General features: G+C 42.0%; 1 protein-coding gene across 1 annotated transcript; it reads right to left on the bottom strand.

Annotated features, from left to right (window-relative positions):
• Positions 1 to 30,783: 30,783 nt before the first annotated feature.
• htr2aa (5-hydroxytryptamine (serotonin) receptor 2A, genome duplicate a) lies at positions 30,784 to 94,069 on the bottom strand. Its single transcript, XM_061722863.1, has 3 exons — positions 93,649 to 94,069; positions 48,532 to 48,732; positions 30,784 to 31,765 (listed from the first exon to the last, which is right to left on the bottom strand). The coding sequence occupies exons 1-3, from the start codon at positions 94,067 to 94,069 to the stop codon at positions 30,903 to 30,905; spliced, it is 1,485 nt and encodes a 494-aa protein (XP_061578847.1). The 3' UTR covers positions 30,784 to 30,902.
• Positions 94,070 to 144,179: the final 50,110 nt, after the last annotated feature.

Below are 144,179 nucleotides of genomic sequence, written 5' to 3'. Positions count from 1 at the left end.
AGCTCCGTATGCGGCGCCGGGGCTCCGGAGCTAAGCTAAATACTTAGCCCATGCAAAGATCATACTCATAGACAAATATAAATGACATTAAAAAAAACGGAACTTACCGCTGACTCGTGTGCAGTTGCCGGGTCCGTGCTGTGGGAACTGATCCTTTTATCAGGGTAAATGTTGATGCAAAACCTCATTTTAACTGTCCCTCGCTGTTCAAACCGGTGGAAACAGCCACCGCTTGTAAACAATGGCGGAAGCTCAAGCGGCCGGCTGAGCTGGTTGTGGGCGTGGTTTCAGCAGCGGAGGAGACCGAGGGCGTGGTTTGCATTTTGCTTACGTAAAGAAAATGCACAAATCCAAACGGCTCACAGAAACCACATGACACTGGGGGATTCATTCGGGCGGGGGAGAGCAGACCTTGCAGATTTTCATGGGATATCATCTTTTCTGAGTTGGCAGGGTTGGCACTTAAAGAAAAGTCTCTTGGCACCATGGCCGAAACCGAACAGGAAGTCGAACATTTTTAATTGTGTAATTTTGGCGAAATTTATGCCATTCCTTCGGCCGTTAATACGGCCCGAACCGTAACGTGCACCCAGGTGTGTTATACATCAAAATGTGTGTCTCCATCCTGCAACTACTGTAAGCACATTACTTTTCTCTTTCAAAAGCGTTACCGTGGCGACGCTAGACTCCAAAAAGCGCGCCCCCCCTTCATCTGATTGGTCCATATTTGATAGTTCCCCAAAAGTCACCAAATTTTGCACGCAAGCCAGGCCTGGAGATAAATTTGATATTTGATATTAATGGGCGTGGCAAAATGGCTCAACAGCGCCCCCTAGAAAACTTGTCTCTGCCATAACTTTTGAACGGTTGTGATAAAGACGTGTGGGTGGTGTCATCGGACTCGGTATTGAGTTCTTGATCTTCATTGGCCTGAATTGGCCCCGCCCCTTCTTCTGATTGGTTGTCCCTATTTTCTGCTATAACTTTTGAATGGTTTCACATAGAGAGTCGTGGGTGGTGTCATCTGACTTGGTTTTGCGTACTTGACCTTCATTGGCATGAATTAGCCCCGCCCCTTCTTCTGATCGGTCGATATGTGATACTTCTGATTTTCTGCAATAACTTTTGAATCGTTTGACATAAAGACTCGTGGGTGGAGTCATCGGACTTAGTTTTGAGTCCTTGACCTTAATTGGTGCAAATTGCATGCGCGAAGGCCCGTTCATCGCTGCTTGCAGCTTTAATTTATTATTTCAGGTTGAAGTTTTTCATGTACTGTAACTTATTTTATTATATTTGACTCATACAGTCAAACTACTGTATCTAATCTTACAGTACATTTGTTATTATTAATAAAGGTTGTCAAGTTAAGTGGCATGTTGTTCTACGGTCATTTTTGTACATTTGATACATTTGGGATGGGGAGAGGTGTGAAGGTGTGGTGAAGGGGGCCTCCAAATAAAATTTAGTTTAGGGCTCCAATTTGGTCAGGGGTGGCCCTGTCTGTCAATCTCTGTTAGGGAGTCACAGAGTTAAGTTGTTTTTTTTTTGTAAGTTACCCATTATTAGGGCCCGAGCACTTACAGTGCGAAGGCCCTATTGTATCTGTAAGAATTTTTATTCTTTGTTCTTTCTTCCGACGAAAGGAGGGCATTTTTCCCCCCTAAACGTGCCCCAAAAGTCACCAAATTTTGCACGACGCCAGGCCTGGCGAAAAATTTGATATTTAATGGTTTGCATTAATGGGTGTGGCAAAATGGCTCAACAGCACCCCCTAAAAAACTTGCCTCAAGCCCCAAATGACGATGATTAATTAGAATCAGGTGTGTTAAAGCAGGGAAACATATAAAACCTGCAGGACACCGGCCCTCGAGGACCAGGGTTGGTGACCCCTGGTGTAGATGCAGCGGAGTGTAAAGTGGCAGTGAAAACGTGGACTGGACTTTCAGTAATGTGGGTGTTCTCTATGAAAAACTGGAACGGATTGGGTAACGAAGCACTGATGCTACCTAAACACTGTAAAGTGAATGGGACCAAGAGATTTATGATCATATTTAAGTGAATAGTGACAGGTTTATATTATTATTTATTTAAAATAATATTTGTGCGTCTTTATATTGAATTCGTCTGCATTTTTTGTAAAAAAAAAAAAAAAAAACCCCACCAAATTATTTAGGGGGGCTTAAGAATATTTCAGGGGGGCTTCAGCCCCCCTAAAATAGGCCTAACGACGCCACTGGTTTAGACTTTGCCGCTCTGTGGTTGAGTGGTCCTTCAGGCTCGTCTCCCCGTCCAATCCGGTGCTGCCAGAAAGGGGAAGAAAAGTTCATCCGGTGAAACTCGAGGAGTAGAAACTACAAGCCCCAGCCTTCAGGAACCCGGCCATTCTTCCCTGTGGGGCTGCGGGGTCACCGGGAGAGAGCGGGGGCCGGGGGCCGGCGGCCAATCCGGCGAATTGGTGTCATCTACCGGACGAATAGGCACACTGCAAAAACAAACGGACAAAGGGAAAACAAATTACACATGGAAAACCTTAATAAATTTGCATTTCTTTAAGAAACGTGCACCCGACGAACAACTAGACAACATGCCTGCCAAGTATCTGTCCTCTCTGAATACTTAAAGGCCCCAAAATAAACGAGCTCGACCTTCCACTGAGTCATTCTGGTCATTTGGTTTTGTCGCCTTCCTAAATATCCTTTGTGTTTAGGCTACTTACTCCAGTTCGTCGTGTTATTTAGAATTAAAGGTATTCCTGGAGGTTTTTTTTTTCAATGTTCCTGTTTTTTCTTATCTGTTCCAGTCATAATCAAACATATAGCCTACTGCAGTGTTTCCCAACCCTGGTCCTCGGGGCACACTGTCCTGCATGTTTTAGATGTTTCCCTTCATCATCACACCTGATTCTAATTAATGGTCCTAATTAGCTTGTCATCAAGGTCTGCACAACTCTGTTGTTGACACAGCCACTTGTATCACGGTGTGCTGAAGCAGGATAACATCTAAAACGTGCAGGACAGTGTGCCCCCAGGACCAGGGTTGCCATTATACCGTTTAGACTGGAAACGAGCAGACGACAGTGATGTCACAGTCAGGTATTGATCAGTGATCAGTACAGTGGTCAGACAATAATGGCAGGATGAGCCCGTTACAATCATGTGATGACAGTGAAATTAAACAAATCTCACGTCACATACATAGACGGATTACCGCATGGGCAAAGTGGGCGAGTGCCCAGGGCCCTGGAGCCAATGGGGGCCCTCGGCTTTCAAGCATTTTTTTTTTTTTTTTTATGTGTAAATTAAAATAATTTTACAAACTCATAGGGCCCAATGATAGGGCCCCGTTTTGTGTGATACGTTCATATATAATCGTAAATTGTAGGCTATAATTACGATAAAATGTGCATTGTGCGGTCGGTGTAGACTAATTCTTACTTTACAACTGTCCTGAACGCATCAGAGCTGTGAGCCAACGCTGATTTGCTGTAAAGCCTGATTTATGGTTCCGCGTTAAATCGACGCAGAGCCTCCGCGCATTGCCGCGTACCCTACGCCGTAGGCGCTGCGTTGGTGTAAAGCGGAACCATAAATCAGCCTTAACAGTTACAGCCAATTTGCCGACTCGGCAAATTTGCGGCCATGAAAGAGATGAGCGCTAAACTTTAAAAGAGGACTAAGCATGTACAAAGTTCTATGGAAGAGTCAACTACCATTAGTGAGTCAGTGTAACCTTCATAAATAATTTCTTTATCAGAAAGTTGTGGTATTCTTGACCACCTGCTTATTTGAATGAGCTTTGTGTTGTTGTCAACGAGACCGCCGAGTCTATTCTCTGTTATAGAGCTCAGAAATTATGTTATAGACCGCTGTGTCTATCTATCTAAATATGTGTAATGGTTTTTTTTTTGTATTTAAACTGTATCAAAGATGGAACTGAGTCAGTCCGAGTCAGCGGCGTGTGATTGACAGCTGTCAGGCCGGTGTGTGTGTGTGTGTGTGTGTGTGTGTGTGTGTGTGTGTGTGTGTGTGTGTGTGTGTGTGTGTGTGTGTGTGTGTGTGCTTCTGAACAAGTTTGTGAGTTTACTCTGCTTTCTGCAGCATAGGCCTATAGGCTTGGCTCAATAAAAGTGAGAATAAATGTAGTTTGAGGGGTAGGATGAGGTGTTGTTGAACGTTAAAATGACTATCACAAGGGCCCATGGAGAATGCTCCGCCCCCTCTGTACTGTACTGTACACGCTCCGCCACTCCGCCATCCATAATCACACGGTGTGATTGTGGATTCTCTGTGACCAAAATGAGTGATTGGGGAGGGCATGCACCGTGCACGTAGGATATTATTGTAGGTAGGGGCCCATAGCGAGTTTGTGTCCAGAGCCCGTGGTCATGATAATCCGTCCTTGGTCACATACAGTCATCAACTTGAATGTCACGGTGGTTCATAAAACTGTGTTCATAAAACTGAACGGATCTACACCCGAGGAAGAAAAGATCATAAAGGTAAAAGAACTCAGCGACCTAGACAAGTACAAATAAGGAAACACTGATGACTTTATTAAAAAAAAAAATAATGGATATCCTATTCTTTTTTTTCCTTCTCTGTGCAATACCTGAACTGAGCTTTTTATTTTTTTGCATGGACTCGCATGGATTCTGCACGCATGTTTTTTTCTTCTTTAAGATGCGTATATCCTATTTTTCCCTCCTGCAAGAGACAATTATCTGCCTTCCGATGGACTGTCTTTGTGTTGTAGACTAAATGTGCTGTATGGAAGCATAACCCCACTGCGTGAACTGCAATTACTTTTTGTTTAGTTTTTTCTACTCATCCTCTGGATGCCCTGAGGGATAACGGCGCTGCGATCTCTTTTCTTTGTTACTTTTCCCCTGTGGGCTACCCTGTGTTTATTTATTTTTTCCTTCGCTGGACTTTTATTTGTTTTTCTGCTTTTCTGCTTTTGTTTTTGTTGATGCGGTTAACTTGTGTTCATGTGGCTTTTTGCGCTCACCCGTGGGTGTATGGGCGCCTGTGTGTGCCAGTCTGTGTGTATGTGGGTGTGTGTGTGCGTGCGACTGCCTATATGTTAGTGCTGTGTGGTTGTGTATGTGGCTGTGTGTACTTTGTGTGCTCAGCTGAGCACGTTGGCGTGAACGGCTATATACGCCAGCTTCCATATGTGATATCGTGTCCCCCTGTCTGCACGCTGCGCGACACTACTGCTCGGGAAGTGTAATATTGTTTATATAGTAAAAATGCATGTTTTGATTTGTTAAACAGAATGACAGAAATGCAAGAAATCATTTTCCCTCACAGGGAAGTTGAGGAGGAAGATATTGAGGGAACAATGAGCCAAAATGCTAGGGTTGAACAGTTAGAAAATGTATACAGCAAGTATGAATGCCTACATTTCAAATGCTTTGATCCACATGAACACAAAACATATGAAATTGATTATGATTTAGATACTGAAAATAATTGTTATAATAACTTAAATAATAACTGCCAGTACTACACTGATCAACCGTTCAAAGGATGACAAACAGATGATAATTTCACAGTAATACATTTCAATAGCAGAAGTCTCTACAAAAATTTCCAAAAAATAAGGGAGTATCTTAAAAGCTTCGGAAAAAAAATCAGCGTGGTCACCGTGTCAGAAACGTGGGTTGATGATGAAAAGAGCAGTGCTGTAGAAATGGAAGGATATGAACTATATACATCACACAGGACAAATAAAATAGGGGGAGGAGTTGCCATATATGCTGATAAAGCACTCAAATCAAATTTAGTCATGGAAACAAACATTGAAAATATCCTTGAGTCCATTACAATCGAAATACATGTTGAAAATGAAAAGAAATATAATCATCACCTGTATATACAGAACGCCTGGGACGTGTCTCAACACCTTTAACTCCAATATAGAGAACATGTTGTTTGGCAACACAAAAAGCAATAAAACTTACCTATGGTCAATGGTGATTTTAACATTGACATCCTTAACCCACATGGGAATAATAAAACCAACCACTTTATCGACACTATGTTTACTAATAATCTATTCCCTGTCATTACAAAACCCTGCAGAATAACCATAGATACAGCAACACTAATTGATAACATATAATGCTATAGAGAAACAAATAACATCTGGATTACTCATAAACGACATAACTGATCATCTCCCTGTCTTTGCTATATTGCCATACTACCTCAAAAATAAAAGTAAACAAACAAATCACTCCTATGAAATAACACGACAAAAAACACCTGAGGCCATAAATGCTCTTAAAGCTGAGCTCCAGACACAGACTTGGAGTGAAGTCTACAATGCATCTGATCGAATCCAAGCACATTTCCTTTGTACATCCCAATCAACGTGGAATTGAGCGCACATGTAGGAGTACCAGACTCCTCCCTGTCCACGCCCCCATTTAAATATGCAAATGTATTTAAATAGGCCCTCGAGGGCCGGTTTCCCTGTTTAATTGCACCATGATACAAGGAGCTGTGTCATCAACAGAACTATCCAGACTTTGATGACAAGCTGGTGACGATGATTAATTAGAATCAGGTGTGTTAAAGCAGTGAAACATCTAAAACAGGGGTCACCAATCCTGGTCCTCGAGGGCCGGTGTCCTGCATGTTTTAGATGTTTCTCTGCTTTAACACACCTGATTCTAATTAATCATCGTCATCAGCTTGTCATCCAGGGCTGCACAATTCTGTTAATGACACAGTCACTTGTATCATGGTGCAATGAAGCAGGGAAACATCTAAAACCTGCAGGGACACCGGCCCTCGAGGACCAGGGGCCTGTACTACGAAGCAGGATTTGGGGTTAGCGAGGTAACTTCAGGTTTAACCCTGGGTTTTCAGGACTACGACGGTGGTTCACTTCTTACCGGGGTACATCGCCATGGTAACTTATGCTGAACAGCTAACCTGCTCCGGAGCAGGTTATGTTCGAGATACAGATCGCCGGGTATAAAAGCACCCCCCACTGACCAATCAGCTCTCTTGGAAAATGGCATGCCCTTTCGAAGAGAATCCAGTGGAGCTCGGTGCGCGGATCGTGAGAGGATCCCTCCGAAGAGAACGCGTATTCAGGGACCGCCAAAACCCCTTTGCTTTCCCTGATGAGTACCTGTATGAACGATCCAAAAAAAAAGGAAAAAAAGAAAAAAGAGGTGGAGGAGAAAATAAAAAATAAATCAATCAATGAATAAATAAAACAAATCATCACCCAAAATCCGATGTACAGTCAATCCAAAACTAATACCAATTAAATAAATAAATCAAGAAGAAATCAAAAAGAAGATGCATTTGTAAGGGGATAGCAAAAAAGGGATTTTCAATTTCGTCCCTCGAACATTCTGAGAAGTCACTTTAAAATACTAAATACCCCCCTCCTGAAAAAATTAAAAAAATTAAATAAAATAAATAAAAAAACCCAATTCTTTGGTACAGCATCAGCACAAGTTATCGGTCAACAACAATAGTTATAGAACCAATATATACAGGACTGTCTCAGAAAATTAGAATATTGTGATTTTCTGTAATGCAAACACAAAAACAAAAAAATGTCATCCATTCTGGATTCATTACAAATCAACTGAAATATTGCAAGCCTTTTATTATTTTAATATTGCTGATCATGGTTTACAGTTTAAGATTAAGATTCCCAGAATATTCAAATATATGTTTATATCCCTATGAACTTGTGCATTTATACAGTCAGCGATCTTTTGCCAGCTGTCTTTCCTGCATTTTGCAGCTGCAACTGTGTTGCTTTTTGCCTGTATTATATGCCTATACTCATCATATTTCCGTAAAATTATTGTTTGCTCTTCGCTACTGAAATAAGCGGCTCTGACAGCGGATTTCTCCATGCTTGCGATTGGTCATGCGCTGAAAACACCGCCCCTTTTATGTGCACGCGCTCATATCCAGATTGGAGAAACCTGGGTTGATATACCGAGTTGATAACCACCGTCGTGTGACCGCTTAGCGTGATTGCAATTGTCCCGGTTAGTGAATCTGGATAAGGAAAAGATATCCTGGGTATGTTGAACTTGCTTCGTAGTACAGGCCCCAGGATTGGTGACCCTTGATCTAAAACATGCAGGACACCGGGCCTTCTGGGATTCAGTTTGACACCTGTTAAATTTTTTATTTTTTTTTAATATTCTTTATTTCATTCAAAAAAATAAAATAATTCAATACAAATACAAATGTTCTTAACTCGTGAATGAAAAGCAGGCAGAAAGAAGAAGAATCTTATCTGATCTGCCCCTTTTTCCAACAAATAACTTCACAAATAACATAAATTAATTATATAATCTGTACATTAATGGAATGAAAATGCTTCCTGTTAACGTACACATATTCATCCAGTGATGGTGCTTTTATAGCAATGTGTGTGCAGTCGATAGCTCCGATTACATTAGGAAAACCGGCTAAATATTCTTTCTCTTCTTACTGCGCCATTTGCGATATCTTCTAACACTGCCAAAGCTGCCATTTTTGTTAACGGTATTTCTGCACCACTTTGCGCATTCTTTTATATCCACTCGTGTAATTGCAGACAGTTGAATGTGTTAATTGTTCATCAGTGTGTCTCTGATGTGCACATCACTCTGAGGGCTAATTGTTTTCACATTATTAACAGTTTCCCAGCATCACCACTAAGTGTCGCCAACAGACCAATAGCTGTGGAAACGTGCGTACGCCAGCCATGAAGTTGGCGTCGGGCACCGTACATTTCCAAGGTCATTTCACTCTTGATACATCTGAACGTTTGCGTGGAAAAGGGCGTACGCCAGGTTTTTGTGCGTACGCACCCTTTGTACATGAGGCCCCTGGTCACCAGCTGGTCCACCTCCCACCTGTAGGCGGACTCATCACCATCAGAGATGAGTCCAATGAGGGTGGTGTCGTCCGCAAACTTCAGGAGCTTGACGGACTGATGACTGGAGGTGCAGCTGTTGGTGTACAGGGAGAAGAGTAGAGGAGAGAGAACGCAGCCTTGAGGGGATCCGGTGCTGATGGTCCGAGGGTCAGAGACATGTTTCCCCAGCTTCACCCACTGCTTCCTGTCAGACAGGAAGTCAGTGATCCACCTGCAGGTGGAGTCAGGCACGTTCATATAATAAACACTGTCCATTAAAAAAGACTCTACACACAATCAAACAAAAACAGGAAAACCCATGGATAACTCAAGGTTTAAATAATGCATGCAAAATGAAAAATCTACTATACAAAAACTTCTTAAAGCATAGAACCAATGAAACAGAAACACGATATAAAAAATATAAGAACAAACTAACCAATATATTAAGAATAAGTAAGAAGGATTATTATCATAAACTATTGGAACAACAGAAAAACAACATTCAAGGAATCTGGAAATTACTGAACAGTCTAATTAGGAAAGGGACAGGAAAACCACAATACCCAAAGTTTTTTAAAAAGGAAAACACAAAAGAAATCGCAAATGACTTCAATAAATTATTTGTAAATGTAGGACCAAACTTAGCAAAGGAGATTGAGGACCTGAGAGAAAAGGACGGCCTAGACGAAGGTCTCATTGATCAGAATCCACACTCCATCTTCATTGCTAGCGTTAATGAACAAGAAATATTGAAAAATGTTAAATCGGAAAAATAAAAAATCAACTGACTATACAAATATGGACATGACTTTAGTCAAAAATATAATTGATACTATTGTAAAACCTTTTACCTATATCTGCAACCAATCATTCTTAACAGGCATCTTTCCAAATTAAATGAAAACGTCAAAATATATATATACAATATATATATATTATATATAATATATATATACACAATGTAACTTTCAGCTTTTGTTGAGTTTGGCGGCTCCTTTGGACAAAAGCGGTAATGCTTTACCAGAAAGAACACTACATTTCCCATAAGCACCAGCGCGTACTGCTGGAAAGATCCTGTCCCCGCGTCATTTGTTTTGAAAGAAGACGGGACGCACTTTCAAAACTACTTTTCTGTTTCACCAAGTGAACAGACGGAACGCAAAAAAAAAAAGTTAAACTGCTGGAAAGGGACTTACTGCCGCAGTTCTGCACAACCAACATCTTAGGGTGCTTTCACACCTGTGGCCCGTTTGTTTTGTTCCGATTCAGGGGCTGAATCGATACAGTTGTTCCGTTTCTCGTTCGTGGGGTTTGTGTTCACAAGGCAAACGTCTGTACCGTTTCAAAGCTGATAACAAATTCCATGCGCGAAGCAGCTGCTCTCTAATTGGTCAAATGAACGCGGAAGGAGTTTCCTCTTCCACACCCCGGGATAAACAACACGCCCCTTTCAGCGCAGCGCAGACCGCAGCCGTTGGCTTTGGCTGATTTATGGTTCCGCGTTACACCAACGCAGAGCCTACGGCATAGAGTATGGCGTAGGCTCTGCGTCGATTTAACGCAGAACCATAAATCAGCCTTTACCCATTCATTTATGTGCGCTCGGCGCAGAGCGGAGCCCGGCAGCGGACGAGAGGGCGCCTGCTGCAGCCGGGTTTGCGCTGCGCAAACCCTGCCCGGATTGAACATTGTTTAATTTCAAACAATGTTTAATTTGTGCCGTGCTGGGAAGACATCTTGCACGTCCAATAGGAGAGGAGTTGGTGGAGGACCGACTCCTCTCCTTGCACCGCGGTCGCACATACACAATGAATGGAGTTGTGTCGGTTGCTGTGTGGATTATGTTCTCACTCCAAATAAAAAAAATTAACCGTTTCAGATCTCGATTGGAATCGGGCCGAGACCACCTCTCCTAGGTGATCTCGGAACGCTTGTTTTGTACCGTTTCAGAGCGCGATTGCTGTGTTCACATGTACCAAACGTTCCGATCTTTAGGGGGAAACGCTCCCTGTACCGGAACAACTGCTTGAAACGGTACAGGTGTGAAAGCACCCTTAGGGTGCTTTCACACCTGTGGCCCGTTTGTTTTGTTCCGATTCAGGGGCTGAACCGATACAGTTGTTCCGTTTCTCGTTCGTGGAGTTTGTGTTCACAAGACAAACGTCTGTACCGGTTCAAAGCTGTTAACAAATGCCATGCGCGAACCAGCTGCTCTCTGATTGGTCAAATGAACGCGGAAGGAGTTTCCTCTTCCGCACCCCGGGATAAACAACACGCCCCTTTCAGCGCAGCACAGACCGCAGCCGTTGGCTTTGGCTGATTTATGGTTCCGCGTTACACCAACGCAGAGCCTACGGCGTAGAGTACGGCGTAGGCTCTGTGTCGATTTAACGCAGAACCATAAATCAGGCTTTACCCATTCATTTATGTGCGCTCGGCGCAGAGCGGAGCCCGGCAGCGGACGAGAGGCCGCCTGCTGCAGCCGGGTTTGCGGCGCTGCGCAAACCCGGCCCGAATTGAACATTGTTTAATTTCAAACAATGTTTAATTTGTGCCGTGTTGGGAAGACATCTTGCACGTCCAATAGGAGAGGAGTTGGTGGAGGCTGGACCGACTCCTCTCCTTGCGCTGCGGTTGCACATACACATGAATGGAGTTTTATCGGTTGCTGTGTGGATCATGTTCTCACTCCAAATAAAAAAAATGAACCGTTTCAGGTCTCGATTGGAATCGGGCCGAGACCACCTCTCCTAGGCGATCTCGGAACGCTTGTTTTGTACCGTTTCAGAGCGCGATTGCTATGTTCACATATACCAAACGTTCCGATCTTTAGGGGGAAACGTTCCCTGTACCGGAACAACTGCTTGAAACGGTACAGGTGTGAAAGCACCCTTAGACTACCTTGTTTGCGAGTGTTTGGCAGCTGCTTTGGTAAATGTTTGACTCGCCATGTGTGTCAATAAATTTGTATAATAGTACAACATACAGAACATGTTTTGTATTACTCTTACTTTTTTCTTTTTTGACTGCTATATTATGCGGAAGAGGCTCCGAGGCGTGAGTAATATTTTTGTTTTCCTCGTGAGATTATTTTTTTCCTCTGCAGCTACAAATAGAGTTAATATTTTTTCCTCAACAAACTAGTTTTATCTGAAGATTGGGGTTAATCGCACCGCAGAGAGCTGGACAGCAACTGCGTTTAGCTTGAGAACTGTATGAATGATCCGACCCCGGTCTGTGTGAGTGTTTGTTTGTGGGATACTGTGGAAGGTTATGTTTGGTCGTTACAGCCGCGATCCAAGCGAGCCGGGCCTCCGTGGTTCTGCCTCCGAGCAGGAAAGTGGTGAAAAGTTAAACCATTAGCGATCTTTTCCCCACGTCTGTTATGTGTGGAGCTGCTGCAGCTACAATACAGCAACAGGTTACCATGGTTACAGAATAACGGAAAGTAACGATTACAAGTACCGGTAGGCTAAGACAAAACGAAGAGGGAGCACGTCTGTACACGCTCTGTTTTTGTTCTACTGCACCTTTTTCCTGTCACGTTTTTTAGAGGGACTTCGTCATAAATTAGTAGTCCAACATACTTACTGACAAAATAAAAAAATACTTTATAACCTGTGAATAACACTGAGGACACTTAAAGGAACCATGCTTACTGATTGTTTGTTTAAATTGAGTCTAATTAATTTCTTTTCTGTTTATCTTAAAGGTTATCAGCCTACTACTACTACTACTCTTCTTTATCCCATCCCATTCTATTATTTGATTATCCCCACTTAACCCATCAAACTAAACCCATCTTCAAGAAAATAAAAACTTTTGGATTGAGAAGATTTGAGTTGTCCCTTTGCATCCTTCTACAATCGATCAAGCAGTATTTCAAGTTTGGGCATAGTTGTGGTCAGAAAGAACGCACAACTTGACAGCGATAAAATATATTTTCTTAAATTTTTTCAATTACTTTATTATCAAACACATCTTGAAGACAATACAAATGATTCACAATACAAATGAATCAAAGCAATGACTAAAAGTAAAAATCAACCATCATTATCACGGAACTGAATGTTTAACGCACAAAACATGTTAAAAACAGTATTCAGGATTCAAAGTGAAGGTTAAAGATTTATTATCCTAATAAATACAAACTCTGGAGTGTTTTGCCAGTTGTGTTTCAATGTTCTCTGACGTGAGCTGTTCATCCTCGTCCAGGAACTCGTCTATGAACTCCACCACCTCCTCTTCGTCGTTGCTCATCAGACGCAGCTTTGAGAAGTCCATCATCTGTACCTGCAGGGTGGTCTGATTGTGATACCGCCACATTTGCATTGAGGCACATCTTACTGTGCTGCTGTTGGTGGCAAGTCTGTGGTGGAGTGGAAGGTGGAGATGAAAGGACAAAAAAAATAAGGTTTTTATTTTGTATATAAATGGGTTTTTTATGATTTGTATATAGTTTGTCTTTTGGTATGAATAAATATGGCTTGTTACTCTTTCAACTTTGAAGCTTTGTCTCATTCCTTGTTAAATTACCGTATACATATGTAGTTTGATTATCCACTTGAAATTATGTTAATTATATGACTGGAACATATAAGAAAAAACAGGAACATTGAAAAAACACATCCAGGAATACCTTTAATTCTAAATAACAAGACGAAGCCTAAACACAAAGGATATTTAGGAAGGCGACAAAACCAAATGACCAGAATGACTCAGTGGAAGGTCGAGCTCATTTATTTTTGGGCCTTTAAGTATTCAGAGAGGACAGATACTTGGCAGGCATGTTGTCTAGTTGTTCGTCGGGTGCACGTATCTGAAAGAAATGCACATTAAGGTTTTTCCATGTGTAATTTGTTTTCCCTCTGTCCGTTTGTCTTTGCAGTGTGCCTATTTGTCCAGCAGATGGCGCCAGTTCGCCGGATTGACAGCCGGCCCCCGCTCTCCCCGGCGACCCCGCAGCCCCACAGGGAAGAATGGACGGGTTACTGAAGTCTGGGGCTTGTAGTTTCTTCTCCTCGATTTTCACCGGATGAACCTTCACAATTACAATTACAATTTACAGCTAAGATTAAGATTCCCAGAATATTCTAATTTTTTGAGATAGGATATTCGAGTTCTCTTAAACTGTAAGCCATGATCAGCAATATTAAAATAAAAGGCTTGCAATATTTCAATTGATTTGTAATGAATCCAGAATGTATGACATTTTTGTTTTTTTTAACTGCATTACAGAAAATCACAATATTCTAATTTTCTGAGACAGTCCTGTATACCTAGCAACTTCCAACACACCAAAATAGTTCAGTTGGGAGAGCGTTACACTGGTGTGGTGATCTAAAGGTCCCTGGCTGGTATGATTTAAAAGGTGTTCACAGTTTTACAGAGAGCATTCAGCATTGGTGGCAGCACCAATGTCACAGGTATACCTGGCAACTTCTAACACGCAGAAATCGCTCAGCTGGGAAGGCATTAGTCTGTAGATCCAAAGATCCCCGCCTAATATGCGTTAAAAGTTGTTAACAGGTTTACAGAGATCATTGATTTTAAGAATTGGAAAACTGTCAACAACTTTTGACACAATCCCGGGTTTCGGCAGCAGTCTCAGTTGGAAGATATCTGCAGTTTTAAAGAGTGCAATGGAATGAAGAACTTGAACCATTTTTGACACAGACCAACCAGCAGGTGGCAACACCAATGTTACAAGTATACCTAGTAATTTCAAACACACCAAAATAGCAGTTGGTTTGTGTAACAAAAAGGCACACTGCAAAGACAAACGGACAGAGGGAAAACAAATTACACACCCTGGCGGGTATGATTTAAAAGGTGTTCACAGTTTTACAGAGAGCATTGATAGAAGAATTGAAAGATTGTCATCAATTTTTGATACAGACCAACCAGTAGGTGGCAGCACCGATGTCACAGGTATACCTGACAGCTTTGACCATGCCGAAATACTTCAGTTGGGAGACCGTTAGACTGAAGATCTAATGGCCCTTTTGCACTAGTCTCACTTCACCTCGGTTCTACCCGTTTTGCCCTTTTGCACTAGGGCTGAGACGGGTAGAGCCGCTCCAAGCCGATACATTTTTCTGTAACCATTCTAGCGAGGTTCCATCAGGGCTGAGCCGGGACTATTTCTGAGGTCACCACCCTCCTCGCCACCGATTGGTCGGGGGGCGGGGCCGTCAAATGTTTGAATCAGGAAGCGGGAGTCAGCGCGAGGCGACTCGCTGCGATTTTATTATACAGCACAAACGTCTGTTTGGTGATCCAACTCCGAGGTGCAGATGTTCATAAACCTGGTGGCTGTCGAGAAAATTAAAAAAGGGATGTAGACGGGCTGTTTTACTCTCAGCCGCTCGCGGCTCCAGCTGAATTCTCATCTGCGCCGACACAAACAAAGGTGCAATCGAGTACGTCACAGCAGCTTCACCCCACCCCCCCCACTTCTCATCTGGCTGTGCAAAAACACACGGGTGGAGCCGCGTCGAGCCGCGCCGGGCTGAGGCGAGACTAGTGGAAAAGTGCCATAAAGGGCCTTGGTTCGATCCGGGAATTTGGAAACTGTTTCAGCTGGAAGATTTCTGCAGGTTTAAAGACAGCATTAGCATGAAGGACTAAAATATTTTTTACACAAACCATCAAGCAGGTGGCAACACCGTTGTGACAGGTATAGCTGACAGCTTTGACCATGCTGAAATACCTCAGTTGACAGAGCGCTAGACTGAATATATAAAGGTCCCTGGCTGAAATGAGTTTAAAGGTCTCCACAGTTTTACATAGAGCATTGATTGAAGAATTGTAAGATTGTCAACCATTTTTGAGACAGACCAACCAGCACGGGCAGCACGGATGTGACAGGTATACTTGGCAACTTCTAACACACCGAAAAAGCTCCACTCGGAGACTATTAGACTATAGATCTAAAGATCCCTGGCTAATATGTGTTAAAAGGTGTTAACAGGTTTACAGGGAGCATTGATTGAAGAAATGCAATGTTGTCAACAATTTTTGACACAGACCACCAGGTGGCAACATCAATTTCAGAATTTTACTCGGCATCTCTTGATGTGCCACAATAGCTCAGTTTGGAGACTTTTAAACTGAATATCCAAAGGACCCTGGTTCTATCCTGGCTTTCAGCACCCCTTTGACTTAAAAGGGATCCTTCAATTTCTCACATGCATCACAATTTCCCACTCCTGAAATTAATCTGGGCGGGATATTTTTTTTTTTTTTTTTTTTTTACATTATTTAATAATTTAACTGACACATCTTTGTTAAAAACATTCAATTATGGTTTTAACCCATTTCTTTTTATACACGTTTCATGGCTTCACTATTCACTAACTGTTATTTCTCTGTATAACATGTCCTCTTCCCTCCTTTCTCTCTCTTGTTTTTTAATTTCAGATCTCAGCATTCCTGCAGTTTCTGTCTAATATTTGTCTTTGTAGTTCATTTTGGCATTTTTCCAAACAAATCTCCCATTTAATCTCTTCCTACTCTTCCTGTAACACCCATCCTTCCAGTATGATTTGTAATTAATCCATTCCATTGCCTACACATATATCTGGGGAGGTTTGTAAAGAATCCTTTAATTACTCTGTGCTTACCTAACCGCTTCAAAAGTAAACTTTCCACATCTGATAATAGCCTCTTCATAATCACTCTTCAGAGAAAAATACCCAGAAGGACATTTTGGATATTTACCCATACCCAACCTACATGTATGTTTCTACTCGTGACTTCATGTTCTCAGTCTTTAAAGTTTACGAGGATGAGATGTATCATTTATTTATTTATTTCTCTCAGGGGATGATTCTGTCTCTCATATAGTTGTGGGTCAATGAAAGTGGAGGACCTTTGTATATTTTTTTGTGTATTTAAGGGTAATAATGTATGGTCTGCATGCATACAGCAGTCATGCTGACTGACATTTCATTTGTAAACATTATGATGACCTCCAAACAGTGGCGTCAATTCAGTCAAAGCTAAGGTGTGGCAAGGTTACGAGTCACAGAACTTCACTAGAGTATCATCAACATGCCCACCAAATACTCATCAGAAATCTGCTATGTAGCTTATCTGTGTGGTCAAGAAAATTTGAACTTTTTCAAATGCAGTCTCACTCACATCCTGCTAACGTAACTACGAACACTACACTTTAACAACGTGTTGATCAATTCAGTCAATGCGCCTTTACACAAACGCATCCGTTTTCGGCACCATGGACAGCAAACGGCAGAGTTAGAGAGCAGCAATAGCTGATAAATGCAATTTAACTCATTCTGTTCACTTAATTCACTATGTCAGTGCAACAATATCACATGGACATCCAGTTTAACTTAAAACAGTTAAAGTCCAAATGCAAAAAGGAGAGGGAGGGAGCAGAAGAGAGAAAGAGAGAGAATAAAAAAGTCAAATATTTCCCTTAAACAGATTTATAAGAGGGTAGGGTGATTTGATATCTTAGCTTAAGATGAACTTGCATAATTAATCCATCAGTGGATAACGTTGAGGCCTCAAACCGGCGAAATCATTCACAAGTCCATCTGGGTCCAGTGATTTGACAACAGCAGGCTCAATAGCCATTAACATGAGATGCGTCAGTCTGTCATCGCCCATAGTGGTCCCCTGGTGTTTTGACTCTTTTTAAAATTGAGAAAAATCTCTCGTTTGATGCAGTTGAAACTGGTATTGTTGCTGCAATCTGAAATAGTTTAATCACTTCAGAAAATGCAACAGACATGGTGCTGAGTTGTGTCAGAGCCGACATGATGGTCAAACGAGGACGCCTGAGTTCTTCTGTTTTACATCCACTAATATCCTTCTTCTCTGCGCCGGTTGACCCAGTGGCTGCTACCGCTGCAGCAGCACTGGCGCCCTCGCCGTGGCCTTGGCCTTCCTTATTGCTGTCCAAGTCTGATCCAGATCTTCAACCCAGTCTCATATAAAAACGTACCCTGGCTACGTTGGTCCAAAGTGTAAAAACGTAGAGGGGTTACAATATTAGCCCTTGAAATGTATAACTGTTACATTTTTCTAGCGCTTGAAATGTATAACTGTTACATTTTTCTGCCTATTCGTTTTGCGTACAAGTCACATGACTTTTAAGATTCTGGCCGTGATACCAACAAACATGGTGGACATTTTTCATTTTTGAGTGAAAAAAATCTATATTTTGAGTTAACAAACACGGTGGAAATTTTTCATTTTTGAGTGAAAAAAATCTATATTTTGAGTTAACAAACACGGTGGACATTTTTCATTTTTGAGTGAAAAAAATCTATATTTTGAGTTAGTTTCTGCATAGAAATGCGTTTTGATTACATTTCTAGCAATATATATGTAGATAATCTCTTGCTCACCTCCTGATACAGATTCTAGAATTTCAGCTTCCTAGCTCAAAGCGTTAGTGAACTATGCAAAAAAAGACACAAAATAGTCTTAGCAGGCCGAAAAGCAACAGACGCGGTGACCTTGGACACTTCCGAAGGTCACACAGATCTGAAAATCTGCATAGTGGATGAAAGTCACCTCCTGATACAGAGTCTAGAACTTCGGCTTCCTAGCTCAAAGAGTTAGTGAACTATGCTAAAAAAGACACGAAATAGTCTTAGCAGGCCGAAAAGTAACAGACGCGGTGACCTTTGACACTTCCGAAGGTCATAGAGATCTGAAAATCCGCACAGTGGATGAAAGTCACCTCCTGATACAGAGTCTAGAATTTCAGCTTCCTAGCTCAAAGCGTTAGTGAACTATGCAAAAAAAGACACGAAATAGTCTTAGCAGGCCGAAAAGCAACAGACGCGGTGACCTTTGACACTTCTGAAGGTCACACAGATCTGAAAATCCGCACAGTGGATGAAAGTCACCTCTTGATACAGAGTCTAGAATTTCAGCTTCCTAGCTCAAAGCATTAGTGAACTGTTCAAAAATAGACACGAAATAGGCCTCATAACAATACATAACAAACCTCCTGTGTCTACTGAGCATTAATAACATCTCTTAATCGAAGGAGAACTAATTAAAACGGATGTCCTTAACATGAACCTATTGTATTATTGAATTATCAAGGACACTTTCGTGTTTTTGTCTTTAGAAATGTTAAAATAGTTATATATAAATTAAAGCTGCAAGCAGTGATGAACGGGACCTCGCGCGTGCAATTTGACTTGACTGATGATGATGATGGTGATGATGATGATGGTGGTAGCGATGATGATGATGATGGTGATGATGATGAGGATGATGAAGGTGATGATGATGATGATGATGATGATGATGATGATGATGATGATGATGAAGGTGATGGTGGTGATGATGGTGATGATGATGATGGTGATGGTGATGGTGATGATGATGATGATGGTGGTGATGATGATGAAGGTGATGATGAAGGCGATGAAGGCGATGAAGGTGATGATAAAGATGATGATGATGATGATCACATATCGGCCAATCAGCTACTAGTATCACTTCCGCCGTAGGCTCTGCGTTGGTGTAACGCTGAACCATAAATCAGCCTGGAAGTTACACGTGTCATTTGTTGATGTTTTTTCCAGGATTCTGATTGGCTGGGAGACCCGGTGACCAGCAGGAGTCTGGGAGACCCGGTGACCAGCAGGAGTCTGGGAGACCCGGTGACCAGCAGGAGTCTGGGAGACCCGGTGACCAGCAGGAGTCTGGGAGACCCGGTGACCAGCAGGAGTCTGGGAGACCCGGTGACCAGGAGGAGGTCTGTAACCGGCAGGATGCGTCCTCGGATACCGGGAGGAAGCGTCCTCGGATACCGGGAGGGAGCGTCCTCGGATACCGGGAGGAAGCGTCCTCGGATACCGGGAGGAAGCGTCCTCGGATACCGGGAGGAAGCGTCCTCGGATACCGGGAGGAAGCGTCCTCGGATACCGGGAGGGAGCGTCCTCGGATACCGGGAGGAAGCGTCCTCGGATACCGGGAGGAAGCGTCCTCGGATACCGGGAGGAAGCGTCCTCGGATACCGGGAGGAAGCGTCCTCGGATACCGGGAGGAAGCGTCCTCGGCAACTGGGAGGAAGCGGCCGGCAACCGGAGGAAATGGACGTTTTCCTGTCTCGCAACGGGGTTGGCGAGACTCCAGAGGAGGAGGGAAGTGTGAGAAAGTGAGCAACCCCTCCCCTTCTCACCATCATCGGACATTTTTTTAATGTGTGTGGCAGAGTGGAGGATTGGGCGTGGGAGCAGTACACAGGTGTGCCTGGTTCTACTGATTGTGGTACACCTGTGTCCAATCAACCTCTCCACCCTGCCTGGGTTTATAAACTGCAGCTGTATACCAGAAAAGGGGCTGCTGAATGGAGGAAGCTTGTTGCGAGGCTATGCCCCATTGTGTCTTTTTCCAGAATACAGATTTTGCCTTCCGCCTGTATGTCTGTTTTTTACACAAAATAAAAAGCCTTATTTTTTGGCATTCTACGCTCTGCAAGGTTCTTTTTACACCTCATCACCCAGGTCCAGTTTTGCCTTGTCCCCTTGTACGTGGGGAGGCCGCTCTGGTTCCTCACACACCCCCAAAGTCTTCATCCTGTTAAGTTCCTCTTTAACTTTGGGTAATAGGGGAAGTAGCACTCTGTGAGCTGTTGTCAGTGCGTAGGCCTCCACTTTATCTTTGAGGTGAATTTTGACAGGATCCGTCTTCAGTGTGCCAGATTCACCAAAAGCTCCCCTTACCTCCTCCACTCTCTTCACTAAGCCCAGGGCTATGGCTGCTTTCCTTCCCAGCAAATTGTTGACAGTTGGGCCTCTGACTACTGTACATAGACCTTAGTTTCATGGCGCTTCTCTTTGTAGTTGAAAGTTGTTTTGAAAAACCCTATGCATTTTAAGGGTCCACCTGGGCTGCTGAGAGGAATGTCTGCTGAACTTAGAACTGGTGTTTGCAGAGGCGATTCTAGGGGGCCCCTCAAACCAGCATTCATCACCGTTATGTTATAATAAACTGACACCAACGAAAACTTTATGAAATTTTGTTTTTTATTCCAAATGTTTTTCTTTACCTTCGGCTGAGCCGAATCGGCTCCATTTAAAACTTCCAGAATGAACGTTAAATTCTGTGCACACGACACTGTGTAGTTTTTTGGTTTTTTTTGACACTGTGTACAGGTGGATGATCCGTGATCATGGGAATGACGACATGGGGGCCCTTGAGGGAGGTTTCTCACTGGCTACTGAGATGTCATTGATAATTGCCCTATGTTTGTTTAAGGAGGAGGATGTGGTCATTGCGGTTACCACATTTTGAGATCTGTGGAGTAAAAACAGCCTTCAAAATACTTTTTAGTCCTCAATACCCCTGACAGGAAACACCTTTGTTTATAGTAATAATTAAAAGTGGCATCGGCCCCTGTATCAATCTTAAATTTTGCTGGTATTTGACCTGTCCGTTTGTTTCTTCTCTTGCCTCATTTCCTCCTTTTGACCGGCACATACGTTCCCAGTGTCCCTTTTTGTTGCATCTCCTGCATACAGAGTATTGTGCAGGGCAAGCTGATATACCTTTATGTTGTGTTTTCCCACATCTTGTACATCTCCCCTCGCTCTTTTCTGCATGACGTCCCCAGCTTTGTTTAGATTTGGTCTCTCTCTTATCAGGTCTCCCTGGTCTGTGTGACATCACATCTGTGACCCTTTTCCAGTCTGCCATTTATGCTAGTGTATCTCCTGTATGCAGCGCGAGGGCTCCCCCTGTTGGATAATTTGTTGCTCCACGTCCTCTGCCTGTCTGACCATCTGTACTGCTGTATCCAGTGTTAGCTCTTTGGTGAGTTGCAGTCTCTTTGACAACTCTTTATCCCGTATTCCCACAACGAGTCTGTCTCTGAAAAATCCTTTTTTTTTTTTGCTCCAAACTCACAAGTTTCAGACAGCTCATATAGTGCACATGTGAAATTCTCTGCTTTCTCATCTGGTTTCTGTATTCGCAAATGGAACTGGGCTCTCTCATGTATGACATTCTTTTGAGGAACAAAGCACTCATCAAACTGTTTCAAAACCAAGTCAAAGTCCTTCTCACTGTCTTCTGTTGGGAATGTGAATGACTTCATCACGTTTTCAGCCTCATACCCCATTGCATACACTAGCGTGCTTACTTGGATTTCTGCTTCCTCCTCTTTCAGCTTTGTCGCTGTGCGGTAACGTAGGAACTGCTGCCGCCAGGTCAGCCATTCCCCCGGCTTGTCAAAGCTCAAGCTGTCCGGTGGCTTGAAGTTCGGCATTTTTTTTTTTTTTCTACGTCACCGTGGGTCACTTCTTTATCCAGACCACTTCTGACACCATGTCAAGTAATAACGAGACCTTTGTCTTCGAATAACTTGGCTTTAATGAATAACTCGGCAGAGCATTCCAAAAACCTGTGCCTTCAACTTCTGTGTGTCCCGCTGCGTCAGAACCAAGCGCTGCTCACGCAGATTACAAAGATTAACACATGAAGATGTCTCACTCTCACATACTTCCTTGACAAAATGGATAGACTAGAGTCTGAGAAAATCCAGTCAAAAGAAAATGGAATAAAATAAACTGTGCTGTTTTGTAATTCCCGGGTCCAAGACATTTTCATAAACCGTCACATAGCTTTAATGTTACACGCGACTAAATGCTAACGTAAACTCTGGCTTTGTTTAAAAGCATTTCAGTATATTCTTATGGATTTTAATTAGGCGATGTGTAACAGATGGACCTTGTCTTGATTTTTGAGATGTCCTCAGAAAGACCAGCGGCACCGTCAGAGTCTTCAGGTGGTTCACCTGGTCCATGTCTAACCTGGGCCCAGCCATGAACGTGTGAGGAGATATCACACTTGTGGAGAATTTCAGGAGGGTTTTTAACTCTTGAGTTTGAGCTCACCAACATTTTATTTAATAATAAAATGTTAATGCTATGTAGCAAGGTGGCTTGGTGGTTAGCACTGTTGCCTCCCAGCGAGAAGGTTGCCGGTTCGACTCCCTGGCCCGGTGGGGTCTTTCTTTGTGGAGCTTGCATGTTTTCCCTGTGCTTGCATGGGCTCTCTCTGGTTACTCTGGTTTCCTCCCACAGTCCACAAACATGTGTACTAGGTTAATTGATGATTCTAAATTGACTGTAGGTGTGAGTATACCTGGTTGTCTGTGTAATATATGTGGCCCTGCGGTAGACTGGCAACCTGTCTAGGGTGTAACCCCTGCCTTTCGCCTGTAATTAGCAGGGATAGGCTCCAACAGATGCCTGTGGCCCTGCAAAGGACAAAGCGGGTATAGAAAATGGATGGATGTTAATATTATAAACCTGTGCCTTTTATGTTTCCGCCCACAAATCTTCTACAAATGTTGCAGGCCTGCAGGCAGGCACTTTGTATGAAAAGAAAGAAAGAGAGAGAGAGAGAGAGAGAGAGAGAGAGAGAGAGAGAGAGAGAGAGAGAGAGAGAGAGAGAGAATATTTCTGTATATGAACAGGACAATGATGCATTTATTTTTAAAAGCACTACATAAAAGGTCTTTTATTTATCACAATGACCTTCGCACCAAAAATGCCCAACCTTTGTGGAGAATGTCAACAATAAAGGACATTGCCTTTTTCCAAAATACCCAGTTGATGTCTTAAACCTGTCAATCACTTTCAAGGAAACCTCCGCCTATCTGTGTGTCTGCTCCTGGCTTGTGCTATTTTAAAGAAAGAGAGAACGAGAGCAGAGAGAAATTCTTCAATTCTTCAAGAGCAAATTTGATGGCTGCTCTGGGCAGAACAGATTAGTCCAGTACCACATCTATTTTTTACATCAAATGATTCTAAATTTAGTTCAGTCTTAAAGGGACATGTTAGTTATGAATAAGCCGGAAGGTTTTTGTCAAGAGAGGCATGTACTGTATTTTTTCCGGACCTTTCCTGTTTCTTGATGTCTTAGCCTTATTATATATTCTTTTGTCTATCCTTATGAAGAGTGGTCTGATCACAGTAAATAGGATAAACCAGCTGCCGAAGATCTTTTGATAAATGATAAATGAGCCAAAATCTGATCCAATGAATGTCCTCCAGTGAAGCTGGAAACCATGCAGCACTTTTCCTCGTTTGATGCTGCTTTGCTATATTGTGTGAAAACTGGCAGATGAACTCTCAGTTTTAACTCATTATCTTGTTGAACTTCAACAACCACAACTGTGGTAACATCTGTGAGCCCGTTCAGGCAGGCAACACCCTTCCACATGCTTCATTCCACTTAGATCATTAGTCTATTTAAACGAGGAAATGCTGCCTGTCTCTGCCTTATAAGTCCAAACACAACTGCCAAGCTTGCATGAATTTACAGTTAAAAAGAAACTGCCGAGACAAATCATATAAACAAATCATCAAATATTGGGGGTCATGCAGTCTTAATAACATGCTGTTGTTAATATGGTAAGATAATATTTTTTGTTTTTTTATCTTTCCTTATTTTATACAATTTGTAAACCTAACCCTATAGCCCTAACATCTACAGTACTGTGAAGAAAATGGCCTTGTCTTGTGGGTTTCATCCAGGTTTAATGACCAATTACTGACTTATCTGCAACAATGTTCATAGCAAAATGACTCGACATCCAAAAATCAGTATTTAGTGTGTAGACAAGTAGACAACCATGTGTAGATTTAACTCTCGTACATAGATTTTTGTGGTGACATTTTTTGTTTTGATTGCATTTTTACCATTTAAACCTGGTGAATTGGTTGGGTGCAAGAATGCTAACTCAGGAAAAAAACTAAGAGAAATCAGACCGTTCTGTTTCCATGCAAACACAGACCTTTTGACTCTTTGGTCAGAATAAAGTGCTTGACAGCTGACTGCTGAGCCTCATTTCTGCTGTTTAACAGACACTTGCTTTCCTTCCGTCTAAATCCTTTTTGTGAGCTGCGTACTGTATTTTCGCGACCATAAGGCGCACATTTTTTTTTTTTTTTTTTTTTTTTTTAAATGTGCCGGGCACCTTATGAAACAGTGCGCCGTGTCTATTACCTGAATTACGGTAATGTAAGGCCGGCCACCATGAGAACGGTAAAAAGAGAAGGGGGCGGGTGAAGCCCCCGTGAGCTGCGGACGTGAATGAGACCATCCACTGAGCTGTTTAATGCGAAACAGATGATGAAGACTTTTAAGGATTTGCTTGATGTGTAAAGTGAAATAAAATACAATCAAACTAAGTTTTGCTCCGCTCTATTTAAATAAGCACACTTGTGTGAGTGTGTTCTGCAGCGCGCGTGTGTTTTGCATGTCGGGAACCGATGCACCTGCCGTGGGTTTGCGGGTCCGATCGCCGCATCCCCGGGGCAGATCCGGCTGAAATGCCGGTGCTCTTTCCCCGGGAGCCCCTACTACCAGTCCATGTGGGCTCCTCCGGTCCCGGCCGGTCGGAACCGGTCACTTTCCCCGGTTAAAGCCGCGGTGATGGGCGCTGCTGCAGCCCGACTTCCTGGTTCCCCAAGCGGGGTCCGATGACCTGGTTCCCGGCTGCTTTAAGAGCAGAGATTTCTGGGGTCTGTCTCAGGTCAGATCAGCTTCCCCCTCCAAGATTTGCAGCCAAATCTGTCGGTTACAAACCCGGTACCGGACCCCGACATGCGCGTGTGTGTGTGTGTTCGCGGCGCGACACACACACATTCTCGTTTATGTGGTGCTTGCCTGGCGCAGCTGATGGACAGAAACTGTATGGGGATTTTTAAAAGAAAAACTTTGCATAAGACGTTTCCAGCCGGAGTCATTATAAGAACGAATGAAAAGGGGGGGCTGGATGAAGGGATGATGATCAAGAAGCTGAGACAGGTCTGGAATTTCGGACTGGCGCAGCTGAATTAGCGGAGCTCCTGTCGGATACAACCCGGTACCAGATCCCCGACAGCGCGTGTGTGTGAGCGGGACCAGCGCGGGGGGGGGGCGGACCAGGACCCGGGACCCGGGACCCGGTCCAGCGCGAGGGAGCAGACGGGGAGCGGACCCGGTCCAGCGCGGGGGGGGAGCGGAGCGGGTCCCGGGACCCGGTCCAGCGCGGGGGACCCGGTCCAGCGCGGGGGACCCGGTCCAGTGCGGGGGGGGGGGGCGGAGCGGGACCCGGGACGCGGGACCAGCGCGAGGGAGCAGACGGGGAGCGGACCCGGTCCAGCGCGGGGGGGGGGAGCGGAGCGGACCGGGACCCGGGACCGCCGCGGTCGGGATCCGCAGCACAACGGGGTATGAAAAGTTTATTTACTCTTGTGCTTGCCTGCCACGCTGATGGACAGAAACTGCCGGCTATGGTGATTTTTAAAAGAAAAGCGTTGCCGAGACTTTTCCAGCCAGAGTGAAATGAAAAGGGCTGGATGGATGAGGAGATGATCGGGTGGCTGAGACAGGTTTATGTGCAGCGCCCCGGTGGTTTTTTTTTTAATTCTTTAATGCAGAAACAGAAGATGAACCTTTGAAGGGTTTGATTGATGTGAAAAGTGAAATAAAATATCAAACTAAGTTTTGCTTCCGCTCTATTTTTAGCGTGTGTGTGTTCTGCAGCGCGTGTGTGTGCAGCTCCGTCTCCGTAGACGGCGCCTTTTGGGTCGGTGCGCCGTATGTGTGTTTTAAAACCAAAAATGACACACAAAACTGAGGGTGCGCCTTTCCACACAGTGCGCCATATGGTCGTGAAAATACGGTACACGTCTGACTGCTTCTCACCTGCAGCATTTAACAGCAGCTGGGGTGAAATGAAATAATTCGACTAAAGAAGGCTTTTGGTTTTTCACAAATGATTTCACAAAGGTGATGATGTGAAAACTCAACCTGAGAGGACAGAACCTTATATTTAAAGCAAAATATTTTAAAGATATTTGATAATAACATTACAAATAAAATAGATAGTTGTGAATAATTATAATTTAAATTTAAAATTATAATAAAAAAAAAAAAACCTCCCCTGGTGGGTTGTACTCAGGTTAAATGATCAATAAAACTCTCCCATCATGACCCACTACCTTGAGTCAATGTAAAAAGGACAGGTGACACGCTACATCCACGTGTTAAACGGGGGATCCACCAATGTAAAAGGGGCTATTACGTATTATTTCATTTTTATAGTATGTCCTTTTGCAGCTAGAGTTGCCTATGCTGGACATTTAGACAAATCGCGTATTTAAATTATGAGAAGATTCATCAGTTCTTGTATTAAGCTGATGGATGAAAACAAAAAAAAAATTACTAACCACTAATATATATGTAGACAGATGATAATAACAAAATAAATTGTGGTTTGATTTACTCAAAAGGATATGCACGTCCTGAAAAACCTGACGAAGATCATGTTATTTATTTAGTAATTATTATTTGTTATTAGCTATACCAGGTACACTTAATAAAGTGGTGAGTAATGAGCAGCAAATATATTGCGTGAAAGCTCAGATCTGCAAAGAAACATGCATAATACCATGTGTGAAGTACACATAAAGCATTTTGCATACATTATGTCTGGAAGAATAATTTCAATTTCCAACTTTTGGGGTCTATATTTCCTGAAAATGTAAGACATTTTGTATCCGATTCCTTTATCAATTTCTCAGCGCTCTGCTGATTGACAGTTATTGCTGATAATGATCCCAGAAACCTACGCTCACCGACAACCTGTGAGAGTACTAATGAATCTGCAAAGGAATGTTATGTACAGCATTTTCAATGGCTTTGAAAACAATTTAGGATAATAGAAGTGAATGTACTCAACACAACACAGACAAACTCCACAGTGCATCTTTAATTGATGTGTCTCTTGGACAGCCTGTACAATTATACCGGACGAACGTTGAGAGTCAAAAAATCAGCATGTAAGTTCCACAAGATGAAACACGTTGTTCTGAGGTCATTAAACCATGTTAAGGACCAAGCCCATGTCTTAATGCAGAGCTTGAACATTTGAACAAATACAACTTGCATGTCACTTCTGTGCTTCAGTTGTGTCTCCAAATGCGTCCCTGCGGAGGCAGTGATGAACATGTAGCCTGGTATCCAAGGTAACTGTAGAAATGGGAGTGGCTGACCCTAGTACGCAGTTTTTTTTTACTTTTGCTGGTTGTTTTCATTTAGGTACATTGGATTCGCTTAAACTACTTTGGAAGCAATTTGCAAAAATCCACAAAAGAAGGAGCCGATGAACCAACATCATTTAACAGATTGTATTTCTCATGTATTATTTGTAGAACTTAGTGACAGTAAAAAAAAAAAAAAAAGAGAGCGATATTACTATTCAAGTTAAAAAAATACTCCATTGAATTCTATAGGGAAAGTTGACATTTTAGCTGGAATTTGAACACACCTTGATAATGAATCTGTGGTAAAAGTCCACTTTCTAGCACTGATCCCACAGCAGCTCTACATTCACAGATTTGAAAACGATACTTAAACACCACAACCACCTACCAAACCATTGGGGACCATATTTTTGACTGAAACAACAGTGGCAATGCGCACTGAACAATTTTGGCAATCAAACAATATGAACTGTGACTTTTACAAAGGTTACATCAACATTCAAGTTCTGTGTATTTTCTGCCACAATAATTTCAATTTGTATTCATCAGTCTGTCTCGTACCAGCTACTCTTCCTCGCATGTATAAATAAAATCTTTTCAATCTCAAGTTATATACATTTATTCACAGAGATATTCACAAAATACAAATATAGATTTATTTGGGAAATGTCTGTAACTTCCCTGCCTCATGTGCTTGTGGTACATCTTCCCTTGTGTTATCTACAAGATGAAACAAAGGGACCAAGAGATTTTTTTTCTTTTTCTTTTTTCCCTCCTTTTTGGCAGCTTGATGTGACCTAACGTGTCTGGAGTCACCGTGTGCCAAGCTCTCCCTCCATCAATACTGATATGGTGGCAGCAAATCCAGTCTAATCCCCACTGATCCGACCAAAGGTACAGTATGATGGGAGGTAGAAGCCATCCGAGGACGGAGGAGCAGAGGATCTGCCAGAATGCAGTGATAGCTGGGCTCACGACAGCTTTGTGAATATGGAAAATTAATGATATGAAGAAAGTGTGGATTGTGTTATTTACTTTTTTGCATCAAATTCCAAAGAGTCACAAAAAATGGGTAAATCCCCTCCCTTTATGCTGCTGCCATGTGCCTACGTGCTCTATGTCAGCAACCATATAACCTTCCTGCTTTGACTCTGAGACTGAAAGTTTAAGACAAAATTAGAAATGAAAAGATGTGATAATAAAAACTTATAGATTTCTGCAAAAAGGCCAGAAAATGGAACCAACATTTGTGATTTTAATCACTGAAATAATCCCTATTTAAGTTAATTCTACATGAAATGTGATATGACATGATCAACTTGGTCTTGTTGATGGATTTAAGATCAAAAGTAAGATAAATCTGAATTCAACTTTATAAAACGCTGGAAAACAACATGCTTGGTCTACATTGAAATTTTGCCTCAGTGTCTCTCAAACCTGGAGTAAAAGACTTTGGCCGGGTTTCCCAGATCAGTTAAGTAGTTCTTAACAGCGAAAGACTTCTTTCAAACCTTCTTAAGGAGCCTGTGAAAGAAAATCGCGTTTCCCAGAGTCGCTCTTAGCTTAAGTATCTCTTTCATTAAGAAGGAAATGAAAGATGCTGCTGACCCAGTCTTTCCAACCATCTTAGTGAACAAAGACTCACAGATCCAGCCGCGTCAGGCAAAACAATATTACACCAAGCAATGAGATATTAAAACAATGCACCCTGCACAAGTTTTGATCTATTTTATACTTTAGATTTATATTGTTTAGCATTTATTGGTGACAGCAAAGGGGGGAAAAAAAAGAAAAATAAGGAATAACAAGTGTGTTCCTGTATATGCTTTATGCATTACGCACAAATAAAACGATCATCATGAATATCATTTATTTGATGATTTGGCTGCTATACAGCATGTTCTCGCTGCAAATCAACCGCGTCGCCGTGCGCGAAGCAGAACTGTTTTTATGAACGCATTCGTGCGTCAGCACTTCAGTCCTCTGGACGTGTGTCGGACCGGGCTGTCCAGGCAGCCGGGACACCGATCCTCCTGCGCCGCGCCCGAGCGCATCTATGTGATGACAGGGAAGCAGCAGCTGATCAACGGGATCCTTTGATGAATCGTTTATTACAGTCTCAAATATAATCAATGGTGTCGGTTTATATTAAAGAATCTTTTTGCCCAGAAGAAAAAAGAGCGAAGACAACGACCCATAACTATTTTCTTCTCTTGAAAAAACCCACCTGCGGGATGCAGCTGCATCAGAAGAGCAGGAATACGTGCGTGGCGGGGATGATCTCTGCAATCTGAAGCCCTCTATAATTGTAAAAAGAATTTCACTTATCACGGGTTCTTTTTGGAACATAACCCCTGCGAAAAACCAGGGATTGCTGTAATTCCACGTTGCGATTTGCGAAACTCGCCTTCTCTTGGCTCATGTTTTTGAACGCACACACACGCCCACCCCGTTTACTCCCGGTTTCTGTGTGTGGGGAAAAAAAGCCTCACTGTAGCCAGAAATAACGGAGTAACGCACCGTTTGGATGAAAAAGGGTCATTGAATTATATTTATCATCTTAATTTTTTATTATAACGCACAGGCAGCAGGGAATTAGTGCGTTAGGTAGCAGTGCTGCGTGTGAAAATGCGCTGATAGTGATCGGTGATCGATTTGCCTGGCATCGATTGATTTGGTTTCAGAACCGGACAGCTGCTCCAAAGAGCTTCTGAAAGAGCGAAACTAAAGAACGGTGTTAAGAAGTCATCTGGGAAACACCCATATCTTAGGGTTCTCTCTTAGTTCAAACCTTCTTTGAACCTCTCTTAAATCCTTAAGAGAGGTTGGATCTGGGAAACCCGGCCTTTGTCTTTGGCACCGATACATAACAAACCAAACCCTTGACTTTAAGGGAAAACGTGACCACAATTTGATCCTGTCCAAGGTTTTCGCTTCAAATACTTTGAACCAGGGGTTTATTTCATAGTCTCACACACAGCTTTCAACTTTGTCTCTTTGGCGTTTTCCCTTTCTACACCTCTCAGTTTCCTTCCCTCGTAGAGAGAAGTCCATGACATCAGAGTCACAGTGCGCTGCTCCGTTTCGTAACTTGATGACACTGCCTAGGGGCAGCTGGGTGGAGTTATAAGCCAGTGGTGGAATAGTGTTCACCAGTATGAGTTGAAGAGGTTTTCTCTCCGGCTCATACTGACAACGGATGTAGCGCAGGAAAGCTGCGCGATACGTTTTATTGAACAGTGTGTAGACGAGCGGATTGACCGCAGAAGACAAATATCCGACCCATACAAAGATATTCAGCAGGCCTCCCATGACCTCTGCATCACACACTGTTGGGTCACAAACCACCACCAGCACGTTGGTGATGAAAAACGGGCACCACATTACCACAAAGAGAAAAAACACCACCCCGAGGACTTTGGATGCCTTCTGCTCGTTGCTGATGGACTGCATGGTGCGGCGTCCAAACAGCGAGCTGGAGACGCTCCCACGAGCACCACCCAGGCCGCCAGTGCTTCCCCTGCCTCCGACCTCCCGGCTAATGGAGCGCCTGAAGAGTTTCTCAGAGGACACAGAGGTTTGTGGCAAGAAGCTCAAGGTGAAGGTGGTGCTCCATTTGGGCCGGGGTACCAGCTGGTCTAGGCAAAGCGTGGCTTCGTTCTGCAATGCACTGATGGTCAGGAAGTAGGTGACAATCATGATGATGAGAGGAACGAAGAAAGCCACAAAGGAGCCCACCAGAACAAAGTTGTTGTCGGTCAGCAGACAGCTCTCGCCCTTGAAGACTTTGCAGTGATCTCTGAGTCCCAGCACAGGAATCGGCATTGAGATCCCTGCAGAGAGAGAGAAAACAGCCAAGATCAGAGGAATATCACACTATTGGCGCTTTTCCACTAGTACCTACTCAGCTCGGCTCGCCTTCACTCGGTTTGGCACTTTTCCACTAGGGGTCTACCCGTGCCGAGTAGATACTTTTTCTGTAACTATTCTGCTGAGGTTCTAAGCGGATGAGTCGGGCTGTATCTGACGTCATCACACCACACGCCACTGATTGGTCGGGTGGTTGGAGTCAGACGTCTGAGTCAGGAGGAGGAAATCAGAGAAAGAGCGACTCTGGCGACCTTACCCATCTAATAGGATTTTCTAACAAGGAACCCCTTGATAGGATGGGTTATCTTACAAGGATAATCCACCTTTTTAGGAAACTCTCCAGAGTTTCCAGGGCTGCCTGGTTCGTTGGGCCTTTGGACCAGTGCCCGAGAAGCCATTGAGTAATATTCTATAGACTGTATAAACCACCACAGTGATAAGTGGCATCAGAACCTCAGGCTCGAAGACAGAGACTATTGATGATATCCATGGGTCTGCTTTTGAACTCCATGATGAGAGTATTCAGATGAGATGTAGAGATGACATCTGACTGCTCATTAGAAAATAATATCTTGAAGATGAATACAGGCTGTCTGCTGTGAATATGTGGGTAGGCGTATCTAGTTTTTCTGACTAATCACAGACATCCTCTTTATTATTTCAGTGCAGCATTCTGAGGCTTAAAGAAACAGAACATGACAGAGGTTTAACATAAACACAGAAAATGTAATTAACCTGCTGTCAGCTCTTTATCACCCTAATCAAATCTTATTTGTTGAGGTTCATTGTTCGTACAAGCCTTTGGATTCACACTGTAAACCCCTCAAAAAATTGGTCAAACAGAAGAACTAAGGAAATCCCAAATTGTTGTTTTTTTATCGTAAAATGTTTCTTTCTTCTTTTGTTTTTACTATGATGCAATCATTTGGAAAACAGTAACTTAACTGTGTCTGTGACGCGTGAAGGTGAAATGTAGCACTGAATAAAAAGTGAAAACAGGTAGCTTTTGAAAAAAAAGACAGCATTGATTAAAAAAATGTTTTAGTTTGCTGTTGATGCAAGCTCAGTAGTTGTCATTTTATTTGAAGTGCACGTAAACTGCAAAAATTCTTTAAAAGTAACATGGCCTATCTGAGAATATTTGGACCAGCGTAAAAGGAATCTGAGAGTAAAAACGACCCAATGTCTATTATCAGATGGCTTAGAGTGTAAAATTTCTTTAGGCACCAAACCATGCATTTAAAGATCCCATATTATGCGATTTTGATTCTTATTCTTCTAATCACTGTGATTGCAACTCAGTTATCTGGGTCTGTTAGATTGTACAACTTAAACCGTCTATTTTTTGTGTAGTTAGGGTTTCCCTTTCTCTGCTCCCCATTCACTCTAGGATTATTGATTACCTTTCTAAGCCAGTCAATCACACGTTACACCAAGTTGCATGGGTGACATGGGCAATAGGAGGATGTTTCTTTTTGAACTGAATACCTCCAACAGGGGGTAGGGCTGACCCCTGCACTTGAAGTCTAGAGGGAAAGTCTACAGATGCTTCTGTTATCCAGAAAAAAATATCTCAAGAAGCTATCAATATGACTGCTCTTTGAAAACTTTGGTTTATTGCTTAATCAATCATGCACCTCTTTTGAAAAAAGCCAGACAAGCTGAAAACTGGATATATGACACTTTCAAACAATTTTGTACCTTTGAAAGAGATGTATGTACCCTCTTATACAATTACAGCTGGATACATGTGCAGATGGGAACACATTGTGAGTGTTATCTGGAACAGTTTTCAGCCTGTTTTTAATGTTGCGTACATGCATGGTGAGCATGCATGGTGGTGTGATATTACTGACGGTGGGTAAGACTTTCGCACAGTACAGTAAATGATTCCTATCAAAAAATGATCATTAGTAAATTTTAATTTAAAAGAAAAACCATATGCTCCTATAGGATTTTTCTTTGCTTAAATGCATGAAAAAGTTTTTTTAAAGTGCATCAAAGAGCAGGAGTAAAAGGTCGAGTGCACTCAGAGCAACACGTGCAGACCGCCGTGAATGTTTCAGTTTTATTATGTAATTTCAAAGATGTTCATGCACACACATAATCGGTATGCAATCATGCATGCTAGAATGAAAAGCCCTGTTCCCTCCTCTGCACCACAGTGTTGTGAATCATTATGCTGATGCTCTGTCAGATCTGAGTGTGATGACTTGGTCCTGCAGGAACATGGGAAGCCGTTATTTAACACCAATCATTACACTCCACGTGTGCTGCTTTCTCTTCCTTCTGGCAAATTGGAGGAAAAACCTAACTATGGATGAAACAAGCGTTAAGTGGACCTTGAAGTGATCTCATTGCGTTTGTGGGCAGCAGCATGGAACTGAGGCGTGTTCAGGCTGTAGTGACACTGCCTCAGGGTAGGACCTGCTGCACACCACGATGACATTGCTTTATTCATCAGCATGTCAGCTCTCTGCAATATTTTTCACAATGTAGCCTTGAGGTGTTTAATCTACGATACAGAGCTAAAGTTTTAGCTACAATAGTAATGTGAAAAATGCAGTACAAAGAATGTTTCTACCATTTAACTCTTAAATCCAGTGATCTTATTATTTCTCTTTATTTATTTTTCTTTTAACAGTGGTCAGAACAAAAATAAAGTCACACTAAATGTTTTTTTAGTATTTGTGTCTTTGTACAGTAATTCATAGTTATTCGCATAAATGCAAACAAACAAACAAAGAATCTTTCTCAATCCAGTGATACAGGTACATTTTAAATTCCTCCTGTCTTGCAAAGTTTATTTGTTACTTAGAGAGACATTTGGCAGATGTAAGTCAGTCGCAAAGTCATCACTGCAATCACATGCTCACACTTATTACTGACAAGTCTTTTCTTTGCTTTTGTGATCATTTGTTATCCCTAACAAATTTAAGACCTTATAGAAACCTTAGTTTCCTTTTCTCCAAATGAAGCTCAGAAGTGATTTTACAAACACAAGGTTAATCGCAGCTGCACGACTCGGTCAGTATAAACCTGCCATATGATTTTAAGATAAGTATATTTAATTGCTGCTCAGCAGTCTGTCTTTGTTAACATCTAAAACCAGTGTGACCCTAATGAAAATATTAGTGGTGTTGTCAGTCATGCCATTTCTCAGGGTGCCCTTGTAGGTAATCTGAATGCAGGGTGCATTGTGGGGTGCAGAAATGCACAGTCTGCATGCAAATGAAAAAGGCACGCTAGCAGAGATCATTAGATTACTCATTATCTCATAGATCATTTAACATTAGTAGGTAGTAATATCAGGTTTTACAATAAGGCACATGATCTCAGGTCCCAATATCACTGTTATCTAAATGTTGCGCACTATGCTTAGTGTCTCTGACATGAATAAATGAAATACTGGTAGTTATGGGTGATCTACAGAAACATTTCTGCTCCCATCCAAAAGGCTTCCTCGGTTATAAGCTGTCAGCTATGATGATGATCCAAGAAAAGAAGTTCAGTTGCCTTATTTCAAACATTTTTAGACAAAAAAGACTCCCTGCTCCTTCAAGACTTTCATCAGGCCCCCTGTGATTCCAATCCAAGTATTTATTCTTGAGTATTTGTCCTCACCACGTACCAGGATTAGCAGGTGATTGATGATTCGTTTGAGAAAGGTCTGTCGCGTATGACCAGGACTATCTTCTAAGTGATAGAGGACCACTTGACTTGTGTTGGATGTAATCGGCTGGATGTATTAAGTGATAAATCACTAACTACAGGAGTTAAGAGGAATTTCCTCCACCTGATCTGGATTGCTCTGTATGTTACATTCCTGCCATCAGATTAAATTACAGGTGGATGAGGAATATGTTTACACAGTCACTGGTGTCTTTTTAATGATATTAAAGTAGGACAGTGCTAACACATTATAATTGTTTTAACTTTTATAACCTTGAGTAAATATATGCACAAAGACCAGGATTAGTCTACAGAGAGGAAACAAGAACATAAAAGCTCATTAAATCAAAGAAGATGTCACTCTGGAACAAAAAGAGCTCCTAAGGGAAGACCGATGCCTATCTCAGCAGAGCCTTTGATAAACGATACGCTCAGACGTCTAACTGTGACTTCAGCATAGCTCCACTTGGGAAGCATCGATCCTTTGCAGCAAAGACATTTTGCCATTTTTATTTTAACCAATTAGTCGTTTATTGTTGAGCATAAAGTCGTCTAGCAGTGAAATTATTTTGATTGTTTTGATTATAACAATTTTTCAACAATATGCAAAGAATTTGTGACAAAACTGACCAGCTCTGCTTACCAGGAGGGGTGTGGTCTACTGAAACGGGCTTACTGAAAGGTATGGAAAGTCCACAGGATGAATAATACAAATGAAACAACTCGTTTTCTAAAGAAATTCTTGGTGGGACTTTAATTGTTCACTCCATCATACAAAGGGGGACAGGCAGCATGCAGATTAAATGGGACATGAAATGATGGGTACCTCATCACATGCCATACATGTTGAAAGGGAACATGAGTGGACGGAGTTAGGGTGAAAAAACCATATTGATCAATACGCTACAAACTAATTGACAGATGTGCTGCAAAGTCCTGCTACATGGGTTTCTTCCTGTACAACCACTTGCAGAAACAGCTGATGAAACGAGTGTTGATTTATTATTGCACAGTTTTCCAGAGCATATAACCACTTAGAGGCAAGTCCTTCCACAGCACACTGCTGCATGAGTAGAGCAAATAAAACTAATTACAGATTTACTGCAGCTGTGTTAAATAAGTTGGTATTTATGTATGCACTGGTCCCACATTTCAAATTCTGAGTAAATTGCTACAATGAAGCTGGACAACACAGGTCAAAACAGTGAAGCTCTACTGAAAATAAAGGAACTCTAAGAAATGACGGCATTTGCACAAATTCATTGGGATAATACTGTAAGTAATGACTAAATCCCAACTTTGGTTGGCTAAATTAGCTGTCAGCAACCGCGGCGCAACCCACTCATCAGCAACTGCAACAGTGTGGAATCATAGCGCTAATGAAGCGGAGGCAACAGGAAGCAAATACAGATCTCAGGGCTGGCAGGGAGATCGCAGCAATTAGGAGAGGCTGATGGCTCACTTCAAATTAATAAGGGGCTTCAGTCAATAAAGTTTGGGGGGAAAACACAATTAACAAAGAAAAGGTTGTTTTAATTACAAAATTTTAAGAAGGATAGAGTTATGGTTTTGATAGTTCCTGTTTTATTTTGAAGCCCATCGGTGCGTCCGGAATGCCATACTAAACAGTATATACTCAAAAAGTATACTTTAGTTCGGCAAACTTTTGAATAAATATCAGTAGTGTGCATTAATTCGGACGTACTACTCAGAGGAGAAGGTCCTCGCTGCAGCACCGCGGAAGGGGGCGGGGCGTCGGACATCACAGGGGCGGGGCTTATGTTAACTTCACTTCTCTAAACATGTCAGCGCCATATTGACGATTGTCAGCGCTCCCGCCAACAGTGAGATATATAGAGAGAGTTTTACAGAGTGAGATACTAATATTATATGCACAACGAGGAAGACAGACAAGAAGGGATAAACCAGCAATACGGCAGCGATAATGGCAAATGGAGGCAAGTTTTAGTTTTGACTCCAACCTCCCCTAGTGCTGCAGCGAGGACCCTATCCACCTCCCTGCTTTTGTTTTGGATTGTTTTTTAAATGTTAAAACATTTTAAAAACTCTGTGGAAAGTGTGTGGGGAGCTTTTGGGCGGAAAAGTTGCAACTGAACTGAAGTCCTGCTACTGAATTCACTGTGAGCCACTGGTATAAATGGAGTCATCTCTCTGGGCAGCATCTCCTCACTGCTGACTCGCTGAATGAATAAACACATTAACACAAAACACCTGCTTTTGTTGTCCTTGTCCCTCTTTTGTTTGTTGAAAAAATGTAATTTGTATATATGGAATTATTACTACCAATGATTTTTGGTGCTAGCCTACTCATCACACTCAATACCCAATGACAATCTATATATTTTTATTATAATTATGTAATATTAAACATAATAATTATATTACACAAGTATGTTTTATAATCTTATATAATATCTATCTTTGCATATTATGAGTATATATATTAGTGTCACCTTTTGAGTTTAATTACTGAAACAAATTAACTTTTGCACGGTATTCTTATTTTCGGAGATTCATCTGTATATAAATGATGACTTTGAATATAAATTTGCATTTGTAATTCTTGGAAATGGCCACCAGATGGTGCTGTGTCATTTTGATATCACGCCCCGCCCCTGTGATGTCCGACGCCCCGCCCCCTTCCGCGGTGCTGCAGCGAGGGGTACTAGACCAGCCCATGGATGGACCAGTCCCCCAGTCTCGCGCTCAGAAGGTGTGCCGATTTTTTCCAGTGGCCAGCCGCGGTACTGCAACAAAAAATCCCATGGGGCCCAGAAAGCTTTTTTCCCATAGACTGCAATAGTAAAAGAGAAGCCTCTAAAACTGTTCACAGGACAGCTCCAGCTGTGATCACTGGATATTACTAATCTTTGTATTCTATATTTTTAAGTCATGGACTTTATATCCTTCAAAAATGTTTTATAACGGCCAGAAAAGTCAAAGAAAAGTCTCTTTCTGGGCGTGACGTGAGGCCGTGTCGGTGCCATTGATGTTGCCCCGGGGCATGATGGGAGGCCCCAGAGCATCATGGGAGGTGACTCAACTGCGCATGCTCTATGGGCCCGTGTACACGGAAGTAAACCAGGAAGTCCGAGATTTTTTCGGCACATGCTCTGGCTGAGCAGAATGCATTGAAATGAATGGGCGGCCATTTTGGGCACTGTATCCAGTTAATATTATAGATCCATGTACTAGACTCAGAGCGCACACGACACTTCCTGTCGTTAGGAGGGGGAGTTGTTACCATGGTAACAACTCCTGTCACAGCAGCAGTAGCAGCGCCGCTCCGCTCTTTCCTGTTTATTCTGGCCCAAACAAGATGACATTATATAATATTATTATATACCAATATTATAATATTAATATTATATAATAATATTATTATACTTAATATTATAAATATGAAATATATACGTATCTTTGTATCACTTAGCAACCAAACACTAAAAAATCTCACATACTGTTTTTGCTACTCATTAGGGTGTAAGTATGGAATTTCGGACGCAGCCTCTGTCTTTGTGTTTCAGTTCTGGTTTGACTTTCCTGTGTCACTTTTTGAACATCCGACCATGAGCATAGAAAGTGGCATATGCACGTTTTTTGTGCGCCGCACTCTTTGTACATGAGGCCCCAGGTGTGTATGGACTGTACGGTGATGCCCCGTTGTATCCTAGGCTACGACCCTGATGCAGCAGCATGTATGCTGTGTCATCAGAATACAGAGCGATGAACAAACAAAGCGTGACTACGAACCACTCTGTAGTAGCTGGGATCTGAAAAAATTCAGCAAGGGAGAAAATGTTTACGGTCATGACTCAGGAGGGAAGAAAACTTCTGATGTCAGTTTTGCACAGACAGCGCTGGAATACTGGGACGTGTCTCAGGCTGCAGAAACAAACATTGTGCATGACAAGTTTCTTCTTAGTGTTGACTGTTACTACAACACCACCAAATCTGATTCTTTCTTATATCAGGCAGTCAGTTGCAAGACCAGTGTATCTAGTATGGTTGCTTTACTGCTCCTCCTTTCTCAGCTTGCTTCTAACCGAATACCCAGGTTGGCTTATGAGAGTGAGCTGACCGAGGCGTCAGAGGAAACGGCCCACACCACCCCAAACCAAATGTAATATACAAAAAGAAGACTTTTGCTCCTTTTAGAGGGTTAGGGATGTTTTAACATCTTGTGTCCATGGAAATGCCACTGTGAGATTCTTACTCTGTTCAGGACGTGGTCCTGTAGTCTGGCTGAATGCTCCAGTGTGTGTATTTGCAATTCAAAATTCCTAGCCCCAACGCTTTGTTCAGTAGAAGTATCATGCATCATGCATTTACATCTACATGATGCATTTCTGTTCTGGGAGTTAGCCTGAACAGAGGGCAGAACGCCTCAAAACACATGCTCAAAGAAGTGTCAAAAACTTTCAAAAATTGGGGGACCTTATCAGTTTAATCAAGACAGAAAACACTGTTCGGTGTGTCCGGGTGCAAAAAAGCCGTCTTTGCACCCGGCTGTCATGATGGAAAAATTACACGGATATATTGAACTTGTTTTCTCAGTGCAGATGAATCTGTTTGCTAGGTGATGTGAGAGAGGGAGAGAGAGAGAGAGAGAGAGAGAGAGAGAGAGAGAGAGAGAGAGAGAGAGAAAGAGAGAGAGAGAGGGACTAGAAACTACTGAGTTAATGATGTCACAAAAAGCATTGGTAGGTAACCTTGAGTCAGACTGTACTGTAGCGTGTGCTTCTTTAATCTTATCACTTTCTCAGTTGTCTCTTTCTGCCCTTCATTTTTCAAAATCGATCCAGTTAAAAGACAGGATGCTGTGTTAGGAATTTTTTAACACTGCAGACTGATTTATTAAAAAGGGCTCATTTCAGTATTCTAGCTCAGAGGTGATAAAAAACATGACTATGTTTTTCCAAGACTTCCAAGGGAAGACAAAGCTTTGCTTTTGCACATCACTCTTGCAAACTTGATTTGACAACTGCGCTGGTCTCCTTATATAACTTCAAGAGCCTTTATCCCCCATGACCACCCCTTCAACTGTGAGCAATAGAAGGAGCCACTATTTCACTTATGCAGAATCATTTCATTGTACTGAGGTAGTAATCAACCTGCCATTTTAACAGATTTAAGGGCATTTGTCATAATCCCACTGCAGAGGAGGATGAAGCACCCTGGGCATTGAAAACAAGCTTAATGATCTTTGCACTATAGGGATCAATGTGTGATACACTGAGAATGCGAATGGGCTGGCTGTTCATGTCTTTGCATCTTCAGCCACCCCCCAATCACCACCATACACTTTAAGAGCCAGGGCTGTTCAGGGCAGACATCTGCAGAGGTGTCAAGTAACGAAGTACAATTACTTCGTTACCTTATTAAATTTTGGTTATCTATACATCACTGGAGTAATTATTTTTCAGACGACTTTTTACTTTTACTCCTTACATTTTCATGCAATTATCTGTACTTTTTACTCCTTACATTTTAAAAACAGCCTTGTTACTCTATTTCATTTCGGCCTTTAAAAAAAAAAACTATCCAGTTAAATTGCGCCATCCGGATAGAGTGAATTTTGTTGTGGTTGTGGCACAATGAATGATGTTCTTGTCCAGTTTTGTTCTTACATCCGTTGCCTCAGATTCCTGCAACTAAACTTGGATGTACATTCCAATAAAGGTTAGGATAAATGATAACATGCCTCTGAAGTTTGACTTTTTGCACCATTACAATACTTATAGGCAACTAGTCATCATATGTCCTGCTCTCTGAAACACATGTTAATGCTCAATAGTACACATATATGGTTCTTTAATATATTTGCATTATACTAAGATGCATTCATTTTCAATGGCTTTTGTCCTTAATGGCTTTTTCCCCCTTACATTACTTTTACTTTTATACTTTAAGTAGTTTTGAAACCAGTACTTTTATACTTTTACTTGAGTAAAAAACTTGAGTTGATACTTCAACTTCTACAGGAGTATTTTTAAACTATACTTTTACCTGAGTAATGAATGTGAATACTTTTGACACCTCTGGACATCTGGCACGTATGGTTGGCTTAATCTGATAAATCTGCAGTCATATACATGTTTTAAACAGCCAGTCATGCAAAGGCAAATTGCAAACTGCAACTGCATTTGAAAGCAGAACCTAAAATAATACCAGCAAAATAATACCAGCTCCTTCATACGATCCACGGCGGAGGAGCTGTGAAGCAGGAGAACATTCTCGGCAGAATATTCCATCTCAAATGCTCTTTCGTGTTATGAAATTATTGCTTTATATAAATTCAGCTGACACAGTACAAAGAAATTCACCCCTTTTATGGTGGTCATGGAATGTGTAAATCTAGCTATGAAGGCCAAAATCATTTTTCGAACCAGGCTATAAATGTATTTATTACTGCTGCAAAATATCCAATTTGTATTACTTTCACGTTGGCTTCTTTATGGACGTTGGATGTTTGGGCTCTGGTCCATCATGAGTTGCTGCTGATTGCAAAAGTTGTTGTTGTATAACACCTTTATCCGTCTGTACAGTCTTTTCTACTCATACCTGCACCTCAGTTACCGGAGAACAGACGCAGTGAGTCAGTGAGAGTTTCAGGTTGATGGAAGATGGGGAGGGAAAGGTTTGCCGTTATAGCAGAATGCAATTTACTGACACAATTTTAATCATTGACAAGACTTTTTTTTGTTACTGAAACTTTTTTTTAGTTACTGGGACTTTTTTCCCCCATTACCTTTGAGATAGCTGCTGCAGTGTAGCTCAGAGTGAGTTGCACCATTCGTTTTTTTTTCTTGCCTCCGCTAGACCAAAAATTATTCTAATTTAGTATTCCAGAGCTATTTGTGGAAACTAGTGACTTGAAGAAAAAAAACTTCTTGAAAAGATATGCCAGAAATCAGAAACTTCCAACTTCATTTGTTGGTATTCCATTACAGAAAAAAAATATCCAGAGTGATCACTGAAATAACTGACCAAAGTAAAAATATTATTGTAAAAAATCTGACTAATCATAAGGAGACATTGCTTCTGAATTGTGGTTTAACAAATCCGTTTAAACAAACATACTACTGAAACTGGGCTGCAAGATGTGGTTGGCAGCCTGACAAAAGAAAGAACATTATTTGACCATAGTGACACCTTAAACTGAAGCTTGTCCTGTAATCAGCATCATGGGTGGCTTGATCTCTGGAAAGCGTCTAGAGACAACATCTGTTGTATTAGACGCTATATAAATAAAATTGAATTGGCTTCAATTTTGCAGTCAGTTTTTAAATTGAAATTCAAAGAAAAAAGGATTCTGGAAAAATAGAAAACCCTCAACCTTTTCTCTTTTGCTGTGTCTCTAATCCTCCAAAAGGGAGGATTCTCTAAGCCTCTTCAGCAGATGCGGAAAAAGAGGACTGGCATGAAGAAGAAGCGAGAGTGCTTCAGTTGTTACCCTCAGCCGAACCCGCCCACCAAAACAAACCAGTGGGATAACATCATGGTGATAGGCCCTGGTGCAAATATTTTTTTGTGCCCTTGCCCTAAACAAAAGCACACACCGCATCCACACACACACATGCACACACACATTCACACACACATTCACACACACATGCACACACACATTCACACACACATGCACACACACATTCACACACACATGCACACACACATTCACACACACACATGCACAGCCACTATAGAGACTGCTATTGTCTCCATGTAGGCTAACGTTGTGACTGCCCCCCGGTGGTCGGTGTCAGTGCCGTTTCATTTAAGGAGGGAGCTGCTAAGCTATCCTCCGGCGGGACGCTGGATCTTTCCTTGGTTACAGTAAAAAACATCTAATTTAGCTAATTTTTGCTTTACCATCATCCTGGCTCTTTTTTTCTTTTTTGTATTGCTTTTTTGTTTGTGTTTGCTAAACATAATGCTACGCTATTTTTGTCATCTATTATGTTTTGTTTCCTTTTTTAATCTTGCTGAAAACTCACGTCATCGCGTCATCACTTAACATGTGTGACAGGTAGTGTATTAAGGCGATCAGACTATTACATTCAAAGAAACCTTTTTTTTCTCTCTCCCTCCTTCATGGGCCCCTGACGGGGTCTTGGCCCCGGTGCAGCTGCACCGGTTGCACCGCCGATATTTACGCCTGTGCCACAAACCCCCGCCCACCACCAGCTCTGCTCTCACCCCAGTAGACACTGGCGAGTGACAAGAGCAGATTTGTGTGCTCGCAACGGATTCGAGATCTGCCTACAAGTTCAGACTTTTTATATTTCATAAACTCTCAAATTAATTCCAAAAGCTTGTGCATTTTTAAACATTTGCCTTTTTAGCAATTTGCATCATTTAATATTAGTTTTCTTTGGTTTTTCAGTTGCTTTGTCTCTGCAGTCAATTTGTGTTTCTGTTTTGATTGTTACATTTACTTGTTGTTTTCTCTCCGTATTTCCCTTCATAATGATACTGTCATGCTCGCTCCTCCCACGTTACCTCGGTCAGCATCGCCAGCCTTCTGATCACCGGCCCTGACACTACAGCTCCCAGCATTCCTTGGTTCCTGTCATCATGGACTGGACCTGTTCCCTGATCACCCTCATCCATTTCACCTGGTCTCATACCATCTAATACTCTGCACAAACCCAGCTCGTTGTTTAGTCAACATTTCTTTTTAAAGATTCTTTTGTGGCTCTAGTCCCTTTATTCAAGTTGCAAACAGGAAGGTGATAAAGAGAGAGAATGGAGATGACATGCAGCAAAGGTGCGCAGGCCGGGATTCAAACCTGCGACCGCTGCAGGAGGACTGTAGCCTCAGTATATGAGCCGCTTGCTTAACCCACTGCACCACCGAGCGGCCCCAAAACGTTTAGTCAACATTTCTTGTGAGTGTCAGCATCATTGTTATTAAAGCATACTTTAGTCACGTCTGCGCTTGTGTCTGCCGGCTGCTTTAAAACCTGACTTAGGTGGCAGTGGCTCAGGTGGTAGAGCGGGTCGTCCAATGATGGGAAGGTTCGAATCCCGCTCCGTTCCAGTTGCTGTCGTATTGTCCTTGGGCAAGACACCTTACCCACCTTGCCCCATGTGAATGTGTATGAATGTTTGATGTTGGTCGGAGGGGCAGTTTGGCGCGATATGGCAGCCACACTTCTGTCAGTCTGCAGGGCAGCTGTGGCTACAAAACGTAGCTACCACCACCGGTGAGAATGTGTATGAATGAATAATGATCTCTGTAAAGCGCTCTGGGTGCCTTGAAGGGCGCTATATAAATCCAAGCCATTATTATTATTACTTTGTTTTTGTGGGCATTTTGGGCTAATTATGTCATTACTAACTGAACTCTGTTATAGTACAGTGTTTCCTAAACCACAACTTTTCAAGTTTAACCTTCAGGTGCATGCAAAGTTCAAAATGACTGCAGTGACACAAAAAGCATAATTCAGCTGATTTGCAGTTAAACTGTTTTGGCATCTGGAAGATGAAGTTTTTGATTCATAACTTAAAACGTGGAAGTGGCCCTCTAACCAACTTACACCACAGAAACTCCAAATCAGATGCTAACAGGGTTCTTACTGTAAGTGTGCATTGACTTTGAAATGTAGGCTTTGAAGTACAGCCTATATGAACTAACTGTATTGCTTTGACGCTATTAGTAATTTCACATTTGAGGTACACGTCTCGTTGCATTAAAGCAACTACAGACTCTTGTGAAAACATATTTGCATCAGGTTTAAGCAAGCATTAAGAAAAAGATACCTCCAGTGGCTAATGTGACATTTTTGAGAAACAGCTATTTAAATCAAACTAATCGTCAGCTGAATGTTGAACCACATGTGCAGACAACAGCACAGTGGGGGTTTTAAAGTCATGTGATCTTTAGTTTCTTTACATCATGATGTGGTAGAAGCCTCAGCTAAGTTAGCGATCGTGCACTTGGCCAATTGGGTCCTCTTGTGGACATGATTGCACTTATTCTGTGAGTTTGAAGTCTTTTGGCCCAGAATATCTTCAGTCCATACAGGTGCAATGAAAACTTTAGAGCACTAAGGTGCTCTGGTGCAAAACATGCTGCCCAGTGTTGGAAAGCTTGGTCTCAGTTGCAGGTGATGGGTCCTTCTACAGGATAATGTTAAAACAGCCAAAAATGTCTGAATCTGGGTGAACCGGGGTACAGAGGTGCTGTTGTCTGACTAAAAATTGCACCAACACTTCAGCACAGCAGTGAAGACAAGATGTTTGTTTTGTAAATGTATACATTGTCGTCCTTCTCAACAGTGGAGGAAGCTTCTTCAGGACTAAACATCAAACCACCAATAGAAATCATCATGCAGCTCTTATGTTTTCCTCTGCTTTTCTCCAGCGAGTCTAAGTAATGACTCCAGTTGGCCCGCCCACCACCGCCATCAATATGTTGCTGCAGGCCCTCGACTGCCGCCTGATCATTACATTTCCTGCTCATGACATGAACAGCTGCAGAGGTGCTCATCTGGCAAACACCAGTTATGGAGACCTGATTGTCTCCGCCTTCTATAAAAATTATAGTCATAAAGGTTACGTGTGTCTCTAAGGAAGAGTGGACCATTGTCACACTTGCACGATAGATTTAGCTTTTTAGTATCTCAGCAATAGGTTGCGAATACCTAAACTGTAGCTGAAGAACTGTCTCATAAGAACAAGAATGTCAGTGCAGTCTCAGTCCAGACCGTGTTTGATTCTGTAATTTGATCCACATCAGTTTCACACTGAACAATAACAAGATCAGAAATCATACAAATCTCCAAAAATGTTACAGTCCAAGATGACATGACATGATGACATGAAACCTGTTTGTCTGAAACAAGTAACAATCTCATGAGTAGAACCAACAACCAACAAAAAAAAGGGAAAATTAAGTCACTCTTGCAGATCTGCACAACAATATTTAGAGTTTTGTGGTCACTGTATTGCAAATATACTGTATTCTGTACAGGTTTAGGGCTTTTTTAATGAATCCGGTATGAGTTTTACTACCACACCACCTGTCTCTTATGAAGCCTCACCTTCTCCTGCCTTCCTTTTTTACTCCCTCTCTCTTCAATTTCCCAGTTTTTCTTCCAGAACTTACAGTATCTATCATCTGCAGTCGCCTCCCTGTTGGTCTGTGACGTCAGATCAGCGTGCTGCTGCCAGTGTCGGCAGTGTTGCTCTGTTCGGGTTCTCAGCAGTTTGAATAACCTCTTATTACCTTTGTGTCCATTTGTGTTTGGGTTTACAAACTATTTTGGACCTGAAGGAAGTTTGATCCCCCACAAATAGCTCCTGCAGAGTTATTCAATGAGGTGCTAATGAGTTAAGACCGACCATGAATGTTGTTCAGTGGAGTATTATGGCTCAGCTCAACAGGATTTATTTTTTTCCTGATAGCAGCATAACATATTATTAAACTGTCTCTAAACTTACCAGACAACCATTTACCATTTTTATTTATTATAAATATCTCATAGCTATCATTTTTGTCCATCGTACCTGTAGTTTCTTGTGCCGGCCCCCCTTTTTTCTCTTTTGTGCATGTTTGCAGGCCGGAGCCTCGGGAGTGGCAAGAAAAAGGGGAGTTTTTCTTGCCACTGTTTGGCTTAAGGCTTTTCTCCCACTATGGGAGTTTTTACCTGCCATTTTTTATGTAATAATTGCTCGGGGTTTTATGTTTATGTTTATGTTCATGTTCTGGATCTCTGGAATGCGTCTAGAGACAACATCTGTTGTATTAGACGCTATATAAATAAAATTGAATTGAATTGAAACAACAAATCACATTTAAGAATAGCAAATAAATGAAAAAAGCAGTAATAAATACCCTTAAAATTTAAAGTTATGTAAATAATTTACAGACATGAGTATTTTTTATTTCTAAGTGGATGATGAAGTGTAACACCAATCCCACATCAATATTTTAACTTGCAGCTTTTTTTTCAGAAAATATGGATTATTTTCAGCTGGAAAAGTCTCATTCGGACCAAACCCCTGGTTTTCAGAGCATCCATTAGCTTTTAAAAGCATTTTGACAAGTAAGAAACTTCACCCAGGAAACTGTGTGTTTATAAAAGCAGCTAAAGCTAAAATGCTGCTCCATCCTCCTGGAATGGACATACAATTAACCAAACTCATTACTCTGGGGGAATTCAGATTTGCAGGACAGGGAAAAGAGGTCCCTGGATGGATGTAACTGTTTAAACTGATTTATTCTGTCAGTGTTGATTATTTGTTGCTTTGTTTTTGTCTGATGTTGTTTTAACTAACCGCTGCCTTCTTGGCCAGGTCGCTCTTGAAAAAGAGATTTTAATCTTTAAACTTTAAACTTTGACCCTTGTGAAACTGGAACTGCATATAAATGCATAAGCTTTGTGTTTGTCATTCATTTCTTTAATGATCCATCTTGTGAACGCCATGAAACAATATACTTTAAAGCAAATATGCTGCTGCAGTAACATCTATCTGTGAAGATAAAGTAATAAAAATTGACCCAATCTGTCAGCTCTTTAGCTTTAAGATCAAGCTAAAGAGCTGAGTCTTTAGCTTGCTCTTAAAAGTAGGTACAGACCCTGCAGATCAGACAGAGTTTGGTAGGTCGTTCCACCATCGGGGAACAATGGAGCAGAAGAGTCTAGTTACTGATTTCATGTCACGTTGTGGAGGAAGCACCAGGCTTCTTTCATTGGCTTAGCCAAAGCTCTTAGCTTAGCGGAGCCGTGGAGAGGGAGTGTAGCTCTGGATGAAGGAGCAAAGGTAGGCAGGAGCCGTTTGGGTAATTGTTTGGTAAAACAGAAGCAGAGCTTTGAACTTGATGTGCGCAGCAACTGGAAGCCAGTGCAGAGAGATTAGCAGCGGAGTGATATGAGCTCTCTATCTCCTTAAAACAGTCTGTAGAAAAAGAAAAGCACCCTCTAATGATTACACCTTTGACTGCATGTGGAGTAAAAAAGCTCTATCGCACCCCTCAGACTCATAGTGTGTCATCAATTTGACATTTTGATGATTCCTGTGAACGTACCCACTGAAATTGTCCACACTGCCATGATCTTGACGCGAGCCTTGGTATGGGAGTTGAAGCGGCTGTGGTGGATCGGGTTCCGTATGGCAATGTATCGATCCAGAGAGATGGCACAGAGATGCATGATGGATGCTGTGGAGAACAGGACGTCCAGGTAGATCCAGATGGGGCAGAGGTCGTAGGGCAGGGGCCACCGGTAGTCTGCAGAGGTGACAGGACGGAGAGTAAAACATGGTGTCAGTTAGAGTCATTTTAACTGAATGAAGACTGATGTCTGCATCCAGTTGCATTTGAGGGTTTATCTCAGCACCTGTCAAGGAGGTGAACATGGAATAACTATCGGAAATAATTTCAGAAATATGACAAATGTGGAAAAGATGGAAGGAAACTGGAATGACAACAAAAGGAACGGCCCTCTGTGCTGGAGATTAAATTTCACAGCAGATTAGTGATGCTGATGTAGTCCCAAACAGTTAGGATGCTGAAATAAATGCAGATAAACACGGAATGCAATGATCTGCAAATCTCATAAACCCTTGTTTTAGTTCAAATAAAAAATAAATAACATATCACATGTTGAAACTGAGACATTTTGCCATTTTATGAAAAATATTAGCTCACTTTCCATGGTTTCATCTGGACCCAGAACAGGTTTCCATTTAGTCTCAGACCATTTTAAATGAGTTTTAGTCCAGAGAAAACAGCAGCTTTTCTAAACATGTGAGTTGTTCTTTGCATGTGGAGCCATACGCTGCATTTGTGCACAGACACTGATCTCATGAAGGGTTTCTGAATGCAGTGATTTCCAGTAGAGAATCAAGGCTGTTTGTGATCCAGTGCTGCCTAAGGACCCGGAGAGCATGAACATCCAGTTTTGACCTCTGATCTTGTCCCAAGAACACAGAGATTGTTCCTGATTCTGATAATATTATCCACTGCAGATGGTGGGATCGCCAGAGTCTTTGCAGTTTTACATTGATGAAAAGTTTTCCTAAAATTGTTCCTTAATTTGTATGTCAGTCACAGATTGTTGGACCCCTGCTCATCTTTACATCTGAGAGTGCGCTGCCCTCCTGAAATGCTCAACTGGCCTAATTGGTTGTCAAATGCTACTTCAGTTATTTTTTTGATTTGTACCGATTATTTTTCACAGTTGACAATGAGCTTCATGAGGAGAGCAATTCTCAGGAGGTTCCTCTGTGGGTGGATTTGTCGTGGGACCTGCACCGTGGGGGTCCGTCACAGCTGGGACTCTTACAGGCAGTTCCACCTGTTGTGATTGAAGGAAATGTTTCAACATTATTGTTTTTAAGGGCCAGGATAGAGGTAGACATAGTTTCACATGTGCACTTCCATATCAACCCGGACCCACCCACCAGCTGAGTGCCATGCTTTTCATTGTTGTCATAATCATAATCACATCATTTCAACACATTTTCTGCTACAAACAGTAATTTGACTGATTCCTGTAAGAGCTGCAGGCTGAAAACAGCATTTTTTTATACTCTCAGGATTTAGAAGTGAGGATTTTCCAAACACACGAAGCAATGTTTGTTGTCAAAAGTTTTTTTTTGTTCAACTCTAAAATGAAGAGCTTCAAGAAGCCAATTTGCCTTAAAGCGTTTTTTTTTGTTTTGTTGGGTTTTTTTTTTTTTTTCTTGCAGACCAAGAATTCTAAATAAGAATGTGCTTTGAAGCTGGTGGAACCAAGGCTAACCCAGTCGTGACCTCATTTTTCTCAGTTTTCTGTTGCTGAAACTGTAGAAGGAAGTCCATAGCCTCTACTGTTATGTTTAGTTTTAACTGTAAACAATGCACTGAGGGGATTAATGACTGGATTTGCCACAACTTTGTCCAGCTACACAAAAGCTCAAACTGAGGTAATTGTCTTTGAAGCCAAAGAGAAACGATTACAGGTCACCACAGCTTCAATCTATACACCTAAAAACCGCCAACCAAGACAGAAATTTGGGCGTAGTGATGAACTCAGACCTAAGCTGGAAAAAAAACATTAAGGCATTAACAAAGTCAGCGTAGTTGGCAGAGCCAGTTAGTTAGACTTCCTGACCCATTATGAATCTTCCAGACCCCTCAGGTCATCTGGATGTGGTTTTTTATCAGTTCCCAGAGTCAGAACCAGACATGGAGACATTCAGCCTCTATGCCCCACAAACTCCCAGAAAGCCTCAGATCAGATGAAATACTTGGTTATTTAAATCCAGGTTGAAGACTCACCTGTTCTCAACTGCTTTTGAGGAAAGCTCTAAATCTGCACTGTTACTTTTAAACTTGAGTTTTAAAAATCAATCATATTTTAACTGATTTTATCTATGGTTTTATTTATTTATTTATTTTGTTTACATTTTAAATCATGCATTTTATTTCTACTATGGGATATTTTAATGTCCCTGTAAAGCACTATGAATCACCTTGTTGTTGAATTGTGCTGTACAAATAAACTTGCCTTGCCTTGTTTGGACTCCTGGATGACTTGTGCAAGACCTTTTACAAGTACTACTGTACTAAAAATGAACATGAGTGAAATAAACTATATTTAAGATGAATAAGGATTTCACACAATTTTTATGGAGCTGTGGTTTAATATTATTACTTTTACCAAGAAAATACTCTGGGAAATCCTAGAATTGTGACTAAATCTGTAAGCAGTCTCAATTTCCCTTTAAATAAAAAGCAAACATTTTAAAGATGTACATTTCAAATCATGCGTGTGGTGATTTAACAGCACAAAAGATACTTTAACTGTGGATAACAATTGTCACTCTGAGGTTAATGTTTAATTATTACAAACTTAAAGTAAAGATTTTGAGTTGGGCTTTACGTATTGTGATATTTTTGGATGTTTTGCTTTTACTCTTTACCGTAGAAGTAATTTAAATAATGATTTAATAATAAATTGAATAATTCTGTACTTCAGTCTTCAAATGATAGAGGATCTTTAGTCATTTGAGAGCAGATAAGTGTCGTTCCTATAGACTTGGAAGAAATAAAAAAAGGAATGATGTCACCTTGGGCTAAATGTAACTCAAACCCGCAGAGATTAAAGGTATTGTGACATCATTTTTAACATGCTTTTAACACTATTAAAAGTCTTGGCCAACATCCCTCAAATGTGTCTAAAAGAGTGTAACAAGAAAAACTTCACTCTAGTACTCTTTTCCTGGCTTTTTATTACAGTGTTTTTTTGCGCCGTGAAAAATGCTTCCTTTCCCCCCTTTCCTGTCAATCATTGCTCCGCTCCTCCTCCAAACCTCCTCCTCCTCCAGCCATACGCTCACAGCGGCGTCGGAGAGTTAAGCCGGGAGCGAAGCATGCACGGAAAAGCAGGAGGGCGAAGCAGACAGTCCACAGCAAACAATCATAAAAATAAAGGCATGCAAGTAGCAGTGTCCTCTTATCTTAAGTCCAGTCAGTGGCCGCGGGTCTTCTTAGCAGTTTTCCTCCGGTGATCAGAACAAAACAGGCTCTAAACAGCTCCGTCTTAAGCCTCATTTATGGTTCCGCGTTAAATCGACGCAGAGCCTACGCCGTAGGGTTCAGCGTATGGTGCGCGTCGCCGCGTACCCCACGCCGTAGGTTCTGCGTCGGTGTAACGCAGAACCATAAATCAGCCTTTATGGGTTGCTGGAGAGGAGAGGAGGCAGGGAGCTGGGTGGAGGGGGCGGTGATTTAGCGGGCCGTTACGTAACGGCCCGCCAGCAAACCACATGCGCCGTTTTTGCATAGTTATGCGGAAAATCCCAGAAAGCACACAATACACTGAATGTTAAAAGTTCGTTGTTTTTTGGGTGTAATTGATGTCAAGACACCCAACAAAACACAAAAAATCAAGAAAAATTTGTTTTTCATGTCACAATCCCTTTAAAGTGTGTGTGCCTGCGTGCCTGTGTGTATGTGTGAACACGTTTCCTTCAGAGACTTTGGTTGTTTGCGGTCATAACTAAAATCATGGCAGCACGTCAACTTCAAGACGCACTTGCAACGTCAGTCAAAACAAGTATTTGGTAGAAAGCACAAACGGTCTGTGAAGCGGCTGTAAAACACATCCTTCACACATCCCACAAGCTGAACGTGATCTCTCACCGGCAGGTAAAAGATACGGATCAGTCAGACACAAGCGCAACAGATTCAAACTCTCCCTCAATGACAAATTTTGTTTTTGGAAAGTAGCTCTTTTCTTGTTTTACAAGAAATTATTTTGTCTTTTTGTTTGTAATAATTTTCAAAATGTGTTTTTCTCCAAATCTGAAATAAAGAAAGACTGTTTTGATAATCATTATTACTGTGAAGAGAAATCAACTCCCTTGCTGTAATTCTGGAGCATGGACCCACATTTCTTATGTCCTTGACTGTTGACTGCATTTTTATAAAAAAATGCAGCATATAATTAAAAATCAGGATTAGATTAGAGCTATTGTGATGGTTTCCATGGACTTGTTGCACATTAGTAGACTTTAAAAAGCTAATTATACCATGAACACAATGTGATGAATGGAATGAGTCATACAAATGGAGCATTGCCGGATGCTGTCGAGTCAACATCAGACATGTTCCAGATCCAATCGCGCTGCCTGAACTGCAGGTGCACGACTTTGAAGCACACATCTGCACACGTGCTTATATCCTCACACGTCCTTCGTACACATAGTGCGTGTCCCTGAAGGCTGTCGTGCTGCCTGTGCAGCCGTCTCTATACAATGAGTTTCTATTAGATGCCAATTTTAAAAGGCAATTTCAGACCTCCTAACCATGGAGCTGGACACAGCAAATGACAAAACAGCAAAAGGGAATGAAATAATAATGATGAATAGGAAGCACAGAAAGATTTAGCAATTGAGTGTTAACACAATATAGATTCAAGTAATTTAAAAGTAAGGCAACATGGCCTAAAACAGCAGAGAAGGAGGGCAGGATAAATCTGTTCATAAATCTATTGCATTCAAGGTCTAAACATTGTCAAGTTGCACCAACACAAAACATTTTAAACATTTTCCACCATTTCAAATCTCAGCAGTCGTGATGGGTTTACGTGGTTGCAGCGAAAAGCCACATTTTAATAGGAACCGACTGTTGCCTTTAATAATTTGACTGTAAATTAAATAAAATGACAAAGAAAAAGAGATCTGGGGATGAAGGTGTTTCTCTGGGGTTTGTCCTAAGCTTGTTTAAAAAATCAGACTCATGGTTATGGGGAATCAGCTCAGCTTTGGCGTTGCCATTGCATTCTGGGTATTTACGTGTCTTTCCTTTCTGCATATTTCTTTGTCTTTCTCCGATAAGCCAGGTGAGGACAACCGGGTCCAGGCTTTTATTATTTCGGAAATGACTCATCCATTTTGCTCAATGTCGCCATGGTCACCGTCAGAGTTCCGCACTCCCGTCTCCTCCTCTCCATCATCCCGCTCAGCATCATCGCTCCTGCTCTTCACCATTCTCTTTTCATTATCATAGCTGTCTAACGGCTGTCTTTTGACTCCCTGTCTGTCCAGCTCTGACTCACCTCATTTTAGAAATGTGAATGTCTTACAGGCACTCTCAGACAATTCCATTATAATAGCCTTTATTTTTCTCCTTTACTTCTCTTCTGCTATTTGGATTTAATAAAAAGTGATTGAAAAGTTCCTGTACTTCAGGTGGACATGTTATGGTTATGTGAGTGTTCTTATCAAACAATAAGAAAAGACAACTGTCAATTAAGATATCAAGTTGAAACTTTCGGGGGGGGGGGGGGGGGGGGGGGATGGTGCTGCATTTGTCCTCAACAAAAAGAGACAGACATTGAATGGAAACACATCCACACAAACCCTGAGATACGTCTGTCCCAGTTTTGAGGTGCTTTCGTGTTAGTCTGTTTAAAATTAACTTAGATGTGTTTACCCACTTATAGCAGTTGTTCAGTGTGCAGACTAACAACCAGAAAGAGGTGTCCTCAGTCCAAACTGACCTGCTGGTGAGCAAGCAAACCAAACTGAATCACAGCATTTCATGATCAGATTAAATATGCCCACTGCCATGTCCCAGTTTTGTGCCGTTTTAGCTCACATCCCCTCAAGGTATTGCTGCTGTGCGCCTTTGCTGACTGCAATCTGTAGATGCACTTAGTTTTCAAAGTGAATAAAATTAAGAGGAAATGCTAAAGGGTTGCAGACCCATTTAGTTATTCAGAGCAGAGCCAGGAAATTAATATGTGAAAACACTTAGATGTTCTGATCAAATTCAGAGGCTGAAGTCCTTTAAAGTGTGGATTCTCTGGTATCTCTCTAATCAGTGACTCTGCAACTTCTAAATGTGATACACCTCATTTGATCTGTTGTGCTGTATTTTTTCCTCTGACATGAAAGTTGTTGTCCAATGTTGAAGGTAAGCCCTTAAGGCTCCTATCCAGTGCCCAATTTTCATCCTCAGTTCATCTCAGATGAAAGATGGGTGTAGCGAGAGAAACGTAAAAATACCTGTAATCTTAAGTCTAGCCCAGGCCACAAAGGGTTAATGATACAGCGCTGTGGTAGTGCTTCAGCCAATCAGAGCGCTTGACACTGGTGCAGCTGAGCCTTAGCCAGAAGCCCTTGTAGAAGCACCGTTAGCAGCTAAGCAGTAACTGATAGTTAGACGTCGGGGGACACGCAGCCCTGAGAGCACCTTTTGCTGAGTGGCAAAAGCGCGGATTCTCCTGCTTCCCCAATGTTGTTATGAGCGTTGAACTGCCAAATTGGCCAGGTTTTTTAGTTGAGTTGGATACGTCGATGGCGAGTCAACCCAGATAAATCACTCAGACCCCAACAGACACCTGTGGATGGATCCTGAATGGATACTCACATCCTGTCATGCCAAGGTGGTAGTATCAGTGAATAACTACGCTGAACTCACACTCCCATAGACCCCCCTTACAGACTCATATATTTTAGTTGACCAACTGCCTGACCCAGGAAGACACTCCTCTGTTTTCCCATTGCCAACCACCAGCCTGTGCCTGTGGAAGGACTGAAAATAAGTGTCCTTAGTGAGTGTAATCTGCTTGAGTGTGGTGGGTCTGGTCATACCGGATGAATTTGGGTGTGAGAGCTACTGATTCATGTGTGTTATGTGGGCTTGAAGGATACTGAGCTCATGACGGAGCTAACACTGTTGACAGTTTTGATCTGGTAAATTATAAAACTCAAGTAACCATATTCACTTTTTACAATTATTCATCGTTAGTTGTGATGAGGCATTGTGACAGCACCGTGGTCGACCTGAATATCAGCTTCCTACCCCCCCTGCAGAAGACGACACCTTGGAAGTTGCCTCAAACAGACTTGAAACACTAGAGCACCCCATGGGGTGATTTGGAACTTAGTGACAGTCATGCCAAATGCCCGATGGGGACATTTGGCCACAGATCACATCCAACTGTGAATTTCTTTTCGTCTGTCACTTGCCTTTTGCGCCTTGAAGTTACTGTGTAAAAGTCTTGTCATCGAGCCACTCTGGGTCAGCACACCAATTCAGACGTGATCTGTGCTGGTCATGCCCACCGCCGGCTACTGAATAAATCTCACTACACTGCAAGCGGACTTCTGAACTGGTTTTGATAAATTCCTCAACAGTTGGAAATTGAACACATGGTACCTGCTGACCATTTTCTGTCACAGGTTAATAATGCAAATATCCTCCACCTCCCACTGGAGTCAAGCAATCTTCCGATAAAGACCCAGTATAGCACAAAGTCTCAATAATCAGGTAATTAACAAAATTACTTTATTTAACATACGGTACGTAAGTGTCAGGTCGTACAGTGTGAGTGACGCCCCGTATGACTTAGTAATGCGACCCAGCGCAAATACTTTTAAAAAATAGGTAAATAAATAAGAGCGAAAAGTAAAAGAGACTGAGCTTTATGAGACTCTGCGAAAGAATTTGAATTGGTGCAGTTTAGTAACAGAAGTCGACGCTGTCAAGGCATTGCGCGTTGTGGCTTTGCAGCCTGGGTCACAGTCACGGTATACCACACACTCTCTTTACAGAACTGACAAGTTTGTTTCTACTCCTGGATCAGGTCATTTGCCAATTATAATTCAAAACATTTCAGCACACATAAAAAGAAATACAGAGTGGTTCATTTTCAGTTTTTGTTTAATTAATGCTCTGCATGCTGATGACACAGTCTCCCTCCTGCTGCATCAGGGTTAAGCCTGCAACAGAAGGCGGCATCATTGTCTGTAGACACACCGTCCACGACATCTTACCCAAGATTAAGTAGATCCATGTGGTACAGTGTGGGATGTAATGAGCTTTTAAGACTGCAAATTTCATCCAGCCTTTAATGTTCCAAATGTTGCCGTGGATTGATATAGTCATTTTAATTTCTTATCAGATCAGATTTGAGCTATTTCAATATTCTAAATCCGATACAGATCTGGTTTGTCTATTTATTTAATATGGCCCGAACAGCTAAGTGGCCCGCATCAGAATTCCATGCGACTCTGACATCTCCAACGGTCGATAGTTGTCATTATCATGGGCAGGAGTAAAAAAGAAGAGTGCAGGAAACTGCAAAAATGGAGCCAACTGCAGACAAAGCCTGAAACATTGTTTGACTGCTTTGCATTCTCATCAACACCATCCTGTTCTGAACCATGTGCATGCCTCCTTGCACAGTAATCCCTGCAGAAATCCGTCAGTGGACACACATTTCCATTTTCCCCACCATAGACCTTTTACCTCAACACATATTTGTGTTCAGTTTCTTCATTTTCTTCTATTTAGAATTCAGATCAAATCTGGTCTTTTACAAGTTTACATCGGAGTCTGCTATACCTGTAAGTCACATCTAAAAAAATAATGTGAACAGCCACTGGGGATAAATCAGATATGGATAAAACATCATAATTGAGTGCCAAGGCTTCCAGGTTAAACGTAGTCAAGTTTAATGGCAAACTGCCAGATCCAGAAGCAGCACAGCCTGGCCACCAGTTGGGGCAGATGATCGTTCCTCCTAAAACTTGTTGCCTATGTTTTTTTCTCCCGCTCTCACCAGGTGCTGCTCGCAGTATTGATGGGTTTCATAACGCTAATAGAGTGTTTTTAAATGTCTAGCGTGCTTTAACTCTGTGTTTTGTTTTAAATCTTAAAAAAAGACGTTGCTCTGTGGCTGATAAACCATTGTCACTACTCTGTAGAGAGCCACAAAGATAAAACACCATTCAGCCATGGGGCCTGACAGAATCTAATTATTATAGGCTCCCGTGTCGCTGATTCCAGTGACCTGAATCCACAGTGAATTATCCCTCACTGAGAGGCTTCTTCACATGTACACAAACAGGGAAAACCACCTTCCAATCCCTCCAGAGCTGCTGAGATGAGACTCTTTGTCCCAACACCTGTCAGATGTCTTCATGAAACTGCTGCTCCAGTTCAACATGCTTTGGCACCCAGTGGTCCCAGTGTTTCAATTCCTTGGAATCGTTTGTCTTTTTTGCAAACGATTCCCTTATCAATTCCAGTGGACGTGAATGATGTCACTATGCGCACGAATGCGCACGTTGCGTAGTTACGCAACGTGCGCATTCGCGCCTGGCAGGAAAACATGGCGACAAAGCGGCATAAACGCTTGTGACTTGCAATACTTGCAATGTGGACATTTCAATAAAGGGGGGAAACACTAGCAACATGCAAAAGCATTTGCATACACAGCATGCAATAACTTTTAATGAATGTTGCGTGTTTGATCTGTTCCTAGTCCGGAGTGAATCTTCTCAACCTAACAGCAGCGACAACGTTAGCCAGTCCTCTGCTATTGATACTGCAGGTAACTATGTTAGCGCCATTTGCCTTATTGTAAAACCTGCTGTTACTAACTACTAATGTTAAATTAATCCCTTCTCATGCATTACATTTCGATGACCATGAGGAGACACGTAGTCTGCCTGGCTCAGAGGCTGCAGTGCTAGCTCCAGTCAGCTTCTCCTTTCATCCAGGCAGGGAAGAGTATCAGGCCAGAATAGATGAATGTCACCGAGCAGTGACAGAGTTTGTGGTGAAAGGCTTGCACCCATTTGCCACAGTAGATGCCCCTGATTTTCGGTAGGTGAATGTGTTAAATTGTAGGCAAAGTTGATGCTAATCGACCTGTTTGTTCTCCTGTTATCCAAATGATAATCGATAAGAGAATCGATAAAGAATCGAATCATTAAACAGAATCGAAAATGGAATCGGAATTGGAAAAATCTTATCAATTCCCATCCCTAGCACTATGTCTGTTATTCTCCCCTCAGGAACCCACCAGAAGTTGGCTGATTAATCACAAATATCCTCCTGTGTTTCATTAACTCTCTTTTACCACTTGTTGATAGCACAGGAACATAAGATGACACAAGTAAAACTCTGATCATGGCAATTGCGTAGATGCTTCAGTTAGCATCACATGATGACGAAGCATCAGGAAATACCTCAATTTAGTTTTTAGTAGCTTAAAAGCACAACTCCAAACGTGACAATGAACGGCATCTCTAAACATGCACGAGAGATAGACGTATTTTCTGAAAGGACTGTTAAATTACCCAGTAGGGTGTATTTTGACTTTGAACGGACACCAGCTTTGTCATCTGCGACTGTAGAAAACATAACAAACAAATACGACTGTCAGCAGGCTGTTGTGCTTTGACGACAGCTTTTGTCACACCGATTGTGCAGTAAATGGATGAAGCGGTGGGGTTAAAGATCCAGCAGAAAAAGAAGTTTGAATTTGTTTTCAATGCGTTATTTTGAAGACTGGGTCAGACTGTGAAGTCTGTCTTGAGCTTTTGATGTGGTTCATCCAGATAATGGAATTTCAGAGGAGCCAAACGTCAGCCATCGATTATCTAATGGACACTAACACAAAGGGATTCGATCCCTTCAGTTGTCGGTCGGGGGGTTAAGTCTGGGTGATGGCACCAGCCGGTTAGTGTAGACCGGCTTTTATGTTACATAACCCAGACTAGAGAGGTTCAAAATAAACTAAAACCTTTGTACATTCAGGTACATGCTTATCATTTATGTCCCTTTAATTCATTTTCTGTGGTGTCAGCCTTGTTCAGTCTGTTTGTTTTGGTGAAAGTCTGTCTAACGTCAGGATGAATTTACAGCAGTTTAATATACAGCAACACTAGGGAACTTATGTAGGTTTTTAGTTTCTTTTTTTTGGGGGGGGGGCTGTACGATGCTTAAGTGACAGTGGTTTACAGATAAAGGACTGCATTAAATTCTGTTTCTAGTCATTCTAAATAGGAGGCAAAATTCTTTTTGCAATGCATTGATTAACTTACTTTGACTTTTGATAAGAAAAAAAGTAAAAAATATATAGGCTAATTACAAAATATAAACAGTATATACATTGGAATTAAAAGTAAAAAAGTAGTGCAGTACGACAAAAAGAAAGAAAAACAGTGCAAAAAAAAGCAGGTAGGATGTGTGTGAAGTAGACAGATATTGCACAGATATTGCATATCTTGTTATTGCACATGTTGTTATTGTCCGTTAGTACTTTAACTGTTTTGATTTATATTAGTTATGATTTCTTTAAAATACCAAATCTGAGGCAGTCAAAGAACTGTTCTGAGATGAAAAAAAAAATAAAATTACTGGCAATTTCCAAAGAGTCAGGCAGCGCTAAAGAGGGAGATGCACCTGCTTGCGTCTCCCCTCACAGAAGGCTGTCTGATGCCGGGGCCCAGCACTCACTTAAAAGGCTTGGACTTCTGTCAATAGATGTTATTTTTAGATGGCTAAAATATTTTGCTTTTGACCCACCTAACTTCATCTTATTTCTGTACTGAATTCAAAGAAACAACATTCTGAAACACAAATGAAACAGCAGCAAATCGTGAAAATATAGCTTTTTGTTTTGTCTGAGGATATAATTTGCAAGCAGATGCACACCTCTTCCCCACTGTGACGCTGACGCTTACAGATAAAGAGTTATTGTTGATTGTGTGTTGATTTGATTACGTTTTGGTACATTGTAAAGCAAGAGTAATCAGTGAAACACCGTCTGAATGCTCACAGGCAGCCTTGCTTATAGCCAAATGAGCAAGCGTTCAAAAAATAAATAAATAAAGAATAAGAGTGCATGGAAATCGAGAGTAGGAAAATTAGCTCCCACGAGGGCAGAGATACACACTGGAAAGTTGATTCGATGAAAGAGAAGCTGAGAAGAGAATGAAGTGTGGCAAGTACAAGGAAGAAGAGAGGAAGGAGCAGAGATGAAACCTAGCAAATCACACGCACAGAGACTCAGCATGAAGTCTGCACACTTAAGGGTGACTGAAACCCCTCAACTCACTGGAGCTCTGGGAATGATCAAACCCTGAAACCAGACTTGGCTCGCCTTAATGCACCTGTGTACCCCCAAATTGGACTTGTTTACTGCATTTACCACATTTTGACTGAAAAATCCTAAAAGCTTGCCCACACACACTTTCCTTGTTGCTGTCTGCTCAAAATTTTATCTGCACATTATAAGCTGCATAATTCTCACCGAAATGTTTCACCATCCAAACCCCACTAACCACAAATAATCCTCAAATAAAACAAGCTTTCAATGGCCAACAGCCCAGTCTACTTTTGAGTTTTACGGCTCATTAAAGCAACATCGAGGAGATTATTCCGGGCTGTTTAAATTGAAATTGAAGGCACATTTGATTATTTTCAAGAAGTGCATGGTCTCTTGCAGTTTTATCCCCTGCGCATCACTTTGCAGCACTCCGTCGAACATCAGCATGGCATTAGCTCACAGAGCTACAGTTTGACACCATGGTAAATGGAATTAGAAAACTCACAAAAGTAATGATGGAAGAAGAAAGTTAGAGTGACTGGGCAGGAGACCAAACATGTCTAAATCTTGGACAGTGTCCTTAAAACAATCTAATTTAAAGACCTATTGTGGGACCAACTGAGCTACTCATTACAAAAGTGCCTTGGTGGCACTTTAACAATGTAATCCAACTATTTTTTTTCTGTATTGGATTAAGCTCCAGACCTATTAAAGGAAAGCTGCTTCACTCTCAGGATGTTCATTTGTCAGGGGGATGCTTGCAAGATGGTCCAAAATTAATAGGAGTCAGTGGAGCTGCACTCCAATAAATAAAGTTTGCACAGAGAGAGAGAGACTTTCAACTCTCATTTTCACTCTAAGAGGTCAAAACAAATGATTTGGCTCAGATTCTACAGACTTAGCTGCCCAGAGACTGAAAACTGCTGTCAACATCCAGATCCACAGAGACCTTGTGGTAAATTCATCTTAATTTAATTCAGTTCAATTTAATAACATTTTATTCAATTGTATTCATACCGCATCTATGACAATACAAGTTGCCTTGAGGCTTCTTTCCAGAGACCCAGAATATGATGCCCAAGCAATTATTACACAAACAATTGCAGGTAAAAACTCCCCCAGTGGGAGAAAACCTTTAAGCCAAGCAAGAAAAAAACTCCCCTTTAAGACAGAAGAGCAGGACCTGGCTCATAAGGGGGGATCCTCCTGCCGGAGGCCAGCTTGGCAGAGCCGAAAAAGATAAACCAGAAAGAGAGAATGAAGAACAAAAAAAAAAAAAAAAAACAGAAAGAGAGAATGAAAAACAAAAAACAATAAAGAAAAACAATTCTGATATATTCCAATATTTGCTGGTTTTCACTGTCCAGATATGTGTTTGGTAATATGAATCATTACATCTTATATATCGTTCATACTAAAAAAGTAGAAATGCATTAATTTTATTTTTTAGAACTTGTTAATAGTTTATGAATTTATTCAATATGTATCAGCATAATAAAAAAAGTTTCCAGCAATGCTGTTAAAGATGTTTCAGATTGTGTATTGCTGAATTGCAATTGCGCTAATAAAATGCATCAAATTATGAGCACAAGCTATCAGCCTTTTTCAAATTTTTACGATGTTGTATGATGAATGTAGTTTATTAACTGGCCCCCGACCTCCTTTCATTTTCCAAATCTGGCCCTCAGCCATGTTAAATTGAGTATCCCTGCTCTAGGAATTACAAGTAAGCCTGCACTCTGAGTACGGAGAGCTCTATTAGGAACATGAGGCACTATCAGGTCCTGCAAATATTGTGGAGCTAAGCCATTTTGGACTTTAAACGCAAGTAATACATTTTTTTCAGGCAGCCAATGAAGAGAGGCTAACACAGGAGAGACGTGGTCTCTCATGCTGATTCCTGTCAGCACTCGCGCTTTTTGGATCATAAAGCCTATTCAGCCAATTACTTGGAAATCCTGCTAATACTACATTACAATAATCTTGTCTAGAGGTTACAAACGCATGAGTTACACAAAACACACTGAAAGAGGATGCTCCTAATCTTTTATCTAATCTATCGCAGAGACTGAATTAATATGCTGTTTAGACAACATATCCTGATTGAACATAACACCAAGCTTTCCCACAGGAGTACTGGAGGTCATAGCAACTAATCCCTTCCTATGGTGTTTGCAACCAAAAACAAAAACCTCCATTTTATCGGAATTTAGATGCAAAAAAGTTAGTGGACATTCAGGCCTTAATGTGCTGAAGACAACGGTTCTCTTTCATCCGACTTCATAGACAAATACAGCTTATCATCAGCATAACAATAAAATTGATGCAGTGGTTCTGCGATCTTGTTGAGTATAAACTCAACAAGATTGGCCTATCTTCAGTTGACTTGATTACTGCAACAAAAAAAATACACTCACATTTTAAATAATTTGTCTTCCACGAATCCACAAATAAAAAGTGGAGATGGTAAGCACCTACTACGTCCCTCTGATTGGTTCATCGTTGCCAGCAATAGCGGACACATGAAGTTGGTGTGAGGTTGGAACAACATTTGATTATAACTAATTAGGATACATATTTGAAAATTGGGTTTATTTTAAAAACCTAACGTTGGCTTGATGTGTAATTACAGTAATGTAATGTTGACTAGATGTTGGATGATAGTTGCTTGCCAGCGGTACAAAATTAGTTATCTAACGTTGTCTGATGTTACAACCCGTATCCAACCAAGGACAAACTTTAATGTGTCAACTCAACGGTCCGATCATCAATAAAGCAGAGTGGCTTCGTTTCTTATGTAAGTCACACTAAAACTGCCCTATTTTTGACCGCAGCGTACCTCATAAAACTGCTTCAATTGATTCAATGTAAGGATTTTAAGTACTCCTTATAGTGCGGAAAATACAGTATACACCTTAACCGGGGCGAACTGAAGCGCTTGAGATCGAGCTTTTAGTGCCAGATAATGTGGTCCTAATCCAAGTTATTTCGGGCATGTAAACGCAACGCACGCTTAGCCGAGCTACTGACTGCCCCGGGACTTCCCCTTCTGGAAGTGACGAGCCGCGGGAATAATAACATACAATAGCTTGATTTAGGCCACGTTTACACATAGCCGGGTATTTACAAAAACGGATATTTCCCCCTTTACGTTTTGAAAAATACCCTTGTTTACACGAATCCGCATAAATACGCTGTTAAGGTGCTATGAGCATCCAAACCTACAGGGGGCAGTGTAACGAGAAGCATAAAGTCATGCTAGCCAATCGGATTCCTGGAAAAAACGTCAACATATGACACGTGTGAAGCCTGAATGTTTCCGCGTTAAATCGAGGGCGTAGCCTACGTACGGTGCGCGTCGCCGCGTACCCTACGCCGTAGGCTCTGCGTTGGAACCATAAATCAGCCTTGACTGCCAGTTACTTCCAAGACGGAACGAGAGTCTTTCGTTTGGAGTAACAGAGAAGTGGAGTTACTTTTAAGTGTGACTTTAGAATAAAACAGGTAAAATACAAGAAAATATTGACGGTGGCCAAACTAATTGTAAATACAGGTCGCACTCATGACGCTTTTGACGTTTCTGTTGCATAATGTGCGTTCTGAAGCCTAAATCTCCGTTTACCTCCGTTTACAAGCAAACGTGAAAACTGAGTTTTTGAAAATCTCCACTTTGGCCGGAGTTTTCAGAAATTATCGTTTTTGGTGACTTTTAGCTTCGTTTTCGTGTAAACGAACGTTCAAAACGCATGAGATTGCCACTGTTTTTGCTACGTGTAAACGGGGCCTTAGATGCATGTAACCATACTGACTGGCAGCCAATCAATGTCCACTTCAAGGTGTGACTGACCATTGTTTCCCACCCCTAACAACTCAAGCATTTCATAATAAAGGCAACTCGCAAACATAAAAAGTAAAGTTAGAGATTAAAAAATTAAGTGATTAAAAAATATAACACACTAAATATTCCTGTAATTAATTAATCGCAATTAACATGCTAATTTGACACCCCTAGTTTTGCTAGTCACAAATATATGCTCTTAAACCCAGCTAAATAATATTTCATATTTCCTGTTTAAACATTGCTTTTACTGGGACTTTAATCCGGTAATTGTGTCTCCATCAGAGGACATTATTAGATAGCTGTGTTTGAGACAAAAACCAGAAAACAGAGCATATAACAATAAAACAGATTTCAGCAGCACAGTGAGGAAACCAGGCATGTTCAGGCACATTCACCTGTATTACATGAGGAAGATGAAGCAGCTCATTATGCTGTTGTAAACAGTGTCATTTCATGCTCTTATATTTCCTCAGAATGATTACATCCACAACACCATAACGTTTTCCTTTTTTTATATATCATAGAGCTATAAAAACCAAGAATGGATCAACAAGAGGTGTAGAATATAAGAAAGGTATCACATGAATACTATTATAATGAACTGGATGGAAATTATTTAGTGATTATCTCAAATTTGTTAGCATGAGCTTAAACAGATAAAATTAATTGAAAATGATAACTGGGTAGAAATTAATTATTAAAAAGGTGAGGACAAGTGAGTAACACCGTACACGAAGCTCTTATCATGTTAAGTGGAGGGACATTGGTTTTTATCTCCTCGTCAACACTTGTTACAGATAAATCAGCATGTTTGATGTGTTCAAACTCAATCAGTGTCAGGCTTGAACCTCTCATGGGATTTTTTGCTGAAATGCTTATTTTGTCAGGATGCACTAATATGGCTTTTAATGTGCGTCATGTTTCAGATCTACCAGAGAGAGCGCTCTCCTCCCCTCGCTTTAGCGTCACTTTCCAGAAACATACTGGACACAGCTCTTTCCAAAATTTTTCCTTTCTGCATAACAGATGTTGGTAAACGGGGAACCATCGAATAATCAGGTCTGTCTCATATTTGGGACAGTACAAATGGTGACATTTACGAGACAGACTGACTGCCCTGCTCGACTTATCGCTGGTGCCGACAGGTCGATATTTGACATGAAAACAACATAAACTGGACAGATGTGCCCTGATCACATTGGCGTGTCTCTGATCGGTCTTTCACAACGTCCATTTCAGACAGTCAGCCATCTGTCACCCTTTTATAGTGTTTGTGTGTTGCTTTCCTTGGAGTTGGTGAGAGATGATTAGAGAGGAACTCTGCGACCTAGTGTCCTTACATGTAATCCTGCTTTTTTTCTCCATTTTGATGTATATCTATATTTTTCTGTCTGAAACATCATAATAAAACCGTTTAGTCTCAGGAAATAGCTTATTGATTATCAGCCAATACATACTGTGTGTGTGTGTGTGTGTGTGTGTTATTCTTACAGATCTTTTGTGTTTGTGCGCGTTATTTAAAGCTGTGAACTCTGAAGGACACTGCGCTGTACTTTTAACTTAACGTAGGATGGAAGTCTTAGACAGCTTTTTCAGTTTAGCCACCTGGGCCTCAGCAGGATTTGTGTTCAGGGGCAGCTTTTTTTTCCTTCTTCTTTTATTTTTTTGTGAAATAACTGTACAAAAAAAGTTTTTTATGTTAGTCAAGGTGTGCTGACTGTTTTTCCAAGTGAGAAAGTTTACATAAATATGATAACAAAGTGACACAACAGTAACACGTTTTTCTTTTCTTTTTTTAAACATTAGTTGTTTGCATTACTCTTGCTTTCACATCTGCACCACATGGTTAGATTTTCCAATCTACTTGGCAAATTACATATTTATCAGTAACGCATCGATGCGAGCCAGCAAACACTAATGGCACTTTTCCACTAGTACCTACTCTGCTCTACTCATCTCAGCTCGGCTCGACCCAACTAGGCCTAGTTTCTTTTCCATAACAATCCAGCACCTGGAGCAGAAGTAGGAGGTTGGAGTGAAGCTGCTGTGACGTATTTGATTGTGTGATCTAAACGAAGAAGACAACAACACTAAAGATGTAGAACCTGGAGGAGATGATAGATGTGCTGCTGGGTCTGTGACTTGTGTTCGATATCAAGTAAAAAAATAAGAGAGAGAGAAGATTCAAGTGGCGACGCTTTTTAATTTTTTTTAGTTTGTCTCAGCACTGCTGAAAAGTCAGCAGGAGCCGTGAGCAGCTATGAAGTGACAGAGCTCCTGGTAGATCTGGTCGTTCCTTATCGCCCGTCTAGATCCCTTTTTAATTCTCTCCTCAGCACCAGGTTTATAGACATCTGCACCTCACAGTTGGATCATGAAACAGACTTTTGTGCTGCCATTTCTGGTCAAATAAAATGAACCAGAAGTCGCTCTTTCGCTGATTTCCGCCTCCTTACTGACGTCTGACTCCAACCCCCCGACCAATCGGTGGCCTGTCGTGTGATGACGTCAGATACAGCCGACTCAGCAGCTTAGAACCTCGACAGAATAGATACAGAAAAAGTATCTACTCGGCACGGTTAGACCCCTAATGGAGAAGCACAAAACCAAGTGGAGACGAGCCGAGCCTGGCTGAGTAGGTACAGTACTAGTGGAAAAGCGCCATCAAATTCAGCGCTCAGACTTCCTACTGCTGTGACTGGAATTTGGTCTAATGGAAAACGGTGCCGACCCACCTGACGTTCCAAAAAATATAAAGTATTGCATTTCTATGATTGAAATTTCTATGATTTAAAATGCAATAAACTTTCAATTCCAACTCAAAGGCCCAGTGCTAACAAGCTGAAGGCCGGCCTGTGTCCCCTGCCTTGGTTTCGGGTGACGCACGTCTGTGAGGAGATCAGTTCCCCTCGTGTTCAAGTATGTTGGGACGAAGAAAGGAGTTCCAGTCGAGTCAAGCTGTGACCGTAGCTCAAGCAATCTGTGCACGTACACGTGGTCAACTTAAGCAGAGAGAAGCAGGTAAGACACAAGCTGTTGGGTGAGAACAAAGTGAATCAACTCACATCTGGAGTGCCCTTTGTTGGATACATTTTTGAAGAGGATTTCTAACGGCAGTGCTTCAGTGACCATGAGCCACACGGCTGCCGTGAGTGTTTAGGATCTGAAATGCTGTATCCTTCTGTGTCGGGTGCCAGTGTGCTTGTATTGTTCATGATGTTGGGACTTAAAGTTCTTAGTGATGAAAATCAGGTTGTTCAGATTTGGGGGAGAGGGCTCATTTTAACAATAGATTAAGTTTTATGCAGCCATGCACATGGTTATGATTTAAATGAGTGCTCTATGATCGTCTGCATCTCTGTACGTGTGTTCATCACTTATGATTTATAATTTGAACACAGTGTAATAATAATGTAACACAGATATAAATTTTGCATGGTCAACAATGAACTGATAACTTGCTTGTATCCTGTTTTCTGCTGTTTAGTGTCAGCAAACAGCAGATGCTTGCAGCAGACTGGAAACAATTGTTTTCAGTGTAAAGACAGCAGATGTGAATTGTGAATAAGTGTACAATAAATCATTCATCTTTTTAATTGCATTCAACTCCCTTTGCTACAAAGGTATGGTTTTTGTTAATTTTTCAAACTATCGCTCACCAACAAATCTGGAGATGTTTTCGTTGATCCAACGTCTTTAATTCTGCGATGACAGACGTTGCATTTGGCAGCTCTGTTATTAGCCTCGTGTACTGTGTGTAGTTTCTGTAGCCAAACTCTATCATTAAAAAAGGGTATTGCAGCCTCGTGTGGGGAATCAAACTACTGAAAAAACATAAAGGAGTTAAAGGTATGAAATAAAAACGTCACTTAAATTTAGACAACAATGGCTTGAGATAAAAAAAACATCCAATACAAAAATGTCAGTATCAATTGTCTGGTTAAAGAAATCTGACCAAAGTGATGTAAATTGAAGTAAGAATAGAATTTATGGTAAAGCTGATATTGGCTCTTAAGGCAATCAACCTACAGTACGTTCATGGCTTCGGTCTCGGCCACCTAGACAAGCGTTGGGAGCATCTTGTACACTTCCTGTACACTTGCAAAGTTAAATTTACCTCATCTTTTCTGTGAGGATCCTAGCTATACTCTTTGGTACAATGGGCTTTTTGAGAAATAGTAATTAATTTAGAAATTGGTCAAATTCCCTAATTTCCAACATTTATTGCCATTACATACTGTAATGTTCCATTCTCACTCAAAACTGCTTCCACTTGACACCATTTTCTGGTTAATTTAGTCCATAGTCTGTCTAATAATTCTGTGTTTCAGTTTGGTCAACTGTAATCCTTCAGTCTTTTTGTATGTGTAGTCATTTTTCTTTCTTTTATCTCTACGGTAATTTCGTTTTTCTGCTTGATTTTTTTTTAGGCTGCTTTTTACTTCAAGTTTAACCTTTACCTTGAAGAGTAAAGTAACTTGCCAGGAAACAGACAATTAATCAGCAGAGAATGTGTTCTGCACATGAAGAGGTCGTGCAATGAGCTGTGAGATCTAACTGAGCACACGTGTACAGACATAAACACAAAAACAAAGGCTTGGTTCACTTTCAAGGCTCGTTCTTTTTATTCAAGGAGACATCTTTAAAGCTTTTCTCAAAAGTTGACACAATTTCCTGAGAGCTTTATGAAAGCGTCTGGCTTATTTTGATCCTACTATCACAGCTACAACAGAGACAAAAACCTTTTCAGACGTGTCTTTACATCTGTGCATCATGGCAGCCGAGTTTAAAAGGAGGAATCAGCATCTCAACTCCACGCTGCTGCGGTGGGAAGTGGAAGCTGTGTAATTAACTGACCTTGGTCAATGATGTCACGGTACCCTGCATATCTGAATAGCTCATTAATTAAAAATAAATAAACTTCTGATTTACATTCATACACTCAAACCTTTCATAAACTGTGTGACTTCAGCATACAGCTGGAGAATATTCCTTTTTTAATGAAAATGTTTAGCAAAGCCTGTTACCCTCCCCTTTATTGAATTCTGAGGCCAGATGGGAGGCCACGTCTCTCTGGGATGATCTGGATCTGCTTCAGGGTTTCTGTATGCGTGGACAGACACCGCACCACAAACCACGTCTCCCTTTAGCATTTGATTTAGACTCACTCTGACAAATGTGTGACACCAGCGGCTGTTCTGTCTGAGGAAGTTGTCCCGTTTCCACATTGATAGGACCATGATGACACTTTTTTTATCATGCTTTTATTGAATCTGTTTTAGCTTTTTCCCTTTGCATCATGGTTCGGAAAGCTGGCCATAAAAGAAAGGAGCTCACTCAACCAAATTATTAAATGGTCAGGTCGGCTGATTGGGGAAACACAGCTGGGCCTGGAGTCGCTGTACGCTAAACAGATGCAGCGGCTCGCCAGCTCCATTCCCAATGATCCTCCCATCCCTTAGTGAGTGAGTTCCAGCTACTGCCATCAGGACGCAGGTTTAAAGTCCCCAGAACGAGGACCACACGCTACAGAAACAGCTTTGTCCCTGCTGCTGTATCTCTTTTAAACAAATCAATAATAAAATAAAGAATTTGTATTTATTACTGAGGTCTATCCTGCTTTTAACTTATTTATTTCTATTTATTAGAAACCCTGACCTTGGTTTTCACTTTTTTATTCATTCATTGTTCTTTGCCTTGTGGGCAACATCTACTTTTATCCTGTCAGTGAGCGTCGTGAGTACCTGCCATGTCTATCTTGTGCTGTTGCAAACCTGTTCATTGTTTCTACTGTTTTTATCCTGTGTCAAATTAAGGACAGTAGAGATTGTGTGTGAGATGCCTTTATCTGCAAAACAAATCTACCTACGGGTATTAATAAAGTTAACTTGAACTTGAACTTGAACTTGATGTGTGTTTTTATATTTTACACCCGTTGTAGTGGAGGGTCAAGTTGTGCTGTTATTTTCTGACACGTTTCACAGTTATCAGAAGCTCAGTTGCATGCTAATGGCCCGCTAATGACTACTGTTTCAAAAGAAAAGACCAGACAAACCACAAATCAAAAATCTGCCAAAGCTCATCCAACATTATCCTTTGTTCATTAGCGGCACAATTCCTGTGACTTCATATATATATATATATATATATATATATATATATATATATATATATATATATATATATATATATATACTCACTCACTTATCTTCTTCCGCTTATCCGTTCCCGGGTCGCGGGGGCAGCAGCTTCAGCAGAGATGCCCAGACTTCCTTCACCCCAGACACGTCCTCCAGCTCTTCCGAGGGGAGTCCGAGGCGTTCCCAGGCCAGCCGAGAGACATAGTCTCTCCAGTGTGTCCTGGGTCTTCCCTGGGGTCTCCTCCCGGCGGGACATGCCTGGAACACCTCTCTAGGGAGGAGAGACATGCCTGGAACACCTCCCTAGGGAGGAGGGACATGCCTGGAACACCTCCCTAGGGAGGAGGGACATGCCTGGAACACCTCCCTAGGGAGGTGGGACATGCCTGGAACACCTCCCTAGAGAGGAGGGACATGCCTGGAACACCTCCCTAGGGAGGTGGGACATGCCTGGAACACCTCCATAGGGAGGAGGGACATGCCTGGAACACCTCCCTAGGGAGGCGTCCAGGAGGATCCGGTACAGATGCCCAAGCCACCTCAGCTGACTCCTCTCAATGTGAAGGAGCAGCGGCTCGACTCCGAGCTCCTCCCGAGTGACCGAACTCCTCACCCTATCTCTAAGGGAGCGTCCAGCCACCCTGCGGAGGAAACTCATCTCGCCCGCTTGTATCCGCGATCTTGTCCTTTCGGTCACTACCCAAAGTTCATGACCATAGGTGAGGGTAGGTGCGTAGATTGACCGGTAAATTGAGAGCTTCGCCTTTTGACTCAGCTCCCTCTTCACCACGACGGTCCAGTACATCGACCGCATAATTGCGGACGCTGCACCGATCCGTCTGTCAATCTCGCGCTCCATCGTTCCCTCACTCGTGAACAAGATCCCGAGATACTTGAACTCCTCCACCTGAGGCAGGACTTCTCCACCCACCCGGAGAAGGCACGCCACCCTTTCCCAGTCGAGAACCATGGCCTCGGTCTTGGAGGTGCTGATCCTCATCCCTGCCGCGTCGCACTCGGCCTCAAACCGCCCCCAGCACATGCTGAAGGTCCCGGTCTGATGAAGCCAACAGGACAACGTCATCGGCAAAAAGCAGCGATGAAATCCTGTGGTTCCCAAACCGGATCCCCTCCGGCCCCTGGCTGCGCCTAGAAATCCTGTCCATAAAAATTATGAACAGAACCGGTGACAAAGGGCAGCCCTGCAGGAGTCCAACATGCACCGGGAACAAGTCTGATCTCCTGCCGGCAATGCGAACCAGACTCCTACTCCGATCATACAGAGACCGGACAGCCCTTAGTAGAGGGCCCCGGACTCCATACTCACTCAGCACCCCCCACAGAATGGCACGAGGGACACGGTCAAATGCCTTCTCCAGATCCACAAAGCACATGTAGACTGGTTGGGCAAATTCCCATGAACCCTCAAACACCCTGCGGAGGGTATAGAGCTGGTCCAGTGTTCCACGACCGGGACGAAAACCGCATTGTTCCTCCTGAATCCGAGGTTCAACTATCGGCCATATTCTCCTCTCCAGTACCCTGGCGTAGACTTTCCCGGGGAGGCTGAGAAGTGTGATCCCCCTGTAGTTGGAACACACTCTCCGGTCCCCCTTTTTAAACAGATATATATATATATATATATATATATATATATATATATATATATATATATATATATATATATATATATATAGGGAAATATATATATAGGGAAAACAAGTTTTAAAAGAGAATGTTGCACAGATCAACTCTCTTGGTGGACAAAGAAGAAGCGTCTTTATGACAGATGATTTAAATCAAAGTGACTATGGTCACATTATGGTCACAAGCTGAAAACCCTTGTTGGACCAAAAATTTGCAAATAGATAGAAGCAATTCAAGCAGTTACTTGAAAAAATGCCCACCTTACCTCAGTTACGATAAACTAACTGTTTGAGCTTAGCCACTGCTAACATGTAATGCTAATTGATTTGACCTTAATTCTGATCGAATCTGTCCATCGTTGTGTCCAACCACATTTCAGGTTTTGCTACAGAAACAATGACTGAAACAAGAACTGCTCCGACCAAACCATCAAACCGAACCACCTCTTCTGGCCCGTCATGGTCACAGTAGGTACGGCAGACCCTCGGCTGGAGCCGCTGGCTCTGCTGTAGCTGGCCGTGCTGTAGCGGGCCGTGCTGCAGCACATCAGAAGAAACCTCTGACTGAAGACACTGTTGCTGAATCCCTGTGTTGTGAGGAAGATGTGCAAGGTTGTCCATGATCTTCATCAGATTCTGAAGTATCCTCCTTTGCAGAATCAGTTCCACAGTCCCCAGAGCAGAGCCGGCCTCCTTATGACTTTCTTCAGTTTCTTAAGTCACTGACTGATGCTGCTCCCCCCACAGACGACAGCAGATGTGACCGCACTCTCCACGATAGACTTATAAGAGATCAAATATCTTGCTGCAAACCCCGAAGGACCTAAGCTTCCCCAAGAAGTAAAGTTTGCTGTGTCCTTTCTTAAACAGTATCCGTGTTTTAGCTCCAGTCCAGTCTGTTGTCGAGGCGAACACCAAGGTATTTATACCCTCTACCATCTCTCCACGTCCACTTCTTCTATCACAATGGAAACACTTTTTTACTTAATCCTGGCTCTCCCAACATCCACAATCATCTCCTTTGTCTTGTTCACATTCAAGATGAGATGCTTGTTCCCACACCATGCCACAAAACGGTCCACTGCAGTGGGTCCTGGAAGCTGCTGGTTTGCTTCTTCAGGTAGACCAATGAAAGTGTCTGCAGGACTTTGATGATGTGGGATGTTAGGACTTCAGGTTTGCAGCCGTTAGGAGAAGATAAAAGATAAATTGTTATAGAATGACGAGCCAGGGCGTCACAGCATCAATATCTTGTGTGTAAAAAGACAGTTCCAGCATTGAATAAACAACAGTGCCTGGAAAAATGTTGGTTTTAATTTAATAAGCTAAAATCTAGAGTGCAAAACTGCAGTTATAAAAAGGTAATGAAGTGTTTCTGATGCTCCTTTTATTCCCGTGGTATATGTTTGAGGTTGATGCAACTGATATCATAGAATGCTGATGTAAGATTTTCTCAGTATTCAGAGGGATCATGACTATACCATGAAGCAGTTTTACTCCTACTTCTAAGATCGAGCAATCATGAGCTTCAGGAGCTCTGATGCAACATTATGAAATAAGTGTCAGCTCCCACAGTATTTCAAAATGAAGATGACATTTATTAAATCAGACACATAGCCCTAATCATGTTTTTGTATTTTTATACAAAATTTAAACACATAGCCTTGTTTGCAAGCTCATTTTGTCACAGATGTCGGGATTTTGTCAGACAGCGCTGCAATAAATGTGGAGGAAGAATATACATCAAAAAAGACATGGTGGGGAACCTGATGGAGCACAATTTATATGACTTTCAGTGAATAAATTCTTGTTGATGTCTCCCACAGGGGAACAAAAGGTGTGTTATCTTTATGAATCACAAGTTTTTACTTTTGCTTTCAGTAGCAGTTTGGTTATTTTTGGGCTTCAGTATTAAAAAACTTGGTTAGCGTTGATGACCTCATAACCATAGTGTTAAGCAAAAAGATTCGCTGTCACTCAGCCATCATCTTTAGGTCTTTATTTATCTTCATCTTTATTTACGGTACTTGCAGTAACGTAACACAGGAATGAATGACGATTGTTCTGTATTATGGCACGCTGGACTCACATTTGTAACCACATAAAAGGTCTGGCTTTAACAACCACTCCTATACCCTTTATTATTCACTAAAACACCATTACAACACAGTATCTGTTTGGGGTGCTAAACATTTAGCTGTTGTCTGAATAAATGAGTCAGTGACCTTTTAACAGAAGCGGTGGCACAGAAACCACTGTCTGGCATCAGCTTTGTTACCGTGGCAACCACGCTGGCCTCACAGACAGGAATGGTATATCGTTGCATGCCTTAGTTAATAGTTATATAAACCGCTCCTCATGTAATTTTGACACGGTTCCCTCCTCCACCTCTTAATAAAGGCCCCAAATATCATGGGCCTCTTTTTTTACTTTTTTACTTTTTGCTTTTTGTTTGGTTTTTGCCGTGTGCTCTTGTTTTGTTGATTTATTTTAATTTGCACTCTTTTGTTGTTGGACTCTTGATTTTTATCGAGAGTTTCTGTTTAACTTTGAAAATTCTTTCCCTCGTGTGTCACTTTCTAAACAGGCCTGGTGTGTTTGCGTCCCTGTTGTGGGCAGCAGGTTTTGTGAAATAAAGGACATATTTTTGATGGTTTTGTCGTCCTAATAAGTAGATATGACAGCAGCTGACACTCTAGACCTCCAGCAGCATATGCCGCATTGATTAACTCAGTAATGAACTCGATTAAAAACAAATGCATGTCTTCAGCTGTCAGACGAGCACATAGAATATTAATAAATGCCTACTTAATTGGCAGTAATGAAACACAACTTGTGGTAAATTGTTTTGTGCCCAAAAGGAGAAAAATGAAGAATAAACATGATGCTTTTAAGTCATTTAAACATCATTTTTCCCTTCTTGTCATCCATTTATATGTTCTACCCTTTAGCTGTATTCATGTATTTGAATGTTTTTTATTTAATGTTTTTTGTTTTGTTTTTCTTTTAATCACAATATGTAGCATTAACACTTCTGACCACACGGTGGTCAGAAGTGAATTAATTTGTTAGAAACAACAAAGTGCACCTCTAGTGGAACAAAGTGGTATTACAAGACATCCCAACTTATTAGCACAGTGCCATTAATAGGTGCGTTTCCACTAGCTGGAGAACTGGGTAGATTTTCGTGGCTGGGTCATTGGCGCGTATCTCCTTTACAAGAACCAGCCTTGCAAAAGTGGCTTTAGCGGACTTCATCAGGGATAAAAATGTCCCTGTAGCAGGAGAGGTGGTCAGGTTGGTCAACCGTAACCTCGTGGTGGGGGGTCTCTGCCAACGGGGATTACTACATTATGTTCAGCTGACTCACGTGAACATAAATCATGTCAACACAACTCATTTGAACCATTTGAACCAGAGACAATTTGCTACGAGTACATTTGATGCAGTTGGAGATTACAAGAGAAAACGATGGATGGGCCAACAAGTCGGTTCAGGTTTTTTGGGGATATAACACTGATGTAGATCCAGTCCTTTTAATCTCAATTGCTTAGACTGCGGCGTATGTTTTAAAAAAGAAACAATCAAAAAGTTGTTTACATGCTTCTTCTTCTCTTTATTCTTTTGCTGCATTCTTTCTTTCATCTCTTTGTAAGCTGTTGCATTTGCAAACGGGAAACCATGCCCATCACCGGCTGTTTTATTTGTTCAGTCAGCGGTTCTTGTGTGGCGGTATGGTGTAATCATTATAATCTGCTATGGTGAATGCTTTTCTTAATCTGTGCCACACGTCTGGCTACGAGGTAGCTAGCTTTCAGTGCACATTTAGAGTTGCCAGTCAGTGACACGATAGATCTTTTCTGCATCTGCAGCCCATCTTCTTTTCTCTTGAAAAATTCCACCGGCTTTCCCACAAGCTTGGTCTGGAGATGCCGCTGTAGTTTTGAGGGCTTAAGTGCTTCGTTGGATAGAGTTAACCCACACTCCACACACTGGGCTCTCGGCGCTGCCTCGCTACCTCCGTTAACGAAGCCGTACTTGATGAAGTCAGGATTGTACTTGCCCAAAAATGTACTTTTGGGGGGGTTGTCGTCTTCATTTTTCCGTTTTAAATATTGCTCCATCGTGTAAGCGTACAGCTAGCTGAGTGTCTTCTTCTCCTCATTTATGGAGCTGGTTAGAGTAACAACTGACTTATGCATTAGCGCCACCACATGGTCGGGAGTTGCTATGCAGTCTTGCGGCCCACACGTACAAAACTGAATTTTTTTGCGGCCCTCTAGCTGGCGCTTGTGGCCTAAGTTTGGGCCGCTGCCCTATGGTTAAGAATCACTGGTGTAATGGAAACACGCCAGCCAAAGGGGCCGAGAAGACGGTCGGCCCTGTTAGAGGTTCCTGTCTAGCAAGTTTTCCCTGAAACGCTGCTAATGCCGACCCACCTAATGGCTCTAAGCTCAAGACAGCAGGTCTAAGTGGTTAGAAGTGCTCATGCTATACAGGTTGCTATACTTGTTTTACTATTTACTGTCTAATGTACTGATATACAGTAATACTTTTTCAATATAAAAACAGTTTGTCTCAAAGCACAGTTGTCTTGATTGTCTTACACTCAATGAAGTTGTACAACAGCAGAGATGCCTGTAAATATGAAAAAGACGCTGATGGGTTCTGTCTTCGGACGTGGACAGAAAAGCGAGCTTCCTCCCCTGAGACTGAATCAGTCAGGCTTGGTCCAAATTACAGTATGCCAAAGCAGCTTGTCACCGCAAGACTTAATTATTCCACAATAATTACACACCGCTGTCAGGACTAATTAGAAAACTCTTTTAATCCAACATCCACATGTATCAACATATCCTCAAGTTTTGCCCTATAAGATATTTGTACATTTAGCATAAGATAAGCCTGGTAATGTCCAATTCCAACAACTTCCTCGCCTGTCTTCTCTGTAGCTGCTCCATCCCTCCACCATGTTCTCCACCATGAGCTCCTGCCTGCTGTCTCACATGTGGCCAGCTGATTTTGATAATATCTCGGCCCTTTTTGTTAGCATCTGTTTTACGTTTTTCCTCCTGGTCATATTGGAGAAGAGACGCAGGAAGCTGGCTGAAGATTTGAACTCCTGCCTGCTGCTGCCGCTGCTCTGTTTGCGTTTGGGCTTCCTTGTGCTCCACTCTGCAGCTCAAAGGAAAGTCACCTCTATCTCACGCATTTGAGAACAAATGGATGAGCAGAACACAGGAAATCTTCCGCTCGAGGCTCTTTATCCGGCCCCCTTGTGAGTCCCGTTCTGCTTACATTCCTGCCTCGTCCCCCTCGTCCACCGAGAGAGGGATTAGAGGCGATTTTTGCTCTGGGCGGTAACTGTTTCATCAAGACGACCCGGCAACAAGCATCTAAGAAGTGCTTCTCTGTTGTATAAGACTCATTACACCCGCCCTACTTCTCAAAGTGCAAGATCATGTTTTTAAAGCCTAGTCTGTGTCCACAGCCCATCAGAGATAGTTATCATTTCTGTAAAAGGACTCCAAAGCAATTTAAAACTGTTTCCTTAGCCATATATAATCTGATTAACCTTTCCGACTCTATCATAGTTAGGGGTCATTTGCTCTCCGCTTTTTATAAATCCAATAATTTCTGTATGTACAAGCACTCTGATGGCCTATTACGCAACACAGCAGTCTTGCTCAAACATGTCAATCCACAAGTTCACAGTCAGACTATTTCTTCTAGGTATACAATCAAAAAAACACTTTGGCAAAGTCATCTGAAATGTTTTACGCTATAAAAGACTGATGCCGATGCATGTTGTACAGCTACATGTGAAATCAGAGGTACTCTTTTCTTTTTCTTTTTTTTTTTAGCAACTTTTGGACAGAAAGTTTGTTTTTGTAGAAATGTTAATCTGCATGATCAAAACCTGGTAATCCCAATCTATCATTTGAATTTAGGAGAAGAAAACATCTTAGGCTTTTGATTTATTCAGGACAACGTCTACTTGACAAGATATAAACTGCCATGCATGAATCCTAAAACGCGTTACCATGTATACAGTATGACTCTTTAACGTACCCACATATTTTAACTCTGGGTGTGGAAACTGGAGTCTCCTGCAACCATCTTTCAATCCTTCATACAAGTGTGTGTATTGAACATGAACGTCATCCTGCAGCGAGCCACGCTGCAGGATGGGATCTAAGGAAAGGAATCCAAGCCATTAAGACAAATTTGGAGCCTTTTGTTAAAGATTTAAAAAATGTTGCACCATGGGTAAATGTAGTGCTTCACATCTGGTCATCATGAATTTAGGACAGACATCGTCAATCGTTAGTTTAAAAGTGTGTTTGTGTTTGAGCTGACAGTTCTTGAACTGAAGGAGGATCTAGACTGATAAAAAGTCCACGTTCAGAGACGGGAGGGGTTGGTGGTGGTGGAGTAGCACAACTGCAGAACCTTTAAGGAAGTGAAATTAGGTTGATTCCACAGCTGGTCTAATGGCTTCTTAATTCAGAGTTTTTACTAAGTTGCAATTAATAATAACAAGAGAATTTAGCATGCTTTCTCCACTCTTTCCACAGGTGGTGTTAGGAGACTTTTCGTGCTGCTGACTTTAGTTTTCTTTCTCTTTTTCCTTTCCTTTCTATCTGTTTCAGTCTCTCCTTGACTTGTCAGCATGGCTGCTCAGTCCGAGGCTACGCTCATCTAAAGCCCCCAGCTAGGCTGCTGTCCAAACTTTAGTCTTTGGTCTTATCAGCCACTGCTCTTCTCTCCAAGGAATGATATAAGTTTTGCTCTCACCACTGTGTCAGTTTCTGCCCTCAACCAGCATGTGTCTTTGAACCTTTTTTTTTGTTGTCATTCACCACTCAGGAAAAATGTGAATGACCAAATAATGTAAGACCGCCTCGTCTTTAGATGAAACCAGCAGCACCTCGCTTTGTTGCCACTCTGAGAACCGTACAGAATGAAACTCTCCCACAAGACAAATCAGTTGATTTTCTGCTCATTACCTGAAAGCAGGCCTATACTTAGCTTAACTATATACTTAACTTAACTATACTGTTATACCTGGGATTCCCCGGTACAGGGGGAAAATGTCCTATAAGAATATAAACCTGAGATTAGGACGGGCGTTAAGGGTTTTAAAAGATTTTCCAGGCCAGCTTCAAAAAGCTGAAAAGGCATAACCAAGTGGGAACAAAAAAGCCGTTCACATTACAAACGAGCAGATGCTCCTCATATTTTTGTCACTCTGCTTATTTCTCAGAGGATGCTGAATAATAGAATCAACTCTTTGCACATGACAATTAATTTCATCAGGCCCACAATGTTAAGTAACACCACAACTCCTCAAGTTCATCAATGAAACTTGAACAAGAATATGCAACTAAAAATATGCCATCAAGTATTTATCCTAAATTGACACAGTCGAAAATGATAGAGGGCTTTGGAAAACAAGGCCTGGGGTCTCTGTATATACAGAGCAGTGAGCTAAACAATGCCCCAAGTCGAAGTTTCTTTAACACTGTGAGATATTTATCTCATCTTACGCACTAATGTTTTTACGGCCTTGAGTGCTGCCTATAAATTAAAGATGTGCTGAAAAAAAAAAAAAAATTATTTTCAAAGATCATTATCCATCCATCCATCGTCCGCCGCTTTATCCGTTCCGCGGGGGCAGCAGCCTCAGCAGGGATGCCCAGACTTCCTTCTCCCCAGACACTTCCTCCAGCTCAGGGGTCGGCAACCCAAAATGTTGAAAGAGCCATATTGGACAAAAAACACAAAAAGCAAATATGTCTGGAGCCGCAAAAAATGAAAAGTCTTGTATAAGCCTTAGAATGAAGGCAAATGGCGGAAGGCAAAATGAAAAAGTCGAAATGTCGAGATTAATGTTGAAGTGCAATCTCGAGAAAAAGTCGAAATGTCGAGGAAAAAAGTAAAAATTTTGAGAAAAAAGTCGTAATTTCAAGATTAACATTGAAGTACAATCTCGAGAAAAAAGTCAAAATGTTGAGAAAAAGTCGAAATGTTGAGAAAAAGTCAAAATTTCGAGAAAAGTCGAAATGTCGAGATTAATGTTGAAGTACAATTTCGAGAAAAAAGTCTAAATGTCGAGAAAAAAGTCTAAATGTCGAGATTAAAAAAGAAAGGAAAAAGGAAGAAAAAAGAGAAAAAGGAAAAAAGAAGAAGAAGAAAAAAGAAAAAAAGGAAAAAAAGTGGGAAAAAAGGAAAAAAAGTTCAAACATTTCTGAAAAAGCTCCAGGAGCCACTAGGGCGGCGCTAAAGAGCCGCATGCGGCTCTAGAGCCGCATGCGGCTCCCTAGGGAGGCGTCCAGGAGGCATCCGGTACAGATACCCAAGCCACCTCAGCTGACTCCTCTCAATGTGAAGGAGCAGCGGCTCGACTCCGAGCTCCTCCCGGGTGACCGAACTCCTCACCCTATCTCTAAGGGAGCGTCCAGCCACCCTGAGGAGGAAACTCATCTCGGCCGCTTGTATCCGCGATCTTGTACTTTCGGTCACTACCCAAAGTTCATGACCATAGGTGAGGGTAGGTGCGTAGATTGACCGGTAAATCGAGAGCTTCGCCTTTCGACTCAGCTCCCTCTTCACCACGACGGTCCGGTACATCGACCGCATAACTGCGGACGCTGCACCGATCCGTCTGTCAATCTCCCGCTCCATCGTTCCCTCACTCGTGAACAAGATCCCGAGATACTTGAACTCCTCCACCTGGGGCAGGACTTCCCCACACACCCGGAGAAGGCACGCCACCCTTTCCCGGTGGAGAACCATGGCCTCGGTCTTGGAGGTGCTGATTCTCATCCCTGCCGCGTCGCACTCGGCCTCAAACCGCCCCAGCACATGCTGAATGTCCCGGTCCGATGAAGCCAACAGGACAACATCATCTGCAAAAAGCAGAGATGAAATCCTGAGGTTCCCAAACCGGAACCCCTCCGGCCCCTGGCTGTGCCTAGAAATCCTGTCCATAAAAATTATGAACAGGACCGGTGACAAAGGGCAGCCCTGCCAAAGTCCAACATGCACCGGGAACAAGTCTGATCTACTGCCGGCAATGCGAACCAAACTCCTGCTCCGATCATACAGAGACCGGACAGCCCTTAGTAGAGGGCCCCGGACTCCATACTCACTCAGCACCCCCCACAGGATGGCACGAGGGACACGGTCAAATGCCTTCTCCAGATCCACAAAGCACATGTAGACTGGTTGGGCAAATTCCCATGAACCCTCGAGCACCCTGCAGAGGGTGTAGAGCTGGTCCAGTGTTCCACGACCGGGACGAAAACCATATTGTTCCTCCTGAATCCGAGGTTCAACTATCGGCCGTAATCTCCTCTCCAGTACCCTGGCGTAGACTTTCCCGGGGAGGCTGAGAAGTGTGATCCCCCTATAGTTGGAACACACTCTCCGGTCCCCCTTTTTAAACAGAGGGACCACTACCCCGGTTTGCCACCCCAGCGGTACTGTCCCCTTCCTCCATGCGATGTCGCAGAGGCGTGTCAACCAAGACAGTCCTACGACATCCAGAGACTTGAGGTACTCAGGGCGAATCTCATCCACCCCATGTGCCACTGAGGAGGAGCTATGAACCACCTCAGTGACCTCGGCTTGGGTGATGGATGAGCACGCCCCAGAGTCCCCACTACAGTCAGGAAAGTCACACACACACACACACACACACACACACACACACACACACACACACACACACACACACACACACACACACACACACACACACACACACACACACACACACACACACACACACACACACACACACACACACACACAATGAGAGCAAGGAAAGAGCAGATGTCATAATGAGGAAGGGAGTCCGCAAGGTAAGGGGACGCTCAACAAAACAAGTTTTCTTCCTTCAGTCCCTTTTCTAATAAACAACTCACATTTTGCACAAGGTTACGCCTCATTTTTGGTGCATGTTGTGTTGACACTCTGAGGCTTGGAGGTCAGTTGGGTGACAGAATTGCTGTCATTTCGTGTAATAATAAATAATAAGGATAAGCTACAAACATTATAGCCTCTGACTGAACTGACTGTCTCACCCACACCAGTACCTTCTGACGTCAAAAACAACATGCACAGTTGAAGAAAAGGAACTTAAAGATAGAGGAAAAACCAAGGTGAACATCACTGGTGCTTTCCTTCAGTAGTTACATCCCTGAACAAATAAAGTAAATGAATGTGATACAGAACTGGGAGTATCACTTCTGAGTTCTTAATCAGGTTAAAGAATTCTTACTAATTTATGTAATGAGTTGTCATGCAATGGTGCTGCTGTACTGAAGTTAGCTTTGGCTGCCAGCTCCTTCAGCCCATCCAAAATTTTTCTAGAGTTGACGGCAGACATTTACAGCAGAATAGACGGTTTAGGAAGTTATCGGCTGTGATGATTGATGATTATTTCTGCTCTAAAATTGGACATTTTAACATGAGAGTCAATGGAGATTGACTTGATTTTGCAGCCAGCCTCTTCAGTCAGTCGAGGAACTGCAACAAATCTTGGTTACGTATGAGAGTCTAGTTAAAAGTTAAATGGTTGGCACTTGGTCAGGAGTGGTCTACTTACAAAAAGTGACTTTTAATTGTCAGTACATGTCAATAACTATGATTCTATCCAGTCTAAATGCTTGATTAATAGATGGTTGAGATAAAATCATTACGTCAGCTCCCTCTCAAATACTTAAATGACCCAACGATTGATGAAACCAATGATGCATGTAAAACAACTTCATGTAGACTATACTGACTCTGCAAGATTAATGTCCAAACTGTTTTCAGTTTAACTGTGGCTCAGTTAAGCCCATAGTTGCTTCCCATACTTTCTTGTGTTCACACAACTGCAGTTTAAACTCAAAATAGTATTGTGTTGAAATTTAAATTAGCCTCATGCCAACCAATGGTGCAGAAGAACAACATGAGTACAATGTTTTCTTGTGAAATGTCTTAGTTGATTAGGAGTCTTTCTCAACTCTGTCTTTTATGTACGTTATAAATTATCTGGATGGACTTTCACTTACTGGCAGTGGCATAATTTAAAGCTGTTGGAGAGACAAAGACAATACCCCACAGCGAGGCAAAGACATTAATTAGTATTAAGTCCAGCAGCTGCCGTTCTGTCAGTCTAATCACTTCAGTTCAACAGGTTCAGCAGCTGTTGGGTGAGTACAGTCTGCAGAGTATCATTCTGCCTCTAAAATATATCCAATAGATATGGAGACTCTTCAGTCTGGATCACTGCTGCTGAAAATTGATAGACAGAAAAAAATCACCTTCCCAACCTTGGTGTCTTTGTTGATACCCAGAATCCTTGCTGAGGTGCAGGTCACGTTTAAGTAAGGAACAACATAATCTCCAACTAACCCACGTAAGGTGTTGGAGGAACCATATTTAACAGCTTCTAGCCTAAAACAATGAGCGCCTACTTGAATAATCAAACTCAACATCGATTTATGAGCTCTGTGTTTATTTTCAGTTTTGCAAATTAGACAAAGTTTCTCCCTGAAAGAATTCTGACAGTTTTTGGTTCCTAAACTTGTCACAATCAGAACATTTCACTTCCTTAAAGGAGCATGAGGCTCCTTTTAAGAAATGAGACTCTCTAGTGCCACCCTTCACCACGACGGCCGTCGGGGGTACTGCAGCCAACAGCGAAGCCGGCGCGGGAGAACGGGGAGAACGCACATGCAGCGTCATGTGACGTCACATCCGCAGCCCAGCGCGGGAAATTCGGGACCGAATTGCAGCACATTTTGCAGCACACAGCCTGTTCAAGGCAACGGAGAGATACACTAGAGGGCTCATTCTTTTGGGTTTGGAACGCTTCATCTGACATTATTACTAGAAAACTTAAAATGTATACGGATTTTTTTCATAAATCCTGCCTCAATCCGGCCTCAAGCTCCTTTAAATATCTCTGCCATTTACAAATAATGGTAAACTGCAAACATTTAAATGTGGCATTTAAATGTGCTTCGCAATTAGCTGCGCCAGAGCTTTGCAAACTACACCTTGCCTTCACCTTTAGATTAACTTTTGGGTTTCAAAGTGCAATCAATCTTATTGACGCAAATAAATGTAGTCCCTGAACCTTCCTAAAGAAGTTTGTGTGGCGACCATGTGATCAGAGGAGCAAGTGTCGGTTGTCTGTTTTGGAAGGGAGATAGCTGTGAATCTTTAATCTCTCGTGGGTGAAAATTCTCGTCAAGTAAAACTCTAAGTTAATGCAGCTCTTTTAAGTGTTCCAATAAATGTCGGGAGGCTTGTGTAAGGTGACAGAGCGCATAAGTCTGTCAGGTTTGTTTTGACGGCTCATCCCTGAGGAATGTCTGGCAAGGATAAGGAGAGCTAAACTAAAATAAATCTATTTACCTTGTGTGATTTGGTGAAATAGAGAGAAAATAAACTCTGTGTCCACAGGGGCCATGCGGTCACAATGCTGGGTTAATCCTAAATTACCCAAGAGGGTTGAAAATATTATTTTAGACAAAAAGATTTGTACAACAAAGCTGAATTTCTAAATCACATCTGGGGCGTCTGCCAACATGAGCAGACAAGATGGATAAGACATCAGCTGGGGCTTAGAAAGATCAACATCTGGCTGGCGAGCTAACATGTACGTGGCATGTTGAGTTCACTTATTCCTGCTGTTTACGTGACTCCACTCACTAAGCAGCTGGACAGAAAGCTGGACAGAAAACAGCCCACAGTTTCACTGCTCACTTGACACATTTATTGGACGGACTTTTAAGTCCTTGAATGAAGATAATTAATGCCCATAACCTCTTCATTTCTATTTGTGCAAAGCGGATGTGGGCAACAAACTGTGACAAAGCAAACCCATTCTAGGAGGAGCTGCTGGTGTCTGAGGGATTTCTGAGTGGCCGATTTCATGAATCGGCAGGATGACTCACGCAGCTCATGGTGAGACCTGGGAGCCGATAGCTCCTGCAGTTACCAATTTCCTGCAGAATTGTCAACCTGACTCTTGTAACCTGGAGATGCAAAAAATGTGTTTTCATTGCGCTTTGTGTGAAATATTCCTTTTTTGCCAGAAAATTGCATTTTGCTATTTGCTTCACATTTTATATTTCACCTTTGGGACAGTTAAATCTCCTAATGATAAATGATATTCACCTCTACTCTGCCTTTGAAAACTAATTTCTTTATTTTATTTCAACTAAACTCAGAAAAGGTTGAATATCTGAGATTTTATGTGATTCCATAAATCAGGCGGCAGACTTGGTCCATAGTCTATCATGTCCTCTTGAAACTGGTATTATTTGACCATATTGTCCCAAACTTCTGGTCTAAAAAGGCTTTTTTTTATTGTAGGAACTATTTGCTGTAGACAAACTATTTGTCTACAGCAGTGTTTCCCAACCTCGGTCCTCAAGGCCCACTGTCCTGCAACTTTTAGATGTTACCCTGCTTCAGCACCGTGATACAAGGGGCTGTGTCATCAACAGAATTGTGCAGACCTTGATGACAAGCTAATTAGGACCATTAATTAGAATCAGGTGTGATGATGAAGGGAAACGTCTAAAACATGCAGGATAGGGGGGCCTCGAGGACCAGGGTTGGGAAACACTGGTCTACAGTCCATGTTGGAGATGAGTATTCATAGTTTTATTTTTTCATTCAGATTATTTGAATGCTTTTTTGTTTATGTATTTGTTTCCAAACAAAAACAAACCTGAATTGTTTTCAAATTGTACAAAACAAAAGTAAAAGAGAATTCAAAGAGCTTTACACAAAAGCAATAAAAGTGCATGGAAAAGGAAAGAGTTTAAAAGTAGATTAAAAAAAACTACAAAGGGAAAGACATGAAATGCAAGAAATAAAAGTTACAGTGCATTGTGTGTAGAAGGCGTTGGTCCCCTGAAGCAATTAAATATTTCAGACAAGCTTTTAGTTAGGGAAGGTTGTATTACATAATATCTTTTTTCTTTATTCTATTATTCTCATGTAGTTGTTTTTTATTTTATTGCATTTTATTGGGGAGTATCTTGTAATTTTTATATGTGATTATAAAACTCTTATAAGTGCTTATAAATAAATATATTCTTTGTTGAGTACATGTTGTTTCCTTGTACCCAGCAAGAGCTTGATTATTCATCCATTTCCCCTCTTCTGCTCATCATCACTTCATCACATCACATCATCTCATCAAAAGTAAATCCAACTGACAATGATGGGAACATTTGAACCAAACATTTTAATAATAAGTATAAGCACATTTTAATTATTAAGCATGTTGAGGCTGATGATGAAAAGATAAAAAGCTTCAGGAGTTATTAGGGTCAGTATGTGGCCCTGAAATGACGACACATTTTCATGCTTCTCATGTATGTATGAGAAGCAGGAAAACTTCTTCTTAAACCAAACTTGGGTAATCACAAACAAGAGTTCAAGCACCAACCACTGAGTTTAAGATTATTCAGATGCTAAAGATAATGCAACAAAGAAAACTCAGCCACAGCTTAAGAGCAGCTTAACTCTGCCCGGGCATTGATTTTCTCCATAGCAACTGTGGCCAAGGCCCTTGGCTCTAAGTGTTTTTATAAATCAATTATAAAAACTCACTTTTGAACAAGTGCGTGCACCCGCCACTTTCTGCAGATGATGTACTTGTACCTCATGTCTTTCCTTCTCTGTCTCCCTTACAGTTAGAAAAACCTGGACACATGACTGAATCAGAAAGTCACATGACATCTGGCTGCAGGGCCTCATGACACGTTTTGTAGCACGCCTGTGTTTTGCCTCGTAGCGACTCCAGGTTGTGATCTCAACAGTAGCTCACGTATGCGTGTGCTCGAATAACCTCGTTAGTGATCCCATTAATCATCTATTTTTACGAGATCAGCTGCACAAACTAATCTGTGACCTATTCACAGCCTCATCTCTTGATTAAAATTATAATCATTTTTTTGACATCAACGACCACCTTTTACAACCTCGACTACGTTCTCCCATCGGAAGTTATCTCATCAACAGACAGCTAAAATTAAAGTACAGCCTCCTTCACTTCTACAGCTTCACATATCAGGACTTAATAAATCACCCACTTCCTTACCAGTACACATGCAGCGATTCAACCTGGTTGCAGATCTGATCACATAATGACATGCAGAAGATTGGATCACTTGTCTGATTACACATGCTGTTCTGAGATCAGACTGAATCAGATTGAATAAGCCACTGTAACCAGAGCATGGCTGACTCCGTGACGCTAGGTGGCGTTGTACCCAAGGTAACCATTTCAACAAAGAGCCACTTCCGGTTGACCTCCGCTTAACAACAAGGAAAGGAAAAAGTGCATTCTAACTGCTTTCCTATTAATAATCTGTCTAAAACAGCCTTTCTCAACCTTTTTTCAGTCATGACACCTTTCAAAAGTGAATAAAATCTCACGACACCCCAGAGTAAAATATAATTAAAAACCGCACTGCATCGCTCTGACTGTAAATGCATAAGTCCCGTTTATTTTGTAGCAATAACTTGAACACGATAACTGCACCAGAGTAGAAGTCATCGTTCACTGTTGTGCTTAGTTGCCACGCTGATGGACAGAAACTATGGTGACTTTTAAAAGAAAGACTGCCTAAAGAGAATTTTCCAGCCGGCTTCACTTTGAACGGGCGGTGTGAACCGGCCGTTCAAAGTGAAGCCTGATTTATGGTTCCGCGTTAAATCGACGCAGAGCCTACGGCGTAACGTACGCGGAAAAGCGCACCGTACATGTGCGTCGCCGCATAACCTACGGCGTAATCTCTGCGTTGGTTAACGCAGAACCATAAATCAGACTTAAGGCTGCAGCGGCGTGTGAGCGACGGATGACTGAGAGGGAGAAGAGTTTCTCCAGGAGTGGAAGCAGCGCCGGGCAAGTTATGCCACAGTTTGCAGATGGATTGTTGATGCGTGGGCTAACGTGTTTGCTGGGATTATTTTGCGAGCTTTTGCAAAAGCGTGCATTTCCGAGGCGCTGCACGGTACGTGACTCTGACAGCGAGGAATTTCGGACTGGCACAGCTGATTTAGCGGAGCTCTTTAATGCAGAAACAGAGGATGAGAACTTCGATGGGTTTGATTAATGTAAAAACTGAAATAAAGTAGCCTACAATCAAACAAAGTTTTGCTCCCGCTGTATTTTTAAATACACACGCTTGTGTGCTTGTGTGTGTGTTCTTGTGTGTGTGCCTTTTCGGTCGATGCGCCGTGTGTGTTTTAAATACAGAAATGACACAAGACTGAGTCTATGCCTTTCCACACGGCGCCCGTATGGTCGCGAAAATACAGTATTTATATATGAAATGTCAGAATAGGAAATATTTTGACGACACCCCTGAAGCAGTCAAACGACACCCCAGGGTGCTACTACTGAGCAGCATCACGTCGTCTCCTTTCACTTCCGGGTGAATCCCCCTCCCCCGGGTGAATCCCCTCCCCCGGGGGAAAATCCCACCCGGGGGAAAATCTCGAGCATGCGCAGACTGCAATATCTATGTCCCCGTACACATGGCATTAACAACCTGGTTGCGACTGGCTTATCTAGGTGCTGCAAACTGGTTGATGAATCCGGTTTGACCAGGTTGACTTGACCAGGTTGAGGTGTTCACATGCAGTTTTAAAGTCGGTTTAAAGTCTCAAACCGAACTGCAACCAGGTTGAATCGCTGCATGTGAACACACACACACACACACACACACACACACACACACACACACACACATATATATTTGGGACCAAAGTAGAAGTAATCGTTTTCCCCCGGTGTCATCCGTCACTCACGTTGTTGTGTAATACTTTTGTCCTTTTCATCTGTACAATGTTACTTCACTTCATTGAGGTTTGCAGTGATTCATTTATAAATGTATTTAATTCTCTTCAGGCACCGTCGCAGCATTTTTGAGGTTAAAGTCTGGACTTTGACTGGTACTCAGCGACATCCTGGTTCTATTCTCATTTTGTAAGAGATGTTCTGGTGTACTTGAGATCTCTGGTCTTCTGCATGATCCATCTTCAGCCAAGCTTTCGCTGTTGGACACATGACCTCACGTGTGAATTTAAAATACTTAAAATACTTAATTCTTAACACTAATAGCCGACTCAGTGACTGTAAGTTGCTCTCAAGGCCTGTGGAAGCAAAACAAGCTCAAATCATCACACCTCCACCACCGGGCTTGAAATTTACTGTAAGTTAAATATTTAAAAATATATATTTCTCACTGTATTCTCTTCTCCAAGATCACTGATGTCTTTCTTCGCTGTGTTAAGATAGACCTGAATGCTACAGACCAATAAACTAACTCTGCTTAGCTGCTTAGGTGCTCACACCTACCAAGACCTGTCAAGAACCAGATTTCTTTTGTTCTGTTATTTTAAAACTCATAGAAATTAAAAAGGTTCTTTCTCTTCTCTTACACCAAAACAGTGTTTACTTTCTGAATCAGAAACCAAATATGATCGCATGTAAAAATGCTGATATGGATAATCTGATCCTTTGTCGGCTCATTGAAGAGCAGAGGAAAGTGAGTGACGAGCACACAAGGATTTTCTTTTGAAAGCTCTCTTCCTTCCTATTAATTTCAGTGCCTATTTTCATGCAGATGAAGCTGCTTCTTGGTTATGAAAGGGTCTTATGTGAACTGCCTTACAAAAGAGAGGTGAAGCAGCGAGGACCAGCTGGAAAACGGCTACAGTGAAAAGTGTGTGTGTGTGTGTGTGTGTGTGTGTGTGTGTGTGTGTGTGTGTGTGTGTGTGTGTGTGTGTGTGTGTGTGTGTGTGTGTGTGTGTGTGTGTGCGTGCGATGACAGTGTGTGAGAGAGATTAACAGACGAATAAGAAGGATGAAAAAAAATTGACAGGTTTTTTGCTGCATTGATCCACAAGCTCCTAAATCCCCAGAAGAATGACAGCAGCGCTTCCATAAGTCAAGAAGGTTCTGATGGCACTGATTGTCTGAATTTCACAGATGAACTGGCCGACAGAAAGCCTCATAAACTGCTCTTAACTAAAAAGCTCAATGCCCAATCAGGTTTTTTTTTTTTCTTTTTGGACCTCTCTCTGGGTTTTTGCAACTTTTAATACTAAATAAAATGTGCTTATGTGACAAACCCCTGTAGGTTTGCATTAATTCTGATGGTAAATTCAAATGCTGATAATTTAGGGATTTCCATACCATTTGGTCACTTAGGCGTTTCAGAGCTGTGCTAACATATCTACAAATCCCCTGGATGATTTGCTTAGTTTTTCCACCCATTGTCCCTCAGATGATAAATCTTCCTGGTATTTGGATAGTGAAATATCGCCACAATAACTCAAACACACTGCCACAGACTTTTCTGCAGGTTATTTCTGAACTTTTTAGCTTCTAGTTTATAGAGGAAGGAAAAAGCTGTTCAATATTTACTGAAAAGTTGAATGATTGGAACATTAATAATGTTTTTTTGTTTTTATCAACATAGCTTAACAACTGCTTCACAGATTGGACTTAAAATTAATTACATATTGGTTGGTGAGGCACTTCCCTCAGTCAAACCATGTCTGACTAGTTGGTGACTTTAAATTGCCCATAAGGATGAGTGTGAGGCTGTGTGCTTGTTTGTGGTCCTGCAGTGGACTGGTGACCCGTCTTGACCATGCCTTCCGCCCACAGAGAACTGGGACAGGCATCAGCAGACCACTGTGGCCATGAATAAGAAGTAGTTAGATAATGGATGGATGGAAGGCAAAATACTAATTACCGTCCTGACCAGTGGCGGCTTGTCAATAGGGGGCGCTAGGGCACAGTACACATAAATTACGTAATATAAAGTAATTATCACATCTGTGCACTCATAAAATGTGTCTGACTTAATTTTTCAAGCCTTTCCATCCCATACTGGGTTTATTCAGAGTTGTTTTTTGTGCAGACCCAAATACATAGGTTTCAATGGCGAGGGGCGCCGGCCAAATGAGTGTGTATTGTATGTTCTAAAACTTTTCTTCCATGTGACTTCATGCTGGTCTCTAATTGGTTACTCAAAGGCTCTCCTCCGTGGCCAATCAGCGTGTTTTCTGTCATTCTTCATCTAATCTGATTGATTCATGAGCTGTCAATCAAAGTCACACCCCTGACAGTGTAGACGCGCGACTGCATCTGTCACTCACATACAAACGGAGTCACAGCCATAGACATGTATCCGTATCCGCCCCATGGAGCTGCTGCGATACGTCAACGTCACCGCCATATTGGATGTGGCAAGACTGCACTGTAAACTAATACAAGTAAATTGACTTATTTTCATAAAGCGCCTTTATACAAAGACATTTACGTTTTACGTCTCATTTATTCATTCAAAAATAAGAACTTTATTGATCCCACATAGGAGTAATTCATGTTATATCAGCTATAGAGAACAAGGTAGTGCCAAAAAACAATATATATATCCCCCCTCACAAAAATAAGAAAAAAAGATAAACATATTTTCTCATCAATAAAACAAATGTAAAACTTTTCAAATAACAAAATAACATATTTGAACCATTTTTCAGACAATATCTGTCAATATCTCTATATAATAACTGAAAAATCTGAAAAATAGTTCAAATGTGTTATTTTGTTACTTGAAAATGTTTAAATATGTAAAATATGCTACATGTATATGTAGTATATGTATATGTAGTATATGTAGTGATATGTAATAAAAAATAACAAAAAAACGTATGTTCAAGTAGAGTTTATAGTTGTGTTGTAATCCCCACTCGCCAGTGCGCCCACCCCAAAATGTTTTATCACCAGCCGCCACTGGTCCTGACACTTGGATTATTGCTCTGAAGCACCAACGGGACAACCAGGGCTAGACATTATTAGGCCTAAAATTTTGGCTCATTACCTGCAAAGACTAACATGCTAATTAAGAAGCTGCAGAATAACAATATAGTTTTGTGTACATCCACAGAAAAAGTGTCAAAGACTGTGGTTTCACATAGAACCGTCACAAAAAAATATTTACCTGTTTCTGTCACCAAAACATTTCATTCATTTATCTAGGGGAGCGGTGGCCTAGAGGTTACAGAGGTGGTTCAAGTCCCTGCGTTGGCAACTGAGGTGAACCACTATGGGCCCCTGAGCAAAGCCCTTAACGCTTTCACTGCTCAGCGGGTGCTGGAAATAAGGCAGCCCACTGCTCCTAGTGTCACCAGTGATGGGTTACACAGTCAGTTGTTTCCTGCTTGATGGAGTCTTTTCTTTCTAGCTGTTCTTTTCTCTCAAGAAAAACTCAAGAAAGCTTCAAATTAATAGACTTCTTTGATGTTGCTCTGATTCTCATCTTCTGTTCACATAATTGTTGATTCTTACCTGTTTATCAGTTGCTAGGTCAGGTCTGCGGTGTTATCATTCAGCTGATCAAATTATTGACGACTAAAACATTCCAGCTGGTTGGTTTGACAAATAAATAAATGCTAAAAATCGCAGTCAGACCTCTGAACCACGTTTTTGAAATGAGAGCTGCTGTGACACATGTATGCACAGTGAACTTGGGGGTGATGATCACGTATGGCAAGTGGGAGGTAGATAGTTTGGACATCGATACAGAGAGTAGCACAGCATTGCCTCAGGCCCCTCAGATACAATCATGATCTGACATGACTGCTTATCTGCACACTGTCTATAGAACCTGTTAGAGGGGGTGGAAACTTTTATCAATGCTGCAAAAAAGTCCCTGCAGCTTTTTTCATTCAACCATGTACACAAGCTTTAGCCACCTTTTCTTTTTTCCAAATAAACACACATTGTCAACAACAGCACTGAACACCTCCATCACTGCTGCTCTCCATCTGTGTTCTGCTGCCACCCAAACTCAGCCAAGCATGAATCCTGACACGACTAAGGCTGTTTCATGCCAACTTCATGACCAGCGATCTAAACAGCACAGCGCGCCAACGGCGTTCCAAATGAGATGAGACAGATGTTTCCTCCTCTCCTGGCGTCACAAATGTAATAATGAGTAAAGCCTTCAACATGCAGGCAGGTGCAGTTGGTTTAGTCATGTAACAATCAATCAAAAACGCTGTGGGACTGATGGAGAAGCAACAGGCATCAACACACCAACTTAATAAAGTCCACTGTGAGTGACAGTCATTGCTTACCATAGAGAATGGTCACCATGGAAACTGGCATGACCAGGATGCCCAGGAGCATGTCAGCGACTGCCAGCGACATCAAGAAGTAATTTGTGGCGTTCTGCAGCTTCTTCTCCAGGGAGACTGCCAGGATCACCAGGATGTTGCCCATCACTGTGATGGCGATGACGACCAGAATCAGCAGCGCCGCCCAGTTCTTCTCCACCGGAGGAGACGGAGAGCTGTAATATCCTGCATGGCAGGACCAGTTCACCAGCTGTGTGCCAACGCCGTTGTCGTCCCCGTGACATCCCAAGGTCGTGACGTTCCCAACTCTGAGGACAGGTTCCTCCAGTCCAGGGGTCGGCCTGGGGTTGCTCTCAAACGTGGTAACGGCTCTGGCAGTGATGGGGATCAGCTCTGAGATGTTGTTACCATGCAGTTTCATGGCGTCAGCTCAGCACCTGAAGAAGATGCCTGAAATCACCCGCCAGGAAAAGGTATTGGGAAAGATTACGAAGGTAGAGGGTTTGATGATTGTTGTGAGTTTCTTTTACCCAGGTGAGTATGGTAAATACGTGACTGTATATCTGTTGATTTATGTGGACACGTCCCCGATAACTGTCATTCAGCTTTATCAAAGGACAAGGAGATGTGCATGAAACAAAACTTGCTAGCTCAATGCTATCATTGTGGGAATTTCGTCCCTAAAACAAAAAATAAGGAGGACTTATGTTGGACTTTGTTGTTTGTTGGATTTTGATACGTCTTTTCATAATCGGGGAAAGAAACTCTGTTCTCATCCTTTAAGTCTGTCACTCGTGGTGAAAAGACTTTTTCCACGTGAAGTCTGTGTTGTTACAAAACAAAATTTCCTCCTGTGGTTTTTCCAGGAAGTCGGTTTCCTTTCAAGTGCACGACTTTGACCTTTGTGAGCCAAAAGGAAAAAAACACCATGGACTTCTGAATCTTCATCCTTGCAAATGATGCATTAGTTTAATAATAAAGACATGATTTCACCTGAAACTGGACGGGAGTTTATAGAGTTTAAGTCTACGCCAGATGTAAAACCTTCAAAGACGCGACAGCATGGTGCATGTTGTCAGATGTGAGTGCAAATCCTTGCTTTCTCTTCTCAGCTCATCCCTTCAGCCGTGAGACCAGTTGACGATATCTGACACGTGTCTGTGTTCATGTCTTCCTAACTTTCATCCTTCGCTTCTTCCGTCACGCCGCCACGTTGCTTTGGCATTAAACTTCCAACTCCAGATAAGAAAGCATGCCACTCTTTTCAGTAAACCAAAAATGATGTCCACCCTCCAGAAATCGTATATATTCCATCATATGCTTCTTCTCCTCTTGCATGCAGACGTCCACAGTGGAAAATATCAGTCACTGCCTATCTGTATCCACATCTTCCTAGAAAGAGCCAGGATCTCCAGTCTTCACAAACCTTCCTCTCTCCTGTTTAGTATAATTCCACCTCTTCTCACTTTCCAAAAAAGCAGAAAAAGAAGGAAAGAGAGAAGGAAAGAAAATGAAGTAAAAAGCTTCGATCTCCCTTGAATCGGCAGATTCAGAAGGTTTTATTTGCTTTTCAGGTCTTCGGAAGTGTGCCGTCAAGTTCTTGAGTCGTGTTTGATGGTGCTCAGGAGCTGACTGCTTCTCTGCTTTTACTCTCCTCTCGTTGCTTCTCACATGCAGCCTCTGTTTCTCTCTGTGGGGATCTCCTGCTCACTCTCTCTCTCCTTCTCTTTACCCAGGGTCTCTCACCCTCTCGCTGTATTGGCTCATGCTCTTTCTCTCTCTCCTATTGTGCTTTTTCTCTTTTCCCGACTCCTTATTCTGAATCTGTCAGTCCTCTCATTCAAAAGATTTAGGGACATAAATGTCTGCAGATATAGAACAAGAGAAAAGCCATGTATCAATCCTGAAAGCTTATACAACTGAAAATGTAAAAGATAAATAAATAATTATAAAATAATTAAAATCCATCCGATTATGTGAGACGTACAAATGACTGGTTAAAAACTTTAAAATGTCCAGAAAGAAGACTGAGATCTCAATGTAAACAAATTACGTATAATACTTGCTCATGCTTATTTATTTGTTGAATAGATATACTTTGATTTTAGTTCATTACCTCATACAGAACTCTGAAAACTTGGTATCGTTTCCTCATGAATTGCTTGCTTCAGGTCCTTCTGAGTGTCGTATGCTCAGAATTTTAATTCAACTATTACAAAACATCACTTTTGTCTTCATCATACTTGTAGTAGTAGTTCTAAGAAGATGATCATCTGGAGACTCTTCATTCCCTCTCTAGCAGTAAAGGCTTGTGTAATCCTTGTTCTATGATAATAAGGAACTATTGATTACCAGTAATCTTCATGGTAAGATACAGTCCAGGAGCAGTGATGAGTATAGTGGACATGGAGAAGCCATATGTCAGTCACATAGGTTCCGGGAGTATATCTCTCAGATGGCTTTGCAACACCCCGGTATTCCCCCGGAGGAGAGGAGGTGGCTGGGAACGGGGAGGTCTGGGCCTTGTGCCTCGGTTGCCCCCATGGCCCAGACTCAGATAAGTGGAAGTTGATGGATGGATGGAAAAGTTTACATATCTGTTATTGTTTTTACATATTTCAGCTCCTCTTTGACATTCGTGTTGCCATGGCGGTTTTTATTTCAAAAACATAAAATGTATATAAAAACAGATGGACGGCAACAGCTTTTCTTATCCAGCTCCTCCTCCTCTTCTGTAGCCCATGAGTCAACTGTCTGTGGCATCTCTAACCAAATCCTCTTAAAGCAGAGGTTCACTTTCTTCATAGTCTACATTCAAGCTTACTGTTATTATCCCAAATGGATTTTACTCTATACAGCACTTCATGTGACAGTGTATCACAGGAATAATTCAATATTTCTGTTAATGCTGTGGCATATATCAAAACATCTTTATTCATTATCCTTTCATCTTTTCTAGATCAGTGGTTCCCAACCTTTTTTCCTTGGAGCCCCCCCCTACTTGTGTCTAAGACCAGCAAGCCCCCCCCCCCCCCCGACCCGTACATACTAGCACCAAAAGAGTAAAGTGATTTGTTACAAATCTTTAATTGAAAAAATAAACATTATGTTTTTTTGATACATTTCTCTTAATTTTGTGTCACCAATGTATAAAGTACGCACAAAAAATAATTGCAAGGGCATAAAAATATTTCTGAAAGATGTCTCTTTTAATATGAGAACAATTTTTTTTTTTTTTTTTTCCTTTAACAACCTGTCTGAGTAGTAGTATAATTAAATGTTGAATAATGATATAATAATAAGTTAATAAATAATGAAATAATTTCCTGTGTTTGTCACCAGTGGACAAAAAACACAAAAATAATTCAAAGACAACACATAAATTATTCCTAACAATGTCTTATGAATGACTCTGCATCATTCTGTTCATTCACGATTCATGCATAGTGTTCTGCATTCTGATTGGCTAAACAGTCTCCCCGCTTCTTCACTTCCTGTGTCATTAACGTTGGTCTCTTGGGGCCAGGGCCCCACCGTACCGTGGAGGTACGGTGGGGCCCTGGCCCGGCCCGGAGGGCCGCCCCCCGTCTACTGGATGGCCGGTGGGGGGACGCGGGTGTCTTATCAGGGCCGGTTTTGCTGGTCCTGCTTCCTGGCTTCGGCCTCCGCTCCCCCTCTTTCCCCCCCCTACACGATTCATACGTACATAGGCGAAGGGCGGGGGGTCCGGGTCGTGGGGGGCACCGTCCCGCGTGGCCCGGCACTCCCCGCCTCACGGTTTTAACAGCAAAATAGACACTGCACATTCAACACTTAATAAATACATTTGACAAGGACACGTAGTTCGGGAGGGGGGGGGGTCGGTGTCAATCGATACTTGGCCCTCCCCCCTCCCTGTTTTTATGGCATTAATCACACGCACTCAACACCAGGGGCGGGAGGGGGTCCCACATCACCCGCGTTCCCTCACCGGCCTGGGACGGGTGGGTCGGGTTACCCGGGCCTGGCGGGGCCCGCCGTGCAGCCTAGGGTGCCTTCTGGCGGTGCTGGACCCCCCCGGGGAGGGGGAAACGGTGCGTGATTGTATGTCTGTGTCGGTGAGAATGCGGTATGGAAGGGTCCTGCCATGGAGGATCTGAGCCTCCATTGGCAGGACATCAAAACTTAATAATTTATGAATATTATATTATACAAAGATGGTTATTATTATTATTATTATTAGTAGTATTATTATTATTATTAGTAGTAGTATTATTATTATGTATAGTATATTATATTATTATTAGTATAGGTATCGGATAGGTGAATGGATGAATGAATGGGATGCCTGGGTCTGGGGCCCTCCGTTGTCGGGCCTGCACGGGTGTCGCCTTGTTGGGGGGTTCCCTCTCTCCGGGCCCGTCTCCGGTCCCCCCCGCTGCCTCTGCGGCGGGGCGCCCCTCTGGTCTTGGAGGGCCACTTTCGTGGGGGACGGGTGCGCCTGCCCGCGTCGGCGGCCCGGGGCGGCTCTGTCTCTCCGGGCAGGCTGGCCCCCTGCCGGGTGGGGGTCGTTGGCCTGAAGGGTGAGGGCCTCCTGGCCGCGTGTCCGGCCCGGACCGGGTGGCCGGGGATTGCCTGGGTCGCGGTTCGCCGCCGCGGGATCCCTGGCTGCTTCTTCCCGCGCCGTGGGGGCCCCGCCTGCGGGCCCGCTCGGCCGCCGCCGGGGGGGGGGGGGGGCCTCGCAGGCGGTGGGTTGCCTCCCTCCTACTTCTCCCCTCTGTGGGGTTGCCGGTGGCCTGGGTTCCGGGCTCTTCCGTGTCGGCCTCTGGTCTCGTGGGTGGCGGGGTTGCTCCCCCCCCTCCCCCACTATAGATACACTTCAGGTGGAGCTTTGTTTGGTTTATTACACACACACACACACACACACACACACACACACACACACACACACACACACACACACACATATAGTCACTTAGTCACATGCATATACACACACACACACACACGCATGATCATATACATACACACACACACATAGACATACACACTGGCTTGTTCACCTGCATGCTGGCTCTCTAGTTTTTGGGTTTAGGTAGCGGTAGCGATAGCTTAGCTCAGACTGCGATCAGATCTCAAGATTTAGGTCGATTGCTGTTATTGTTTTGGTTGGCTCCGTGCCGGTTTCGTGCTTTGCTTGTGGTTTTTTTTTTGTTGCAGATTTCCAGTGCTTGACGTGTGTCTCCGGGTGTTCCTGCTTCCTGGATTGGCAGTGGATGTCGTCACCCCCCCCCCCCCCCCCCCCCAAAAAAAAAAAAACACACTGGGTTTGTATGTGTATATTTATGTATGTGTACGCATATGTGTGCGTATATATATGTATATATATTAAATATAGTAATAATGCACATATATACACTTTTGGTTTCTACCGTCATGGTATCAATCAATAATATGTGTGCAGACAAGGTAAAAAAAAAAAACAAAAAAAAAACAAAAAAACGTTGGTCTCTTGGCAACGATGCTGAGAACGGCCAATGAGCTTCAGCAGCAGCTCAAGAATGGGACCCTTTGATGAATCGTTCATTAGAGTTCTCAGATATAATCAATGGTGGCATGTCGGTTTATAAAAATCTTGTTGCCCAGAAGAAAAAAGAGCGACATCAACGACCCATAACTATGTTTTTCTCTGGAAAAAACACACCTGCACCACAGGTGCACGGAGAAAAAACACACCTGCACCACAGGTGCACGGGTGCATCCGGGACCACCTCGGGAACAGCGACGGGTGCGTCCGGGACCACCTCGGGAACAGCGACGGGTGCGTCCGGGACCACCTCGGGAACAAGAAAGGACTGCCGTCACCGTCCTTGTTTCCCCTTGGGCTGGGAACACCTGGGCCCGCCTCGAGCCAGGCGTGTTCCCCAGAAGGGGATCTCCTCTTCCTCAAGCCGGCGCCGACATTGTGCCCATCTCTGCCAGAATTTAGCCTGACAGCTCTTGGGCCCACCTAGAGCCAGGCGTGTTCCCCGGAAGGGTGAATCCAGCTCCTGCCAACAGGGCCTTCTTTTTTTTGCTTCCTGGAAGACATATTGCCAAAAGGCAAAACTTTCTCCTGCTGGATCCATGCTGGCTGGTCCGTTCTGTCAGGAAGTTTGGAGTAGGACCCAGATGCAGGAGACCAGAAGTGAAAAAATGAGGATTTATTTAAACTAAATGCAGGATCTAAAATCAAAGCAAGAACCCAAACTCGACAAAACCAGAAAAACATGACATGGCACTTGGAGGACAAAACAGTACGGACCAGCAGGGACTCCAGGGAGTAAGGGAAAGACAAGACCAGATATACAGAAGGGTTAACGAGACACAGGTGCAGACGATCAAGGCCGATGGGAAACAGGAAAGTCAAATAAGAACTCAACACAAAGACACAGGCTTCAAAATAAAACAGGAACTAACAAAATCTTGACAGATACAGACAACGGAGGAAATTGTAAATGGGCAATCAAAACCATGCAAAAAAAAAAAAAAAAAAAAACATGCTTGGCATTATTTTTTCTGAGACCAAGGCCCCAATATTTCAGAAAACTGCTCTCCAAAACTTGATAAAACTCTCCATAACTCTCACTTCTCAAAACCGATCGCTGAGCATAGATTTAGCATAAGGTCTAGTGTATCATACGGTACACTTTCAGAAAGCTCTCGTTTTCCATTTTCAAAAACCATTTAAATTTTTCTCATTTTATATTTTAGGAGAAACAGTAGTGAGATACTAACATTAAAAATGTGCAATCATAAACTGTTAATACGTGTCTGACATCTGAGTCAGGAAAACAAGCTTTTAATTCCATTCAGTCCTTCGCCTTCAGCTCAAGAAGCAGAGGCTCCTCCCACAAGTTCACTTGAAACACAAACGAGCCCATCATCCGTGTTCAGCGCTGGACGCAACTCTTGGCGCAGCAGACGTATTCCCAGACAGAGCCAAAGGGAGGCACTAGATTACACGGCCCAGAACACAGCCGGGTCTTGCTGGCCCGCATAACTGTCCAGATGTCATTTCAATCCAGACCATAACACTGTTGTCATAGCGTTACTGGTTATTAAACACTTTCATGTGCACACATTTTTTTTCCCCCACATCACTAAGAATTTTCACGCTAAGACTACAATTAGGAGAGAAATCATACTCTTTTATCGACACATGCACACAGTTCTCCTAGAAATCACCGTATTTATCACACATACTGTATCCTCATAGAAAAAAAAACATCTAGAGGCATCACAGAACCCTTAGCATCCACTGGCCATACTTCCAGCCACCGTGTCCACACGACAGTGTGACTGATTAATAGAAGACAGCCGTCGCCGCCAGGACAGGTTCGTTTCAGGCACAACCTCCAAAAAGCCCCCCCAGTCACCGGCTGGGTCCGGCAGCCCAGCTTAAGCCGCCCTTGCAGCAGTTCTATAACTGATGGGTAACCAATCACGTCAGTCTTACACGTGTATCTACCAAGGATCAGTCTACAGCAATCAATAATCAGAATTCCTTTCTAGTCCCACTGACTAGGGCCAAACAAAAAGCTATTAAAAAAGATCAGAAAACATTCAGCAAATCAGGCTCTAAATGTTCAAACTCTCAAGCCACCAACAACCCCACTGCTGTGTCACTGGACACAACACATCAAACACAGCCAAACTCCCAGAAGCATATGTCACATCAACAAGAGCAAACCATAAACACATATCCACTTAACAAAATTCACTCACCCAGCCATTTAGTAGTGCATATCCAATTTAAAAAAAAAAGAAATGAAAGAAAAAAGTACCTAATACCTCTATAGAAACATATTTAAAAACCTGAATAAAACTGTGTATAGTGTCTCAGACTTACCCTCAGCCTCCTCTGAATTCACATGACTCTACAGAAGAAGAAAAAAGTCAATCCTATCAGTCATCATGTACAATATAATGACACCAGGCTCTCATTTTATGGTCAAATAAAATGTTTTAAATGCATACATACAACCATGCAAGATGGGTGTATGAGATTGCATCATTTAACTTTAATCTCTATACATTTTTAACATGTATAAATATGTTACAAACAATTTACAAAAATATAAACTGCAGCCTGCAGCTTCTGCAACTACATTGGTATGGACTTGCAGCTGGTCCTCCTTGGTAAGCAAATGCAGGGCCTTGAATCTGGGGTCCAAAAAGGAAGTGGTGTAAAGCATGCCCTTATCCTGTCCAGAACTGTATGTTTTTACCAGATCTTTGTGGATTGCTGTTGCGGTCTCCACACAAATAACATTTAAATAATATGGCTCGAAATGGAAACCTCAACATAAAGGAAGGACACCAACAAAGAGCACAAGTTTTAACAACTTTTATCAAAGCAACCTCCCAAAATAAATAACACTGAGCATAAATCATAATACTCACTATAAAGCAAAAGGGGACCTGGAGATGCCGGCTGGACTAAGGAGGATGAGGGGGGGCACAGCCCACCCCTTTATAGGGACGTCGAAGCTGGACCCCCCTCCCTAACTCAAAACCCAACTAACTAAAAACAAATAAGCAAACGACCTAAAATAAGGACTACCGGCCATCTCCAAACTCCCAAACTAAACTAAGGATCAAATAAACAAAAGCTAACAGAAGAGCATCTGGGTTTGGTGTTGCTTGGTCTGTGTCTGCCCACACACTGCGCAGAGAGGAGTTGTATAGTGATGAAGCATTGTCACAGTTTGGCCCCCCTGCAGGGACACAACGACGCCTTGCAGATTGCTCAAGCCTCATATAACCCTTAAGACATAGACATGCAGGTTCCAGTCCCTGAAGACCCCTGCCGGGACATTGTCACGCAAGGTCCGGCGTCTTGCATCCCTGCCGAGACTTCCAGCCCCCACAGAGACAAAGACCATATACGGACTTCCTGATCCCTCAGGGGTGGTCCCAAAGCTAAAGGGTCCCACCTCTGACTGGGCTGGTTTATTCCTGTAACTTTTGTATAAAAAACCCTTTGAACAAACCAATTGGTGTCGACACACCAACTACAGACTCGATCTGTGCTGGTCATGTCCACCGCCGGCTTATTGATTAAAAACTCTCTATATCACGACCGGACTTCTGAACTGGTTTTTGATAAATTCCTCAACAATTTGGTGCCGTGACCCCGGATTGACAATAGACCTTTGATGGAAACTCCTCTTTACAGACCAACGACACAATCAGTGACTTCGATCTAAATTTTCAAAAGGTAAGGGATCCACTTCCAAAATACCAAATTATTGTCGCTGAGTTGTTGTCGAAAGTCTGTGGACTGGAGTACCAGAAAAAAGGTTGACGTCATCCTGAAATTTAGGTAAGTCCGCTGTGTGGTTGTGAGGGTTATTTTGTATTATTTTGTGTTATTGGGAAAAGTTATTGTAGAGATGTTTAGGAATGCTGACAATTTCATAACACTTGAATTTGATTGTGTTGCGAGAATGCCTTGCTTATCCTGCCTTAGAATCTGACTCGCTCTTCTAAAAAGGTTTAATATCTCGGGGAACATTAAAGAGAGAAATGGCCAGAGTGCCATGGTTGGTCTGAGTACCAAGAGTAGTCCAGTGAGGGACTTATAGCATATGCAGGACTTGGTGTCCGTAAGTGTTGGAACACTGATATATTTGTGAGAAATAGACATATACTGTATGTAGAGGAACTGTTTTTATTTTATAAATGGGGATGACACGCTCTCCCAAATTAGGTATATTTCATTTCTGCAAGAATTGACTCGCTCTTCTTTGCATCAACAGGAATGATTTGTATGCTCAAGTAGACTGATGATTTGTGGGTAAAAGTGAATGTAATTGAACGTTTTTTTGGAGGTATCTTACAGTAAGAAAAATGGAAAGTTTTTGGGAAGTTTTTCAGTTCTTTAAATACATGTATGGTAATCACGGTACCGATAGTTTTATTTGTTAGTTTTGTTTGTTACTTAGTTAGTATTAAATATTGTTAAAATAACTAAAAGCACTTCAAACTCCCTCAGATTTTTGGAGGGATGAAAGTAGACGCCGTAATGCAGAATCTCAAATAGCTTCACTTACTGATCAAAATAAAAAAGCTGATGGCTCTACTAGAAGGATTTAAAAACACAACGCAGACAAAAATGAAATTAGAGAACCAGTTTAATGATAAAATCAAAACCTTTATCCGGTGAAACTGATTAAAGAATCAAATGACGATGACACTTCTGATGACGACTGGATTTTACAAAAATCCAAGATCTGTTGCCTACAAAATTTGGAGCCAAATCGTAAGAGATTTTAAATAAATAAACAAAAATGGCTAGAGGAAACAGCTGTTAAACTAACTTTGCCACATGATTTGAAAAGTAAAGTACTTGATGCGCAAAGTACTTGATGCTTGTAGAATTCCCTTTAATCCCACAGTTGTTGCCAAAATCACACCGAGCCAGCTCAGACCTTTTATAATATTCATTGCCTTAACAGTTCAAAGGGAAGTAGATGATAATCCCAGGGAACTTTATGCTAAAATTGTGTTGACAGCAAAAGAGAATTGTGGTCTGTCACGAGATCAGATTGATGGATTTCCTCCAGGGTACATGCAAAATATATATTTGCTAATTGCCCTCAACAAAGGGTAGGGCTGGATAACGCAAAAAAAAAAAAGAATCTGAAATGTATGAAAATACTAATGTCTTTTTCAAAAGTGTTTCCTACACAGGTTGAGCGCTGATAGGAGGCGCAGAGGAACCAGCCAATGATTGGCTCCCATTGTGGTGAGCCAAATCAGAGCATCCCAATTTACATAATCTTATCCTGCCTATGGTAACTTCATCATGTAAGTGCATGGAAATCTGTCTGTGGCCTACTATAACGTCTCTGAATGCATGTATAACTAATCTCTAACTAGAGGTGTCAAGTAACGAAGTACAAATACCTCATTACCTTACTTAAGTAGAAATTTTGGTTGTGTATGCTTCACTGGAGTAATTATTTTTCAGACGGTTTTTACTTTTACTCCTTACATTTTCACGCAATTATCTTTACTTTTTACTCCTTACGTTTTAAAAACAGCCTTACTCTATTTCATTTCGGCCTTTAAAAAACTATCCAGTTAAATTGTGCCATCCGGATGGAGTGAATTTGGTTGTGGTTGGATGAGAAGTATAAACATAATTGGTTTGTACGTGTCTGCTCTCTGAAACACATGTTAATGCTCAATAATGCACATATATGGTTCTTTAATATATTTGCATTATACTAAGATGCATTCATTTTCAATGGCTTTTAGCCTTAATGGTTTTTCCCCGCTTATATTACTTTTACTTTTATACTTTAAGTACTTTTGAAACCAGTACTTTATACTTTTACTTGAGAAAACATTTTTTGAGTTGATACTTCAACTTCTACAGGAGTATTTTTGAACTCTAATATCTATACTTCTACCTGAGTAATGAATGTGAATACTTTTGACACCTCTGTCTTTAACACTCGTCCTGACCTTTCCTGTTTTCTTCACTGACGGCTCTACTTATAAAAATGGAATACCATACGCAGGTTATACAATTTGTGATAATTCTTAATTGTTGAAAGCGCCACCTTGCCCTCCTCCAGCTCCACCCAAGTAGATGAAACTATATATACTGATCAAAAGGTAAAACTGTTACAATCTATACAGATTCCAGATATGCTTTTGGTTGTGTACACGATTTTATATATTGTGGGCGAACCGAGGATTTATCTCATCCTCGGAGACACCCGTTAAATGTGGTTAATTGATTGGTGAACTGTTACAAGCCTGTCAACTACCTTCATCTATTGCTTTGTTAAATGTGAAGCCCACACCCAGTCCAACCCTGTTTTCACTAGGCAATGCTTCAGCTGACCATGCAGCAAAAGAAACTGCCAAATTTGGCTTACCTGTCTATGTAAAACTTTGCCCTTCTATACCCGCTAACGACCTGGTTTCTCCTAATGATGTAGCCCTCCTACAAGAGACTACTGAGGTGAAGAAAAACGGATTGTAGCATTCCCGTGGTTGTAAAAATGTAAATAATTTGTGGGTCAGCAACGACGGCCGCGTTATGAAACCCACATCCTTGTACCCGTGAATAGCATGCATGTCGCATAGCTGATCACAGTTAGCAATCACAGATGAGCGAAAGGGGGAATGTGTCAGATAGTGTTGAAAGACTGATAAGCTCCAAGATTTGCATCCTATAAAAATATTGCAAACATTATCAACACTTCCCCCCACCGTGACTTTTTTTGAAGCTCTGCAAATAGACATTATGTGAGGGATATGAAATTGTTCTTGTATAAAAAATGTTCTTGTATGGAAATGTTTTTGTATGTGCAGAGAATTTTAAACTGGACTTAAATGGACAATGTTGGCACCTGTTAACACCCATTAGGAAGCACAAAACTCACGCCTCATGAAAGGATTATGGGTAGACCTATGACCATACCAAGCAATTCAGTTCTGTATATATGAAAAGATGGACTTCCATGCCATGGATGAATCCATGATATCATTCTGTTCTGCTAACTTCTGCTGTTCAGTCAATCCACAGAAAAGTAAAAGCTGTCCAGTCTCTTCCTAGTGGCAAACCATGCCACAACCCGGAGACTGGGTTTGTGTCAGAGAAAACCTCGCTGGTCCAAGGCTCAACACGTCCTGCACCACCGACACTCAAGTGTGGGGGGCGCTGGCCTGGTTCCACGCGTCCCACTGCGGGAGCACAGCTCCTCGACCATGCACCGGAGACCAGCCGATTCCTTCTTCTTTCTGTGGCGCCTCGTCGGAGCCATTGAGGGGAGCAACGCGGGCAGGGAAAGCCCAGGAGTAGCTGAGCTCCAACACCCAGGACCTCCACGACTGGTGGAGGAGCGGAGGAGCGGAGGAGCAGAGGAGCAGCGCAGGCCCCGCAGACCCCCACAAGCGAGACAATTATGGTGTAGCATCGAGATGTGACTCCACATACTCTCCTTCTGAAGAACCGCTTGTTAAGCCTAAAACAAGCCAAAATCCACTGCCCGATTCCATTAAGGATTATAACTACCTTGCTACAATGGTTAATCGCTGTTCCATATGTACCACCGAAAGTTTGCATTGTTAGAAGAGAATTGTACACACACACACAAACACCATGGACAAGATTTTTTGGTGCCCTCGTTCCAAGTTGCGGAGTCATGGCAGCTTTGGACCAGATAAGGGATTTATCCCATTCAGTTGAAGATTAGCAAACACCACTGCAAAAGACATGCCTATGCTCTCACAAGAAATGACTGCTGTAGGGATGATGGATTTACTAGCTTCTCAAGGGGAACTTGTGCTGTCATTAAAACTGAATGTTGTACATTTATACCCGCAATGCCACAGTCCAAGAAATAACGCATCACTTGAAAGACATTGCTAAAACGTTACATACACCTGTCACGACTAGTTTGTTTGATTTCTTTAAAGAACAGTTAGGACACGTTGGTTACTTGATATTTGAATTTGTTTTGTTGGCTTGTTGTTATTTGACTTCTGATCACATGTTTAAGGTTCACTTGCAAACATATGTATCACTCAAACTATTACTAAAATGATGTACTCCACGAAAAAAAAAAAAAAATTGTGAATTGATGAAGCATTGTCACAGTTTGGCCCCCCTGCAGGGACACAACAACGCCTTGCAGATTGCTCAAGCCTCATATACCCCTTGAGACATAGACATGCAGGTTCCAGTCCCTGAAGACCCCTGCTGGGACATTGTCACGCAAGGTCCGGCGTCTTGCATCCCTGCCGAGACTTCCAGCCCCCACAGAGACAAAGACCATATACGGACTTCCTGATCCCTCAGGGGTGGTCCCAAAGCTAAAGGGTCCCACCTCTGACTGGGCTGGTTTATTCCTGTAACTTTTGTATAAAAAACTCTTTGAACAAACCAATTGGTGTCGACACACCAACTACAGACTCGATCTGTGCTGGTCATGTCCACCGCCGGCTTATTGATTAAAAACTCTCTATATCACGAGCGGACTTCTGAACTGGTTTTTGATAAATTCCTCAACAATAGGCAGATGGGAATCGAGTTGATTAGTTCAGGTGTGCCAGTTCAAGTGTGCCAGTCGAGGTGTGGTACATCTGAGATGGAAGGTGACAAGATTGATTAGATAATTGGCAATGGTGTGTGTTGTGAGAGAGAGAGAGAGTGTGTCATGGCTACATGCAACAATTACCAGTTTGATTTCCTGAGTAACTGGTGTGTCCGCGGCAATGACAGCTAGCTCTGTGTTGTGCAGCAACTGAGCATGCCTGAATCTGAAAATGTATAAAATCCTCTGACATGATGTGGGTTGCATCTTTCACTGGTTTCAGCACCAATGCTATTTCATCAGCGGTGGATGTCGTGGACAGTCCATCTCGCTGAGTGTGCAGATTTCGCTCCCACATCTTCTCTCCGTAAAGAGCAACCTGCTCCCTCCTCTACTTCCAGATGTGCATCCCTGCATGGCTCTTTCAGCTGAACGAGGGTTTGGAGGTCTATGCAGCTGACACCTCCAGGCTCGTGGCTGAGCATTTTCCTGACTATGACAGAGCTGTAAGGAAGGTATGACTTTTAGATGTTTTTGTGCTGGGCTCGACCCTTCACTCCAAGTTAAGTGCCATTAACAGGGGGCAATGGATCTGGAGGAGGATTTGACTATAGCAAGTTGCTGTGGATGAGCCAGGCAGGTTCTGAGGGCAAGTACACCTGGATTGCCCTAATCCAACCCACATCCTGCTGTTGTGGCTGCTCTCAATCCGGAGTCACCAATTGGATGCAGGAACAGCTCCTTGAACTTAAATTAAATAATAAATACATTTTCCCTTAGTAATCCCACAATGGGGAAATGTTTTCTCTGCATTTAACCCATTTTCTAGTTGAACTACAGCAGTGGTCTGCCATGCAATGGCACGGTGCCCAGGGTGCAGTAGGGGTTAAGGGCCTTGCTCAGGGGCTCAAAGTGACCTTGGTTGCAATCCAGGAGCTTGAACCTGGGTCCTCCAGACTCCAGCCCTCCTCTGTAACCAATAGGCTACCACTCCCAGAGGATAGGGAGGATAAGGTGACAAGGGATGGTCTCCTCGAGAGCAAGTACCTGAGACACCACTGCTGGCTTCTTGCTGCGCCGGCTGGAAAGCGAGGGCCAGAGAGAGCTCCCTCGTGACTGTCACCATCTCCATCCTTGCATGGAGAGGAGCAGGGAAACTTCCAGAAGCTGGCATCGAGATCTCAGTGTCACCACCATTGTCACAATAACAACTCTGCAGCAGTGATTCCGGACTCCTGTTCGGTGGGTGAGTCTGAGTTTATGACCTACATGTATGTTGTATTGTATGTATGTTAGAGGACTGGTAGAGGGAGTTGATGTGACTGTATTAATTGACTCTTGCTCTAATATTTCTTTGATTTCTGGGGAGTTTAGAATGTCCATCCCAACTTTACGTTGACGTGTTTTGAATACACAGTACATGTATGCACGTGCAGTGATTGGACAGTTATTGGACACCTTGTACTGTGGCCCCATAAATCTGGGGGGCAACTCTTTTGAACAAACATGTGCATGTTGTGCGGGGGGGGCTACACAGGTTGTCTTGCTGATTATGAGCCAGGTCCTGCTCAAGGTTTCTTCCTTCCTAAAGGATTTTCAATTCACCATTTTAGTAATGACTACATTAATCAACTATAAAGAAATAAGTTGTTAGTTGCATTCCTACTAGCTACTATGAATCTCCTCGGCCCCTGCTCTCACTCATTTCAATCTTTATTTTGGCACCTTTTACCGTTTTTGTATATTTTGTACCAGTGACTAATAGTAATGAAACAGGAGCTGTCGTTTTACCTGAAAATGACTCGATAAAATCGTTGTAGGCAGATGCTGCTGATGCTTTCCTTTCATTATTCCCTTCGGGGGACATAAAATCAGTCTTACATTCCGGAGCAGTTTCTATTATCACGCAGAAGCTCTTCATTGAAGCAGGTAAAACAAAATAACAATGAATATTTTAAAATATTTCCTCTCCCTTTGTCTATCTCATTTTCTTTTTGCCAATTTTTTTCTCTGACTCAGTCACAGTTAAGGGATGTTACACTATGTTTTTGTCACTGATGTTAACAGTCATTTTTTCGTCATTGTTTTTTTTCTGTGTGGGGTGAAAGAAAGACTATTGGCAATATTTACGTAGTCATTTTTTAAATAATTGCAGTACAACTATTTTGTGTATAATGGGCTCTGTGGAACAGTGCATATGTGAAATTAACTGAAGTGAGTAAGTTTATTATTTTTTCTGCCATGCTTCTAGATGTCAGATACGTTATGAAAAGTATTTTACAGCAGAGACAGAGTTCATGTTATTTTTTGTGATTGAACAGCACGTTGCCGTGATCAGATTATGAATTATTGATCAAATCCAGGGTTTCCTTTTGCAGGAGGGTGGAGTTATGCTACCAGCAGCCCCCTCCCCAAATAGTTGGGAAGTATTTTTGTGACTTAACATACATGTAAAAAGGTAAAATAATTATTAATGATGGATTGTGGGAGTCAATGAGTGCTTTATGTGTGGTAGAACAACTCATTACATGTTTGGACAGCACCACTAAATGACAGTTTCACTGGACATATGTATGCATGTATGTACAGTGGGTACAGACAGTATTCAGACCCCTTCAAATTTTTGCCTCTTTGTTTCATTGCAGCCATTTGCTAAAATCAAAAAAGTTTATCATCAATGTACACTGAGCACCCCATCTTGACAGAAAATTTGAAATTTTTGCAAAAGTATTAAAAAAAATAAATCTAAGATATCACATGGTCATATTCAGACTCTTTGCTCAGTATTGAGTAGAATCACCATTTTGAGTACAGCAATGAATCTTCTTGGGAATGATGCAGAATGAACAGGTTTTTCACACCTGGATTTGGGGATACTCTGCCAGTCTTCCTTGCAGTTCTGTCTGAGGAAGTTGTCCCGTTTCCATATAGATAGGACCATGATGACACTTTTTTATCATGCTTTTATTGAATCTGTTTTAGCTTTTTCCCTTGCATCATGGTTCGGAAACCTGTTCATAAAAGAAAGGAGCTCACTCAACCAAATTATTAAATGGTCACGTCGGCTGATTGGGGAAACACAGCTGGGCCTGTAGTCACTGTACGCTAAACAGTTGCAGCAGAAGTGGTGCTTCGGCAAAGGCGCCGCTTGTTTTTGGTCCTGCTGGCTCCCGTACCAGAGGGGGTGTGTCGGAGGCGGGAGCTTCATGTGAGGCAGAGCACAGGGGGGAGGGAGTTTGTGTGGGGAGTAGGTGTCTTTTTTTTTTTTAAACTCAAGATCGTAGACCCTAGCTTTAAGTTCTGATTTAAGGTGACAAAAAAAGAGTCAGAAATAACTTTTCCAGTTGAAGTAAAAATTGTTATCCAGTTGTTGGTGTGAGTTATTAAGGGAAGGATTATAGTGATTTAATTTACTTTACTGCTCCATTGTATGCCTATCTCCTCTTAGAACCTAGACCTTAGATATACCTGCAAGCCAAATAAGTACAGTTTCATGTGTATTGTTTTGTATAATAAATACAGCATTTTTTTCTGCTAGTTGTAATAAGTTTATTTATTCATAATTTTTTATCTTGCTCAAAAAGATTTTTTTCCACATTTCTAAATAAATAAATATAATTAAAGCTGCAAGCAGCGATGAACGGGCCCTCGCACTCACGGCCACCGCCCCCCATAAGCATATCAGAAATGACACCACCCACGACTTCCTATGTCAAACCATTCAAAAGTTATAGCAGAAAAAAGGGAAAACCAATCAGAAGAAGGGGCGGGGCTAATTCAGGCCAATGAAGGTCAAGGACTCCATACAGAATCTGATGACACCACCCACGACTCTCTATGTCAAACCATTCAAAAGTTATAGCAGGAAATAGGGACAACCAATCAAAAGAAGGGGCGGGACTAATTAAGGCCAAAGAAGCTCAAGGGCTCATTACAGAGTCCCATGACTCCACCCACGGCTCTTTATGTCAAAACATTCAAATGTTATAGCAGGAAATAGGGACAACCAATCAGAAGAAGGGGCGGGGCTAATTTTCACCAATTATGGTCAAGGACTCAATACCGAGTCCCATGACACCACCCACGACTCTCTATGTCAAAACAATCAAAAGTTATAGCAGGAAATAGGGACAACCAATCAGAAGAAGGGGCGGGGCCAATTTTCACCAATTATGGTCAAGGACTCAATACCGAGTCCCATGACACCACCCAGGACTCTTTATGTCAAACCATTCAAAAGCTATGGCAGAGAAAAGTATTCTAGGGGGCGCTGTTGAGCCGTTAGGCCACGCCCATTAATGCAAACCATGAAATATCAAAATTATCACCAGCCCTGGCTTGCATGCAAAATTTGGTGACTTTTGGAAAACTATCAAATATGGACTAATCACATGAAGGGGGGCGCACCTTTTGGCATCTAGCGTTGCCAGGGTAACACTTTTGAAAGAGAAAAGTAATGCGCGGAGTCGCAAGATGGAGACACACATTTTGAGGTATAACACACCTGGGTGCACGTTACGGTTCGGGCCGTATTAATTGCCAAAGGAATGGCATAAATTGCACCAAAATTACACAATTAATTCAAAATAGCTTACTTCCTGTTCGGTTTCGGCCATGGCGCCAAGAGACTTTTCTTTAAGTTGCGACATGATACAGGTGTGTACCAATTTTCGTGCATGTACGTCAAACCGTATTGTGGGGCTTGAGGCACAAAGTTTTCCGGGGGGCGCTGTTGAGCCATTTTGCCACGCCCATTAATACAAACCATGAAATATCAAATTTATCGCCAGGCCTGCCTTGCATGCCAAATTCGGTGCCTTTTGGGGAACTATCAAATATAGACCAATCAGATGAAGGGGGGGCGCGCTTTTCGGCGTCTAGTGTCGCCACGGTAACACTTTTGAAAGAGAAAAGTAATGCGCGTAGTCGCAGGATGGAGACGCACATTTTGATGTATAACACATCTGGGTTCACGATACGGTTCGGGCCGTATTAATTCTCAAAGGAATGGCATATATTGCTCCAAAATTACGCGATTAATTCAGAATGTCCAAAATGGCCGACTTCTTGTTCGGTTTCGGCCATGGCGCCAAGAGACTTTTCTTTAAGTTGCGACATGATACAGGTGTGTACCGATTTTCGTTCATGTACGTCAAACCGTATTGTGGGGCTTGAGGCGCAAAGTTTTTTCTGTCTGAACCAATCAGATGAAGTGTGGGCGCGCTTTTTGGCGTCTAGCGTCGCCACGGTAACGCTTTTGAAAGAGAAAAGTAATGCGTGGTGTCGGAGGATGGAGACGCACATTTTGATGTATAACACACTTGGGGGAATGTTACGGTTCGGGCTGAATTAACTGCCGAAGGAATGGCATAAATTTCGCCAAAATGACACGATTAATTCAAAATGGCCGACATCCTGTTCGGTTTCGGGCATGACGCCAAGAGGCTTTTCTTTAAGTTGCGCCATGATACAGGTGTGTACCGATTTTCGTGCATGTACGTCAAACCGTATCGTGGGGCTTGAGGCACAAAGTTTTCCGGGGGGGCGCTGTTGAGCCATTTTGTCACGCCCATTAATGCAAACCATTAAATATCAAATTTTTCGCCAGGCCTGACTTGCATGCAAAATTTGGTGACTTTTTGGGCACGTTTAGGGGGGAAAAAAGGCCCTCCTTTCGTCAGAAAAATAATAACGCGAAGAATTCCTACAGATACAATAGGGCCTTCGCACTGAAGGTGCTCGGGCCCTAATTAAAGCTTTTTCTCAAAATCCTTTTATTTCTACACGACCCACAGATGTACAAACAAATTGTAGAGACTGTCGATGAAGGGAAAAATCCTGTATTGATCAACTGTATATAACTCAAACTGCATGTAGAAATAGTATTTGAAGGTGTGACTGTAAAAACTAGGTGTTTATCTCTGCTACACTGTTCAAGTGGGAGAAGTGACATATAGCAAATGTCGGCGGGTCGGCAGCTCAAATTCTGGCTGGCCTTAGTGAAGCTTTCAGCCGTCATCTGTGAGACAGATGCCCTAGCAAGTCAGCTAGACGCCAAAAAAGAGGATGGAACTAAAGATCCTCTTAAGCTTACTGGATCATATTTTTCTGGCATGGACTGGTGTCTTGCATAAAAACCTAACTGGATCGGTACACATACTCTAATAATAGCCTCTTCAATAAATGCCCAGATAAATGCCCAGTTTCATTGGCTGCAAATTCTTATGGACTCTAAATGACTATAGCTGGTTTATAGTTAAGTTTTATTTTACACCAGTTGAAAATGTGAGCTGGGAACATTTCCAAATAATCGTACCTGCTTGTTGTTATTAGTGGTGTGTTTCTGCTTTCCCTCTTGGACAGTGAGACCTGCTGGCTTGGACACAGCTCAACAAAAAACAGAGCAGGAGGTGGTGGAGTTAGAGATGGTAAGGTTTTTCTCTGGGATAGATTAGGACAAATATGATTAAAAACAAGTAACAGTCAAGGTTGGACATCTTGGAGACAACATGAGAGAGGCTGAATTGAGATGTTTTGGACACATAAAGACAAGACAAGAAGGGGTCGTGTGGAGGTAAGAAGGATGGAGAAAAAGGATGTGCAGCTAGATGATCCTCTGGAAGGGATGCACCGTGGGGACCCTTAGGACAAAAGCCAAATGAAGAAGATGAAGAAGAAAACTACCACAAACTTAGAACAATTAAAGAGTTTCCTTTCTTCCTGTCTTCCTTTCTTACTTTTTAGAATCACTGATGCAGAGAGGACACTTGAACATTCAGCTCTGCACTTTCGCAAGCAGGGCTTCAAACGTCAAACTAACTACACTGTTGCCCAATAAGTTGGAATAAAGCATCTTTTTTTTAACTTCTTCTCATGAATGATTGCAAATAAAAAGAGGAATGGTTGAAAAACAAATTGATTCCAACCTGGGCAGTAGTGATCAGGCAGGGATAAGATAAAACATCTTGCCTCAAACTAGTGCTGGAGTACTGGTACAATTTTCTCATTTTTCTGAAGACCACGTCCTGTAAAATGACAGCTTTTCTGAAGAATTGGAGCATTAGTGTTTCCCATGTGTCTGAATAAATGCTGCATCTTTTTCTGCTATTGTTTTGTATTGAAAATGAGGAACATTAGTCCATTTAAAAGTACATCATTAAGTGTCCAGCGCCTCTCCTCTCTCCACTCTTTTTGTACTCCTGTTATTTTTCTCTCTCCCTTATGCCTGCTCTCAGTCAGAAGGGTAATTACCGGCTCCCTGGGTCACTCACTGAGTTTCCAAGTGTCTCTCACACTCTCCATCATTTACTCCCTTCATTCTCTTCTGGCTGAAGCCAACTACTCTCTCCCCCCCTATTTCTTTCATTTCCTGGCTGCCTGTCCTGCAGAGAGCAGGAATTAAAGCATTAGAAATGTTTTAAGACCTTATTAATCGTTGGCCGAAGGAAGGTCTTGGTCACAGGACTGTTAATCATGTGTTTTTGCCAATTCTGCTTTAACAGTGAACAAAAGCACTTTTATTTAAGTGTATCACCAAAAACCTGGCTTTTAGACTATACTGAATATGCAGTTGCTATACTTTTTTATATTAAAAAACGATATGTATTAGTGCACATCAGCAGAAATAACAGGAATAAAAGCAGCAATGGAAGCAAAGCCAGAAAAGTATTGTCACTGCAGCTGTGCAGTCATCGAGAAAATCCTCGACGCCACAAAGGCTGCTGAGTTACACGGTGAAATGCACACAATGAAAAATATTAAATACACTTTGAAAGACTGACAGATTTTATTTAATTTGATTCACATATGGAATATCAGGTAAAAGATCTCTAGACGTGTCTTCAGCTGCTTGCCTTGATAAATGTAATACATTTTTCTTGGCAAAACTTCAAAAGGAACATGATTAATTGAAGTATTACAAAACAGTTTTTATGCTTTAGAAGAAAACCTGACCAATAATAGAGTTGGATCTTAAAGTTTGAGGGAAAATAAGTTTTAAGGTCCTAAAATCCAGTTTGAGAAGAACATTAAAGTCATGATTGAGGCACTCTTCCCCCTCATGTACACTGCATTTTGCCACATGACAGAATTTTTCAATTCTACTAAAACTTTGTTTTGACATTTCCTGTCTCTGGCCTTATCTGGACCTGTTTGTTTGTTTGTTCTAATGTACTTTTATTGCTATTTTCAAGTTGAAAATTAAAATGACTGAATTCAATCAAGAGGAACGGCCAAAATTAACAGAAAAATTGTGCTAAAAATGTTTAATTCCATAAAAATCAGGAAAGGACAATGTCTTTTTCAACAGGACAGTATAATTCTTGTGCTCTTTCAGGTGTTCGATGGTTAAAAAGGACACAGACTGACATGCGTTACTAACATTAAAACAAGGAAATAAACAGAACATTGATGAATATTTAGACTAAGCAGGAGCGACAGAACATAAATAATAATGTGGACTAATCAGCTGACAGCTGAAAAGTTTGCCATCAGTGATTGGGGACGCTTGTTTGGTAATCAAGTCATCAATAAGTGTCCAAACACAGGTGTTAATGATTCCTAAACCTAAAATAAGCTAAAAACTTTGTCTGGGATAAAAGATACAGCGAAGTCAGGTATTAATTACTTTAATTTCAATTTTCCTCTCGGTGGCCACCTCCACTAGCTCTTCCAGGGGGTGCAGAGCCGTTTCCTGTCCAGCCAGCAGAGACAACGTCTCCAGTGTCCAGCACCTGCCTCGGGCCTGAAACAGCTCAACGGGCTGGTCTCTGGAGGAGCAGCAGCTCTGAGCAACAGTCCTGTCACCCTGTGGTGACAACTCATTTCAGCCAATTGCATCACCACAGGTGAGCGTGGAAACATCGATCGACAAGTAACGAAGAACGTTGAACTTTGGTTCAGCTCTTGTTTCAATCCAACACACCAGTCCAGAGTCCATACTTCCCTCACAAGACTCTGAGATACTTAAACACCATTTGACGCAGCATCTCGCTCGAAACCCTTTTCCGTGCCAATTCTCATCCTGCAGTTTTCTTCTGGAGAGACACATTTTTAAATGTACATCACGTACTGTACCACAAGTCACATCACAGCATTCACCAGCTGCCTAAACGTGCAGGAGGAAAGCCTTTATAAGGACAAGCTGTAACATAATTGGTTTCAGACTCATGGTTGGATGCCTAGTAAGTTGGATGGATCATTTTATACATGTTCACAGCCGTGTTAAGGGGACACAGATCTTTTCAGATACAGAATCGGACGTTTACGTAAAAGTGGATCAGACCGACGCAGACTAGGGCTGTTCGATTAATCGATTTTAAATCGTAATCGCGATTATGTAATTAGAACGATGTTAAAACGTGAAACTCGTCAAATCGATTTTTCACTTTTTCAGTCTCAAGCCAGATGCGCTAGACCGGCTCGTGTTCCTTGCAAAAAACTTGCAAATGTGAATAGCAAATGTAATGACTGACATTACAGACCTCTACCTCCTTCATGGGTTGCATTATTATTTAGCATGCAAAGACCCAGTTTAGTTTAATTAGAAAATGTCTTGTTTTATTTAATTGGAAATATAACTGACTGTATGTTTGCAAGTGCTGATTTGCTGATTTTTTTTTCAGAGATAAAACTTTATATTTTATTATATTTTTTAAAACTTTTTTTTTTTAAACTTATTTTACAGAGTTTTGCACTTTATTCATTCATTTTTGGTTTAATAAGAGCAAAGTTTGCAATTAAAGCCCAATGGGGCAATAAAAAAACAGCATATTTGAAATCATTTCTTTGCCTTTTGTCAATTCACAAAATAATCGTAATCGTAAAAAAAAATCGGATTTTGAGAGAAAAAAAATCGAGATTTTATTTTTGGGCAAAATCGAACAGCCCTAATGCAGACTGACGTAGACGTGGTTAAGTCAGTCAGTTTCTCCAACATCTTTGAGTAGAGAAACCTGCTCTTTTTTATGGTTTGTTATCCCATTTGATGCCCTTGGCAATTGTTTTAATTATCCAATTTGGCCGAGGGAATAAAAATTTATAAAAATCCAGTGATGTGGCAAACTCCAACTGATTTTTATTTGTGTTTAACTCCAAATTTAAAAGCCGCCGAGTGTTGCATAACAATACCTGATCCATCCAAAAGCTCAAAAACATTTATTTTCATAATTACTTTGCATATTTCCACAAGAGCAGTTTGAGTACAGGGACACCAACTTACTGGTCTTTGGGACGCAATATAAAGTGTGCTCAGTAGAGGAAGGAGAATATCGAGAGAGATTTATTTATTAAATATATTACTCTATAAACTCCACACCCATAACAAATTACTTGACTATTAAAACATACCTGAAATGCCTGGTATGCTTTTCTTCCTGTGGTTTTTATTGAAAATAAGCTCATATATTCCAGCTTTTCCTACAGTTTTTCTTCAGTATCCTGATGTCTTGTTTCTGTTGGCAGTTCTGCATCCGCGCACACAAACCTGTACACCGTCTGTCCACATCTGTTACTGTCGCTCAAAAAAATGTGGGAAAGTCATTAATAAGCCACATGGAAGGCTTTCTATTTTGAACTGTTATTTCCTCAAGAGCTTGCCAACATCCTGCAGAGCACTGTTGTTTTTACAAAAATAAACCTACTGGATTTTATGACACAGTGTTCATCTAAATTATTTTTGCAGCATAAAATGCATATCTCTGAATGCATGTGTGCTGATTTGTCAAAGAAGAGAATGATGGAAGGAGGGAAAATATTTCCCTTGTTATATAACTGCTTGAATTTCTATGTCGAAGCTTATTTGTATGAAGGCCACATTATAACAAAAGTAGTATTTCTTGAGGGTGTAAGATTTCTCATCTTCAACTCTTTCCCTCACCTCAGCTTCAATCACATTCTTCAAATCCGATATTTCAGACAAACTAAATACCTTATCAGGCTCATTAAAGGATCTGATTGAAAGTCGATATGGGCAGCCTTTCAAAGACCGAGTTGAGTGGGGTTGTGAGAACTTAATAAGTTTATTACATAACGGTTTATGAGCGTAACACTCTTACCTTGACGCTAATCTCAGAACTTCTCATCTTTGGTTTCTCTGCTGCATTTATTAGTAGCAAACCTGTCCTTGGAATTACAAGCACATTTATTCTTCTGGAGTCTCAGCCAATTATATATCAGGCAATCAATGGGCTGACAGCAGAGTTAAGTCAGGGGGACACACTTATATGGCTGCTCTTATCGACTGAACATAGACACCTCCGCGGTTTGTGAGTGCAAATCATAAAGCAAGGCGAGGAGAGTTTATTTATGGAGCACATTTCATGTACAAGACCATTCAAAGTCCTTTACATAAAAAGATTTTTTTAAATGCATTGAAAAGTAAAAGAGTTTTAAGGCAGTAATTATTGACGGACAGAAATCAGTTAAAAAGAATTAAATAAATGAAACGCAAGACATAAAGGTTGCAGTGCATTGTGGGACATTACTGAAATGCAGCAGGAAATAAAAAGGTTTTCAAACTTGGAAGCTACAGAGTTTCAGCAGCTCTGATGCATTCTGGGAGTTTGTTCCACCTTCTCTCCACCGTGTTTGGTTCTAACTCTGGGTACAGAAAGTCTGTGTGACCCTGAAGACATCATGGACCAGGAGGTCAGAGCAGCAGAACAGCAGGATTTTAAAATCTATTCTGTGACACACAGGAAGTCAGTGTAAAGATCTAAGAACTGGAGTTATACGGTCAACTTTCTTCTAAGGTATACGGTCTCAGTGAGGACTCGGGTCTCCTGGTCTGGACTCCAGCAGGTTCTGGACTAACTCCAGCTGGTGATGGAGGTTCTAGACCCGTGAGACCAGCGTTACAGTAGTCCAGTCTACTGGTGATAAAAGCTGGACAGGTTTTTCTGAGTCCTGCTGAGACACCAGTCCTTTAATCCTTTAATCCACATGTCCTTTAGGTGATAATAACAGGCTTCACTACTGTCTTAATGTGGCTGTTAAAATTCAGATCAGAGTCCAGAAACACTCTCAGACTTGGTTATTTGTTTTTAACTTCTCTGCTTGAAGGTGAGCACTGACTTTTAATCTTTCTCCCTTGGCTCCAAACACTATTATTTCTGTTTTATCTTCCTTTAACTGAAGAAAAGTTCTGGCACACATTCCTAAATTTGATCATTGCATTTGATTAGTCTATGAATTGGATTATAGTCTCCTGGTAAAATGGTTACATAGATTTCGTCTATAGCCACACTCACACCCACGGGCAATTTAGAACCATCAATTAACCTAATGCACATGTTTTTGGACTGTGGGAGGAAGTACCCGGAGGGAACCCATGCAAGCACAGGGAGAACATGCAAACTCCACACACAAGGACCACTGCCGGGCCAGGGAGTCAAACCGAGAACTTTTTCGCTGTGAGGAAACAGTGCTAACCACCAAGCCAGCGTGCTGCCTTCAATTTCACTGTGCTACTTGTTTAGTGTTTTTACCTACTGAGTTCTGGATTTTCCTGAGGGAGCTCAGTGTCAGCACCACAAAGGCGTGGAAACAGCAAATCGTGGACATATACAGAATCAGCTTTATTGGCCAGGTTCGAACATTGTCCAACAAGGAATTTGATTCGGTTATTTCGCTCTTTGGTAGTAAAAAAAATAAACAATAAACAAATAAACAATAAACAAATGTGGTATTACTATCTACAGTATAAACATTTTAACATTTTAAGGTGCAGCAGTTTGAGGTAGTGATAAAAGAAGGATAGTTCTGAATAAAAATAAGAATAAGTTTAAGTATAACCTATATACAATTTTAACAGACAAATTATACAAAAAATACAAAAAATTATACAAAAGGAAGTACAAAAGTGAGAGGTGCAGCAGAGTGAGGCAGACATGATTATTAAAGAGGGTGCTGGATGATTTTTATTGCACGTGTTTGGTTACTCTGAGACTTATTATTTGTGGGAGTTCATCAGAGCAACCGCTTGCGGGAAGAAACTGTCTTTGTGTCTGGAGGTTTTGGCGTACAGAGCTCTGTAGCGCCGTCCAGAGGGGAGGAGTTGGAACAGGCGGTGTCTCGGGTGTGATGGGTCTGCAGAGATTCGACCTGCCCGTTTCCTGGTCCTGGACCGGTACAGGTCGTCGATAGATGGGAGGTTAGTCCCAACTATCCTCTCTGCAGACCTGATTGTCCGTTGCAGTCTGTGCCTGTCCAGTTTGGTGGCTGATCCAAACCAGACAGTGATGGAGGAGCAGAGGACAGACTGGATGATGGCAGTGTAAAAAGTGATCAGCAGCTGCTGTGGCAGGTTGAACTTCCTGAGCTGCCGCAGGAAGTACAACCTCTGCTGAGCCTTCTTCCTGATGGAGTTGATGTGGGTGGACCACTTCAGGTCCCGAGAGATGGTGGACCCCAGGAACTTGAAGGAGTCTGTGGAGGAGACGGTGCTGTTGAGGATGGTGAGGGGGAGGAGTGGCAGTGGGTTTTTCCTGAAGTCCACTGTCAACTCCACAGTCTTGAGCGGGTTCAGTTCCAGGTGGTTCCGACCGCACCAGTGGACCAGCTGATCCACCTCCCGTCTGTACGCGGACTCGTCACCCTCACGGATCAGGCCGATGACGGTGGTGTCGTCCGCGTACTTCAGGAGCTTCACAGACGAGTCCCCTGAGGTGCAGTCGTTAGTGTAGAGGGAGAAGAGCAGTGGTGAGAGGACGCACCCCTGGGGGGCGCCAGTGCTGATGGTCCGGGTGCTGGATGTGATGCTCCCCAGCCTCACCTGCTGCCTCCTGTCACTCAGGAAGCTGGTAATCCACTGACAGGTGGGGGCAGGCACGGTGAGCTGGGTGAGCTTCTGGTGGAGGATTGCAGGAGCGATCGTATTGAACGCCGAGCTGAAGTCCACAAACAGGATCCTTGCATAAGTCCCTGAGGTGTCGAGATGACGCAGGATGTAATGCAGTCCTATGTTGACTGCATCATCCACCGACCTGTTTGCCCGGTAGGCAAACTGCAGGGGGTCGAGCAGGGAGCCTGTGGTGTCCTTCAGGTGGCTCAACACCAGTCGCTCAAAGGTCTTCATGACCACAGACGTCAGGGCGACGGGTCTGTAGTCATTTAGACCTGTGATGGTGGGTTTCTTGGGGACTGGGATGATGGTGGAGCGTTTGAGGCATGAGGGCACCTCACACAGCTCCAGGGACCGGTTGAAGATCCTTGTGAAGGTGGGAGCCAGCTGCTCGGTGCAGGCTCTCAGGCAGGAAGGGGACACGCCGTCCGGGCCTGGAGCCTTCCTGATCTTCTGCCTTTTGAACAGCCGGCACACGTCTTCCACAGAGATCTTCAGTGCAGGCAGAGTCTCGGGTGGGGGGAGGGGGGTAGACAGAGGTGGGGGGGGTTGGCTGAGGTGAGGTGTGAAAAGGTGGGCAGTGGGGGGGGAGGGGGGGGCTGATGGAGGTGTAGCCGCAGGGGGGGAGGAGGGGGATGGTGATGGTGGAGCCGCAGGGGGGGAAGGGGGGGAGGGTGAGGGGGGGGGAGGTGGTGATGATGAAGGTGATGATGATGAAGGTGATGATGATGATGATGATGATGAAGGTGATGATGATGAAGGTGATGATGATGATGATGATGATGATGATGATGAAGGTGATGATGATGAAGGTGATGATGAAGGTAATGATGATGATGATGAAGATGATGATGAAGGTGATGATGATGATGAAGATGATGAAGGTGATGATGATGATGAAGATGATGAAGGTGATGATGATGGTGATGATGATGAAGGTGATGAAGATGATGAAGATGTCGAGGTGATGATGAAGGTGATGATGATGATGAAGATGATGAAGGTGATGATGATGGTGATGATGATGAAGGTGATGAAGATGATGAAGATGTCGAGGTGATGATGATGGTGATGATGATGAGTCGAACCGGCAGTACTTCCATGTCAGTCTAAAACTGAAGGAGAGCAGTAACTTCTATTCAATTATTGCTATTTAAAAAAAGCTTGTGTCAAAGTGAGTGTTTTACATAGTTGTTGTATTAGATGCAAGGAGGAGGAAAGGCTGCACAACACCAGCTGGGGGAGTGTGCACACGAAGCTTTTGCAGTTGTGTAACTGTAAACCATGCAGTTCTTAATTCACTGGAATCTGCTTACAGCTTTTCATGTTTTTGTTCCCTGTTTTTAATTTGTTTTGTTTTAGTGAACAGAGCACTATTTCTGTAGCTGGGATGCTATTGTTCATATTTTCACTGGCATTGCCCCCCAAGAGCAGAGAAAAATAATATTGCCATGGCATCAAGGACCTCTCCCTGCAGTGACTCACCAGAATAATGCTATTCACTGACATAAGGGGTGAACTGTAATAATAATGTTTCTCAGGCTTTACTGAACTTACTGGACTTTTGAATCTCTAACTAGTTCTTGGAGCCAGTAAATGACAATGGTCATAGCAAACTCTTCTGAAGAAAAGACTGGTTTGGGAAAATATTCAACATTTTTCATATTATCAAAAGAGAAATATTACAGCATGACACACATCCCAGTTGTTTTCCTCTTCAGGATTTAGAATTAGTCTGGTTCCTTGGATCTGATTTTGATTTCTAGAGTACATTACCAATGGATGCAGAAGAAGCTGCCCCCTGACACAGATGTATGAACATACAACGAGAAACAAAGTGTCAAACACACAAACACGCACACCAACACACCCGCGTTCAAAAAAACGTGTAGTAAAGTTGGAATACTTGTGAATGCTGTTGGTTTTGCAGTAAAACCTGTTGATGAAAGGTGTTACCCATCTTGGCAGTTCTCCTGGACACGCCAGCACCAGCACCGCCCGAAGCCCATCTCACTGCAGTGGAGGTTCATGTATCTATTGAGGTCTGTCCTTTGCCCCTCCTTCTTCCAGGTAGAGAAAATGCTAATTTAGTTGACACATATATGTGGAGGCTGGATTATTTCACTCTGACAGGCGCCTGTGATGTCAAGGAACCCAGCAAATCTGAACAGCTCAATGAATGACATGTTCAAATCAACAGGTTGTGCTCTTTAGCAGTTTTTGACTTTAGTCGTCATATCAGACACTTAAATATCATATTACTTTCATATCTCCCCTTAAATGTTCTGGCTCTTGAGTATGGAGCTAGAACAGTCTCATAATTCACAAATGCACAGGACAAGTTTTACAAATGCACGGACCGATTTGCAAATACACACACCGTTTCACATGTGCACAGGACAAGTTTTACAAATGCACAGACCGATTTGCAAATACACACACAGTTTCACACGTGCACAGAACAATTCACACGTGCACAGGACAAGATTCACAAATGTATTTTTGATGCACACACAAATATAACCTGATTTACAAATGTTTTTTTGTCTGTGAGCTGCGCTGGATTTGTGTGTGAGTTTTGAGACTCCCCTGACGTGACTAGATCCACAAATGGGTTTTTTTTAACACGGAAGGATCTGCAACCAATCAGATTAAAGGGGCGGATACACCTGCTGTTTGAACTGCGTTAGCGCTGTTCACTGAGAAAAGTGATTAATATTTCAAGTTAGTGGAGTAAAGATAAAAAACAGTTACAGGAGATAAAATATAAATAAACAGGATGGAGAGGAGATCATTGCTGCTTTTCTTGTGATCCCGGTAAATAAAACAGCGCGATCGGAGATGGTTTGTGGGGCTGTTCAACCAGAGCCGTCGGGAGAGCTCTTAGTCCTGCCGATGCAGCAACTGATGATGAGAAACGGAGATTTTTATATATTTGCTCTGTTTGGTTTCACGAAGTATTACTGTCCCGCTGATTGAGCTCAGAACCAGACAGACCGCAGCAGAGGCTGCGCTGCCTGACGGGGACGAGCTGCAGGTGGAGCAGCAGCGCATGTCAGGAGATTAATTTACTGAAATATCTGGAGTAAAGTCGGTATCAGTCGACTGATAACCGAAGAACCTCTGTATCCAGCTCAGATGTTTGATGATCGGTGGACTAAACCCCGACCAGCATCATCACGGCTGCATCTTCCCATGAGCATGAATGTGCACCGGGAATGTGTTGATCTGCTGCCGCTGTTTTGACACATGTTTGTCTCTGTGTGGTGACAATGTCACATCATAAATGTGAGGATAACAGCTGCTTGTTTCTGACCTCCGTGTCTGGTCACTGGTCAGCTGGTGTCTGACCGGGACCAGCGCCGCTAGTGGACAGAGCCAGAACACGACTGCAGCAATATTCACCCCCGTCAACAGGCTCGTTCTCCTGAAAGACACCTGTAGTTCAAATACATAAATATCTCCGCTGTTTTTCATCATCAGTTGCTGCATCGGCAGGACTAAGAGCTCTCCTGACGGCTCTGGTTGAACAGCCCGACAAACCATCTCAGATCGCGCTGTTTTATTTACCGGGATCACAAGAAAACCAGAACAGTGATCTCCTCTCCATCCTGTTTATTTATCTTTTATCTCCTGTTGATGTTTATTTATCTTTTACTGCACCAACTCCAAATATTAATCACTTTTCTATGTGAACAGCGCTAACGCAGTTCAAACAGCAGGTGTATCCGCCCCTTTAATCTGATTGGTTTAGAGTAAGTCGTGTTTTATCCACTGCTCTGCGTCCCCCACGTAGGTCTGCTCTTATGATTGGCTGGAACAAATGAAGACATCTGATTGGTTGCAGATCCTTCCGTGTTAAAAAAAACCCATTTGTGGATCTTAGTCACGTCAGGGGAGTCTCAAAACTCACACACAAATCCAGCGCAGCTCACAGACAAAGAAACATTTGTAAATCAGGTTATATTTGTGTGTGCATCAAAAATACATTTGTGAATCTTGTCCTGTGCACGTGTGAATTGTTCTGTGCACGTGTGAAACTGTGTGTGTATTTGCAAATCGGTCTGTGCATTTGTAAAACTTGTCCTGTGCACGTGTGAAACGGTGTGTGTATTTGCAAATCGTTCTGTGCATTTGTAAAACTTGTCCTGTGCATTTGTGAATTATGAGACTGTTCTAGCTCCATACTTGAGTGCATGAAATGAGGACACGTCCTAATTTTCAGTATGAAATAAAGTTTAAAACAAAACCAAAGTATTTATCATTTGTTTTTTCTTGAGACACTACAACTATGATAAGAACATGATCTTTTTGCATGCATCATCATGTAAAGTTTGAGTTTTATATTTTGATTTGTGCTTTGTTCTGAGTATCTAAAACGTCCTTCTGTTTGTTTCTCCTACGTTTTTGGAAGAAGCTGCTGGTATTCAAGACAATACACCACAAGATATCACAACATCCCACACGCTCTTCCTTTCAACCCTTACAGAGCTGCCTTGTATTCTTCTTTGTTTTTATGACAGATTATGTTTGTGCCAACTTTATTTTGGAAAATGAAGACATGTCTTTTTTTGTACTGATAGCACATTATTGATATTTGCTCTTCTGTGAACACTTGGTTTCATTTTGTATCATATTATCTAGATGGAACAGAAAATAGGTGAATACAAAAATAACTTATTTCAGGACAACGACGGCTCCGTCATCACATTCATTGAGATAATCGCACACAAGGTAATGATACCTTCATGCGTCCTAACATAAATTATCTCTCTATACTTCTCTGGCAGAAGAGATTTAATTGGAGCAGAATTGAATGGATGTCACCGATGATGCTGAATGTGACAAAGTATAACACCTGCTCTCCTGTTTCATTTCTTTCTGGTTTAGGGACAGATTAGACGCAAGCCCACTATCAATCTTATTCTTCTCTGTCTTCTGCCATGAAAACTAAACTTCAGCTAAAAGGTCAGTTAAACATCTGTCTGTTTCATTAATAGCAATTTTCCTTAACTGGCCCAACATGTTAATATAATGCATATTTGAACAATGGTAAAAGAAAATCATATTCAAATGAGACAAATGTAAAAATTCAATGAGCGTTAGAGTTACGTATAGTTCAGAGGTTTTAAGGAATGTGTGAACATGGTAGAAGTTGTCTAAAAAACTCTGTTTCAGTTGTAGTGGGGGACAAATTAAGTCCTATACTACTCAGGATCCATTTGAAAAAAGGCATTTATTGTATTAAATTCTCACTGACTGCACAGAAAGCTCCTTTTAAAGCAAATGTCTGTCTGCAAGCCTGTTTAATAATATAATAATAATAATAATAATAATAATAAGCTTTATTTGTATAGCACCTTTCCAAACACAGTTACAAGGTGCTTTTACAAGAGCAGAATTAAAAGGCAGAATCCAATAAAATGACAAAAATATAAAAACATAAGAACATAGAAATACAATAAAACATTAGAAAATAATAACATTGGATATTATAGAGTACATTATTAGATGTTAAGTAAAACCACATTTAAAAAAGTGTGTTTTTAAAAGAGATTTAAAAATGGACAGAGATGTGGCTCGCCTGATCTCCTCCTCCGTTTAAACATTGGTGTTACTGCCGCCATAACACACATTACAAGTTATGGTCAACTACAGGTGCTGAGAGACTTGCAGGGCCACAATGACCCAGTGTCAATCATCAGTCACCTCTCCCCAAACAAAGACCTGGTTTCTGTGGGAATTCAGCACATTTGTGCTCACCACAGTGTTATTGGAGCAAGCAGTAGCAAGGATCTCAAGCCAGGGTTTCTATCCAAACCTGCACACAACAAGTCCAATGAGTAGTGAGAGAGGATACGATCAGAGCACCACTGCAGGTGAACAGGGATCCAGTAACAGGCACTTTGAGTCCACTCTGGCCTGCCAAAAGTAAAGTTGTGGGTATGATTCCAGGTCCATTTGTTGATGTCCCCTTTGGCAAGACATTGATTCCCACATCTCATCTGATGTGTAAATGATAAAATACACTGCTGTGTAGACTAAATGAAAAAATAAGTTTATTTTGATCTTGTTAAAGAAATTGAGCAAAACCTCAGGAGCCCTCCTGATGGGAGGAAGTTTTAATTCCTGCAGCAAGTAAGCAGTCTCATACAGAGTAAACTGCTTAGCGTACATCAGACAAAGACAGTTCTATACTCATGCACTTTCATATTAGTCACACTATACAATAAAACTCTAGCTGCAAATCATGAAGTCAACATATGTCCACCACGAGTCCTGATCATGGATGTAGGTAACAAAGGAACAGTTACTCACACAAGGCACTTATAACATCAAAAGGCACAAATTAACTGGATCACAAAAAGTTAAATAACAAATGATGACACCAAATAATGGCACTTTTTGTTTCATATTTCTATAGACTAGCTCTGCTTTCTTAGACTATATAGACGATATTCTAAAAACCTTTCTGTTGTGATTATTAATCATTATAAGAAATAATTACCAACATTTCATTCCCCCTGTAAAAAAGCACAGAATCAGTGATGTAATAGGAAAAAGCACATATTTGCACATATGAAAATGGACTTTTTCTGAGCAGATACGTGCAGCTCCACACAAACAGCAGATAGACATGCGCTTCTTTACATACTACAATCTGGCTAACGCGTTACCATGACACCCATCCAGCCATGATGGCGACCTGACGGATGAGCACATGCGCTGTTCAGCTGAATGAAATAGAAACAACCAAAAGAAAAACATGTGTGGGGTTATTGAACGAAAATAGACTAAACTTGTGGAATATAAAATATAAATAGCATGAAACAGGTCCAGTTTACGTCTCCAGCGGAAACACTTTCAGCATGTTTGAAGCGCCAAGTGTCCATATGGTTTCAACATGTCTTCTTTGGTCCGTGGACAAAATGTAGGCCACAGCCCTGTCTCTGTGATGGAAAAACAGAAAGTCCTGAATTTCCTTTTGTCTTGTTGCAAAGTAGTGATGAGGATGTTGTATTGACTTCTTTTGAAACATATTTATAGTGAATGTTTCTGCAATCATACAATACTCACTCACAAAGAGCGAGAGTGGACTCTTCCAATTCATCACTATCTATGCACTGTTTTGAATTAAAATTCTAAAAAATATGCCGTCAATGTCACAGCAAAGTCCATTGTAAAGAACCATGGCTCGAAACAAAGCACCAGAACGTTGGTGATTTCCAAATATGTTTCTACCGGTTCGAAACGTTTGTTAAATCTTTGACTGGGACCCACGTGACGGCACTTCTGCTTTGGTTGACGATAACAGCGAGACACTAGTTCATCTCCAAGCCTTCCGGCCGCTGCTCATCCTGCGATTTGACCATCAACTGCTATTTTCTCTGAACTGGCACATTAACAGCAGATTTTCATGGACCCATTCCTCCCTCATTGGGATGATGGTCATCCACAGTGTTCCAGCTCTACATTGGTCTTCACAGTAAATGAAATCTTGGAGGCTCAAAAATGAATAAGCACCGTACGTTTAATTAAGCAGTTGTACTCACTGGGAATGGTCTCACAAAGATTTGTGCAATAAACATAAAAGTTTTCTTAAGATTTCAAACATATTCACACTACATTCATATTCAAGATTTACGCTTTGATTCCTGCTTTAATACTAATGGATACGGGTGGTTTCTCGGCTTTTAATGGATTTCTAACCTTCTGTTTGGACTCATGTACTGTGAAGTAAGCCACTGTATTGCTTCCCACTAGACAGTACATTGAGACACTGCATTTTTAATTTCCGTTCTACATTCAAACGGTGATTCTTGCTGTTTTGGGAGGATTAGAGATTAAGCTATGTTCATTAACCCTGATTTAAACAAATGGTTCTCTCTCTCTCGGTTCATTTCTTGCAAAGTGTGTCTCCCATTCATGGTGTTGAGCAAAATCCTCTGTAGTAATGCCTGTAATATAAGTTGAACAATAAAATAAATGTCCACAATGCAGTCAAGTTTCTGTTTGGTGCAGAAGAAGACTAAACAGGCTCACATAGTTCCCTTACTGATTTCTAAAAGGATTTTCAAAGTAAAAGGCCAATGGCCACACACACACACACACACACACACACACACACACACACACACACACACACACACACACACACACACACACACACACACACACACACACACACACACACACACACACACACACACACACATTGCAAAGCCATGATGCAGAAATCCTTCTTTTGGGTTGTTTGTCTTATATAAGAAATATGTGGACAGACTGTACACATTGTGTTCGTTTTATAATCAATCAGCAGCCCTCACTTCCCTGCAGCATTAATAATAGCTCACAGCTGAAACACATCTGTCCATCCACATCTTGTGCTGTCTACCTCCAAGGACTCTGTCCTTCTTTATATCAATACCTATCATATATGTTCTGCTGGCATCCTGTTGCACACTTCACCTGCATCTATTAGGGCTAACTGGCTTCCAGCTGTGTCAACTGATCACGACTCTAATCTGTAATCGATTCTACATCACGTGTTTTAAACATGCAGGGATGTGACTCAACCAGCAGCTGCAATATTTGTGGCAGTGAATGGGTTCTTGGAGCAGGTAGGGAACATCCAAAAACAGAAATCATGTGGGTTTATGGATCATATTTCATATCTTTATCTTTTGGCCCCACACAGTATTGCAGCAGCTCTGGTCAGATGGTCGTGTTCAACTCCTAATGGAGTGTATAGGAGGAAGTGGAAGTTGCAGCTTCCAATGACCAAATTTTGTGCAAGATATAGTTTAGTTCATGCATTAGATTTAGATTGCATTAGATAGCAGATTTATTTAGAGTTGCTGGCGATACACTGTTATTGTTTATCCACCTACAGTACTGCATCCATTCAGAGAGTAAAAGCATATTACAGATGCTGATTGTGCACTTCATCAGGTTTACCTGTTAAATTGGTTGTTGGTACTGATCAGCTATACACATGGTAGCAACTCAATTCGTTTAGGCATGTAGACATGCTGAAGATGACCATTAAGGAGGTCAAACTGAATATCAGAATGAAAAAGCTGAATTAAGTGAATTTGAACCAAGCAGCAAGATTTTAACTTCCACGATAAAGGCAACCTGGGGGTTAGGGGAGCACTTTGTGGAACCACATAAGGTAAAACTATAAATCAAAATCCATCATACAGTTCAACTTGTTCCAAAGTAGTCCAATTAATACAAAGCCAAGAAAATAAAAATAATTATCCCTTCACTAAGAAAAGCAACAGGTTTCTTTAAAACTTTTCTTTGATACAATCCCCTTTCCCGAGCAAGCACCAGGCGACCGTGGAAAGGAAAAACTCCCCTTTAACAGAAAGAAGCCTCTGGCAGAAACAGACCCAGGAAGCGCAGCCATCTGCCCTGATCGGTTGGAGGTTGAGAGGAAAGGGAAGAGGACAGAAAAACAATAACAAGAGCAGATCAGAAACACGTGGGAAGAAGAAACTAATACTGTCAATTAGCAGATGCTTTTATCCAAAGCGACTTACATCTGAGAGACACACACCATGGAGCAATAATGGTTAAGGCCTTGCTCAGGGGCCCAAGGTGGTTCATCTTGGTTGCCATTCTGGGGCTTGAACCTGGTCCTCCAGACCCAAGCTCACCTCTGTAGGCACTAGACCACATTAACATTAATAGCGTCATAAATAGGGTGCTCGAGGGTTCATGGGAATTTGCCCAACCAGTCTACATGTGTTTTGTGGATCTGGAGAAGGCATTTGACCGTGTCCCTCGTGCCATTCTGTGGGGGGTGCTCAGTGAGTATGGAGTCCGGGGCCCTCTATTAAGGGCTGTCCGGTCTCTGTATGATTGGAGCAGGAGTCTGGTTCGCATTGCCGGCAGTAAGTCAAACTTGTTCCCGGTGCATGTTGGACTCCGGCAGGGTTGCCCTTTGTCACCGGTCCTGTTCATAATTTTTATGGACAGGATTTCTAGGCGCAGCCAGGGGCCGGAGGGGGTACGGTTCGGGAACCACAGGATTTCATCTCTGCTTTTTGCAAAGGATGTTGTCCTGTTGGCTTCATCGGACCGGGACCTTCAGCATGTGCTGGGGTGGTTTGAGGCCGAGTGGGACGCAGCAGGGATGAGAATCAGCACCTCCAAAACCGAGGCCATGGTTCTCCATCGGAAAAGGGTGGAATGCCTTCTCCGGGTGGGTGGATAAGTCCTGCCTCAGGTGGAGGAGTTCAAGTATCTTGGGATCTTGTTCACGAGTGAGGGAACGATGGAGCGGGAGATTGACAGACGGATCGGTGCAGCGTCCGCAGTTATACGGTCGATGTACCAGACCATCGTGGTGAAGAAGGAGCTGAGTCGAAAGGCGAAGCTCTGGATTTACCGGTCAATCTACGCACCTACCCTCACCTATGGTCATGAACTTTGGGTAGTGACCGAAAGGACGAGATCGCCGATACAAGTGGCCGAGATGAGTTTCCTCAGCAGGGTGGCTGGACGCTCCCTTAGAGATAGAGTGAGGAGTTCGGTCACCCGGGAGGAGCTCGGAGTCGAGCCGCTGCTCCTTCACGTTGAGAGGAGTCAGCTGAGGTGGCTTGGGCATCTGTACCGGATCCTCCTGGACGCCTCCCTAGGGAGGTGTTCCAGGCATGTCCCACCTCCCTAGGGAGGTGTTCCAGGCATGTCCCTCCTCCCTAGAGAGGTGTTCCAGGCATGTCCCGCCGGGAGGAGACCCCGGGGAAGACCCAGGACACGCTGGAGAGACTATGTCTCTCGGCTGGCCTGGGAACGCCTCGGACTCCCCCCGGAAGAGCTGGAGGAAGTGTCTGGGGTGAAGGAAGTCTGGGCATCTCTGCTGAGGCTGCTGCCCCTGCGACCCGGGAACAGATAAGCGGAAGAAGATGAGTGAGTGAGTGAGATAAGCGTCATAAATAGAGTTGGAGTCAAAGAGAACAGAGTCAGGAGAAATGCATTATGGGTGGTCCCCCAGGCATTTATACCTATAGCAGTATAACTAAAGGATGTTTCAGGACACTCAAAGATTCCCTGATGAGAATATTCATCAAACCAAAAGACAAACTGGCTGCTGGTTCCAAAGGAGAGGAACCTGCTAACTGAAGGATCTACCTCCCATTCCACCTTTAAAAACTATGGGAAGTACCTGCCGTTTCAGAGAAAAGGGCTGTTCTTGGTAAATACGGACCTATGAGCGCTTCAAGATCAGATGGGACTTGGTCCCTAAGAGCTTTATATGTGAGGAGAAGCATTTTAAATTCTATTCTGGATTTAACAGGGAGCTGATGATGAGCTGATGAACAGAAGCTAAAACTGGGGAAATGTGATCTCTCCTGCTCCTTCTCACCAGAAACCCTGCTGCAGCAATCATTTCAGGACCGTTCCAGGCAGAAGTCTGCTGGGATCTCCAGCCAATCAGCCTGCAGTGCTGCTCGACCTGCCCACTTCTACCCACTTCTTATTTAATGAGATGCTGAGACTGGCACTAGGCTATCCTTTACTCATTTATGTTTTCCTTTCCATGTTGATGGTCAACAACTGGGACGACTAATATCATATGCTCCTGCTGAAAAAAAAAAAAGTGTTATTATAGTGAAATAAAAAAAACTAACTATAATCTTGAAGGATATCGGGGAAACTTTAATGCTGAATCATAGTTTTTCAGGTGCTTGTCAAGGGCATGTTTTGAATCATACCACATCCCTCTTCATGTAGCTTTTGCTTGTTCAACATGCCTTTGTTCTGTGAATGCAACAGAGATATATATCTAACATCTGGGGCAAGCGTGTTGTAATTTCCAGGACTGCCGCAGCACATGTTTTTCACTGGTGGCAAAGCCAGAACTGACAAGGTGTTCCATGCCCCCCCTCACCCTCCTCCCCCGCTGACAGCCCACCTCCCTCTCTGTCATCTCTCCTTCCCTCTCCCTTCTACAAGCCTGGCAGCTCTTCAGTGACCTTGATCGGCCTGTTTCAACTTATTTCTCTGTCCTACTTCTTTGCCACACGCAGTCTCTGCTTCCAAAGCCCGTTATGAATTTGTTTTCCTCAGACGGGTGTGTGGCTGATTAAGGAGAACCTGGCATACAGTACTTTCAGCTTCTCCACTGAATCATCCTCCGTCTCATCTCATATTACATTTTCTCCCACCATAGCGCTCTGCTTTCTTAGTATACACATTATGTTCACTTTCAACTGTTTTTCAATTGTTTTGTTTTTTTGTAATTTATTTTTTGGTAATTCTGGAGTGGTTTTGCATTAGGCATAGTTGCGAAGGCCTGTGATTATTTCAGAATGTCAAAGGCTGAAAATCATAAGGACAGAGGCTTCCCAAAAATAAGCATATTTGGTTCAAATGTTTATTTTTAGGCTTAGGCTATTTACACCCGGGTGCAAGTACTGATGCATAGGCTATTTACACCCTGCTACCAATATCAATGTAAAAAAAAAAATCCATCAGCTCAACAGTGATTGACAGGTATTCACACCCCTTTTGATAAACTTAATTTAATCTCTTCAAATCTCTGCAAAAATTGTTCATACAAAAGTGTGAGCGCGATTGTCTGGCTCTATTGTTTGACATGGTTCCAATTTTAGAGTGGTGCACATGCGCATGGCCAACGCATTGGTTTTCAATGGGTTTCAAAGGGTGTGAATAGCTCAGCTGGTGGGGGCTTGCTATTTGTACCCTGGTGCAAATAATCACTCCGTTATTTTTATTGGTTGAACTCCTCGGGGCTTGGTGATGGGCCGAGCTTATGGCTCTTGAACTCACACAGCTTCTGGCCGATGGTCACTCACGTGTTTTTAACATGTCAACATGTGAACAATTCTGCATTTTCAACATTTCCTCTGACTAACCTCATCAGTTCAAATCCTGACCAGGTGCATTGTTATGGGAACCGGCCGAAAGCACCAGCCTCGGGGGTTACTTACCAATCTCCTCGAGAGGCGCTGTACCTTGTTCCAGTCTGGAGTTGGCCATGGTGAAAGGCGGCGGGCTATAGTGGGCTTACTTAGAGCCCCCCGGCTCAGAATCTCTATGTTGTGGGTTCCTGCAGTGGATGAGAAAGTAGCCTCCCTTCACCTTTGATTAAATTTACTGAGGTTTTCATTAAATGTCTGACTCGCTTTGGTCAAAATAGTATAGAAAGCCTTAAACATCATCATCCAAATAGAACAGAATTTCAGTTGTATTCCCAGATTCATGATTTTACAGTCGCACAGTAAATATATGAATGCAAACATTAAAAAATAAATACACAACTAAACAAAAACTATGAAAAGGCAGGGTAGAGGATAATTATATGAACACAGCCCAAGATATAGCCTACTTCCTACATTTATTTTTTTTTAAATCTAACAACTGAGGCACAGAATATAATTTGTACTCTTCAAGCTAAGTGCTTGAATCTATAAAACATATCCAGGCCAGCATTTCTTAATTAGTGTAACTGCAAATATACTGTATTACTCATGCAAAAAGCATTGGTCTAAAATGATTTTATTTTATCTTAAGAAAAAGTGAACCTAAAGGTGAAGGTGTCAAAAAATAGATCCACACCTATTCCTCCCACGGTGATGTGAAAAGGAAGCCCCGTGTGGGGCCATGTGTGTGTGTCACTGCTGTTAACTGGAGTGTGTTTCCGTGATTCACAGCCTCTCCTCCTTAATACTGACTGCTGTGTCTCTCTTTCTTGGCTTGCCTTGCTAAATACCAGCTGTCAGTCAAAATCTCTATTACACACTGCCCTTCAGGTGGCTCTGCGGGGGCCTTTGAACACAAGTCTATCTTCATGTAAACATATGAGGAGAGTAATTAACCTCTTCCTTTTTTTGTCTTGGAGCACGAGCAGACTCAAACCGTGTTGGAAACGATCCTATAGGACACAAACAGAGCAATGACACACACTCAAATGAGGTCCAATGGTTCACACAACACATTAAAACACTCATGTCCACTATCTGGCACCTCAGTACAGTATCAGCTGTGTCACTTCATTTTCTGTTTGCTTGGATCATCACCTGGAGGTGGGTGTGACTCTTGGGGGTTTGTAAAAAAACACTTAGAAAAAGATGGCTACGAGTAAACGCATGGGGACAAAAAGACGAACTGGCAGTGAACTGGGGAAATACAGGGACCATGTTTACACACACAGAACAGGTGAAAGTAATGAGGGCGGGAGAAGACAATCGAGACGGAGGAAACCACACGAGGAAAGGGGACTCTGAATCGAGAGAAGTCAATACAACAAGATCACACTGACAAGTAGGGATGTGTATCATTAGGAATTTATTGATACTCCTTATCGGTACCAATATTTATCGATACTCTTATCGATACCACATGTAATTAAGTGTATAACATAAAGACATTACAAGATGGTAAAATATAATCTCACCTTGACAAAGCATTGTCAGAGTCTACCTTCACCGAGGAGGGCATGGCATTGTTAGCGTTAGCTGGGCTGCTAACTTTAGCCCTGTTGTTTAGGCAGTAAAAACATGCTGCACTCAATTTTTACACTGTGACTGCAAGTGTTTCATGATTTTGCTGGTGTTACCCCCCTTGGACACAACTACTTTCTGGCATATATTGCATTGAGCTGAAGCTTCATTATGTTTGATAAAGTGAGCCCATACCTTCGATCGCTTAGAACTGACAGCCGACATTAACTAGAGAAAACGGGGCGCTACGTCATGACCTGTCGACGGCATGCTATCATTGCGCGAGTTATGTTGCCCTGGCTAGACTCTTTAAAAAAGAAACACTGATAACAGTATCATTTGTCCAGAATTTTTAGCGGTACTCTGGTACTGACCATTTAGGAACTGGTACCAAAAAATACAGTCTCTCTACTGACAAGGGTGTGTGGCAGACCCAAATGTATGGGCTCAAATTAAAGCCATAAATATTTTGTAAATGTGAAAATATGTTCACATGTGTAATAAGGTTTTGCAGCTGTATAAAACAATTTGTGCTTGGGAAAATAAACTTTGTAGAAATATTTTGTGCATGTGCACAAAATATTTCTACAAGTACCAATTTTTTTTTGCACATGCACAAAATATTTCTACAAGTACACAGTTTATTTTCACAAGCACAAATTGTTTTATACAGCTGCAAAACCTTATTACACATGTGAACATCTTTTCACAGATACAAAATATTTATGGCTTTAATTTGAGCCCATACAAATGCAGCACAACGGCATGGAGTGTTCAGTAAAAAGTTTTTACTAAAGTCAACCTCACAGAAAACAATAGAGCAGAGTTCAGTCCTCAGGATCGTGGTAACGCTCAGAGCGCCAGGAGAGCGAATACCAGAATACAGCTGGTGTGAGAGCTGAGTAGATCTGGAAGCCGGAACACAGGAACTGAAACGCTGGTCAGTCGAGGAATTGCCAGGCAGCCGGCAAACAAAACCAGAGACGCTCAGGCAAAACTCGTGGTCGGGGACAGATGGTTGAGGCGATTACCAGAACAGGTAGGGTCGGCAACAGGTGATATGTCCAGGGAAAAACTCTGGAAAGTCAGGCATGACACAAAAACAATCTGGCAGTGACTGGCTGGGAGTGGAGGGCTTAAGTAGAAGCCCAGGGCTGAGTGCAGGTGTGGAGCAGGTGTGGAAGGTGGGAGTAACCATAGTGACACAAGGAGGCGGAGCTGGCAGGTGAGTGAGGCAGGTATGGAGCTGGAGTGGATGTGACACACACAGAAAACAGAACTAACACATGGATCGAGTGATGACACTGGCTCATTTAACCTGGCATCTACAGGATTTCCCAGTAATGTTGCCGCCCCCATCACTTAACAGGATTAAAAATGTTTACAACCTGGTAAAAGTATAATTTCAAGTATCTCATTTTTAAATATTGTGGAGTAATTTGTCTGCACCATCAGAGAGGTTTTCAGCTGAATGCAGTCAGTGCAGAGAAATCCCTGCAGAAGAAGAGGACACGATAAATCTTAGAGCTCCTGTCAAACCATAAATGGTAACTATATGGGCCACATATACACGCGATTTGTCACTTTTATTAACTCTAATTTAGTGTTGTGCTGAAAGCTACAGTCTATCATTTCGCTGACAGCCTGCTCATGAAAAGTGACTTCAATTTCTGGCAAAAGTGAAGCCAGTGCTGACATGCCTTTAAATGCAACAGCGCCCACGCTACTTGTTGTCTCCAAAGACTTTGTACGGGAACAAAAAGATATTTTAAAAAGTCTGCATCTAACAGTACATTTAAAAATAAATACATGAAAGTGTTAGAAGCAGAGATTACATCTCTGTCATGGTTAGATATATCCTCCTATTGAATCTATTGACAGTATGTTTCTGCTACATCTGTTTGTTGCACAAACTTATAACAAGAAGGGAGCAAATGGATGGAGATAACTGCACAAACAGTAGTTGCTGTTTTTAAATACACCTTCTGTGCACATACAAAGTAAAAGTTACACTGCTTTGTCTATATGGACCCTCTATGCTACCACTGAATTATGTTTGAGGTAACATTGAGTTTTAACAGAGGCACAAAATAGCATTTTTTTTCAACCTTTAACAAATATCCTACTCTGACTCAAAACAGATTCATTACAAATTGTTTTGGTCCCTAACAAAAGTTTACCAAGGCTTGTTTTAACTCCATAATGTTCCTTTAAGTAGATATTAGCCCTCAACAATATATTTATCCAGTCAAAACCTGACTGCGACAGACGCTTTAAATATTTTCAAATATGGAAAGTTCTGGCTCCAAAAACAATTAAACATCTTTTTGAACTTTGATTATTCAACACTGACGAGATCATTTCTTTTATTTAGTCATATCGATCCAAACTTAAATTGTATCATTAATTCACATAACTCATATAAGTACATCGTCATTATATGTATACTGCATTGTAAACACATTGTTATGTGCAGCTTATTGTTTCTCTGAATAACAAAGGAACCACATTAATATGCTTTATTCTACAAATGCACTTCCTTCTGCAACAGTGGTTTCTGCCCCGTTGCCATAATTGTTCATGCATATCTCTTTTTCATGCTTCATGAACATACAAAAGGATTACATACTTTCTATTGTGTAAATTCTTTTTTTTTCCTCTGATAGAATAAATACTGTAAATAAAATGCCTCCATGCTGAACTGAATGTATTTTTCAACATCAGCGCAGCCATCTGTGCTTCACTTACAGCAGTGTCGCTCTCACCAGCAGACATATGGCTTATTGACTGCAGCCTGCAGGGTGTCCTGTACTACACCGCGACGGGCATGAAAGCACCCATGTCAAATCCTGCAACGGAGTCAAGAGGGGATAAAGAGGGAAGAAAGGGGGAGTGCAGAGGAAAGCAGGGAGGAAAAGGAGGAGTGAAGTGAGAGGGAAGAGCAGCACTTCAGAGTGAAGGCACAGATGATTGATGGCAAACAGTGAAGGCGATAATTAGAGGGTGCAGCGAACAAATCTTTCTTGTGCGAGACGTTGAGCAGGAAGAGATGTGGGAACTGTCAGTGTGTGTGTGTCCGTCAGTCAGGAACTTTACAGGGAACCAATTTGATTTCAGGAGGAAAGCAAGGCATTTTACCCGCTTCTCTACATAATCCTAAAGGGATAGGAATTTATCAAACACTAAACTTCATATCTGAAACTGGAATTTCGAAGTCCATTTTTACATTTGTATCCATAAAACTGACAATGAAACAATCTATCCATACATTTTCTGACGGAAGGAGCAGTCTGTGTTGCTTGGATGTAGACTGGGATTAACTAAGCAGAGTTAGAGGGTGAGGGTATAGGGTGTGGATGCTGATGGCCAGTCGAGGAGAATATGAAAAGTCTACACAGAACGAACTTGCTAGGATTTGAGCCAGGGTCACACAAATGAGTAAATTATGCTAGCTTCTTCACATTAGCTCATGCAAGGAAAGACATTCATATGTGATCTCGCCTTACCTTTCTGAATGTTGAGCTGTGAATCTCTATAAGAGAATTACCCCTGGGAAAATTGAATGACCTTCTGATTGGCACCAGTTAACGGGTTATGTTTAAAATCTCATATCAGCTTTCTTTACACAACTGTAGCACACAAAAAAGCACATTTGATTAAAATAAATGTTAGTATGGTTTTACCTTTACTTATAAATGAAGTCCTCTATTTTGAAAGTAAAGTCAGACAAGTGGAAAAACTAAACGGATGTCTCCATTTGACGTATTAACTGTAGGTTGTAGCTTGCTGTCACTTGTTCTGCAGCTGAGGAGTCACAACAAGAATCACCGACAAAAAACTGTACATTATGTACATCAGCTAAACTATAGAAATTTAGTTCATATGGCAAACGTGTTTGAACATTTTAATAGCGACATACAGAGAAACAGCAATACGGTCTCACTGCATAGCATGCTAGCACAGCTAGCACAGTCAATCCATGGTATTCTCAGTATTTGAACAGTAAACATGAGAATTAAGCGATTTTATAATAAATTCCTCTGAACTGGGGAAGTTAGATGGAAAATAACTTTATAGTGCAAATCACTGGATAACTATAACATTTTAATTTTTTTCTTTTGGTGAGGCACGGCCTCCCCTGACGGCACGTCACTGGTGTGAATACAAGTTACCTTCACCCGGACTAACAAAGACTAACAAAGACTTTATTCTCTCTGATTCCTTCGGTACAGAATAAATATTCCTTTTAACAACTAAAGCTGTGGAAACTCTTTCAGCTAAAAAGAAGATGGCAGTCCACCTTCTGCGCCAACAAAAACTTGAATTACTCCTGATTTTACACACTACAGGACAACTGGGTTCATTTTATCAAAAATTGTCAAGAATTTACAAGTCAAACCTTGGCAGTAACAGCTGCAGAAGAAAGTTCCCCACTGTAATTTCTGTTGAAAACACAACAGCAGTTTTAAAATGGGAGACCATCCATTCTCACACTGCTCATTTATGTATACCGTGTTCATAAGTATACTGTACCACTTGGAACATGACCGCAAATCCCTAAGAAGTAGTGACCATTTATAGCTCTTTCATGCGGTAAATGAATGCATTAATAAACTGTTATTAATACTAGAACAGGGATGCTTAATAATATTGTATGAAATGTTTTCTCAAGGAGCAAAATGTAACGGAAAGCCAAAAATAAAATTCTACACTTCAATCAAATGAGGCCGGTTCAGTTGCTCAAAGTGAGAGGCTGCATTTCTGAAAGGAGTCAAATCATTGCTCCTTTAAAGTCTGAATCGTTTTGGAGACAGCAACTACTGGCTACGCAGTACAGTACATAATATGCTTCATATGTTATACGTATAATATTTTTACATTATTATTGACAGCACTGACCTCATGTGAAGTTTGGTTGTGTGCAGTAAAGATGCACCACTGGAGTACACCAACATACAGTATGTATCATATATCTCCATATATCATCACCCTCTTAAAAAAATTGCCCACGTCAAATGTTTCTCAAGTTTCTCAAAAAATAAAGTGTTTGGTTCAGTTTTTTTCTTTTTTTGTCAATAAAGGAAACGTATTCTACTCTTCTATTTCCTGACACAATTTCCTCAGGTCAAAACACCACAGAGATCCCTTTTTAATATGTTTTTGAAGTTGCGTTAAAATCAGTTTTAGGGGAGTGTCATGCTTGACTCCGCTCCCCTGTGTGAGTGTATATATTTTGAAACCGATTATGCAGATTTTAATAACCTAATTATGGGGAACAACAAATGTTACAAGATGCAAAAACTGAGTGAAGAGAATCCCCCGGCTCTAATCTGGATTTTTGATTAATCCTGCAAAGAGAACGCTCACTGATTTACTTTAAACTTTAAACTTTATTTATTTGTATAGCGCCAAATCATACAATATAAAATGCAACACATGGTGCTTTACATGCAGAATAAAATAACAATAAAAAAACACAATTTAAAACATTCCATACGACCCCACCCCCCACGCGTACACACACACTCACTCACACTCGTATACCTGTGCACACACTCACACGCCCACACCCACACACACACACACACAATAAGTGGACTGGTGACATGGCTTAGCACTAACGATCCAGGTGAGGAAAACACTACCTATGGGTGGCCGTCCACACCGAGAGGCATCACCGACCACGACCACCAGAAGCATCCCCACAGAGACCCCCCCAACCCGGACAGACCGGGGCAGACCCCACACAGAAGGTGGAGCCCCCCCCCAGCTACCCAGGCCAGAGGGATCCCCATGACGACACCCCCATGGGCGGAGCAGGCACACCTCCCAGTGTGAACGACCCCCCTGAGGAAACACTGGAGCTAAAAACTAAAAGATTAAAAGAAAGTAAAAAATGCCTAAAAGTGTAAAATTTTAGAGAAATATATATAAAACTTAAGATGAATAATAAATAACATAAAGTAAAAAGTCACTAAAATGGATTAAAGTTTTAGAGATGATAAAAGAGCTAAAGAAGTACACACAATACATAGCTAAAAACACTAGGTAAATGAGATCAGATAAAAGCCAAACTAAAAAGGTGTGTCTTGAGCCTCCTTTTAAAAATATCAACATTCTCTGCGGCCCTGAGGTTCTCTGGCAGGCTGTTAAAAAACACATCAGATTCAAGTGGCTAAGTGATAAAACTACATTGAGATTTTTGATTTAAAAGTCACTATGCAGACCAAGATGCTGTTTATGCCGTCATATAAATTCTAAGTATGATATAAAAATGTGCCCGCGACCCTGCATCAGAATACGGGGGTATTAATAATGGATGGATATAAAATATCTAATTTTGTTCATAACGAGTGCTTAATGCTTACACCAGCGTTTTGACTGCACCAAAGACTGAATATTGTTTAACAGGCTGATAAAAGTCTTTGCTCATTAAGAACATTTAAATAACTACCAGTTTTCAGCTTTTCAAACATTTCATCCTGGAAACCATCCATAATAATCAATCATTCATAACTGCTCTGGAGGACCTGTACAACATCCTCATTTTCAGTGAGAAACATAATTAGGATATTATTTATTTAGTTATGATGTCATTTGCTATTATCAAATATTTATCAATGAATGAAAAATTATTGGAATTAATAAATGTTAACAAGCTAATCAAAGAGACATTACATTAATAAAAAGCCATTTTAATGATGAGTAAAACTGACATCCATTAATTAGGTTCTAATGTAAAAAAAGAAGATGAAGACTTGTCATTGTCACTATTATTCCTACGTTTATTTTCTTCTGCTTTTTCCAGGAGTTAGTACAACAGTCAGTATGCAGCCTAAAGCGTTTTTCATCTTTGATTTACTGGACTTCTAAACTCACACATAGATGTCAATTTTTACTCTTCAGGAGATCTTTGAGAATCAAAAGTAGCACAAAATCAATACTGCTGCCACACATAAAGGAGGCGGTGGCATGTACACACACACATTAGCTCCAGTCCCTCTCACTGGCAGCATGAGAACGCTCAGCTGTTGGACTGAAACTCCTTTCTTTAGAAATAGAGTTATATCCCTAAGAAGGATCTTTATCCCTCACTCATAGAGCAGATTAGCCTAAATTCTAGATGCACTGGAAAATTTAAGTTTCCTTTGCAATTATGTCTAGCCACCATCCATTGTATCCTTGTAGAGCGCATCTCTGGGGGGGCTTAACACAATGACGACTGACAAAATCTGGATGTGACCAGTGTACAGTAGATGGCTGCAGTTGAACAGTTCCACGGCTGTTTGAATCAGTTAAAGATTTGCTCTTTTTCTTCAAAAATTGAGCAGGTTATGACATTCCTTTGGAAGGTAGATGTATTTGCTGTTTTGCTGACAGGCTAAAGGCTAAAGTTTCATTACTTTTCTACACAAGACACTCTCCCATTGTCCCGTTTCCGTCGTCTGATTATGTCCCCTTGATTTGTCGTAGAGCTAGCCAACCCCGTGGAAAAGCAGTTGGATATCTGGTTGGGTCTCACGTCCTGGACCGGGAGGATCATTTTCAGACTCTACACCTTTCTAGATGTAGGTTTAATATATAAGGCATAGAACAGATTGTTTTCTTGAAAATCGGATCAAATATTTTGTCTTTAATGAGTCTGATTAGGGATGAAGTCAGATTATTTTTGCTTCCAGACACTACTCCTATCTATTTACTAATTTGCAAAACAGCAGGCTAAAGAAAATTTTCTAACAGGGTTTCAAGTGCCTTTAAAGTAGCCATCACTCAGTCTCATTTGCACAGTAGGGGATGCTTCCAACAATGGCATATCATTGAAAAGGGCACTAGAGACTAACAACATCTGAACCCAGACAACAATGGATCACTGCATCTTTCACTCTGCTGGTAATGTGAATTATGTAAAAAAAAAAAAAGTCATCTTTGGTATATTAAAGCCAGCTGTCAAGTCCTTACGCAACTGCACCGTCAACCTCACAACCGGTCACAACATAATAAACTGCCTGCTTTGTTTAAGATCGCCAATTGTGCTGATATTTGCATATCTGAAGTCTAAGGTTTAACCATGTGTTAAACCACTGCGTGACAGAAGACAGGTTATGTGTTTCTTAAACCTGACCCACCCCATCATTT

The sequence above is a fragment of the Cololabis saira genome, chromosome 6 (genome assembly GCF_033807715.1).
Source record: "Cololabis saira isolate AMF1-May2022 chromosome 6, fColSai1.1, whole genome shotgun sequence".
Classification (NCBI taxonomy): domain Eukaryota; kingdom Metazoa; phylum Chordata; class Actinopteri; order Beloniformes; family Belonidae; genus Cololabis; species Cololabis saira.
This window is presented reverse-complemented; position numbering and strand designations above follow the sequence as displayed.

Excerpts from the sequence above, each read along its gene's own strand:
- htr2aa (XM_061722863.1), bottom strand. The coding sequence starts at position 94,069 with ATGAAACTGCATGGTAACAACATCTCAGAGCTGATCCCCATCACTGCC. Across the intron at positions 48,733-93,648 it reads CATGGTGACCATTCTCTATG|ACTACCGGTGGCCCCTGCCC; the intron begins GTAAGCAATGAC and ends TCACCTCTGCAG. Across the intron at positions 31,766-48,531 it reads AGTGTGGACAATTTCAGTGG|GGATCTCAATGCCGATTCCT; the intron begins GTACGTTCACAG and ends CTCTCTCTGCAG.